The 126,223-nt window shown below is 32.3% G+C and overlaps 2 protein-coding genes across 6 annotated transcripts; both read right to left on the minus strand.

Annotated features, from left to right (window-relative positions):
• Positions 1–2,658: 2,658 nt before the first annotated feature.
• On the minus strand, positions 2,659–33,960 carry LOC143083772 (calpain-9-like). Of its 3 annotated transcripts, none has more exons than XM_076260087.1 (22): positions 33,905–33,960; positions 32,524–32,956; positions 30,075–30,171; positions 29,498–29,567; positions 28,723–28,902; positions 28,248–28,320; positions 27,290–27,458; positions 26,606–26,689; positions 26,257–26,342; positions 25,138–25,215; positions 24,186–24,355; positions 22,914–23,047; positions 21,298–21,506; positions 20,365–20,401; positions 16,435–16,509; positions 15,936–16,029; positions 15,409–15,473; positions 14,452–14,520; positions 13,448–13,523; positions 12,433–12,546; positions 11,559–11,605; positions 2,659–2,932 (listed from the first exon to the last, which is right to left on the minus strand). In XM_076260087.1, the coding sequence occupies exons 2-22, from the start codon at positions 32,901–32,903 to the stop codon at positions 2,906–2,908; spliced, it is 2,334 nt and encodes a 777-aa protein (XP_076116202.1). In that variant the 5' UTR covers positions 32,904–32,956; positions 33,905–33,960; the 3' UTR covers positions 2,659–2,905. The 3 variants fall into 3 exon arrangements, 2 of the variants coding, with proteins under 2 accessions (XP_076116202.1, XP_076116201.1); XM_076260086.1 differs by lacking the exon at positions 33,905–33,960 and adding an exon at positions 33,085–33,148; XR_012980876.1 differs by lacking the exons at positions 2,659–2,932; positions 11,559–11,605; positions 14,452–14,520; positions 15,409–15,473; positions 33,905–33,960 and having other exon boundaries at positions 12,473–12,546; positions 32,524–33,066.
• Positions 33,961–38,167: 4,207 nt separating this feature from the next.
• Positions 38,168–72,156, minus strand: LOC143083773 (serine/threonine-protein kinase Nek5-like). Of its 3 annotated transcripts, none has more exons than XM_076260089.1 (18): positions 72,049–72,156; positions 71,045–71,148; positions 70,364–70,441; positions 69,369–69,450; positions 65,494–65,544; positions 62,834–62,869; positions 60,577–60,635; positions 56,207–56,259; positions 52,242–52,369; positions 48,997–49,098; positions 48,483–48,562; positions 46,803–46,961; positions 45,377–45,498; positions 44,877–44,954; positions 44,304–44,374; positions 43,084–43,202; positions 42,530–42,637; positions 38,168–42,059 (listed from the first exon to the last, which is right to left on the minus strand). In XM_076260089.1, exons 2-18 carry the CDS (start codon positions 71,125–71,127, stop codon positions 41,990–41,992), a joined length of 1,479 nt encoding a protein of 492 aa, XP_076116204.1. In that variant the 5' UTR covers positions 71,128–71,148; positions 72,049–72,156; the 3' UTR covers positions 38,168–41,989. The 3 variants fall into 3 exon arrangements, with proteins under 3 accessions (XP_076116204.1, XP_076116206.1, XP_076116205.1); XM_076260091.1 differs by having other exon boundaries at positions 42,525–42,637; XM_076260090.1 differs by having other exon boundaries at positions 72,104–72,151.
• Between the last annotated feature and the right edge of the window lie 54,067 nt (positions 72,157–126,223).

The raw sequence follows: 126,223 nt of genomic DNA on the forward strand, positions 1-126,223 counted from the left end.
ATTCATCTAATCATGTCATTTTAATCCTAGTTATTGTATAACCAGTAATCTGTTAGTTATCATCTTCCACGGTTATTATTGTCGTTTTTGAAAGAGTGTAAAGAGTGAGTGTATGGTGACGTTATCAAAAAGTTGATATTGTGACAGACGTTTGTCAATGGCAGATTTGTAGCTGTGTGATTCGCCACTTATCCTATTTTTATGTATTGTATTAACAAAACAGTAATTGCCATAATCAGTCACGAGAATTATATTAAAAACACACCATTGCGAAGTAGTGCTGAAAGTAGCACCAATCAATCAATCAATCAAATAAAGATAATTAGTTCATAGTTAAGAACTTAGACATAGTTACACAATAGATTGAAATAAAATTCAAAGTTTAAACAATAGAAAGTACACTTGGCTCTGACGTTAACCGATAACAAATTTTAGAACGAGATGAAATAAAATCATCACTTGATATTAAAGCGGAGTCATATGTATCGAGACTTATCAGGCTCGGTAGGATGATAATATTTTAATGTGTCTTAGAACATGAAATGATCCACAAAGCAAATATGCAAATCGCATACACAGTACAGCTGAACATCACAGACCAAATATTACAACTATTTATTGATTTAAAGTCAGAATAATTAATGAAGCGCCAGTTATAACAATCAGTCGGGCGGAAAGAATAATGTATTAACAGAACATTGATTGCAGTTCAAGTCATATACTCAGTTAACGAGAGCAGAATCACAAATATATGAAAAAAAATCTGGGAAAGTGTTTTGAAATAAATAATATTAAATTTCGCTGACCGTAGCATAAATTTGTTATCGAATTAAATCCCATTATCTTGAAATTGAGACTAGAAACGGCGAATATAACAAAGGGACTCCAATACGACCATAGAGCAAAAACCCCACATCAAGACCACCAATAGGTCTTCCTCACAGAGAAAAACTCCCTCATCCGGAAAAAAATGTATACTAATTCAGCGAAAATAGACGTCACAATTAACTCCCAAACAGTAAAAATTAAGACGAAAAGAATCTTACAAATCCAGAACTTTGTGACTTTGGACAGGCGCAACAATGCAGCAGGGATAAACTTGTTTTTGTGATATCTCGACTTTTTTTAATTAATATACTTACAGTTTGCTGCACTGTGCGACTTAAAAGCTGCTGTGTGCCAATAGAATTGGTTGTATCGGTATAAATATCTTGAAGAATTAGGCATAGGAAAGTAGGTTCTATCGCAAGCAGCATGCTTACCAAACATCGCTTGTACTTCCATTTTTTGGCTTTCATGCATTATGTTTCTCAATAATTTGTACAAAACGATCCTACATTTTATGTGATGCATAACGTTTCAATGTTTGAAAGGAGGAAAATATAATATATATCACGTGTATATCACGAATTAGAAATACAGAACTGCTTTTTTTGGTGCATGTATTTCCAGAGACGAAATTTGGACAAAAAATATGTTTACAGTGTTGTTTCTATTTTGTTCACCCTTGTATTTAAATAAAGGCAACAGTAGTATACCGCTGTTCGAAATTCATAAATCGATAGAAAAAACAAATCCGGGTTACAAACTAAAACTGATGGAAACGTATCAAATATAAGAGAACTACGACACAACAGAAACACGACCCCAAAATGTAACACACACAGAAATGACCTATAATGTAACAATGGCCATTTTTCGGACTTGGTACAGGACATTTTATGAAGAAATGGTTGGTTGAACCTGGTTTTGTGGCATGCTAAACCTCCCGCTTTAATGGCAGTGTTAATTATAAAATTAAAATGACAACATTACCCGACAGGGCTACAATAAATAAATGGGAGAAAACATAGGACAGAGAAACAAACGAATAATAGCCATCAAAAGGTACCAGGTTAACAAAAAATATACGCCAGACATGCGTTACGTCCACACAAAACTATGCTCAGATGAAAAAGTTTGATAGCAAAAACAAGTACAAAGTTGAAGATCGCCGAGGACCAAAAGTTCCAAAAAGTTGTGACCAATACGGCCAGGGTTGTCCGTCTGGGACAAAACCATCATTATCATCAAGAAAAACACATAGTTTAGCAAACATTAAAATTTTATATTTCCTAATTACGTTATCGTGAAAGTGTTTAGTTTATACAGTTTGTGCTATCAAAGACAACGACATTGTCAAATTAACTATCTAATAGAACTTTCTTGTTGGCATCTTTGTTAGATTCATTGGGTTGTTTTTTTTTTTTATTTTTGTCAGTTGTGTTGTATGTCTGTGATGAGTGTTTACACACGTTTTAGCTGCTGGATCAAATTATTGTCACAATAATAATAATGTCTGTATGGGTTGTTCATCCAATTTTGTCAACATATTGGAACTATAAATAACCTTTATACAAGTAGGAGGATCAACTAGCTATAAAATCGGGTTTAATGCACAATTTGCTTATGAAAAGCCCTGTAACCAATCAGGAATATGGCAATTGTTTATCACTTGATCCGTTAAATGCTAGTGTGTTATGTTTTATTGATTTCTCTTTTTCGGGTTTTGGGAGTTTGATACTTTTGTTATACTTTTAATGGATCATTTGATTATATCATTGGCCTTCAATTAAATATATTGTTTTTGTCTTTTGAATCGTTATCTTCAAGCAAACATAATGCCAAATAAGTTTATTTGATTTAGACAATATAATGGCACAAAGTCATTTAATCAAAGTTCCATAAAACATCTATAGAATCATCAAAGTTATGAATACAGCATGCAGTAAGCAAACAAATAAATACAAGAATATCTAAAGGCTGAATACATCAAATTTTCTTTTCCTGCATGGGTGTCGTTTAATGACGAAAATGATAAAGGGTTTCCGGATAAACCTTTACTCGTAACCTTATAGCCAAATCCTCACGAATAAATTGCAGTATGAAGTAGCTGAAATTTAAAATTAAAAACATATGATTTAGTTAAACAGTATAAATTATAACAGTGAAATTATGTTTGAGTGATTATCCTCGTCTTAAAGTCTAAAGGTTTGTTGCATTAATCAACAGAGGCATTTAATTTAAGGTCAAAACCATTTCAACAAATGTACCGACAATTTAAGGCCGTGTTCACACCAAAAGCCATGTACAGTAAACTTGTTTACAATTAGTTTAATGTACTGGACATCTATACACCTTGTTTAATTACCTGTACATAAGATTTGTTCACACTTGTAAACTCAATGTTATTTAAATGTTCATTACGTAGAACCGAATGCAAAGCTGTCGGACAACTTTTCTAGCAGTAAGGGAACGACCATTTGACTTCAAATTGGGGAGGGGGAGGGGGGGGTATTCCGAACCCCAATTGGATAAAAAAAAAATCTGGCCCCACAAATGATAAAAAAAATTGTGAATCAAGAGTTTCCCCATACATTAAGGTGTTAAATGTTGAAAAAAATTTTGATTACCAGCATCGAAAAAAAAACTGAATAAAACGTTTGCGCGGTAAAAAAACAGATAAATAAACAAAATCCCCCCCTTTTTAAAGTTAAATGGTTGCTTCTTTATGAAAGCCATTTTGATGATTTGCAGTAGTTAAAAGATGCTAAAGATGTCTCGATTAAGCATTAGAAAATTTAGGCTGCAGCAGTGTGTTTACAGACGAAGAAGAAGGATTGATATGTTAGGGATCACTAAATTTCTATCTTTTCTTTTTGTTTCAAATGGTATTTCTTCTCTAAGGAGTATTTGACAAAGGGAGGGGGTTATGTTGTTTGTTTTTTTTAGTTTTAAGTGTAATTTTACGGATCCGAGAAATAAAGGCAACAGTAGTATACCGCTGTTCAAAACTCATAAATCTATGGACAAAAACAAAATCGGGGTAACAAACTAAAACTGAGGGAAACGCATTAAATATTAGAGGAGAACAACGACACAACATTAAAACGTAACACTAACAGCAACGGACTAAGCATTAGACAACATCCGATGAGAATAACCAATATAACATCAAAACCAAATACATGAATTTGGGATAGAAAAGTACCGTGACACGTCTTATAGTAATGTGAATTCACACTCAAAGATAGGAGAAAACAAACGACACAACGGAAACACAACGTAAAAATGTTACACACACAGAAACGAACTATGATATAACAATGGCCATTTTCCTGACTTGGTACAGGACATTTTGAAAGAAAAAAATGGTGGGTTGAACCTGGTTTTGTGGCATGCCAAACCTCGCACTTTAATGGCATTGTTAAATATAACATTAAAATGACAACATAATAATACAGGACTACAATACAAATAAGTAGCAGAACATATTATGCATAGAAACACATGAATAATAGATAACAAAAGGCATCAGGTTTAAAATTCATTACGTCAAAAACGCGCCTCGTCCAAACAAGACTTACCAGTGACGCCCAGATATAAAAGTTCGAAAGTCAAAAAAAAGGGGACAAAGTTGTACAGCTCTGAGGATCAAAAGTTGAAAAATGTTGTGCCAAATACGGCTAGGGTTTTTTGCTTGTGATAAGAACATCCTTATTATATAGAACAATTTATGCTATTGCAAACAGTAAATTTTATCAAATGAATATAAAAGATTTACATGATCAAACTGACTAATTACAGAAAACAAAACCATAATACATAATGCATTGACGACCAACACAGAAAATAGGCACACCCGACTCAGTGACAAACCAGGCCTGAACGCAAAAAGTCATAAACATGACGTCACAAACGAAGTGTTGAAAAGGTACAATATTACGTCATGCAGACATTTGAATTTCTGAAACAGCACAAATATGACGTCATATTTGAAAAATTATTTCTAAAAAATAAGATAGAAATAGGATTGAATTAAGATTATAATAAACTAAATACTGATATTACATTTAAACACAATGCACATTGCAACACTAATCAATAGCAATTAACTATATTATATATATGTCCGGTTTGTTTTGAATCTAACTTCAAACATAAAAATCGTACAGATTACGTTGAACAGAATCAAAACTAATAAATGAAGGCGGTGATTAATTTTCTTTACCATAACACATGAATTTAATAGAAAAGACGTCAATCAATTTGACAAAATCCGATGAAAATTACAAATATAACATCAAACTAAATACATGAATTTGGGATAGATAAGTACCGTAACACGTCTTATAGTAATGCGAATTCACACTCAGCAAAACAGTCACAATCGGGAATAGAACGAAATTCATAACAGTGTGGTCGACAGTAAAACGTTTATTAGTAATTGTACTGAAAAGTTTACCTTTAACTTGTTTGTCGTGGGCGATGATTTTATGCTCACTCAGTCTATCGGAGGCCTTCAAGTGGGGATTTAAATAATCATTTGTTACACATTTTGATACATAAAATGAAACTTTCTTTTCAGAGCTGACATCAATAAATAATAGTAAAAAAAAAAAGTTTATTCATGGTAAAAAAAAAAACAAAAAAAACTTTTAAGTTAATAGGGACCCGCGTTATTTCAGAAAATATCTTATTGATTAAGAGAACAAAAACTTCTACGTTGTGATTATTTAAGAGTGGCCTTCTATTTATTCAATGCTAACCATGTGGGCTTTGTTTTTTTTCATATACCATAAATCGATTCGTTCATTCAGATATTTGTCAGTTTGCCTAGGCTCTTCAAGTCCAACACACAACTTCTCACGAAATTGGTATTTTTCTTACAAAAATTACATCCATGTGATGTATTCTTTTCATGGAGAATGAATGTTGCACCTTATTTTATTTGTTATCGCTTTTTTTTTTTGTGTGTATCATTGACGTATAAGACTACCTGAATCTTCTTTATTCAAATTTAAAACATACGAGATGGCAATTATGACACAAAATAACTAAATTAAACTTACAGCAGAAGAAAGATAATGAACATCGCTTTTATAGTCTTCTAAATATCGAAGACGCGTGGTCTTTTTAAAAATGATGTAAATTTATAAAGGAAACAACAAACAAAATAGTTCGAATATTTATATTGGAAAAAGTAACGGTGTGTAAATCATAACAATTATTTTATTTCAATGAAAATCAAACTGTTGAATTTTTTCCGCTGCGAGCAAATTTTTAATTTTGGTCGCATTTTGAAAATCAATAAATCTTGTATTCTTGTTGGAAGCTGCACTGTGTAGTTTATACCCGTTTTTTTTTCAATGCCACACAAACCCAACACACACAAAAAAAATGGTAGGTTCAAGAAATAATTGATGCAAACTATATTTTATTGTAGTTTTAACATGGGTAGGCATTATATTCGTGATTATTTTTGCCCGAGCGATATCGAAAAACTATTATAAAAAGTGTCCTAATTCAGTGAAAATGTACGTCATACTTATTTCCTAAACAAATAAATAAACAAACATTAATTAACATACAACACTACCAAAGGCCAGAGACTCCTTACTTGTATGATTTTGTAAAAAAATGCATCTTTTTAAAACAGTCGAAAACAAAATTGTCTGTCCAATGGAAAAGTCGAAGCCCAAAAAAGATGAACAGTGCATTATAGAAACATAGAAACTGGTTGCAAAAGTTGACGACAAGATCTATTTTATAACTTGAGTATGGCCTAATACTATTAACCTGAAATAAATATATTTATAGCAATTCCCTTGATACGAAAGATCTACATGTTGCCTTGGGCTTTTTTTTTTCTTTTTTTTTTGCTCTTTGGTTGGGTTTTTGTCTCAATGACAATTCAATTTTCATTCTTATCATAGATATAACTGCATGTTAAAATAAGAATATGAAGTGTGATAGGCAATCAGACACATTCTTTCCAGGGACCAACAGGCGTTATCAAGCTATAGGTCCCCGTATGGCCTTCGACCATTAGCAAAATACACACTTTATAGAATGAAAGCTCCAAGAGGTCTTGGGATGAAAAAAAAAACAAACATAAAAGATGAGCGAGAAAAAAAATAGGGATACCGCATGGAAATTGGAAAATGGTCCGCAACATTAATTTAGTCAACTCACTTAGTTGAAATTAAAGACGTGGCGAATTTTAGCCTTTTGCAATGGATGTGATGTATGTTTAAAAAAAAATCATGGTTTGTTTGGACATTTTTATAAATCAAGTCTTGTTTTTAAATTATTTGCAAGTAAGTTTTAAGTCATGAACAAATAATCACTCACAGAAAGACGTCAAATCCATCAACAAAAGAAAAAAATTAATAGACGACCGACAACGCACAGAATATCATGTATGTGTTCCGGACCATATGAGTATTTGGACCATACGCATATATCATGACCATAAGGGTATACTAATATGGTCCAACCATACACGTATGGTCCAAATACTCATAAGGTCCGGAACATATTTTATTTGCAATCACAAATGCACGAAGACGTCCATTTCTATGTAAATTGGGTCGATTTTTTATATAGATAAGATGAATGCGTTTCTGTTGCCAAGTGTTTTTCACAAGTATCGTAGCAGTATAGCAGAACGGTTTAAGTTTCCTATATACACCAAATGATACATTTTGCCAATACAATAACGTAAATGCATGCAAATTTCACAAGGTTTAATCCAAATAGCTTTCTTACTATCCAATAACTTTCAAGTACGAAAAAGACAGGGCAGAAGTATATTTTGTCTTTATGTTTCGTATTTGCACAACTTTTGAAAGTGAATTATGCATTCGTTCTAAAATAAAATTAGACCAGATAAAAGTTAAAAGATTACATAACTCGACAATCGCAATTGTTAAATCCGAAAAAGATAATCAATCAATACATGCATTCAGTAAGTCATTCTTTTTTCTGAAAGAACATGGCTTTGCGATATCTTATTATGAAAATTGATTGTCGAAACATAACAAAAACACAAGTAAAGGACGTTTAATTAATCAATATAAATCAAAACACAAATGCCTGATTAGTATTTCGAATTATTTTATATAGGCGTTGAGAACCTTTGGTGACCCCACGGTTTAAATATTTATATTAAGGACGTCGTGAGCAATGGGCGTTATAGACGAACGTTCACCCAATCAATGGGATATTAAAGTGCGCCAACCAATGTCCATAGCCACACTGTTATGAATTCGATACTAAGTCACGTTCGGTAATTAAAAGATTAGACGACGTAATGACAAACCACAATCTACCATGTGGTAAAAATGTCCTTAGCTAGTTTGGTCAATGACACATCATATGGATCAACTAATTCGTGATGGTGTCCATAAAATTTACGGAGTGTCAATTTTAATCTGTCCTCCTCATAACTTTGTTGAAGCAGTTTCTGTGTAAGGAGCACACTTCTGTATATGAAGTCCGTATAGTGTGAACATGCACGAGAATAACGTATCAATTGTGATATGTAAACACCATGCGAAAGGGCAGAATGTATGTTACTGCTGAGAAATGGGAAATTGATAATTGGGAAGTTGAAATTGTCCCGTTTATCATAGATTTTCGTGTGGAGTCGTACACTTCTGTATATGAAGTCCGTATAGTGTGAACATGCACGAGAATAACGTATCAATTGTGATATGTAAACACCATACGAAGGGGCAGAGGGTATGTTACTGCTGAGAAATGGGAAATTGATAATTGGGAAGTTGAAATCGTCCCGTTTATCATAGATTTTCGTGTGGAGTCGTACACTTCTGTTTATGAAGTCCGTATAGCGTGAACATGCACGAGAATAACGTATCAATTGGGATATGTAAACACCATACGAAGGGGCAGACGGTATGTTACTGCTGAGAGATGGGAAATTGATAATTGGGAAGTTGAAATCGTCCCGTTTATCATAGATTTTCGTGTGGAGTCGTACACTTCTGTATATAAAGTCCGAGAAACTAGACAAACAATAGATTTTCCTCACACTTTTTAAGTAATGCATTTATGAGTGAATCGTTATTTGAGTGAAGACCAGTGGCAAATATTTCTATGTAAGTCAAGTCGATTCAGAAAGACCTTAATTTTCAAATGAATTATGTGTTCGGCAATGATGCTGCTGTGAGTCTTGATAAGGGCTTAATAAAGCTACGTTAAGTTTGTTTTCTAAAAAAAATATATATCAAGTTTAGACAAATATTTCTGTAAAGAACTTTAGTAATAATTGTTATAACTATCAATTTTATTCAAACATCGTTTCTTCCTTAAATATACACGGTGAAACTAATGTTTTAAATGCCTAGTTTTGTGTACACTTAATCTACACAAGGCCTACATCGAGTATCGACTGCATGTAGACAAAACATGATTTACACTACATGTAAACATCGAGTTTTATCAATGGGAACGTAAATTTGTTTAGTTTACGTGTGAGTTACACTTACACAACACCGAGTTTATGTCAATGTGAACACGGCCTAAGTTAACGATTTTTAAAATGTCTTTATAAAAACACTAAACGTGACGCTGGATATCAACATTGAATAATCAGTAACACGAATGGCCATTTCTAAATTTATTTCATGTTCCTGGTAAATGAAATTAAACATTTCAAATGTGAAAATGAAACAATGTCATCTGTAAAAAGATAAACATTTGTTTCAAGATCTTAAAGTATGTCGCCAATATTTAGCTGGGGTATTGGTTTCTCAATATTTATGGAAAAAAACTCATCGGAGATACCTGGTTTTGAAGTTTTAAACTCCAGACGCTCGCGTGGTCTACAAAAGATGTCCAAATTAAAAAGGTTAAACAAAAGGACAAATAAAGCATCAATTTTAATATTTCATCTTATTTTTAATATATGCATTACACCGTGTAGAACGCCACATGCGGGGTGTCAGCTATGTTTGACATGGGGTGGCAATTTTGAAGCGACGAAAAAGTAACAAGGAAAGTTCAAGCATCAAAATTTCTTATTTTTAGAACTCTCAGTACCATATAATGTATTGCACGGAAGGAACTGCAACATAATCTATTTCCTGAAAGCAGAAGCAGTCGTTTTCAGTGCTCAGTTTTCTCAAACAACTCGCCCTACTTTTCCGTGTTGCAGATTTTGAGGCTTTATATGCCAATTTCGGTATAAAAAAACTACTCTACACAGCTATCCTCCGTATCATTTATATAGAATTATATTCCTCTCATTGACTTATACCAAATACCAGTTTCTTAGTTAAAATCAATTGGTTTTAAAACTGTTATTCATCAAAATATAAAGTGTCGCTCGGGGTGTCAGATTTTGCGTCGCAAGGGGTAGAGGCTTGTCATAAAAAAATACATATTTGCATGTAAAATAGCCTTCATATGATACATTTTATTTCAAACACATCTACTTTACCATGACAAAACAAGGATTTTTCATTTTGCCTGTTTTTGGTCTTATAAAAGATATATGCTTTGATTTCATTCACATCTACCTTACCATGACAAAATAAGGGTTTTTCATTTTGCCTGTTTTTGGTCTTGTAAAACATGTGCTTTTGATTTCATTCATAGTAAAAAATGGCTCAAAATATTTAGTTTCCAAGCTCGTAAACGATTTCTTTTCCTTTTCAGTCACTATCATGGTAAAAAAAAGGCAAGGCTATGGCTCAATAAACCAAAACATGGTGGAAAATCACAAAATAGTCCTGAATATAAGATATGCCCGAAGCCTCCACCAGCCAAAATGCATCATAGTTCATCACCAGGTTCATCTAAAAAGCACTCGTGTACGCCGCCAAAAACCATCACTCCTAAAAGAATTAGAACACTCTCTCCAATAAAACACTCACCGGCATCTTTTTCAGCGAATGACAACACAACTTCAAGTAATCCTGAAGACGATGATACTACAATTGTCAATGAGAAAACAACGACTTGTACACAAATATACAACGGAACAGGTTTACAAGAAAATATGATTGAAGACAGTTATTTCGTTCGTAATCGCCCAGCTAGAACTACATACCTTAAGTTTGTAATTTGTCATCATAACAGTGTAGGTGTGTTTGAATTAAAAAGTATCAGATAGAGATCGATTTATAAGAAAATGTATTCTATTTTATGACAAGCCTCTACCCCTTGCGACGCAAAATCTGACACCCCGAGCGACACTTTATATTTTGATGAATAACAGTTTTAAAACCAATTAATTTTAACCAAGAAACTGGTATTTGGTATAAGTCAATGAGAGGAATACAATTCTATATAAATGATACGGAGGTTAGCTGTGTAAAGTAGTTTTTTATACCGAAATTGGCTTATTAGGCCTCAAAATCTGCAACACGGAAAAGTAGGGCGAGGTGTTTGAGAAAACTGAGCACTGAAAACGACTGCTTCTGCTTTCAGGAAATAGATTATGTTGCGGTTCCTTCCGTGCAATACATTATATGGTACTGAGAGTTCTAAAAATAAGAAATTTTGATGCTTGAACTTACCTTGTTACTTTATCGTCGCTTCAAAATTGCCACCCCATGTCAAACATAGCCGACACCCCGCATGTGGCGTTCTACACGGTGCATTATGACATATCTAACGACAGAGAACACCAGAAGATAAAGTGTATTATTTTATTATTCGTTTAGTAATTGACTTAGAAGTTCTTAATGGGATTATTATCCAATACTTACATCTGACAGCAAAATGTTGTTAGTTGATAAGCACGAGTTGTATCGAGCTACAAGTTGAAAATATTAAGTATAAAGTTACCTTTCAATAGATAAAGTTGTATACAGTTGCACTTCAAAATTATAAAATTTTATTATCCCATGGTATTGCAATATTGATAGCCTAATCAACACTTGATTGGTGGGTTGAAATTGGTCCATGTGACGTTGAATCACATTTTCCTTCTGAACGTCTGGGCAACCTTGTGAAACGTTACGTGCGGTTGATGTCTATAACATTTTTCATAGAGATAATATAACAATTTCGTTTTCAAAAGTATTTCAGATTAAAAAATAATCATTTCTAATCAGTTCTGATTTTCATTGTTTTTATCGTGTTTAGTTATTAGTTATTATAACAAGGCGATACCATCGTGAAACATGAATTTTCTTTGGTAAGTCATATTGATATTTCCTAGGCATGGAAAATAAATGAAATGTGTTATATTTAATGTTGCTTTTTGTTTTGGAGAGGAGAAACGGACTAGAAATGCATATGAAATTACATTTTTTATGCTCGGTACTTCTTTACAAATGTATGACTAAACTATTTCAGATAATTACTAAGATGAAGACTACGATGACAAAATATTATATTTTCCTACCGTACTTAAAGAGCTGTCATCGTACCTATTGTATTTATTCATTCAAGTTTAACCTAATAACAACATCTCAATTCATAAGAAGTTCTGGCACCGGAGCAGAAAGATGAATATATCGCTCTAGTTGTCTCATTGACAATCATTCCACATCTCATTATTTTTTTTATATTCAAAAGATAAAATTTAATTAACACAGACTCAATATATTCCGGAGTAAACTAATATATTTGACTCACCGTGAACCGTACTTAATTTAATAACTATGCATATGAATTGCTCAGGTGACACTCTTCCGTTGCTGGTAAATCTGATTATAAGTGTTTCTAACGTTTTGTTACTAACAGTTAATCCTAAAAATGAAAAGATAGTAATGATAACATGGGACAAGCAAGGAAAATGAGAAAGTTTAACCTGTTTGAATATTCATAGTCTGGGTTTAAGCTTGCTGTTAATTGTGAAGTTAATAACTTTTATTCCTAACAGGTTACATACAGTTTTGAATTATAAATAAATTTTAATAATATAAATGACAATTGGTATAGTTTTACACAGTGAAAAAAATTGATTCATTTTCATCAGTTTGGTTATTTATATGACAGACATTTTTGGAGCTATTATGTAAAAGAAGTATTTGAATTAAATTGAGTCTACATTCTACAATCTACAGAATCAAACACATACTATAAACACTAGTGTGTTCCTATTACCGGTTGTACATATGTGGAACAGGAACTGCTTACCCTTCCGGAGCACCTGAGATCACCCCCTGTTTTTGGTGGGGTTTGTGTTGCTTATTTTTTAGTTTTCTGTGTTGAGTCATGAGTACTATTGTTTGTCTGTTTGTCATTTTTAGCCATGTCGTTGTCAGTTTATTTTCGATTTATGAGTTTGACTGTCCCTCTGTTATCTTTCGTCCCTCTTTTGTACATATTGAAGTTGTTTGTTACAGATTTTTGTTCAACTCTGGTTTGAACATTTCTTATAATTCGACGAGTTGTGTTTGCATTATGATGTTTGTTATTGAAGAGCGTGAAGCATTCCACTTAGTAAAAGTGACAGTGAATCTGTTAATCGTATCTAAGTTATTAGATAAGTAAGCAATCATCAAAAGGAAAAGTAGTTCATTTGCAAGTCGATACATGTGAAGTTTGATACTTGCCCATGAACCAAATAAGATATGTTGTGTACTTAGAATGACCAGATTCAGAAAGAGAACGTCTTTTTCTAATGTTTTAAATTTGTAGCACTAACCTATAAGCCGCAGAGCACTCCTCAGTGAATACGAACTAAAATCAAGATTCCCTTGTGAATAGCTTCTAAAAGTTCCCTAGAAAGAAGGAATATTTATGTGTAAGATAACAAGTGCAAAGGAGGATCTATGAACCTTTATTATTTCGTTTCATTGTGTCTTTCAAAGCTTGTTAAGCTATTTCATTTGTTAAGGTTATCTGCGCCATTCAAATCGTGTGCCGATCAATCAATGATTTCTGTGGTTTCCAAGGTTTGAAAGATATTTGAACATCCGATAACCATCGTTGCCTTTTATTTATAATTATAGAATTGTCATAGAATAAGATTGTAATTCCCTCAGTGAAAGTTAATGGTTTTTGTTTTTGATTTGTGTTGCTGTAAACGTGCTGATACGAAATATATATTTTACTTCTATTGGCGGCTAAACATAAAGGTGTTACCTTTGTTAGGCTTGTATTATTTTAACTTTTAGTTTCTTGTGTACAATTTGGAGTTTAGTATGGCGTTCATTATCACTGAACTAGTATATATTTGTTATGGGGCCAGCTGAAGGACGCCTCCGGGTGCGGGAATTTCTCGTTGCATTGAAGACCTGTTGGTGACCTTCTGCTGTTGTCTGCTCTATGGTCGGGTTGTTGTCTCTTTGGCACATTCCCCATTCCTATTCTCAATTTTATTAATACACTACAATTAAATGGTGGACGGAGAACCCGAAAACATAACCGATTTCTGCGAATGTTGTCATTGAAGAGAATATTTGTGTCCTATCAGTTTCTCTTGGTATTTGATTGTTCTCATAATTTTCGACGTTCGTGTTTCGTTTCCCACGTCCTTTAGATACTGATAATGTTTTTACTAGTTTTTTAACTGTTTCGCGTATTCCTTTTGGCACTCAGGTCTTCAGAAGTCATAAATGTATGGCAATTATCTAAAATAATTCAAACATAAGAGTGATTACTTGATTTTGTTTTCCTTCTCATAATGAGAATAAAGGGATTTCATACCTGCCATAGTATAAGTTTGCTTAGAAGCTTGTTGAAATCTTCATAACATAGATGCCCTTCAATTTTACTCTAGTAAAGTGTTAAGAATATAAATGTAAGCTTAAATGTATATGTCAATATTCAACAATTATGGGGACCATCTTCTTATTACTATTTTAAGTATACTGGAGACAGACAGGCATATTCGTGATTAGATTCTTGGTATTGATTGTCTTTTGTGTGTCTTTAAGTCTTTTGGGTTTTTTTTTGTATTTGCTATTGCTTTTTTTCCACTCAAAGTATTCACTTCTGCCTGGCTGCGAACTGTCGTTATATAGAGCAGAATGATATATGTTAACTAATAACTTTTATATATTATTTTCAAATGCTTGCAATAAAATTACAAATTCTGTTTTGAAACTTTGTTTGTTTAGGACATGAATTAAAAGTTAGAATAAAAATTTTATTTCACGACATTATCACAAAAGTAATTTACAGATGAAAAGTTTTTTATTCAAGATTTATGAAAAAGTACGGCTACTCCTTCGATCTGCTTTCGATGGAATTGGATAGCCAATATGTAGTAATAAAAAACCAGAAATTTAGAAATACTACTCTTTTTCGAAATATACAAGGTTGTCTTTAACGTGCAAGAGATATGGCTCTCTCTTAACAAGAGTTCGCCATTTACCCTTCCGACGGACTATCATCATTTCATAAGATCATACTCGCGAATGGTGTCGAGAGGGAGAGCAGAAAATTCCATCCCCGAAATTTCCCCCCAGCAGCGGGGACCGAACCAGGAACCTTTGAGTATGTATTCCGATGCTCTAACCACTACACCACGGCTAGTTAATGCGTAAAGTTCCAACTGCACTATAGAATTATTTATTTCATTTTTTAAGTTCTACATTGTAAGAACCAACAGTATGCTAATTAGTTACAGCATGAGACATTTCAATATTTCTCAAAGGATACGTCAAATATAGTTATAGCTGCTTTGCATGTGTCTAAGGAAAGATTTATTGGTTTAAATTTTACAACTGAAATAAGATAAAATTAAATGATTAGGGTATATGTATGGCATCAATATTAAAAAAATACTAACAATAATAAATAAACCATTTCAAAACTAAATAAAGAAATAATGCGTTCATTCTGTTTTGTGGTTCTATCATGTCTATTGTATTCTAATCGTGCAATACATATATAATATATAGTTATCGTAATGCATATTGAACCTCTAATACCTGCTAACTATTGCTAAATTACTACACAGTTTATAGTCTTTGGATAATTTTTTTTCTTTAAATTTGATAATTATAAAAATCGTTAGAAACTATCTAAGCAAAAGGGTCTTAAAAAGAATCCAAACATCTTTCCTGGACTTTCTTTAACCATGATGCTTAAACTAAAAATGTTTAAACTACTTATATCATAGGAAAAAAGATTTTGAATATTCAATATAACGGTACCTGGTTCCAATAATTTTATAAGTGACTTACTCTTAGATTCTGAAAAACAGCATAAAAGTGGAATTTTATCCTTGATAGGCGTTGCAAGAACCTTCTGTAGTCTAGATGCATCTATTTCTTCATACTACAAAAAGATTTTTTTTTAATCTTTAGTTTTAATTCCTTAATGTCAAATAGTAAATTTAAAAATAAACGTTTAATGTTGTGTCATAAAAGAGCCTGTTAGTTTACAATGTTGTTCATAAATCAATACAAAAAAAAACTGTTTTAACTTACTTACTTTCCGATGAAATAACGGATTAATAACATCAGTAAATTGCTTATACTTTTCATTTAACGTCTTGTTTTCAATCAACCCATCACCATCAGAAAGCAACATACTAAGTTTTTGGAGTCAAATAATACATGTCCAATAATTAACAAGCAAGCAAAACATTCAAAATTCCGTGCAGAAAAACACTTAAAAGGATGAAGTTCTCGTTTTCTTCTTGTATTTTGTAGAAATCGTCACGTTTTAGCAAATGCTTACCTTGTTTTGTATTGCTGTGGTCATAAGCTGTCTTCTGAGCATGTTGATGTTTTCCCAGTCTAATGAATGACCATTCTGGAATTATTAATACATTATCATTATTATTAAAATTGTGTTTTCTATACATTGTATTTGTTAAAATATAGAATATTAAAGGATTCAAAATCGATTCAAATGACAATTGTAGAAAGTCTAATACGGTATCATTCTAATTGTGAAAGACAGTGTCACATGTTGTAATATATGCAAAGAGTCTTCTCAATAAAATGCCAATAATAAGTTAACTCTCTTAAAGACGTAAATTGTCATCGGGGTGGAATATTAATTGGGCACTTTTGAGGAATTGTGTTTTTAACGCATGTAATTAACTGTCGATATTGAAACATTTAAAGCAAAATTTCTGTATCCGCTAAAGGTTTTAATTGTCTGTCTAAGAATCAGGCAATTTCTAAAAAAATAAAAAACATGACATATTTCAATACTAGTATCCATCTCAATATTCATCTCATTTAACTTCGGATTTGAAATGTTTTGCTTTGAGCGTTCCTGATGAAGGTAAACCCAGAAAGCGCTTCGGACGCAAGAAATTAAGAACGTGTTGTTTTCAATATTTTACATCACTGGGTTGATACCGTTGCTTGTGGACTATCAGTCCCCGAGGGTATCATCAGCTCAGTAGTCAGTATTTCGGTACTGACATGATTGAACAAACTTTACTTAAATTTTCGTTTATAAATTTAGAAATTATTAAGAAACTAAGGTTTCAACTCCCTCAGGCAAAGTTGGCGTTAAATGAATCTGACTATTTCTTTTATGTATTTTTGACATATATATAGCTCTTCAACGGTTTCGGCACATATAAATCTTCGGATTTCAAATGTTTGGCTTTGAGCGTTACTGATGAAGGTAAATCCAGAAAAGCGCTTCGGACGCAAGAAATTAATATCGTGTTGTTTTCAATATTTTACAAAATATGTAACGTTTAGTCAATCCAAAAAGAACTGTATAATCAATTTTTCGAAATCAATTGCAGTACATGTACTATGTATTAGCACTTCGAAGTACTATATGTTTTACCATTTACCTATGTAAATTAAGTTCAATTAAAAGTCATTTAAAGTTAAGCCCCAGTCCCACTAGACCACGATCGCACCACGCTCACCGCGATCTAAAATAAATTTAGATCGTGGTGAGGTCGCGGTATGAGCGGCATGAAAATGTAAATTTTCGTTGCTTTAGCGATGCTACTACGTCCTCTCTACGCTTCTACAAAGATCCCGCTACGATTATACCACGTTCTCACCGCGCTTATTCTGCGACCTCACTACGCTTATCAAGATCTTTCTACGCTCTTCACGTTCTCACTACGACCATACCACGAGTTTTCCGATTGCAACACGATCTTACTGCGATTATAACACGTTCTTACCACGATTATACTATGTTTATAGCGCGATCGTACTACGTTCTCAGCAATAACGTCAACATCGTGTTCCATATCAATACAGTTCAATTCCTTCTATTTCTGATTAAATCGTAGATTTCTCGGAAACAATACAGTTATGCCACCAAAATCTACCAGAACACGTGGGCATGGTGGTAGGAGTTGATGTAGAGGCAGAGGGAGCAAAGTAACGAATCCTGATCAAGCAGAGACGTCGGACCGACCAATCCAACCTAAATTACAACCTATTGCTGGTCCATAAAGCTCAATGACGATATTTTAGTGAACGATAGCAGAGATCACATAGATGTATCAATATATATATAGAAAGATGTGGTATGAGTGCCAATGAGACAACTCTCCATCCAAGTAACAATTTATAAAAGTAAACCATTATAGACCAAAGTCCGGCCTTCAACACGGAGCCTTGGCTCACATCAATCAACATGTTATAAAGGACCCAAAATATTACTAGGGTTAACCCTTTAAACGGGAAAACCAACGGTCTAATCTATATAAAAACGAGAAGCTGGTTTAGCCGTTAGAGCAAGTGGATAATTACATTCAAACAAACAAAATATAGGGAGCTTTTTATATATTTTATGTGAAAATGACAATGAGAATGATGGTCGTAGTGTGAACGTAGTCAGGTCGTAAGAAGAGCGTGATGAGGACGGCAAGGGCGTGCTAGAATCGTACTATATGGTCGTGAACAGCGTGGTATAGTCGTTGTGGAAGCGTAGTTGGGTCGCAGTGAGAACGTGATGGTCGTAGTGAGGTCGTGATAATGTCGCTGTGCGATCATAGCGCAGTCTCTCCAAATAGAATCACGCTTTCGCTACACTCTCGCTACGATTGTACAGCGACCTTTGCGATCTTATTACGATCTAAGTGCGCTCTCGCTACGCTTCTACTACGACCTGATTTCGCCAGGACCGCACCACGATTGTTTTGAACATGTTCAAAGTTGGCCACGCTCTTCACGATCTTGAAGCCCTCACCACGACCGTGATACGACCTTACTGCGATCTACACGATCGCACTACGATCATCAAAATTTGCATTTTTTTCACAGATCGTAGTGCGATCGTTGCCTAGTGGGACTGGGGTATTAAACAATTATTTGAAAAAAAAACATATATATAGTAAAATTCTGGGTTTTTTTTCTACGTTAATTCCATACTCCATAGGCATACTAAGATAAAGATGATTAAAGTAGAAAGCAAATTGTATAATGAAGAAACTCTGCGTCACTCTATATTTCTAACAGGCATTTTGGAAAAAGAGAATAATCGTTAAATGTATTAAATGCAAGAAACTCTCAACAAGAAGTAATTAATGTTGTTTTGTTTGCTCAATCTTTAATTTGCATTGTACTTATGTTAAGAATTACTGTGATTTCACTCTGTTAGTGTTGTTGCCTTTTATGGATTTGGCTATTTGTTAAGTCCTTTTTGGTTATATAGCTCTTCAACTGTTTAGGTTCTTATACATCATTGGCGTTCAAATACTCAGTTTTCAGGTTTAAGGAAGATAAATCCAGAAAAGCGCATTGGACGCAAGAAAATTACACCGTGTTGTTTTCTTTTTTTATATCTTTGGTAGCAATAAACAATTAGGAAAAAATATTAAAATTTGCCCTTATAAATTTTACCATCCCCTTTTCATTGCTTTCTTGCAATATCAAGCTTCCTGTTTGTGTCATATATGGGCATATGTATGTAATCAGAATCTTCCATAGAATTTATATCCAGTATATAAAATGGTAAAATATAATTTCTTTTGGGTGTATCCATGGCAACAATCTACATTTATTTGTAATAAAATATTGCCAAAAGGGGGGAAAAGATGTCAAATATTTCCCAAAATTTGACTAAAAGTAGAATTTCAATAGCTTGAAGTAATACCTTTTCTGAAACTGTGTACATATATCATTCAGCAAATCCAATGAAAATCATATGTCTTTCATCTCATTTTTTTGTAAAATTGCGTCAAAAACTTCGTGTAGAAAAAAGTGTTTGTAAACATTACATTAATTTCTGGAGCGATTGCCGGTCTAGCTATGAAAATACGGATTGTCAAACAGAAAACAGCCCATAAAACATGTAAAAAATAATCTTAGTGCTCTTATAAACCATCTTTGAAGGCTAAATTAACACTCAGCTGTCTAAAAATGAATTTTATTACACAATAACTTTCCTATTTGAAAAATCCTCAGGGGCCAAAATGCGAAACTAAACTCCTAACTGTGTATTGCTACCTTTGACAATTTATTCTTAATCCTCCTTTGTTGTATATTGTATTATCTAATAAACTCATCATAGATACCAGGATCAACATTTTATATTTACGGCAGACGCGCGTTTCGTCTAAAAAATACTCAGCAGTGACGCTCGAATAAAAAAATTAAAAGGCCAAATAGAGTATAAAGTTGAAGAGGACCAAAAATTCGAGTACAAATACTAAAACTATATGTAATACCGTACCTGGGTCTCCTTAAATCCATCTAAGTCGTCTAACTCTCTGAAGAAAATTTAATTAGTTTTATCTATTGGTAATGAATAATATTTTTCGTCTGGATTGAATTAACAAATATAGGTCTAAAATTTGGAATATATTTGTTGATGTATATATATATATAAATACTTCAATTAGATTAAAAATACAATCAATTAAAAGACTACTATTTAACGGTTTGTAAATGATTTTGTAAATGATTTTGTACATGAGCTCATTGACGACAATAAAAGAGTTACATTGAAAATATCTTTGTAAAATGCTTTGAAGATTTTCTATTAACCATTATATAGTTTGGTATCTGTTTGTAAACAAATATAGTGTCGATGTTTTGTTGTTTCTTTTCTTTTGTTTTTTTTTTCTTCTTTTTTTGGCTTACTATTTAGATTCTTCACAATCTCGTTTTATTCATGTCACAAATGCACTTTTCATCATCAAATATTTCATCAATTAATATTAAATGTACATGCCTTCATTGTCAATTATTCCATAACATCCTCATGTAGCACATAACCATGTTAATGTGTCAAATAATTCATCTGTTATATTAGAATCGCACTGCGCTATCAGAATAATTGTTCGTATATGTAATTTTACCGTTTACCTTTAAATCTGCGTTTATGAAAAGAAATAGAATTTTGGTATAAATGCAGAAACGAGGAAGGAAACATGTATATCAAAATCCATAGATTTGTTTACGATACAAAATAATGTGTGCCTTTTAGTTGAAATTCAGTTGTAGGACTAGAAACGTGTCCATAGTAAAAAATCGTTAGTTAGTAAAAGTGGGTTTATGCCAAAAAATGTTCAAACGGCAGAAGATATGGTTATGAAAACATCATGAAATAAAACATAAAAGAACAGAATAGAAACCAACACAAAAGAAAATCGTTGATATTTACCTAATTATAGAGTTGCCCGCAGTATAGACTCTCAACATATATCTGCTTTCCTGTCCCTCAATTTCTGTCACAGGCATTATCATATATGAACCTTCTCCAAGTTTGAATGTATGGACGTTCTCTCTATCCTGGATAAATTTTGTACTGGCATATATCTTATTATAGAGGAAAAATTCGGCGCTCATTTTTGTTTTAACGTCATGCGGTACCTACAACGTACAAGCAAATGATGAATTATGCAATATAACTGTGGTCATTTTCCTGATCAAAAGTAAACCAAATACATGCGAATCACACTAACATAAACAAATGCGGCTTTAAAGGGAATAAAATTGCTTTTAGTTTGGTGTGTTATGCTTATATCTAAACAGGTAGCTGTAGAATTACTTAATTATTACTTATGTATGAGACTAATGTTCAGTTTGCTAGATAGAGATTTTAGAGGGGAAAACATGTTAAAAATGACATTTAACTGAATGCATGTTTGGTCAAGTATGTGTGTCTTTTTATATTTAGAATGATGAAGAATTTTAATAAATCATGAGACTGCCATACTAGTGAGAAGTTAATCTTGCTATAAAACCAGGTTCAACCCACTATTTTCGACATAATCAAAAGCCCGAACAAAGTCAGGAATTTAACATTTGTTCGATTGAAATTTGTTTCAGCTTTGTTTGAGCTTTTGATTTCGTCATTTGATTAGAGACTTTCCGTTTTGAATTTCATCGGATTTCAGTATTTATATTATTTTACTTTTTATGATAATATTGTAAAAGGATTTTTCTTTTTCGACTTTACAGGCATTTTAAGTATACGTTAATGTATTAGTAATTCAACTGGACATTTACTAAGTCAATTCTTCATTGTGAATCAATTATTTTGAATTAAATTATTCTTTTTTTTTCATTACTTTGTTTGAAATCCGTGATCAAAGAAATACGTTTTATGATTTGAAAGTGACTTATAGACCAAATGGTTCAGGTGTATTTTATTGTTTATATAATATATTTGTATTTTGTTAAACTGTTATTTCACATGTCACTATAATAAAAAATTACTTATTTACTTACAGTACGATTTTTTCTGTATGTATCATGGATACTATGGAAAAGCTATATCATGCTATTTATATTGTATTCGATGTATATGTGTCGTGTAGGTGTCTGATCGATCTATTCACCGATTCTATTTCCTACTTTGGCAAGTGGGACTACGTCTGGTGTGTGGTGCATCCATAACTGGAGACGCTTAATCTATCAATTGTATTTGTGCACCACATATTATTATGTCAACAAATCGCGCGTTTGCCGTTCTAATTAATACGCCTTACATTGTATGTATGATTTGTTATTCCGTTTCATGGTCGAACATATCCATTGATGACTAAATATGCATTCATTCTTACATAGAATGCAATACAATAGTATGTAAAACCAAGCCAACAAAATAAAACACAAACAAAACAACGTACAAAAATATTAACTAACGAAACGAAACTTTTAATCTTTGAGCGTTCCTGATGAAGGTAAATCCAGAAAAGCGCTTCGGACCCAGAAATTATTAAACGTGTTGTTTTCAATTTTTATCAATGGATATTAACAATAATATTCGTTTACCTTATAGATAAGACAACTACAAGGCAGGTAGCGTCTTTGGTCGTCAGTTGTCTTATATTTCTGCATTAAGGAAATAATAACGGTGTTTGGTTTGTCTAATTCCAAATAAAACTGGCTGTTGTTGCACATCACACCTTGAAACATATTATTATTATTTATTCAAATTGTTACTGAGTTGTTTAATAATTGTTCGTTAACCATAGTTTCTATGATATGCTTGATGACGAGATAATTGTACACAAGAATTTGTACACAATGCTTGAACACTAAATGTTCTACTTAAAAAGGATTGTTAGTAAAAAAAGAAATGCCATGGATGGTATTTATCATGTAGCGAAAGGGATATGGGGTTCTATTAGATAAATATTCAAGGTTTTTAGTTTTCTATATAATAGTATTGGATTCGTGTTTTGAAGGTTGCCAATCTCTTCAAACAATTAGCAATCGTAAATATGATCGTCGTATAAGGAATCTCTCTGTCAAAAATGACAATGTGCATGATCCGATTTTCGTATTCAAAATCCTAGTTCCTTGTTTATTGCTTAAACTAAATCCAATTTATGTTTTTATTCGAGCATCACTGATGAGTCTTTTATAGACGAAACGCGCGTCTGGCGTATGTATATATAAAATTGTAATCCTTGTATCTATGATGAGTTATTTTATGATAGAATTTGCTTAATAAAACAAGGTGGAGGAAACCATTACGGTATGTTCTGCTTAACATTCCGCAGAAGCTGAAACAACATCCGTTTTGATGGTAGTATAATATGTGAACTAGCTGTCCTATGTGTTGTGGACTGTGTTATGCATTGATGACTCATTTTTACCGTTTTGTTTTCCTTCTGTTTGTCATGATGTTACCGGCATTTCTCGTGTTATTCATTCAGGACTCATGCATTTTTATCGTTTTGTTTTCGTTCTGTTTTTCATGATGTTACCGGCATTTCTCGTCTTTTAACTACTTATGTACCGTATTTTAATTCTACTTCACAACGTTGCACTCGTCATCATACCTAAAAATGTGATACAGTTTCGCATATTGAATTATATGTGAATTATGACACAATTTCGGATTAACATTACAGTATCAATTTTGTTGCACACGATGCTGATTAATCTTATGTTCAATGTTCTAATATCTAGGGTCTGTGCAATGAATGTTAACTTTCCATATGGATAGTCTTCAAGTTCAAACGTTCAAATAAAGACATCTCGAAATAGATTAAAATATGAAACGTGTCATTTTGAATGTCTTGTTTTTTTTCTTACTTGGTTTAACACACCCGCCTGCATTTATTCCACGTCTCCATTGTCTATGTGCCACAGACGCCAACCACACACCACGATGTTGAATACTTTGTTCCATTTTCCAGCTCTCTGGACCAAGGTGGCATATTTCAATTTCCGTAAATATGTTTTTGAAATCAATAAATGATATCCTACAGTCAAAATTTTCAACAAATTTCAAAAATAAAAAATGAATATTAAATAATACAGTCAAATAAAAAACTAAATAGATACCCAATCGTACAGGATGAACGAACTCACAATTAAGTATAACTTTTGAATGAACATTCTAAGAGAATATTTAAATATCTATTTAAATAGAAAATGTTATCTAGATTAATGATGTATGAGAATTTAGTGTAAAGAGTTGGGGATAACTAGCAAAAAAGAAGCATGTCTAATGATAAATTGTATGTACTAACATTGATTTAAGATTTGTAGACATATGTTTCTGCTTGTTGGTATGAGGAATATTTTAGTTGTTATCCATTCGTTTGATGTGTTTGAGCTTTTTATTTTGCCATTTGATTAGGGACTTTCTGTTTGGATTTTCCTCGGAGTTTTTTTGTGATTTTACTTTTTAAAACAATGGTATGATTTTCTCCTTTTCTTAATTTTGAGAAGTAGAATCGGACGGACTACAAGGTATAATTAAGACCTAACGGGTTATATTTGTTCTTTATATTTTTTGTAGTGCTCTTTGTTACTGGTTATCATATGAGGGAAAGGGAATCATAAAATTTAAAATGTCATCAAAAAGTAAATAATAACCTTTCAAAAAGTTATTTGATATATTTTGTGCAGGAATGATTTCTGAGTTTAAAAGTGATTCAGTTCAGAGCCTTCGAAATTTATGTTGAAATTTATTAAAACGATTAACTGAAAACTTCTCTTTTGTTAATTAACTCTAGTTGCACTTGTCACAATATCATACCAGAATTCCCCATCCAACAGTTTGTCGATATTCATCTTTTCTTTTGTACTCTGTTTCAAAACATTCCAATGAGGAGACCTTAATAAAACATTTATGAATAAATTGAAAGATTATCGAATAATATTTTTGTTTTATTATATTCAGGACCTCATACATGCGTATGGGGTCCTGAATATGCATCAAACATTTGCCACCGGGGTTTGAGCAACCAACAATGAATTAATGATAGCTTCAACGAATTAAAACAATTAAGAACTTGTCTGATGCAAATCCACCAAAGTGTCATGGTAACAATATTTAAAAAATCCCAAAAACAAAACGATTTTACCTTTACAACTTTGTGATTGGTGGCCAGTTCTTTATTTTGTATTTAACGCTTATTACCTATAGTTTGTTGCTTCTCAAAACTATCAATACTTACGTTTTGAAACCGACTTCTGTGTTCCAGACTTGATAAATGTGGTTACCCAAGATGCACGCCATTAGTGTTTAATCAGTGTTCAGTGAATTGAGTTTTGATAATTGTGTCATTTGTTTAAAAAAAAAAAGAAGGTTAAATTGAAGTATTTTATCGATTTCCTCATTGGGTGAAAGAGCAGTGGTACCAAAGGGCTATATTCGAACTTACAAATCGAATTCCCATATAGAATTTTCTGAACCCACATAAATCGTATTAGGTCAATAGCACACTGTGTAACGTATTTATCTTACCGACTATCTTATTATGTGGTATTTAGACTAGGGGCAGATCAAAGTGATCAAATCTTCAATACTTCGTATTGGTCTACACAAAAACAAACGCCAACAATAACAACTTGATAGTTTTAAATGTGTTTTATAAATTTAGTTCAATCGTTGATCATCAATTTCTTCGCCTGTTGAAACCTTTCAATTTTTCCTTAACACCATTTTGATTTAACAAAGGGAGGTTACACCACTACTTAAACGTACATTGAAATAAACCACGCAGACTAACCCCAAATGAAATATACACAGTGTCCACGTGGTTGTTTATAATCAACTATATTCATCGAAATATATAGGTAAGATAATGTCTATATTGTATTAGTCATATAGGCAATGTGAGACAAGCAACAACAATAAAATTCAGTATTTTACCTTCGACTCCATGCGCCATTCCAGTATACACTGTGCCATGGGTTTCTCATTCTTAGTAATATGACTGTCCCGCCTGTCACTGGAATCTAACAAATAGTAACAGGTATCACACTTTTACTCATTGACTCTCTATATTTAAATATCAAAACATAATTGCAATAAGTTAGGGCAGGACACTGGAGTTGTAATCTTCTAATAAATTTTAAGGAAAAGTGTTCTATACACCAATACTAAGTCGTCTCAATAAGTATTTCTAAATGAAAATTAATTAATCTGTTTAAAGTAAACCAATAGCGACATAAAAAAAATCATTTCGTACACAAAATAAGCTTGGCTGGCTTTACCATACCTCTGCATAACCGGATATTCTGTATGTGTGACCTGTCTTTAGTCCATTGCTCAGAACGCCGGGCTGGTTGTTTGTAACAGACGTCTGAAATGAAGAGAAATCATCAATATAAGAACACACAAGGAATAAGTAAGATGTCCATCAAAACAAAGCATATAACACAGGAATCAAATAGGAATGTCAAAATTGTTGTTCTTTATCATAAAACGTATCAGTGAAACGGATATCGTAATGTAACTTTATCGGCTATCTTTTAAAGCATGACTTCTGCAAAACAGTGTTCAGTAGTTGTCGTTGGCTCATATCTGTCATATTTTATTATCGTAAATTGTTTTGTTATACATTTGGCCGTTAGATTTCTCTTTTGAATTGTCTCATATTTTTCATTTCCGGACATTTTATAGCAGACTGTAGGGTGTGGGTTTTTGGACAGTAGACAGTCGTAAGGTGGCCTATATTAACTTACATCTACTTCATTTGAACTTTGGTGGATGATTATCCCATTTGGACATGCTACATCTCCTTATTTCATATTGGGAGGCAAAACTTAAAATATTGAAATTTTAAATCACTGATTGCTGATCTTATGTTCATATCTTTTCGCGGTTTACAATTTTCTTTACGTTTTAGCATCTGCAAAACCAAACTATTCCAGATAAGAAAAATAAACATTTTTTAACTTACAGATATGTAAGCACCAATCAACGATGCCTGAGACATTGCTATATCTACAACTGTCAGTAAATGTCTGATACTTTCTGTAGTGCTGTGAGAATGAGCTATCCCTCCTGTAAGATCCTGAAGTGACCATTTTATCCTTCCACCATGAATACTCTCGTATGATCCATATAACCTGTTAAAACCCCATGTGGAATTAAAACTAAGTTTTCAATTTTAATTCGACATAACATTTGGAATTTAACAAATCATAAGATGGAATAGAACTACTTTTATTTGTTCAATAATTTGAAAGATAATTGCCGATAATAAGAAAAAGAAAGAAAGAGCATGAAATAAAGCCTAGTAAACACACTTTTTAAGTAAACCACACATTATATGCTATTAAAGAAAAGGTTCCATTTTTATAAATTTTGACGCTCCTATTTTGTCGAAATCCTTGACCAAAAGAAATAAATAGTACAAATCGAATACAACGTATCTAAAACTTGGAAATAAACTCATCATAGATACCAGGACTAAATTTTATATATACGCCAGACGCGCGTTTTGTCTACAAAAGACTCATCAGTAACGCTCGAATCCAAAAAATTTTAAAAAGCCAAATAAAGTACGAAGTTGAGGAGCATTGAGATCCAAAATTCCTAAAAGTGTTGCCAAATACAGCTAGGTTAATCTATGCCTGAGGTAGAAAAGCCTTAGGATTTCAAAACATTCAAAAAATGTGATAAATAGCATCATAGCAGTTGGCAACTGTAATTTTTAAATTCGCCGCTTTTCTTTAAAATATACAAGATACAATTTTGGTACATCTCTTTGTTTCTCGTGCAAAATACCAATAAGCATTATGGATGGCATATTTGTAAAGGTACTTTTTTATTATTAAATTCATCAGCTTTCAAGAGTAGTGATTGCAAGATCCTTAAAAAATTTTCTTAAACAAATAGTAGTTCATGCAACTTACTTTGCATAAGCTTTCTCAAACAGAGCTGGCCAGAATTCTTGGGGATCTGAACTTCTCATATACAGTATATGACCTACAAAGAATGTTGTGAGAAAATCAAGCTTCGAATGGTATGTTCACTATCATATATTAAGGCATACATTGATATACAAACGGACAAAAAGTACTAGTATACACTTTTAGCGTTGCTGGTTCAAAGTTAACCAAATCATACATGTTTACAGAATCTATACATGTAGTTATATCTGCAATTATTGTCCTACGCTAATCAAAACTAAATTTAACTCGGTTCAGTTTAAATGTAAATTGCCATATTCAACCGAACAACTATTTAGATGTCAAAATAAGACTTTTTCAGATAAAGAATGGAAAACTTAATACCAAAACAAAAACAGCTTGATATCACCATTATGGTAATATTTCATTTCCTGTGGTTGGTAACGTATTGACTGAATCTGTATAAAGTTTATCATACCATCAATTGTAGGTAGTCTATCATCAACAACAACATCAATCCATTCACCATATCTCCAAAAACGGAAGTGAAATATTCCGGCATAGTTGTCATGGAAATCCTGTCCAGATGGTATACACTTTTGAAGTAATTTTGGTGCCATTGCAAGACATGTAAACGCTGATATCAAACAGCAGTCACCTGGCAAATTATAAAGACTCGATCATGTGTGTGGGCTTTCAATCAAGATTAGGCATATACATGACAGTCAATACAAAAGAAATATACAAAGACTTTATCGTACAAGAACAAGCAAGGACTACAAAACTGTTGATATTCAGCTGAAAGAAAAATGCTTCAAAACTAAAATATAAATTTTAAGCTTTTCCGGTCGAAACTAAACCTCATAAAAACAATATACATAGCATGTGTATAACGACAGACATTTTTAACAACATGTGTTATGATAATGTGACATCAAGTTGGCACCATACATTAACCATATTGATTTATTGATTAAACATTGCAACCTTAATAAAAAAAAAACTGAAATATAATGCAACACCTTTGTAACAGGTTTAACATGTTTAAAAATCAAACTTTCAATATATTGCTCTTTTTGAAAATACAGTAAGCGGCTAGCTAAGAATTATTTAGATGTTCACACGTTGACAACCCTGTCATTCTAATATTTGTAATAGAAAATTACGTACGGTAAATGAAAACAAGTAACAATAGATCTATATGTCTGACAATGATTTCTGGGTGCGAATAAAACAAATTAGTCCTAGCTTACCCAGCTTTCCAGGTTCAATATCCATATTGCAGACATCTTTAACAACAAATGTAGGCTTCTGTACTATTTCCTGTAATCAGAGTTTGATACATTGCATTCTTATGTGCGCTTTTTTTATCCTTCTATTTATATTTAAAAGAAGTTCAGTCGTTGCTCTTTCCTACTAAATGTTGTGTGAATCGGAGAAGCAGACAACACCAATTGTTGAAGTATTTGGTTTGGTCCGGTCGTTAAAGTACCGGGATAACGACCTATACTCAAGGCCCTTAATTATTGGTAGGTTATACATTTTGTCAATCACGGTTTATCTAAAATTGAAATTATCCAACAAAAACACTGGATATAGCAACATTAAAAAAAGGAGACGCGACAACGGCATATGTGTGCATTGAGAGGAAAACTCAAATATTGCTAAACTGTTAACATTATCGACAACTGATAATAAAATTGGCAGGTGCATCATATAAATGTTCTACCCAGGCGCACTATTAATCAATTTAAAAAAAAAATACTAAGAAACTCCTGCAGCATTAAAGTTTCATGTGACTTTGTCACTTGCAGAAATAATCGAACTTACGTGTGGTCTCTTCCATTTAATGTTTTTATACGGCCTTAGATGTCTGTACAACGATCTGTCTTGAGCTGGAAACACAGGATCTTCGTACAAAGTGCCGCTGTAGGAATTTAATTATTGTGAATTGTTATATATATATACAAATCAAGTGTTATATGTAAAATAAAATCCAAACATATCTTAAGTTTTATTAAAGAATAATACATGCGTTTGATAATAGCGATACTTCTGTCCTACGCTACAAAATCACAATGAAGCACAAACATAAAAATTATTCAAAATAGACCATTAATCAATGTTGTAAACTTGTACCTTTTGTTCTTTTGTTATACTAAGCAATATAAAACGATGTTACCCTATCGTGTTTTAAATGTAGATACTAGCCCAAAGCATATAAGTTTATCTTTGCGTAAAGAAACTGCTACCAAACTTTTTGTGAAAATTTAACTGAATGTGATGGCTATTTATTTTATTTTGCATTCAAAGAGATTATTAGTCTTTACCACATAACCAAAGATAAGCAAAATTGTGACCAATCCGGTATATAAACTGCTATCAAAATCGTCATCTCATGTTCATTGCCAATTGCAAGCAAAACATATATGAACTTTCACACTAGAGGCTCTCAAGAGCCTGTGTCGCTCACCTTGGTCTTTGTGCATATTAAACAATGGACACATTTAAATTCACGACAAAATTGTGTTTTGGTGATGGTGACGTGTATGTAGATCTTACTGTACTGAACATTCTTGTTGCTACAATTATCTCTATTTATAATGATCTTGGCCCAGTAATTAAAGTGGAAAATATTTTTTTTAAATTTACCAAAATTTATGAAAAATGTTAAAAATTGACTATAAAGAGCAATAATTCCTTAAGGGGTCAATTGACAATTTTGGTCATGTTGTCTTATTTGTAGATCTTATTTTGCTGAACATTATTGCTGTTTACAGTTTATCTCTATCTATATAAATATTCAAGATAATAACCAAAAAACGGCAAAATTTCCTTAAAATTACCAATTCAGGGGCAGCAACCCAACAACAGGTTGTCCGATTCATCTGAAAATTTCATGGCAGATAGATCTTTACCTGATAAACAATTTTAATCATGTCAGATTTGCCCTAAATGCTTTGGTTTTTGAGTTTTAAGCCAAAAACTGCATTTTACACCTATGTTCTATTTTTAACCATGGCGGCCATCTTGGTTGATTGGCCGGGTCACCGGACACATTTTTTAAACTAAATACCCTAATGATGATTGTGGCCAAGTTTGGAATAATTTGGCCCAGTAGTTTCAGAGGAGAAGATTTTTGTAAAAGATAACTAAGATTTACGAAAAATGGTTAAAAATTTACTATAAAGAGCAATAACTCCTAAAGGGGTCAACTGACCATTTCGGTCATGTTGACTTACTTGTGAATCTTACTTTGCTGAACATTATTGTTCTTTACAGTTTATCTCTATCTATAATAATATTCAAGATAATAACCAAAAACAGCAAAATTTCCTTAAAATTACCAATTCAGGGGCAGCAACCCAACAACAGTTTGTCCGATTCATCTGAAAATTTCAGGACAGATAGATCTTGGCCTAATACACAATTTTACCCCATCAGATTTGCTCTAAATGCTTTGGTTTTTGAGTTATAAGCCAAAAACTGCATTTTACCCAAATGTTCTATTTTTAGCCATGGCGGCCATCTTGGTTGGATGGCCAGGTCACCGGACACATTTTTTAAACTAGATACCCCAAAGATGATTTTGGCCAAGTTTGGATCAATTTGGCCCAGTAGTTTCAGAGGAGAAGATTTTTGTAAAAGATTACTAAGTTTTACGAAAAATGATTAAAAATTGACTACAAAGGGCAATAACTCCTAAAGGGGTCAACTGACCATGTTAATCATGTCGACTTATTTGTAGATCTAGTTTTGCTGAACATTATTGCTGTTTACAGTTTATCTCTATCTATAATAGTATTCAAGATAATAACCAAAAACAGGAAAATTTCCTTAAAATTACAAATTCAGGGGCAGCAACCCAACAACAGTTTGTCCGATTCATCTGAAAATTTCAGGGCAGATAGATCTTGACCTGATAAACAATTTTACTCCTGTCAGATTTGCTCTAAATGCTTTGGTTTTTGAGTTATAAGCCAAAAACTGCATTTTACCCAAATGTTCTATTTTTAGCCATGGCGGCCATGTTTTTTGATGAAATGGGAATTATAACACAAACTTTATTCTAGATACCCTAGGAATCAATCAGATGAAGTTTGGTTTGAATTGGTTCAGTAGTTTCAGAGGAGAAGATCTTTGAAATAGTTTACGACGACGACGACGACGGACGTACGACGACGGACGCCAAGTGATGGCAAAAGCTCACATTTAATTTTAGGAAAGGTGAGCTAAAAAATGCAGTGAAACATGTTTATTTAGTAATACTAGTACTCACCTTTTCAGACATTCGTCCCTCATATTTTCAAAAGTTGATGGTCGCCAATGATTAGCACCTAACAACTTCTCACTTCTGACAGATGAATTATGACGTAAAAGCTGTTTCGATGACATATGATTGCTGTGACGAGATCTGATCGTAGATGGAGCACTGTGACGAGGTGTTGAATGTGACATTATACCATTATGTCGAACTGTTGATGTGTTTACACTATTGTGTGATGACGCTGGCGATGCTTTTGAATGAATGCGAGGACCACTGCCGTTGTGGACAATAATACGCGGTGAATTGTTTTGTTTATATCTTGGCGTTCGTATTTCGTTTTCGTCTTTTAACGGTTCATACCAAGTACCTTCCTTTTCTAAAGTCAAATCCATCCTTCTAATACAGTATTTCCAAAAATGTTAAATCACAAATTCTTGAGATTCATCTAAATAAACAATATAACATCTAATAAATGTTGTACGTAGCAGATTTTTTAAATTAAACAACAAGGTTTCGTAAAGCAAACATATTCATACAATTTCAAAATGTAATATTTCTTTGTGTATAACATACCGTACGATATAATACAAGTCTAGCCTTGAATTATTCTTAACACTGTGTTATATTAAAATACTGGCATACTCATTGTTAACGAATTTAAATGCAAAAAGCACCTCATAGTTTTAAACTTTATTGAATAATCGAATGGCAATTATTTTAAATGATTTTTAAGGATAAAAACTTAAGTAACCTTAACCGACTTAAAATGGCTTATCCATATTAGGATAAACTTGTATACAGGTGTTTCATATGAAAGTATAAATAATAAATAATTTTGTGAATTCTTAACCATAAAATACAAGTATATATTCAAAGTCTACTAGCGTTTGGAGACAATCCTGTTTACCAGTGTTGAATTATAGGATTATTCCGCCATGTTTTGTTGTTTTTTCTCAGTTCATATTTTTCTTTCTTTTTTTAGTGAATATTGGAGGAAAAAACACAAATTTTTGTTCATTAAGGTAAATCGGAAGATGATTGTCACTTTGGGGAATAACAAAACCCTGTTGTACACGTTATGCACGTCGGAGTAAAATGTAAAGCGAGTTCAGTGACAGTAACCTTTCAGATAGAAAGATACAATAATACACATCGATGTTTGAGCTTCTTTTTTTACTTGATTATTGTAAAAAAGACAACAAATAATTATTTCAGTGTGGATGTTGTTTTTGATTTGTTACAAATTCTGTCCATAATTCCAGTGACAAATATTTCAAATATCTCAATACAATAGCAAGCATTTGTGAAGAACGAACTACACCCATCACTGTACACTCTCTGAATTGGTCGAAACAATAAATTTTGATGTAATTTTATAAGAACATTTCCCTACCTGTTCATTCGAACGTGTACCTCTATAGATTATGAATTAATTCAAGATAATCAGTTTTTAAAAAGGCATATAAACTATTTAAATATTTTCACAAACAAATAAAATAAACAAAATATTGTTTGTGTTTTATTGTGTTTTGGACACGGCTGTGATTTTGTTCATTCTGTTTTATTTAAAATTTACAAATGATTGAAAATTCATGGTGCATGAAATAATCGCTCTATTGTAAATACAAATGAAAATGTTGATTAAAACCCTGTTATCTTGTATGGAAAAAATGATTAAACTGTGATCATTTTTTACGACCAATTACAAATTGTTTAATAGAATAACAAATCTGAACACTTATACAAACAACCTTACTTCTTTAAATTTCCGAAAGTTAAAGGCACTGAACCTCAAAACTAGTGCATTTCCTGAGTACATGTACTGTATGACGGCTTTAATTCTTTTATTAATTCTACTTTTGACCGCACGGAAATGTGGGGAAAAAGCACTTAATAGAAACCGAAAAAACTGAAAATGAATACCTATTTAAATATATAGTAAATAAGGATCGTTGCTTTAATACGGGTTTCGGAAAATATTTGTGCATGCACTTAATCTATAATAGACGAAAGAATCACAGGGTATACACATACGCTAACACGAGTCTCTCTTATTTGATTGACTAATAGACAAATTAACTAATATTACCACAATCCACACAAAAAGGAACTAATTCTACCTACCTCTTCATCAAGCATGAAATCACTAAACGAGAAATTATTGATTTCTATAGAAATAAGTAGATTCATTCGCATACTTTATATTATATATGAAATTTTCAAATGATACTGCAAACTTGTCATGATATACATCTGGGACCAATAATACATAAAAATTCATGTTTAGTTCCAACATAAACTTTATATCAAAACAAGAGTGCACACACAGAAATGTCTCGCCTTCTTTACTAATCATTGATATTATGTTGATACTCCTAAATCTAAAGCTTTATTACAACTGTCACATAGACTTAACATGAACCATGAAAATGAGGTCAAGGTCAGTTGAACCATATGCCAGGCAGACATGTACAGCTAACAATGCTTCCATACAACAAATATAGTTGACCTATTGCTTATAGTTTAAGAAAATAGACCAAAACACAAAAACTTAACACTGAACAATGAACCTTGAAAACCAGGTCAAGGTCAAATAAAACCTGCACGACTGACATATAGATCATAAAATATTTCCATACACAAAATATAGTTGACCTATGACATATAGTATTAGATAAAAAGACCAAAACTCAAAAACAACTTTGACCACTGAACCATGAAAATGAGATCAAGGTCAGATGACATCTGCCCGCTAGACATGTACACCTTACAATCATTCCATACAACAAATATAGTAAACCTATTGCATAAAGTATGAAAAACAGACCAAAACACAAAAACTTAACTATAACCACTGAACCATGAAAATGAGGTCAAGGTCAGATGACATCTGTCCACTAGACATGTACACCTTACAATCATTCCATACAACAAATATAGTAGACCTATTGCATAAAGTATGAGAAAAACAGATCGAAACACAAAAACTTAACTATAACCACTGAACCATGAAAATGAGATCAAGGTCAGATGACACCTGCCAGTTGGACATGTATACCTTACAGTCCTTCCATACACTGAATATACTAGACCTATTGCTTATAGTATCTGAGATATGGACTTGACCACCAAAACTTAACCTTGTTCACTGATCCATGAAATGAGGTTGAGGTCAAGTGAAAACTGTCTGACGGGCATGAGGACCTTGCAAGGTACGCACATACTAAATATAGTTATCCTATTACTTACAGTAAGAGAGAATTTAACATTGCAAAAAATCTGAACTTTTTTTTCAAGTGGTCACTGAACCATGAAAATGAGGTCAAGGACAATGGACATGTGACTGACGGAAACTTCGTAACATGAGGCATCTATATACAAAATATGAAGCATCCAGGTCTTCCACCTTCTAAAATATATAGCTTTTAAGAAGTGAGCTAACACTGCCGCCGTAGCCGCCGCCGCCGCCGGATCACTATCCCTATGTCGAGCTTTCTGCAACAAAAGTTGCAGGCTCGACAATAAGTCAATTATAGTCTGCAATTCATTTACATCTTTACTGCATGGCTTAAGATCACTGTACCATCAATTGTTAGTATAAGATAAGATATTATTGGTAAATGAATGAATATCAAATTCTAGCTGTCGAGATAATCACACAATAACCGGTGTGTTTTTGTCTCTGGCACAGGACCAGACACCAGCACCATGTTCGCATGTCTGATGGACACACTATCGTTAAAAATCAAAATGTCTCTTTAATTAGCTGTAACATTTAAGTAATTCTACTTACCATTTTCAATTTAATCATCTGAAACTCATTTGAAATCTTTCTTGATTCCAGAAAATTTAAAAGCTTTTTGTAGACTGTAATGTCCCCCTCTCGTTTCAGTTATATGCAAAGAATCAATAAACAATCTGATTGCTTTGGATATATTGTCATCCGTAGAATAATATTGAAACATAAATGTTGTAAAAATAAATTATATTGTTGCGAGTCCAACATTATTAAATTTCCCAAAATGTAATAACAACTATCCTACCAGTTTCGTCATTGACCAACACGAGATATCAGTTTATAGTTTTTATTCCGACCAGTGGCTTGGCACTTATATATTATACATCCCATACAACAATTAAGGGCCAGAACTTCTTAATAACAAATTAGAAGAAATCGTCAAAATCAAACTTGACAACCATTGTGAATGTAAGAGGTTGATGATAATGCTGTATGGCTGCTAATTATAAAGCAGAAAGTTAACGCATATTCACGATGTTCTAATTTGAAAATGAATCTAGCTTTGTACTAGACCGACTGCATGCTGAGCTGGATTTTTAACGTGTTAGTTCACAAGGTTAATTGATTGTTGGTTGCTTACCATCCAGTTACAAATAGTTCATGCATGTTCTGCCTTGAAATGAAATAAGGTCTACTTTAATCAACAAAGTGAAATGCAATCTTAAAGGATATTATCAATGGGACTATGTTTGATGTCCTTTTTTTGTAATAACTTTCTACTATAAGTTATTAATTACTGCTCAAATCTTCATGTTTTGCCATGACAACATGTTCGAATTGAGAAGTACTGTGTATCAAAAACGTGCATCATCTTTTGATAAAATCTTTTCCAAAGCGATACATATTGTGTTAACCAATCAGCAATTCATAACGATTCAACTAGATATCTATATCGACAACAGCTAGCAGATAAGGAGGAGGGGCGTTTCTAACGACCTGGACTATCCATTAGGGTCTTGAACAGTTGTCCATAGCTTATGCCTTTTTAAGCATTTTGAATAATTTATTCTTACTAATGGTAATTAATATAATTTTAGAGACAAAACATAACATAAAAATATTGTAAAAATATTGTAAGAATACAGCTATTAACAGTGCCAGTGTTTCATCTGCTAACAATGTCAGTGTGTCTTATGATATAGGTGGCAAATGCAGGATAGATAAAAGTAAAGAGAAATCAGCAATATCTATCATGACCTAAATTTGTGATGATAATACATCATCTCTAGTTCTGAATGGTTATCGTCTGTCCCGCTTCAGGTTAAAGTTTTTGGTCAAGGTAGTTTTTGATGAAGTTGAAGTTCAATCAACTTGAAACTTAATACACATGTTCCCTATGATATGATCTATCTAATTTAATTGCCAAATTAGAGTTTTCACCTCAATTTCACGGTCCACTGAACATAGAAATTTGATAGTGCGAGTGGGGCATACATGTACTGGGGACACATTCTTGTTATTGTATCAAATAACAGGATATTGTTAAAGAAATGAAGTTGCAATCATTAGAGGCTTATGAAATGGCCAATCTTACGCCAATTAAACTTTGGTGTATAGCTGTCTCATTGCCAATAATACCACAACTTCTGTTTTAATTTTAAATGTTGCTTTATTTCCGATTTTGACAAGTCATTTAATACTGTGGATTCATTCATTTTTGTGGATACCAATTTTCGTGGATAGAGGAAAAATCAGAATATACATGTCTGTATAAAATTTGTTGTTTGTGATACATTTCAATTGGTTGTTTAATTACCTATACAGGGGAAAATCAATGACAATAGATATCCAACTAATTATAATGAATCCACATCATAAAAACCCTTTTTTTTTTAAAAAAACAACTAAAAATAACCAATCTTTAAAGATATTTTAATAATTATCTCCTCCAAAACAAGAGACAAACCTTACAATAGCACAATATAATACAAAATTTCTAAATATATAAAAAAAATAAAATGGACGGATTTGATTAAAATACTAATGATAATCTGAGAATAAGGAAAGAAGTATTTAACTTTTATATTGAAAACAAGCCTCTTTTTATGATATAACACTTCTACTTAAGGATGTACTTAGGAAAGGTTAGGTAAAAATTAAGAAATTAAGAAATTAAAATTGATACTATAAGCTGGTAGAGCATCAATTAAAGGTAAAGATTAGCTTAAAATATTGATAGGTCATGGACCTCCTTTTCGAGATATTTGAGATTTAAAATATGGGGGGAAAAGGCTGACTCGGACATTTACCTTATATTTGCATTGGTATTATTTGGGTCTCAAAACAAAAGAAAGAAAATCAAGAATCTTGTAAAATTTTGGTAAATGACCTTTTATGAGCTATTAAGTCTTACATGAAAAAATAAATGGGTGTTATGGGGCAAAATATTTTACATTGTATTGTATGGAAAAACACCAAGGAGTCCGAACATTTGGCACAAATTCCAAAACCTCACCTAAGTACATACTTAATGAATTATGGATTAAATCACACTTAAATATGACATAAGTTTCTTATTATGGTAAAAATTGTTTAAACATATATCATTGCTAATGAAGTTATTTTAATATCAAGAAAAATGAAATTTAAAGAATAAAGTTTTCAGAAAAGAAATTGAAACTGATTGCTTTTACTTTTCCCATTAAAGTTTTTAAAAAAATACAGACATTGTTTTTTAAATTGATTTTTAAATTGAAAATGAGCTGTTTATTCTTTTAATTACACAATGATAATTTTTCAAAATAAAAACAATGATTGTCATATAAAACATAACTTTACTGAATATAATATTTGAATGCATCATAGACATGCACAGATATAATGGTTGCAAAACTATTTAAACTGCCACTCCAACTTATATTTTTGATAAACATAATGGATGACTGATGACTGATTAGTGAGGGCTTTATTTCAGAAGACAATTATTTAAATACAAATGCATAAAGACAACTTTTAAATGATACTGAAGTTGTCAAGCATGAGAAGTTTGTGCTTTGGTACTGATGTGATTTAAGTTTAATTCAATTCCTGGTTGAAGAATTAAGAAATTATCAAGAAACTCATATGAATTGTTATCATTTTTAGCTGCATCATTGGTTAAAAAGCTCCCCATGTATTTAGGTATTTATATATTCTTTGCTTAAATTTTTGGGTTTTTGAGTGATCCTTTTGAAGGAAATTTAGAGAGGTTTTTCAGATACACCAAAAATATACCCTGCTTTGTTCTAGACTAGCTACCTGAGCTGAGTTATTTTCCTACTAGCTCAAAATGTAAGTCTGCATATGGAAGAAATGTAATCATACACAGTTCATGTTATGACTGTAAGGCCACATGTTTCTGCTCTTACTCCTAAACACTGTGAACTTAATCAATGTAATCAATTTATAACAATCAAATCTGATGTTCACAAATTGAAAATTGAATTTATTCATTTCAAGTACGATGCAATCTATAAATATTATGCAGTTAACTAGATTTAACTAAAAACAACAGCACTTAAGTTGTACATGTTATAAATTGTAAGGGGTAGACACACTTCACATTTGTTTTTGAAAATATATATATATATATATATATTTCAAACTTAAATTATGATTTTAAACAATATTTAAAGATTAAAGAAGTTAAAAAAATAATTATCACAATAAAACTTTATGATGTTAAGGCCGAGGTGAAAGTAGATGACTTTTTCCAATTTTCCAAATTCAACCCTGTTAAATGAAAAATTATTTTTTCAAAGAAACTGATATATTTGACATCCATGTAATTCAGACATGATAAAATTAGTTTGGGATTTTCTGAAACCATAAGTAAATAAGCTATTCTATAAGTAATACACACATGTATATATATATGTTAAACACACTTTGAAACAAAAACACAACTTAACAAATATTAATAAAAAACATAAAAACTCTTTGTAAAAATATAAATATCTATTGGATTACAACAAAATTCTTCTGTAAAAATAAGTAAATAAATATACTTTAAATGCAAATACATGTATTTCAATCAATACTAATTATTACATGGACTTTATACCCTGCAATGAGTTTTTGTTACTAGTCTCAATTTGGTCCCAGAAAAATGCATGTATCAAGCATATCTTAATCAATTATTTTCCTTAACTGCAGAAATTATATGAGAGGAACTATGAGATAACTGGAGTCGGCTTCAAAAAAAAACTTATGACTAAGATTGATCATAAGTATACTGATTTGTTTATGACTTACGATCAATCTTAGTCCTAAGTTTTTTTGTGAAATCAATTCCTGTATTGTATTTTAAGCTTGACCTTGGTAAAGATAGATTTTATCATTGCAAATTGAGTTTACATAGCAACACATAGCAGAGCTAGGTAAACATATATTTGTGACAGCAAAATCAAGTTTTACAAAGGCCAAGCTTAAAATACAATACAGTTATCTCCATTTTAATGCAGCATATCAAAATAAATACCATTTAACAAATATTTTGGCCTAAAATGACATAAATGAAAATGTCGCCAAACTGTTGCATTGTCTTTAGCAACTAAACAATATGATGTCATATGTATACTCACAATGTCAAACTTAAAACTCTAGACTTATTAATATCTTTCGTACGCTTCAGATTGGTTTCAACCTTGACAAAAAGAACACTTTGAGGCTCAAAATGTGACTTTCAAGTTTATTTTCTGAGAAATTACACACCAAAAATAAATCAAATTCATAATGGTGGATTTCTTAGTTATGGACTGCTAAAAAGCAGAATTTACCCCATCAAAATAAAAATTATCATTACAAACGAAGAGAATTTTTCCTTTTTTTCAACATCTTTTAGATATTGGTCCTATTTTAAAGTTTTTCATTTTTACATCTAGGTGCAGGTGTAAATAAATGGTCCATTTCTGACAGATTTCTTAAGAGATCTTTAAAGTAACAAAATCAATATGCTCCATTTTCTTAAATTTCACAGCAAGGAAAGTAAAGCTACACAATGGGTATACAAATACTATTAGCACTTTAATTGGTTTTGATTCCTTCTGGTTCAACATTTACCATAGCAACACTTCAACATTTACCATAGCAACACTTCAACATTTCACATAGCAAAATTTCAATATTTCACTAGAAAAAGAACAATCATTTCAGTAATTTTCTTTATTATTAAGTTTTGTTTTAATCATTAATGCAAATTTATTTACTGGAATCTTATAAATATATATATAAACAAAATTTAATCTTGTATGCTCTTAAAAAGGGGGGAATTGGATGAAATTGTTGCAACTTCTATAATAGTTTAATTACAAAGTTTAAATGAATTTTGTGATGCAAATAGTCTATAACTTGTTATGTATATAATGCATTACATTTTCCTATAAGTAACCAGACAATGATGATAACATTAACTGTATGCATGTAGTAAATTTGACGAGACAAAAAGCATATACAATGATTATTTCATAAAAACAAATTAAATGTCAAGGACAAATGGAAAATTATTCATAGAATAATTTCATTTCTTCAAATATCTGCATGGTCTAAGAAAATTCATTAAGACTAATTTCAAAACTATTACATTATTGTAAACTGAATAAGATAAATGGAATGCATTATGGTCTAACAACAGTCTTCAAGAATAAGGTGAAAACTAAAGATCCATGATGAATATTGTAAATGGAATGCATCATGGTTCTTTCAAAGGTCATCAAGACTAAGGTGGCACAGTTCTGCAGCATCTCCACTGATGGAATGTCTTACTTGTTGCCTACAATTATTGATAAAACTTAGTTAAGTAATATGATTTATTAATCCTCTCTCATAGGTGAGGTAGTCTAAACACATTGTTTAGGTTTCATCTTTATTGCCATTGAAAATATCCCACAAAACAACTGACATAAGAATAATGTACTGTGGATGCATTACAATTCATTGGATACCAATTGTTCGTGGATTTCATTGGTATAGTGAACCATGAAATCAAATGTTCAAAGAATAACAAATTTTCTGTAGGTTTATACACAGAATTTCGGCAAAATCACGAAATTAAATATCCACGAACATGAAAGTTTTCATTAATCCATGAAATTGATACCAAAGAAAATAGATCAATCAACAGTACCTTATGTTACTGATACAAAGCAGAAGTTCTGACCAAGTGGTTATATCATTTCATCTTTTTGTTTATACCCTATACTCTATGTGCTAACTTATATAAAAATATAATGAGCACCTTACTTGAGATCATCTTCTGTAAGTGTCCCATCTGAGATCATCCTGTTAACGTCTTGTATGCGTTTACATGTTGTACTTATAGCACTTGTACTAATAGCATCCATGCAGGTTCTATAAAATATAAGGTAAAAGATTTATTACTTTCAACTATGTAAGCTTTCATCATTTAAAACTGCTTGATGGTTCTACATAGGAAGAAGTTGTTTTTAATATATGCACTACAAAATAAGTTCCATGCAGGAAACCTAACAACATACAACATACAATCTGAACAACATACAATAGTTACTAATCATAGGAAATGTTCAATAAAGAACATCTAAACCTTCATCAAGATGACATTTCTTTTTATGTAAATTTAACCTTATGGAAGATATTCCCCAATCATACTATGAAAATTTAATAAAGTGAATTAGACACCTTGATAATGCAATCTTTTTATGAAGATTTCTTTTAAAGAGTATCCATTTTGCTTCACTTAGGCTGAACATAAACTAATATGTCTATTTCTGAAGAACTAAAACATAAGATGGTGTGACTTAAAATATTGTTTTTACCTCCTGAATATGACAGTCTGTTTCTTGATAGATTCTAGGTTCTGACTGTCAGCAAAGAAGTCCTCCTCAACCTCTATCTCCTGTACTTCCTTAGCTTGGTTTACTAACTCATCTAGTTCCTGTTGTGATAGATTTTATTTGTTTAAATGAACCTTGAAGTATTGTTCATTTGGTATTCAGTGTAAAGATATATATTCCTCTTGACTTTTTTGTTTTTTTTTTTCATAAATATTTTATATATATATAAGCAGCAGGTTTGTGGCTGATTTTTTTTTTCGGGAATTAACAAATTATAATTCTTTCCTACTTTCCTCCATCTTTTAAATACATTTTCTGGTCAATTTAAACACTTTTAAACAACACTTCTAAGGATGAAATTATATGAAATACTGGCCCTTTTATATTGATACTTCGAAAAAGATTTACTACATCTTTATATCTGTTTTTACATTTTTATGTAATGTTGTTAGCTTGCAGTCTCATTTAGGTATATCCAATATCTCCTTTCATTTTTATGTAATGTTGTTGGCTTGCAGTCTCATTTAGGTATATCCAATATCTCCTTTCATTTTTATGTAATGTTGTTGGCTTGCAGTCTGATTTAGGTATATCCAATATCTCCTTTCATTTTTATGTAATGTTGTTGGCTTGCAGTCTCATTTAGGTATATCCAATATCTCCTTTCATTTTTATGTAATGTTGTTGGCTTGCAGTCTCATTTAGGTATATCCAATATCTCCTTTCATTCTTATGTAAAACAAATAGGTAAATGTGTCCATGAGACAGAGATGATACCCTTGCTTGCATATAAGATTATAAAGGGACATAACTCAATAACTCAAGAACAATAAAAGTAACAATATGCAAATTTGTACTTTAAATCTTTGTTTTGTGGTAATAAGCATTGTGTATAAGTTTCATAGCATTTGGTTGATACAAATTAAAGTAAGAGAACAGAAACCCATTTTAGAATGTGCAGACTGATGTACGGTTGGACAGACGTACAGACAGACAAAGGTAAAACTTAATGCCCCCTCCACTACCGCGGGGGAATAAAATAATATCAAGACAGTTAAGTGTAAAAAAGAGTAGTCCCAGTCATGAAAGCAATGGCGAACATCAGAAGGACACAAAAAATTTAAATGGTGAAAACTGTAATTTACACAACTGTGAAAACTTGGAAAATTGGGATTAAATAAATAGTCTTTCAAGAATCCTACCTCACTTGAATCATACTCCTCAAAATCATCATCATACTCATCCTCCTGATCAGAACATTTACTTTTGTTTTCTGTAATAAAGAAATTAAATGAATGTCATATACAAATTATCATAGTAACAAGTTAAGGATATATATTTTTTTTTAACATTTTATGAACAGACACTTGTTAGAATCAAAGGCAATGTAAAATGGGGACATGTATGATAGAACTCCAGTATAGTGAAAATCAATAACTTTTATTTTGTAACTTAACCTGATTAAACCAAACATCTGTCTTATCCCAATTCATCTGTCAATGAGTCATTCAGTATAGACAAATTTCACTGCATCATATTATGTAACTTTATCTTTGTAGTTGACCCAAAAAATTCTCCTGTGATTGTGCAAATTTGAAGGTTGCGACCTTGATGATGACATTTTAACTTGTAATACAACATATGGAGGTTTAACAACAATTACTCAAATTAATATCAAGGCTCTTTATCCAATCTGATATTGGAATCTATAATTCCCCCTGACATTATAGATCTGTAATTTAAACCTGTTTCATTTCAAACTGTTAGTTACCAACCTTCTTCATCAGACACTTCATCAAAATCATCAGAATAGTCGGACATGTTGTCTGCTTCAGGCTTGTTGTCATGGAGATCTGAAAAATAACAAATCAAATGTATATAACCATCAGATGCATTAGGTAAAATTATAAGTTTGGTAAATGATAACAGTGCCCTCTACAATTTCAATAACAAACATGGAAGAATGTAATTTAACCTTGCAAAATCAATTTTTTCTCTCTTATTTCTTGCTTATCATACTCAATAGCCTGCACCCCTGTTTGGCATGTTTAAAAATTTTGGAAAAGAACAGTGGACTGTACAAGCCTGAATTCAGTAACCTATCAGAGCATCAAAGCACACATCTAGCTTTGCAAAGGTGTTGCTCAATTTTTGTTATGTGTGTGGTGTTTTTTTAGAGCCAAGTTGCTAGTCTTTTCAACTTTTTCATTTTTCTTTGACAATGTTGATATCTGTTCTTTGACTTGGTATTTCATTTGATTTTTTTTATACATACCTTCATCAGATTTGTCCACACTAAGCCCACTATCTTTCTGCTGAGGTGATCTGGACGGACTAACTTTACGTTTAATGGCAGGGCTTACTTTAAGGAACTGATGGTTCATGCTGGTATTACCACTGTAATCATAGAATATAGTCTATACATTGTTCATAAAATACCACTTAAAGATCTATAATGGCAAAAAAATTGTTCCAAAAGTTAAACTTCAATATAGGTAAATGAAACATAAAATATTCAAAGACGTTTCTTTGTGTGATTTTTCTCTAAACAAATTTATGGGTTTTAACACAAGGTGATATGAGCCTTTTTAATATGTAGGGCAGAGTTAATATGCTTTTATGAACATTCTCAGGTAGTTTCTACAACTATACGTAGTTTCATAAATATTCATTAAAGTAAGCCCTGCCAAAGTATGGAATAATTTACCACTCGAAATAAAGAAATGTCCTAATGTGGAATTATTCAAGAAACATAGTTATAATCATTTTCTTGAAAATTATATGCAAGTCAACTAATTTGTTTTCCTCTAACAAAACTATATCAAATATTGTCATTTATTACCCTTTGTATATTTCAATGATTGAATTGTGTATATACTAGTAATATATATTGTAAATTATAGTATGAATGTATGAATGTTAACTGCATGCATGTATTTTGTTTGAGGGCCTCAATGAAAATTAGACTATTTCTAATTGAGTTACCCTCTTTAAATAAAGAATTTATTATTATTATTATTATTATTATATCCATCCATTTAAATGGAAATGCACATACATATTGCAATAATGACGTATGCAAGTTCACATATCTCTGTATTAGCATGTTTTTAAGGATAAAAATCTTTAATACACAACATCAGGAAGTGTTCTACAACTGTGTATTGATATCGTTCTGTTTAAAAGGAGTTCTGCTTATGAGAGACTATCCCCACAGCACTGAAGTAAATAAACATGATTATCTCCCCTTAACCCCAAGGAACCTGTATTATACTCTCATAAGAATATCCTCAAGTAAAGTTCTACAACTGTGCAAAGTTTAATCAACATCTCTCTAGCTGTATAAGTGGAGATATGCTGCCAAAATACCATAAACCAAACATTGAAAATGTGCTTCCAAAAAACCATAAACCACACATTGAAATAGTGTAAATTCGATTATTTCCCCTATAACTACTTTGCAAGGATTACATTCCTTTAGGTACATCATGATGAAGTATTTTACAACTGTGTAAAGTTTAATCAAACTTTGTGTGTCTGGTTGTTAAGAATGAGTTGTGTTTACATGCCAACAGAAACAAAGATTGATGAACAAGGTAATTCCTATATATGCCAGTTTTGAGAGTCAAAGATTTTTAGCAAAAAAATAAAAATTGAACCTAACTGTCATTTAATTATTTGGCTATTACATTTGCTCATACCTTCTAGGAGTTCCTTTTGGTTTAATACTGTTATTTGATTGGTTCATCAGGGATCCATTTGAGGAGTCTCTGGATTTTTGCTGTAGTAATGATTGCTTTTCCTCTATGAAATCTGCCAAATGCTTCTTCACAAATGGTAAACTAAGAATCTGACTTGCGCTGAAAATGTATTAATATTAATATATCTTGAAAATAAAAATAACAATAAAACTTATCAACGACCAATGAAAACGAGTTCAAATGCAGACGAACACTGCAAGATAGATATGTACACCTTATGATAGATCTATATACGAAAACTAGATCTTTTGATTAAAGTTTCTGATTTATTTATGTCTGACTTATATATATTGTGTACAAGTTATCATTTTGTACAATTATAATTTGTACAAAAAAATTGTACAAATTATAAGTTGTATTTTGACTTTGTACAAAAAGTGCCTGTACAAATTACAATTTGTACAAAATTGAACTAAAATTCACTTATAACTTGTACAATAATTAACAGTATGGGTGTTGTCAAAATACATATACTTTTCAATTTTTTACTCAATGACCACATAATAAACCTTATCAACAACACAGAAAAATAGGTCTGCATTATTTGTTTGATCATGTGAGTGAATTATCGCATCTGGACCTCATCTTTTGCTTTTAACAATTAACATTAAGAAGTGCTGCTTTCCCCTTTTTATTTACATGAAAAAACTTTTCCACAAGTTCTAGAAAGCTTTATAACTGCTTCCCCTAGCGAAAATTGAAGCTCAGAAACAGTTGCTGCAAATAGGGATGTGTCTTTAACAGCTTCAATTCAATTTCTCTGAAAATATCCTGTTAAATATCCTACAGCTGTTCAAATGTGGTACTATAATTCTCAAGATTCGATAATTACACAAAAGATATTGAGAGGATCAGTTGCGGCACAAACATTCTGAAGAAATGGTTTACCTACAATATCCCCCGTAACAAGTTCTGGTAGGTGTTTTTCAACGTCAGTGTCATTAAAATTGTCACTGAGGCCAATTCTTTATTATTCTATCAGAATTGTCACTGGGGGCAATTTATATTGTACTATCAGAATCAACTAGCGTGCACGTATCAATTACATTTCCTTCTCCATCTGTGTATTTCTATACTGTGTAAATATGTAGATATAAGAAGATGTGGTATGGGTGCAAATGAGACAACTCTCCAGCCAAGTCACAATTTGTTAAAAGTAAATCATTGAAAAAAAAATTCTATAGTGTGTAAAATGCTTTTTTATAACAAAATTCATACTATAATTATTGTACAAGTTATAAGTGAATTTTAGTCAATTTTTGTACAAATTACAATTTGTACAGGCACTTTTTGTACAAATTACAATTTGTACAAAGTCAAAATACAAATTATAATTTGTACAATTTTTTTGTACAAAATGATAACTTGTACACAACATATAGACTCCATACTTTTTAGAGCTTGACTCATTAGACACCTATCCATTGTTGAAGACTGCTTGTTACCCTCTAGATCTCTTTCGGTTATATTTGTTATTGATTGTGGTCTTATTATGTATATCCCACATATCCTTTTTCAATAAATTTTTATTTTCATTTTAAAATGCAGTGTAAGTTCAAGGTGTAAATAAAAAAATATTGTATATTAGCTTTATCTTAGCCTTTTTTACATAAGTTTTACCTTGGTCTTTCCTCTGGATTTGTTTTTAGCATGGCTTGTACCAATTCATTCAAGGATTCAGAGTATCTGGATGGTATTCTCTGTTAAAAAGAAAGTTACAGACCATGAAGCCCTTCTTTCATTCAATAATCTGGTTAAAATTTCTGTTATTTGCAGAATAAATTTGAAATAAAATCCCTGTTCTTTAATTTTACATTTGGGTTACCATTCTCAGCATGGCAACATAAAAACAATTTGGATATCAAAAGTTCTCTTTCTTGACAAAAAATTAATAATATTTTTTTTTTTTAAATATATCCAGTAGTTTTTCCTTGATGTACAAAAGATGTATGTGGACATTTGCTCAAATAGTTTTTTGTATTTTGTTTTATTAATTGTGCCCTAAGGTTTTGTGTGAATTCGTGTTCTTTCTTTCTTCTGATGTTATACTCAACTGTCTTATTTATACTATTTCAGTTGTTAGCTATTGCAAACACAAAAATGTACCATGTTATGTAAAATGTCTATGACTTACAATAAACTCTCCTTTGATTATCTTGAAAAATAAGCTGATTAAATTCTGGGCATCAAATGGAGGCTCAAGGGCACACAACTCATATAAAACGCAACCTAATGCCTGTAAAATAATAAATAGAAATGTCAGGGCATATTACTAAGTTTACAAAACACAATTTAATGCCTTTAAAATAATAACTTAAATCAAGCAAACTATCATACACTTTATTTGAAACTTTACTGTTAATCTTATATAATTTAATTTTGAAAGTAACACGTCTTCTGATTGGCTGGCGTTATTTTGTTATCAGCCCATAGACATAATTTAGTCATGTGACCGTGACGTCGTCAACGTTTTTTTATGTTTTTTTACGGTTTAAAATGGAATTTAGAATTAAATTATAAGAAATGACTGTAATATTTTTTCTGTCTATTCAAAATAACAAAAAAATGTGGTGCACACTGTTAAATAACCCGCTACATGGGTTATTCAGTGTGCACCAAATTTTTTATGTTATTTCTTCATAGACAGAAAAAATAATACAGTCATTCCTTAAATAAATGTTTAATTTTTTTTGTATTTGCCATAAATTGATTGATTGATGATTGATTGTTGGTTGCTTAACGTCCAGTGGCAAATATTTCATGCATATTCAGGACGAGAACAAGTTCACAATAAATACAATATGTAGGTTGATACAATAGAGGCCATCTGGAATGATAGTCGGGGAAATTTGGACTGCCACTGGAAAATGAGGGTATATTGCATAGGGACAGAAATTTTGCCTTGCAACAGGCCACCTACGGACCCCTCAAAGAGTTGTTGCAAGGGTTCTTAACGTGCAAAGAGCATGGCACTCTCCTTACACGAGGCATCGGATTTAACGTCCCCATTCTGACCGGACGTGACTGCAAACTTGATACATCCCGCACAGCCAAACGGACACCCCACTTCGGCAAGCGTTTTACTGCCGGTTGGGAGAAGACCAAGTGACCATATTTCTTTTCCCCAGTCACCCTTGGGGGAGCCATAAATTGATAAATTGTTGCAGTCTCATTGACTCTCATGTCCTTTTACTCCTATTCCTGATTAATTCAGTGTCTCCTTAGTTATTGTCCATTTCCTAAATGGTATTATAGGGTTATTGCATGAATATTGGGGAATATTGTCCTGAGTAGAATTTCATATTGTACGAGCTTGCGAGTGTAATATATGTTCTACGAGGAACAATATTCCCCAATATTCAAGCAATTAACCTTTTATTGTATAGCAATATAATGTTTGAAAGTAAAATTGGTTTAAACTAAGATTTTGTAGTTGATAATGTCATGAATTTTGAAGATTTATTGCACTAGTGCAATATTACAATTTATTGCACCCTAACTTTTGGTTTCTTTCTATGGGAAATATTATATTGCTATACAATAATATTGAATATTAAAGAAATAAACTGTATGTGGGATTGAAAGGCAATATTCAATCTTATATTTATAATGTATATGTATATGTATATCATTTTATAATTCCATGAGTTAATTGTAAATAATTATTTTTCATATAACTTTGAAAGAGTAAGGCTTATCACATAACGTGTATTTCTGTGAGCAACACTAAGGATGTTGCTGGTTCTGCTTATTCTACCAGATCAGCTGAGATGATTCTGTGGTTTTAGTCAGGGATGGGGTAATTGAAAATGTAATGGTAATTAAGTGTAATGCATTACAATTTTCCATGTAATTGAATGTAATGTGTAATTGAGCATTTTTTTAATTACATGTAATGATAATTTAATCAATTACATTGAAAAAAGCATGTAATGCTCAATTACTTTTGAATTACATTTCAATTACATGTACTTTTATTGTGTTTAAGATAAGGACTTGTGTTTAATAATATAAATTGTTAAATTATATTTATTTTTTAAAATATTGATATCACATACTTCTTTAATATATGAAGTCTGTAATTTATTCTGAAGTTTTTATATTATTTATTTGACCTACAGAATTTTTTTTCTGAATAGTCTTATTAAAAAAAAAATGTGAGAATATTTATATATGTGTTGTTCAGTTTTTTAGAAAGATCTTTGTTAACTAAATAGATTGATAAGTTATTAACCACCTTGTTAAACAAAACCAAAAAAATGTGTCACAGTGAATTTTTTTTCTTATACAGGTAATTAGAATTTAAAATCACTGCACACAATCATTTTGTCAAATTAGTATACACAAAAGGATTATAGAAATAAAAATTTATAGCTGTAAAAACAAACAGCAATTAATCAGATTAAAATGTCAAGGGACAATGCCACTTTTACATGTATTTTTATCTAATTAGTGAAATACATGTATTGCTAATATTTAGACATTATGTACATTGTTTGTACTAAAAATTATTTTCAATATTGTAACAAGCACACTATTTAATATTTTTAAAGTAAAAAAAACAAACTTTTAATTTATTTATAATTTCTTTATTTGTATTATGCTTTATTTAAATGATTTCATTTCTGAGATGTCAAAATACCCCTTAATGTATTGGCAAGTAATTATGAACAAATTCCCTCTCCTATCAACACATCTTCTAATCATGGAACTTCCATGTTCTGATCAAGCAATATCTGCCAAATAAGCTCCTGTCGAAAAACTTTAGAATTTGCTGTCAAAGTGTTCAGACCAGAGATATACAGACTAAATGACAAAACATTAAAATTACTAATGATTATCAAATGCAACGCTTAAACTATGCTTATCGTACGTCATGCATATTTTACACATGGATTTTATATACATGTATAATATTGTTAAAAAAATATTATGATAAAATGTAATGTGTAATTTAATTAATTACTTTAGTAAAGTAATTGTAATTTAATTAATTACATTTCAAAAACTATGTAATGTGTAATTAGTGTAATTGATCATTTTTGCAATGTAATGTGTAATTTAATTAATTACATTCCAATGTAATTGACCCCAAGTCTGGTTTTAGTTGAGTTTCTGTTACTCAGTCATGAGTTACCAATGTTGTGTTTTGAGTGCATGTTGTTGGTCTTTTATTTGTATTTTGACATTGCAGTTTATCTTCAACTTATGAATTTTATAATCCTTTTAGTATCTTTAAAATCTTTTTTACAACAGGTTTTAAAATCAACAAACAATGAAAAACACATACATTCATTTCCATTAACATATAACGATCTAGAACAAATTTGGAAATCATGTGTGTTCTACATTTTACATATATCCTGAGTATTTCCTTACCCAGATATCTGACTTAGAACTATAAGGATGTTCCTGACAAACTTCTGGACTAAGATAGGATGGAGTACCAACTACTGTCTTGGCTAAGTCGATTGTACTTTCTAGTACCTTAGATATACCAAAGTCACCTGAAAAAAATAAACTTGTGATTTTGTGATTTTGTATAATGAAACCTAAGAAAGCAATTTTATATGAATTGACATCAATGCAGTTAATTGGAACCTGTTACAGATTTAAATATTCCAGACTTCAATGATTGCAGTAAAAATTGTCTTACATAAGTTCTATAAACTCAGGTAGACATTTCCCCATCAATTCTGATTTTAAAATGCATGTTTTTTCAAATGCAAATATCCTTAAATGACCTTTCACTAAATTAAAATAAATTTTTATCTTTCAGAAAGTAACTTAATTACAGATCAAATTCATAATGAGGCTGACTAAATATGAACCTGTTTGGTCAACATGTACTGTATCCAGGGTTTCCGCTGGCGATCGCCATTTTCGCAATTTGCGACAAAATAATAATAGTGGCGATAAAAATTCGTCATTTGCGAAAGAATTTGGTGAAAGAAATATATATATAACGATTTATTTTCCTTCATCTTGTTTATTTACTTTTCTCGAGATTCTCGGACTTAACCGGATCAGACAATACTCGGAATTCACTTTGACCTCATTATGATTTGGACAGAAAATCAATAAACAGCTGATTGCATTTTATCGCTATCAACAACAAAGGACCAAATGATAAAGGTGTTGATTGAATTGTTTGACAAAATTATACTGAAATGCAGTCGACTTTAGCATTTGATAGTTCATTGATAACATTCTGGCGTATCACAAACAAACAACTTGTTACGTCTCATTTCATTGGCCGAAAGATTTAAATACAACAACAATGTAATAAGTGTGCACGTGAATTGACACAGGTGACCGACAATGGAATTTACTATGTTACTACGAATGTAAAAACAATGATTTGTATAGTTTACAAACCTTTGGTCAAAAGAAATAAATAAATGTTTTATTAACTTCAAAAAGTGGGGTCGAAATATTATACTGATAGTTATTAACTTCAAATAGTGGGGTCGAAATATTATACTGATAGTTTGTTTTAAGTAATATTCTAAGTTCTTTGCATGCAGCAACTCAATTATCTTGAACCCGGCATGATGAGAAATATAAGGATAAAATAAAATACATGTGCCGCTTTTATACGGATGAATATATGAACCACTTTTAATTTCTTTCATACTGACGATAGGTTATAATCCTAACAATGTCGTAGTCACTTATAATAAGTATCTCATAATACTGATCCATTACAATCATTAATCAGTGGTTGCACTGACATTCCTCTTTTATTATTTTCATGCTATAAAACATACATACAGTACAAAAAATGTAGCTATAAGCGTACCATAAACGGAGGAAATTGTCCCCCAAAGATAGAAACAAAATAACTTTAATCGTATCATTGGTGCACCTGACTGAATTCAGTGAAGGCATGTTGTTGTAATAAATTGAAATGTTACATCGGCGAAGATTATTTCTTATGCATGTGCGGAACTAAATAATAAATTAACACTTGTGAGAAATCGTAGTTTATAAGTGACAATTCTCTTGTTTGAATTCGGGGCCTTTTATAGCTGACTATGCGGTATGGGCTTTGCTCATTATTGAAAGCCGTAAGGTGACCTATAGTTGTTAATTTCTGTGTCATTTTGGTCTGTTGTGGATAGTTGTCTCATTGGCAATCATACCACATCTTCATTTTTTAAATATAATATAAATGTACTGTTTTCAATTTTAAATGGATGAACATTTATCTTTCAATTTTATACTGTAAGAATAGAGCTGCATAACACTGTTGAACTTTCCGCTAAAGTATATGTAGTATGTATTCGTATTTAAAATGAAATACAAAACGAAACGTGTATGATAAACTGATAAACAAAATATCAAGAAATTAAGGATGACTAAATGCATGCACAAGAAGAAACTCACCTTTCTATCGATACATTTGAATGATTTAATGAATAAACACTTTTTTAAAAACTGTTTGTGTCTATTTACATAGATACATATATAGGAGGATGTGGTGTGAATGCCAATGAGACAACTCCCCATCCAAATAACAATTTATAAAAGTAAACCATGATAGGTCAATGTACGGCCTTCAATACAGAGCCACTGAACAACAAGCTATAAAGGTCCCCAAAATTACTAGTGTAAAACCATCTAAACGGGAAAACCAACGGTCTATAAATATTTACAATATATAATTTACGTTCGTTTTTCAACCGAGAATAGCAAAACCTAATGAAGTATATCGTTGGAGTTTATAAACTACATTTAATCATCCCCTGTGCCATGATTGGCCATCTCCGTTTTTTCTTAACAAAGCATGGTTGGTTACATGTTATGAATTTACTTACAATTTCGGGATTTTTTTTTCTTCAAGTAAATGGAATCAGAAAAAAATTGCTATCCTATGTCGAATACATAAAACTTGGAAAAGAATATGAAGTGTTTGTAGAAAAGTACGGTTTCATTTTCCAAGTACAACGTTAATTCATCGAGTCCATTGAGAAAAAGAAAATGCAGGATAAGCAAAGGGGGGGGGGGAGGAATAAATAAATGAAAAAATATGTGAATTGAGTTTTTTTTTATCCTACATTGAACTTTTGATGTCGTCCCTTGATCTAGAGGAGACATTTAAATTGAATATTTAGATGTGAAAACTGTTAAGATTTTAAAGTTTAAACTTTACTACCAATTGCAGAAAACTATAAAACCAATGAATTTCACATGCACATTTATAAAAGCTAGAATTGTGATTGGAAACATGTATGAGAATATGTTGGATGGAAGCTTTAAACGACCTTGACCAGATACGTGAATATTAATCAGTCCATTCAACGTTATAGTATGTGTGTTCTATTTTCGAAGGTGTGAGGTCGAAGGTTTGAATTGACCAATGGAAACGATCGTTCCTTAGAGAGTTAATCTAATAAAGTTTGTTTGACTGATTACGTCGCACTACCTTTCGCTAAGCTAAGCCGCATATGAGTGTATACGGTTAAATGGCTTCCACTAAATGTCAAATACAGAATTTATTTACCACTTTGCAACGCACGTGTTTGAAGCAAACTTTTTACCTCTCCTCTCCTCTCCTTTTAAAGAAAGTTTAGAAAAGCAAGCTGTTGTTGTGACGAAAAATGTTCAAAAGCAAGAAAAAGCTCCGATTTAAAACTTTAATTATCCGTTGACTTTAAAATGAGAGTAACCCTTCAATGTAATAACTACACACGAAATGAGGGATCAATTTCATGTGATAAAAGCTTTTGTTTTGTTGTAAAAACCACTTCTTAGTACAAAAGGGCACATTAGTATTTTTCTTTTAAAGAAACTTTCCCTACGAACTATACTGGTATTATATGATCAAAACATGTCCATTAATTTTGTTATATTTCAGGACTTATATCTTCTTTATTAATAAAAGTATAGTGGCCCCCTCATTTAGAAAAGTTGTTTAAAATACAATGAATATGTTTCCCTTTTATGTTAAAAAAATCTGTTGTTTTAAAGTAAATGTTTAGTGTTTATTCATTAAAATGTAGACTTTAAAATAAGTTTGAGAGAATAATCAGACACAATGGAGCAAAATCATCTTATTTACTGGAGGAGGGGGTCTGTAGAAAAAAAGGTAAATTTTAAACGAAATATTTATGTTACTTGGCGAAAAATATATTGTTTTGGCGAAAGAGGTGGCGAAAAAAATAATTGACCAAGGGGAAACCCTGACTGTATCTGAAAAAAAATAGACAAAATATGAGCTGAAGGTACAGACAGACAGACAGACAGATTGATTTATGATTCATGACTTATGAACAGCGGTATACTTCTGTTGCCTCTACAGTGGACTTAGTGCTGAGAATAGCAAAATAAATTATACATACCTATTTTGGCAACATTGCTTTTGGTCAAAAATATATTCTCTGTCTTCAGATCTCTGAAAAAAACAGTTATACCCTCACACATTATAAACATAGATTAAGAGCTTTTAATAACACGTTTAATTTTAATAATGATCCACGAACTGCAATATGTATGAGCATACACATTTCTGTAAGACCTGAAAATTAAGACTTTAACAATTGATCACGGTTGTGAGGCACTTAAACTGTTTAATTGTTGATGTCTGCATCTTCCTTAGATATTTTTTAGGAATTATAAGTTACATCAACATTTTATGAAAAAGGTGGTTACTTCCCATGAAAAACAGCCATTCTAATTCTCCTTGGAACAAAAACAAATTTTTCCACTTTTATTTATTTTATCTTGAATCATTTTCTTTGCAATTAAACTCTATATTTTTTTTTTAATTATTTAAGAACTATCCAACATTAAAAATTTGTATCATTGAAATAAAATTATTATTCTAAAATAATCTAACAGCTGTTTATCATAATCATCAACACAGATGATCTACCAGTAAAATTTGGTTAACCTAACGATCCATTTTCCATATAATAAAAGATAAAAACTAGAGGCTCTAAAGAGCCTGTGTCGCTCACCTTGGTCTATGTGAATATTAAAGGAAGCAGATGGATTCATGACAAAATTGTGTTTTGGTGATGGTGATGTGTTTGTACATCTTACTTTACTGAACATTCTTGCTGCTTAAAAATATCTCTATCTATAATGAACTTGGTCCATTAGTTTCAGTGGAAAATGTTAGTAAAAATTTACAAATTTTATGAAAATTGTTAAAAATTGACTATAAAGAACAATAACTCCTAAGGGGGTCAATTGAACATTTCGGTCATGTTGACTTATTTGTAAATCTTACTTTGCTGAACATTATTGTTGTTTGCAGTTTATCTCTATCAATAATAATATTCAAGATAATGACAAAAAACAGCAAAATTTCCTTAAAACTAACAATTCAGGGTCAGCAACCCAACAACAGGTTGTCCGATTCATCTAAAAATTTCAGAGCAGATAAATGTTGACCTGATAAACAATTTTACCCCTGTCAGATTTGCTCTAAATGCTTTGGGTTTTGAGTTATAAGCCAAAAACTGCATTTTACCCCATGTTCTATTTTTAGCCATGGCGGCCATCTTGGTTGGATGGCCGGGTCACCGGACACATTTTTCAACCTACTAACCCAAAAGATGATTGTGGCCAAGTTTGGATTAATTTGGCCCAGTAGTTTCAGAGAAGATTTTTGTAAAAGATTACTAAGATTTACGAAAAATGGTTAAAAATTGACTATAAAGGGCAATAACTCCTAAAGGGTCAACTGACCATTTCAGTCATGTTGACTTATTTGTAAATCTTACTTTGCTGAACATTATTGCTGTTTATAGTTTATCTCTATCTATAATAATATTCAAGATAATAACCAAAAAGAGCAAAATTTCCTTAAAATTACTAATTCAGGGCCAGCAACCCAACAACGGGTTGTCCGATTCATCTGAAAATTTCAGGGCAGATAGATCTTGAACTGATAAACAATTTTACCACATGTCAGATTTGCTCTAAATGCTTTGGGTTTTGAGTTATAAGCCAAAAACTGCATTTTACCCCATGTTCTATTTTTAGCCATGGCGGCCATCTTGGTTGGATGGCTGGGTCACCGGACACATTTTTCAACCTACTAACCCAAAAGATGATTGTGGCCAAGTTTGGATTAATTTGGCCCAGTAGTTTCAGAGAAGATTTTTGTAAAAGATTACCAAGATTTACGAAAAATGGTTAAAAATTGACTATAAAGGGCAATAACTCCTAAAGGGGTCAACTGACCATTTCAGTCATGTTGACTTATTTGTAAATCTTACTTTGCTGAACATTATTGCTGTTTATATATAGTTTATCTCTATCTATAATAATATTCAAGATAATAACCAAAAAGAGCAAAATTTCCTTAAAATTACTAATTCAGGGCCAGCAACCCAACAACGGGTTGTCCGATTCATCTGAAAATTTCAGGGCAGATAGATCTTGAACTGATAAACAATTTTACCCCATGTCAGATTTGCTCTAAATGCTTTGGGTTTTGAGTTATAAGCCAAAAACTGCATTTTACCCCATGTTCTATTTTAAGCCATGGCGGCCATCTTGGTTTGATAGCCGGGTCACCGGACACATTTTTCAAACTACTAACCCAAAATATGATTGTGGCCAAGTTTGGATTAATTTGGCCCAGTAGTTTCAGAGGAGAAGATTTTTGTAAAATATTACTAAGATTTATGAACAAGAGGCTGTCACAACGACAGCAAACCGGATTTATTAATATTTATTTGTGTCCTGGCAATATCACAAGAACCATTACTGATGAATGGTGAAAGTGAAAATCGTCAATATCAAATTTGACCTCCATTTTGTCATCAGTATCAACATCTTAAAATTTGAAAAGCTTAGATTGAATGGTTCATGAGTAAATGCAACAACGTGAATGGAAACGCCATTTCACAATCTTTCAAGAACCATAACTCCTGAACGGTAAAAGTCAAAATCGTCATTATTGAACTTGACCTCTAATTTGCCATCAGTAACAACATATAAAAATTTCAAAAGCTTTGGTTGAATGGTTCATGAGAAAATGCACGGACACGACTGGAAACACCATTTTTCAATCTTTCAAGAACCATAACTCCTGAACGGTAAAAGTCAAAATCGTCATTATTGAACTTGACCTCTATTTTGTCATCAGTAACAACATATTAAAATTTGGGAAGCTTTGGTAAAACAGTTCATGCGTAAATGCACAAACACGACTGGAAACACCATTTTTCAATCTTTCAAGAACCATAACTCCTGAACGGTAAAAGTCAAAATCGTCATTATTGAACTTGACCTCCATTTTGTCATCAGTAACAACATATTAAAATTTGGGAAGCTTAGGTAGAACAGTTCATGCGTAAATGCACGGACACGACTGGAAACTCCATTTTTCAATCTTTCAAGAACCATAACTCCTGAACGGTAAAAGTCAAAATCGCCATTATTGGACTTGATCTCCATTTTGTCATCAGTAACAACATATTAAAATTTGGAAAGCTTAGGTAGAACAGTTCATGCTTAAATGCAGGGACACGACTGGAAACTCCATTTTTCAATCTTTCAAGAACCATAACTCCTGAACGGTAAAAGTCAAAATCGCCATTATTGAACTTGACCTTCATTTAGTTGTCAGTAACAACATATTAAAATTTTAAAAGCTTTAGTTGAACGGTTCAAGAGTTAATGCACGGACAACATTTGATTCCCGCCCGCCCGCCCGACCGACCGACCGCCCGCCCGACCGCCCGCCCGCCGTACATCCCCAAATCAATAACCGACATTTTTGTCACAAAAATCCGGTTAAAAATGGTTAAAAATTGACTATAAAGGGCAATAACTCCTAAAGGGGTCAACTGACCATTTCAGTCATGTTGACTTATTTGTAAATCTTACTTTGCTGAACAATATTAATAATTAAAATTACTAATTCAGGGGCAGCAACCCAACAACGGGTTATCTGATTCATCTGAAAATTTCAGGGTAGATAGATCTTCACCTGTTTAACAATTCTACCCCTGTGAGATTTGCTCTAAATGCTTTGGTTTTTGAGTTATAAGCCAAAAACTGCATTTTACCCCTATGTTCTATTTTTAGCCATGGCGGCCATCTTGGATGGTTGGCCGGGTCACCGGACACAATTTTTTAAACTAGATACCCCAATGATGATTGTGGCCAAGTTTGGTTTAATTTGGCCCAGTAGTTTCAGAGGAGAAGATTTTTGTAAAAGTTAACGACGACGACGGACGACGACGGACGCCGGACGCCAAGTGATGAGAAAAGCTCACTTGGCCTTTTAGGCCAGGTGAGCTAAAAATATGGACTACCCGTATCAATTTTCCTGTAAAATCATATCAGAAAAGTTTAACCAATCAATTAGGAAAATAGTTTCAACACATCATCACAGTGATAAACAAGAATGTGTCCATATTATATGGATGCCCCATAATTTTCTATGTTAAGTGGACCCTAAAATTGGGCTCAAAACTCTTAATTTGGCATTTAAATTAGAAAGCTCAAATCATAGGAAACATTTGAACTAAGTTTCAAGTTCATTGGACTTCAACTTCATCAAAAACTATCTTGACCAAATACTTTAACCAAAAACTCTAACCTAAAGCCGGACAGACGGACAGACCAACAGACAAACGTATGCACAAACCAAAAAACAAAATGCCCATAAATTAGGCATAAAAAAGACTAGATTCACTAGATATATTGACCATAGAAAAAACACAAGAATTCCTCTAACTTGTATTACCTGTGGAGAACTTTCTTTAAGTGTATATACTGTACAGCCATGGTCATCTGTACAAACCACTGAAATGATAAAACAAGACATCACTTTAGCATCTCTATAATAATAAACAAAATTATACTGCAATCAGCTATTTTACTATACAGATAAAGCTATACGTATAAACGTTAGCTTTATACGTCAATGACCTCAACTCACCTATAAGCCCCGCCCTACTTACAACGTCACGTCACAACCATGACAACGTGTAGTAACAATGATCAAACTTTTATGAATTTAAACTTGTTATGTCTTCAAATTGGTAATTTATTTACCATGTTTATCAAATGTTATTAATTAACGTTCATTTTCCCTGTCTTATTCCTAAAAATGTCAATTTTGTACCGCCTGGACTAAGCTCAAAGGGTAATACCCCAAAATGGTACCTCAAGAGGGAAATTCCAAACACTTTTTTTTAATAATATTTGTTTCATATTTTTATTATTTTTTTATTATTTTCTATCGATTTCAGTATAAAAACAATATACGTATAGTGTCTTGAAATATGAAAATTATTTGTATTCGGCACGAAATGGGAAAATGCTCGGTAGAACCTCGCATTTCCCCCGTTTCTAAGCCTCATACAAATAAATTTCATATTTCAAGACACTATACGTATATTGTCTAATTATCTCTCAAAAAGACAAGAATGTCAATACATAAACAAAATTAATGATTACAGGGTTTCCGCTGGCGATTTACGAAAAAAATAATAATTGTGGCGATTAAAATTTGTCAGTGGCGAAAGAATTTGGCAAAAGAAATATATATAACGATTTATTTTTGTCTATCTTGTTTATTTACTTTTCTTCAGGTTTCTCAGACTTTACCGGATCATAGATTGTACAGTACTCGATATTCACCTTGAACTCATTAAAATTTTGACAGAAATCAATAATCAGCTGATGGCATTTTATAGCTATCAACAACAAAAGACTATTAATAAAGGTGTTGATTGTATTGTTTGACAAAATGAATTGGTTAAATGGTGTCCATCACATGTCACATAAAGGATTTATTAAACACTTTGCGACGCACGTGTTTGAAGCAAAATGTTGACGTCTCCTCTCCTTTTAATGATACAGTCCAGAAAAGAAAACTGTTGTTATGACGAAAAATGTTCGAAAGCAAGAAAAGGCTCTGATTTAAAACTTTATCCCTTAAATTTGATATACCGGTAGATAATTGATTTGAGTGGGTACTTAAAAGTCATTTAAGTGACACACATGTTTCAAGCATAGTTATACTTCTCAACTTTTTCATTTCGATGGTTTAGAAAAGACAACTGTCGTTATGAAAAATTCTATTCAAAAGGTTGGTAACAACCCCTCTAATGAGAGTAACCCTTCAGTTAAATGACTACGCCTTAAATGAGGGATCAATTTAAAGTGATAAAAACTTTTGTTTCGTTGTAAAAACCACCCAAAGAACTGTACATCTTTCTGGTTTTATATGGTCAAAACATGTCAAAGAATTTTGTTATATTCCAGGACTTGTATCTTCTTTATTTTTAAAAGTAAGTGGCCCCTTCTTTTAAAGTTGTTCAAAATATAATCAATTTTCCCCATAAAGTTCTTCTTTTTAAAAGGTAAATGTTTAGTGTTCATTCATCACAATGTAGACTCTAAGTAAGATAAGTTTGAGAGAATAATCAAAGACAACAATGGGACAAACTCATCTTTTTTTTGGGGGGGGGAGGGGGGGGAATTTTAAATGGAAAAAACCCTGGATCATATATCAAAACTATAAAGTATGTGAAAATTAATAATTATATCTTTTGAAAAATTATGTTCTGTTCCGAAAAAATTAGGAAATACAAATGTAGTATTTAACTGAGTTGATTACAGCATAATTTGTGCAAATATCAGAAAAAATAAATAGGGACAAAGATGATATATCCGTAATCATTGTTCACTGTGATTGTTGCAAAAAAGTGTAATGTTTACTGCTGTAAAAAAAAACTAGAAACTATCTGTGTCTCTCAACCTAGGTCAATGAGCATCTTCAACAAAGGACATTCTCCAATATTATTTTTTATGATCTTGATCTTGATATTTTTTTTCTACTCTTATCATTTCTTTATTTTTTTCCAAAAACACAAAAAACATCAAAAATTGTGTTATGACTTGCATTCTGATTTTCAATGTTTCTACAATCAATGTTTTAATTGTTTATATATTCAAAGATATTGAACTTTTATCTATAACTTCCAAATACTTACACACATAATTTCCTTTTCCTTGAAGTGAATATTTTTCTGAAACAAATTAAATTTAATTATTATTTAATAATATGAGTATATGACTATAAAAAAAAAAACACATTAGTTTAAGATAATAAAACTGAAGACTGTTATAGATAACATTTAGGAAGACAGACAAAACTATGCGTAAAAAACTTCTTTTTACTTAAGAAATTTTAAGTATGCTCTAAATTTTCTACCAAAATCAATATTTTACATGCTTTAACTCATGAACAAACAGGCAGAGATTTGTGTCTACCATTTTGATTTTTAATCCTTCTAATGTGATAGAACATGTGTCTGTAGTGTTTTATCTAAAGCAATTTAGCATGGTGCGACTCTATGTCCTTTTTCTTCTTATAAATTTGAAGCCATGTGACCTTAAAGGAAAACAATACAGTTTCGATCCCATATTTAAAATTTGATGACAATTTGCAAACAGGTTATTTTTTGCCTGATTAAATCAAATATGTAATAAAAAATATATCTTCATGTGCCCCTTTTTGAGCAAAATAAGGTCGAAATTTTATATATTTCCCTAAAATTCGGATTAGTGGACGTAATTTTCCTTTCGACAAAAATACATAACTTTTTTGTTTTAAAAGATAAACACAAGCTGTGTTTTGTCAAATTATTGTTATATATGAACTTCCTTTAAATTTGTGCATTTTGTTTTTTCAATTAACTCATATTTATCAAATGTTCATAAATATAGCTATACATGTAAACATTTATCAAATTCTAAAACTAGAGGCTCTAAAGAGCCTGTGTCGCTCACCTTGGTCTTGTGCATATTAAACAATGGACATGGATAAATTCATGACATAATTGTGTTTTGGTGATAGTGATGTGTTTGTAGATCTTACTTTACTGAACATTCTTGTTGCTACAATTATCTCTATCTATAATGAACTTGGCCCAGTAATTACAGTGGAAAATATTTTCTAAAAATTTACCAAAATTTATGAAAAATGTTAAAAATTAACTACAAAAGGGCAATAACTCCTTAAGGGGTCAATTGACTATTTTGGTCATGAAACCCTTCGGGCCAGGTGAGCTAAAAATGCACTATTTACATTTTCATGAAAATTGGAGCACATAATCTTCTTACATAATCAAAAGAAAAAGGATTTTAAAAAAGAGGGGTCCATGAACTCGTTTTCAATTTAAATTAGTTTGAATGATAAAAATCAGTCGAAAAACTGCATCTTTTCCTGATAAGTCATATTTGGACGATGCAAAATAACATTTTACGTTAGCAACATCAATACCCCCCCTGTAACTGTATCGTATGCCCTTAAGCATAATCTGGATCAGGTTGCAGTTTTGGTTTTTTTTGTTGATAAAAGATCGACAAGCATGAAGACTATATCTATCACTTTGTGTGACTCGAGAGAGTACATCAAATCATTCTTAGTTATAGCAAAATAAGTGTGTTACTTCATTACAACTTGATAAAAGTTGCCTGAAGTGAATTTGTAATCCATTTATTGCATTATTAATGTCATATTAATATCCAAATTGCATGCAAAACATCATTTAGTTTTATACATTATCTTTGTTCGCCATTAAAATATTTGTACAATGTAGGGATTTGAGTTGGCTAACGGACAAGCTATGAACAAAATCTGAATTCTTACAAATGACTACAGACGCATGAATGGCACAGCTGACTTCATTCCAAAAAGGAAAAAATATGCATTCAACATGCATTAAGATACTTTTGGTTAGATTAACGTGGCGTATATATTTCCAAGTAGATGCTTTGTTTCAATTTATTAACATAAATTACTCTATTATACTAATACATGTATCATTATAGTATGAACAAGCATAACTTTGTAAAATTTATATATCTATTTTAATGAGAAAACTAATTATATATGTAACTTACTAGTTTATTTATGTGCTTTATTTGGTATAGTCAAAGCACTAAGTGCCCTTTTGGTAAACAAATTACCATGTCCTTTTTAAGTTCTAGATAAAACACTAGTCTGGCATACACTATTTTAAGATGAGTTTATTTACACACAAAAATGAGGTCTTCATTAACAGGGGAATTCCGACTCTCAGACCCCCTCCTCCCCTCTTTTGGATCTGTCACTTAGTAAAGCATTGTATAAAACTGCCTACCAATGTATTTATTTAAGAGGCTGTCCAAGTAAATATCAGGCAAATCCTATTGGTGGCACAACATATTTTTTTTCCCGCTGAATTTTTGGATCCAATGCAACGTTTATATCATACAAAGGATATATATGTCAAAGATATTTTTGAATCATCAGTGGATGGCTCAGAAAATGATTTTAAAGTTCACTAACAATGCAACAAAATTTTGTACAAAATGAAGAGTTTTCTCCCCTTTTCAATCAATTTGCAGTGCTTTCTATGTATTTTTTTCTCTTTATTTGTTGTAGTTAATAAAAAACAAAATTTAACTTTAAGAAAGAATGAAATTGTGATATGAAATAGATGAACAAAATTTGAAAACAAAATATGTCATGTGCCACCAACTGCCTTGTTTTTCCATGGACACCCTCTTAAACTCTTCCAGTGCTGGACAAAATGAAATTTATTATTTAAAGTGCATTATATTATAGACTTTGAATATGTCAATACATGGAAACAGTTAAGTTTACCTCTTTTGCTTCTTGTATTTTTTCATCCAGACTTCCTCCATCACAGTAATCCTGAAATAAACCATAGTAAAGACACTAAAATTGCCACCTTTACTTATCATGAATGAAATCAATTCTTTTATATGATAGTTAAACTAAAAGTATCAGATGAACCTTGCCAGAAAACTTGTACACCATACAATTTATAGTCTACACAAAATGTATTAAATTACTGCTTCGGTATCTGAGACACAGACCTAATTACAAACACTTCACATTGACCAAAGAACTATTAAATAAGGTCAAGGTAAGATGAACCCTGCAGACAACTTGAACACCTTACAATCATTCCTTACACCAAATATAGTGGACATATTGCATATGATATGTGATTTAGACATACAGTACGCCCAGAGAGTATGTAATCGCGAACTCTAATCACCGATTTCCGAGTGTAGCAGTGTGACACCGCGAATCACGGATTATACTCCCAATTTCCTCCAAAGATTCTCTCCCAACACCGCGTGGCTGTTAATTGGTTTATTGCCCATCGGATGTTCTGAAAATTAATGACGCGTGACAACATCATCGGATTAGCCAGATTTATTACCTTTGTACATTTAATCGATCTTGATTGCACCTGTGTGCTTTAAAATACGTTATTTAAATGTCCTTTCATTGTCAGATAAAAGTGTGACATTTCTATTTAAAATAAGATTATTATTCTTGTATGTATATGCCCATGTCATTGTCATATGACATACAGCGTACAGACGTATAAAAATACGAATAAAACACTTATTTTGTATTTTCATTATAGTCCGATCAGGTCATAATTTTTGTTTTTTTCAACAAAGACGATTTTACCACAATTAGAACCTTTTATGACCTACTCAGTGAGCAATATTCGGTTCATTAATAGTTCAATATTATAAAATTAATATCAACAGGCTTAAAACAAAATGATGTTTTTACGGTAATTTGTCCAATCTAAATTAAACCCAAGAGTTAATTTATCGGATCAACAAGTGAACTCTGTTACTTTCAATTTATTTTGAAATGTAAAATATTATGTTTCACTACCTCGGTAGAATAAAATTTCCGACTTGAAATATTTGAATTTTAAAAAGAAACTGTAAAGTGACAAATAGTTTTGTATGCAATGTGACAGCCCTATATTCATAAATACTGAGAAGACACAACACAATAATCACAACCTTATTTAATTATATGGAGAAAAGAAATCATGTGTTTTTAATCTGTTATTGATCTTCAATTATTTAAAATAAAATTGGATTGGCGCAATCCGTAGTTTACTGCTCGTTAAAACTCCTCGGCGAAATATAAAAAGAAGTAGTTCAACAATTTATACAATAGAATATTAAAATGAAATTATATCGTGTTCTACAAGAAAGAAATATGTAAAAAAAAAATTAGATCGGATTTTACCGATCGACAAATTTTCACAGAGGTCTCTACCAACGCCTGTCATGAACATGCATCCTGTTTTCATATACCATTAATATATAGTGTTGACTATAGACGTATAAATAATGTCCGGTTTTATGTCCTCTGTTGACTGACAAACGTAAAAATAAAAGGCTGATGTTGGTTTATTCAGAAAAGGAATATAATTTAGAATCCGGTTAATCAATTGTAAAAGGACCTTCTAGAGCCTCAATCTTAACGCACACAAATTTATGTCAATCATTACAAAGCAAGTTTAAACCTTGAATGAATTTTCCCACGGTTATCCAGAAAGGTCACCTGAGTTAACTGTTACATGATACTATTTCCCGCCAAATAAAAATCTCGTGGACAAAATTGAGGTCACTATTTTTAGCATTCAATATTGTGAGCGAAGTCAAGTTCAAGTTCAACCACGCACTGTTGATCACTGAGTTGCGTATCGTCTTCCCACGGCAATTCATTGGTTTAGAAATATTTAAAGATTACTGTTCTAAATACAACACAAAAGTTTACATTCATTGTGCGTAAATGAATATTATGCAACGACGATTTGATGCAGCTATAGAAGTATTCCTGTTGTAGCCGAAATGTATTATTTATCCTAAAGTAATGCTAACAAATCGTGAAGAGAAAATGCCGTAGACTTATTAAGCATAGCGAATTGTGAATAGTATTTTCTTTTTTTCTTGCATATACAAGTTTAAAGACACGTAATTTTCTTTTTTTCTCACATTTTATAACTTCAGCGTTAATTTCCGTCTATTTTCGCAAGTTATATAAATTACCGATAAAAAGAACAAGAGATCATAATCAAGTATAGAATTTGTTTTATAAAACTTTACTGCAATTGAAAGCATTAACAACAATCTTTTGCTTTTAAAAACTTTTATTTTGTAATCGTAAAATGGAAATGGAAACTTATTAGCATAACAGATGGTGAATAATATTTTCTTTTTTACTTGTATAAAAAACTTTGAGACGTGTAATTTTTCTTTAAACTGTCCTAATTTATTCAACGTTAGTCTCCGTTTATTGTTACACAATTATATCTCTTTTAGTAAATTAAATATTTATTTACTGATAAAAAACGGAAGTCAAAATCAAATATAGTTTTTTTTTAACTTGATTTAAATGTACAGTGTAATTGAAAGAATTAACAACAACGTTTTGACTTTTATTTTAATCTTTCATTTGTTTCAAGCAATCAGATATAACCTGATAATCAATAGACAGGAAATACAATTGTTTAATTACATTAGAAATCTCGCATACCTTGACTGTCGAGTGCCGGCATAGATCAGAAGGATTAGGGCAATTAATTACCTGGTGTGACACCGCGTCACTCCAGACTGGGAGAGATGTCGCTAATACAATAAACAAAAGGTAACGGATTTACGCGGAAGTCGGAGGGAATACTCCCAAATTTCTCCGACAATTTAGGGAGTGATGTCGGAGTTTCCTGGTGTCACACCAGCAAAAAACTCGGTGTTTGGAGTTTGGGATGGCTTTCGCGAAAATTGAACTGTAACCATAAAAACTTAAAAAGTTCATTGTTGAAGGCTTTACAGTGATCTATAGTTGTTAACTTCTGTTATTAGGTCTCTGGTGGAGAGATGTCTCATTTCAATCATACAAGATCTTCTTATTTCTTTATTAACTTTGACCAACATACCATGAAAATGAGGTCAAGGTCAGATGGACCTAACAACAATTACATAGTATCTGATAAACCAACTAAAACACAACAACTTGACATTGACAGGTGAATCAGACAGGCACATGCAGTTGGAAAGCAACCCCTTAGAGACTACAGTTTTTACCAAAATATTATTGTTCATGGCTAACTAATAGAAAGCTGTTATTTCTTTTACAGGCTAGCTCAAAGAGTCTAACTAAACAATTGTGTAAATTTCTTAATGCGGCATGGAAGTTAAGATCACAATAATCATTGGATAGCAGTTGTAATTATGTGCTTATTATGACCATATTGTGTTGTTCTCTGTTTTTTTACTGTCATTATTGTAATTGTATATTATGCTATTTTGCTATAGCATTATGTTTGCTTCTGCAATAAAATATATTCATTCATTCATGCAGTTGGAAAGCAACCCCTTAGAAATGACCTTTGTTGCCACCTTTGAAAGATAACAATGAGACTAATATTTAAGCCAGCCATTCTGAAAATGTGCTAATTTTGAGGAAAAAAATTATAGGTAGAAATTTAGAAAATTTTAGTTTTTTTTTTTATCTTTTAAGCATGTGTCTTATTATTAACCATCTAAATATGAAATTTGTCAAATTTCACTGTTTTGGAAACTATGACATGGACTGGTGACATAACAAAATTCACCTAGAATTTCTTGAGCAAGATGATACATATACATCCAAGTATCAATTTTTACTTAGAGAATGTATGTTATACATACCTGTACAATATATACAAATTCTGCATCATAAAATGATTCATGGAATGATACAATATGGGGGTGCTTCAATTGGGATAAAATGCTGAAAGATAAACAAAATAGAAAAAAAAACTTACTTTCACATGCAATTCAAATTATTCATGTATTTTTGAAGTCTATAAATAATGGGTTTCTCAATTGTTTTGAATACTCAGACTTTGTTCAAGAATACAACAACAAAATTATAAAATAAAGAAAATAAATTGCGACAAAGCCAATATTTTCATCATTTTTAGCATTTGCTCATGCTGATAGTGCAGTGTAATGAATGCAAATGTACCACAATGACCAAATAATTTGTTAATACAGACATACATACATAAAGTGATTTTTCACCAAAATTTGCATACAGCTTGTTTTTATTTTTTACGTTGGCAATTCTAATATGTAATCAGAAATATATTATTGTGTGCTAAATTTAAAGATAATGGGGTAGAAGTTTTATTCATTTACTTAAAATATCAGTTTCTTGGACATTGTTACCTGTTGGACAAACTTTACTTTTTTGTTTTAAAAGATAAACACATGCAGAATTTTGTAAAACAATTTGAAACATCTTCTTTATTATTTGTGTAACAAATCCTTAAACGTATCAATTTTCAAGATTTTAGAAAAAAAAGACATTTTTGCTAAAATTTTAAATTTTATATCTACCGGTAATTCGAATAAAAAAAACATCAGTTATTTCTTTAAGAAAAGAGAATAAATATTTTTTTTATACAATATCCAGTCAAAATCATTTTATAAAAGAGTGGTCTATGTTCTAGTTTTCAAGCTAATGATTAAACTCACTCAAAAAATGCATCTTTTACTTATACATATAACATTTTCAGTCTTAACCTCTTCTGTAACTATATTGTATTAAGTATGCCCTTAAGAATGACATCTTTGTAATTGTACCCAATAAACACATACATGTACAAGATTTTTCTAGATATCCTTTTTGTAAGACATACTTAGCCTCTTTCTGAATTGCTTCCTTTGTCCTTGATTTTCTTCTGTCGTCTACTTCTATTTTTTTCAATGCACATAATCTAAAATTATATATTTGGAAAATGGACCACAGGTATCTATTTAAATATTAATATAATTTTCTTCATCAATAATCATGGACATTAACAGAGAACTTCATGAGAATAAAAAAAATAGTAAAATAACTTTATAACAACTTAGTACCAAGATTTCATATTAATGTTTTGAAGCTGTTGATGTAACCTTCAGCAGACTGAATTCATATGGGAGATGTTTAAATCTTTACTAGTATTTAACAAGTGACTTTGTGCAACCATTAATGCAAGTGGAATCACTCATGTTAGACAATACATCAAAATCAATATTTTTTGTGGACGCCAAGCTCAAAATTCAGATAATTTGAGACAAAGTTTCTCTCAGATTTTTTATAAATATTTATAGGTACAAGCTACTTGTAATTGGTTATTGTTTTAGTTCTAGTGTTGTTGATTTTTATTCAATGTAGCTAGTTTTACCTATAGTTGTATTTGTGTTTATTTTATCTTATTTGCTCAGTTGGGATGATTTGTTTAGGTTTAAATTTTCATCAAAACCCTATTGCTAATCAGCAACAAATTCTCTCAAGTTTAAAAGTTTTCAATCAAGAGAAAATAACATGTATGTACTTCTTAGTTTCAACACCCTTCACCAGATATACAGCTCCACATCCACCTATCCCTAGTTTCTTTATAGTTTCATACTTCTCCATTTATTGCATATTTGTCATAATCTGAAATAAAGAACAATATATAAAGGAATAAACAAAATGGTGCATGTAAGATCGAGCCAAGTGAATGCCTTAAGGGTCTTGTGGTGCATTCACACTGTCGGAAGCAGAGAACTTAAAGATTAAAATATAATGTTTTATGTATATCTTTTATGTACATTTGTTTTGTATTTTTGATTGATCACTTAATCCTTGTGTCATGATGACCCTCTTAAAATTCAGACTACTCAAGTATTTAATCTTGCTCAGTAAAACCTGGGTTATTCCATTATTTCCTGTTGTGCTTGGCAATACTTATAAAACTGACATGACTGAGGGGATTTCTAACCAAGCTTTTTCTTAAAGGTCTCTGAAAATATGTGTAGTCTATCAAAATGTCTGAAGAAATGAAAAATATCCATGTTTAAAATGTACTGTGTATTATCTGTCATATTGTTAATACTAGACCCATAAACAACATTTTCTCAAACTTCAGTCTTCATTATGAAAGCAGTAATATACTATATGCAATAAAAAATAAATTTTTCAGTTAATCATACATAAGGGCATGAAGGGTATCTTGCTGTGAACTGACAGTATGCAGATATTGAATCAGTTGTGACTGAAACGACATATGGCCATTATGGGTGAATTGCAAAACTGGCATAGATTGGAAAATCCAGAAAGTTTTTTTTTTTAATTCTTAGACATAAAATACATATTACTTTCATAAAGCTATGACAAGATATCCCTTATTAAAAGTTGCCCACATGCAATGTGAATATGACCCAGTGGCAGTGACAGGTTTGTTTTGTATTATCTATAAATAAATTTTGTGCTGTGAACATGACCATGTACATATCACCCATCATTATCAGTGCATGCTTTTCGTTTTGAAAAGTTCTGGAACAGAAAAATTGTTACCAGTTATCATTTAAAGGGTAAAATAATCTCCACACAGGTATAAGTTTGTGGTTACTTTTTGTTTTGAAATGTCATTTTCGTGTTATTTTTACCGGAAGTTTATTGTCCGTTTTTTAAAATTAAATACAAACCGGTTAGGGACTCGTGCAACTTCCGAGATAGAACCGTAGTCATCTCAAACTTCTTTCTTCTTCTTTATGTTTTCAGAAGTCCTTCAATGATCTGAAGATTATTCACTGTTTGCGCAGCGTGGCCTATATATATATATATATATATATATTTACAAAAAACAAAAACAAAAATATTTAGAAATAAATTTGAGTTGCGTAATTTAAATTTTTTAAATTGTGATCAAGTTAAAACTATGTACATAGGCTAATAATGAGTTAGATGAATTTGTGGAGAACAGCTGGTGTGAGCTGTTCTCTGAAGGTGTCGACTGTGGCGACAGCGACTGTTTGCATTGGCAATAAGTTCTACTGAGTTATTGTATATGAAAAAAATGAGTATGTATATTATAACGTCACAAGTTCCCGAAGAGATGCGTAACCATACATATACACGAGTGCAATCCGTGCTTAGAAGTTTAGAACTTGTCTCGTTGGTTGAAAAAATTATTATACAAGTTTTGTTACATGATATATTTTCAAAATGTCACGTTCAGAAAATTGTACCAAACGGAATAACGTTTTAGTGAAAATTATTTCCAAGAGGATATTTTCTCTATTTTCCCTTCACGGTAATAGCAAAATACATGAATAATTCTTACATTATATCTTTTTCTATCTCAAAGCAAGGCTTTGTATATAAATACAAATCCTTGTTCAAAGTTCATAACTGTTTAAGGATCGGACTACACTTGGTATGAAACATAGGGAACAACATAACATTAAAGATTCGCCCGCAGATGATAGCTTACTTTACCTAGCGATATCAACAAAGGGCAACAAAGGACGACTGGAAACAACTTCAATTAAGAAGATCTTGACAAAATGGTGAAATTGGCCAACATTTTGCAAATGATATTCAGTCCCTCAAAATTTTATGTGCTTACAATAACCATAAAAAGAGGCAAACTGTCCATTTATTTCACTGACTACAAGCAGATGCTACAAGCCATGATTTTAGAAGAAAAATAGCACGTATATATATATAACGCTCTTTCATAAAGCCATCCATGAAACTGTTGTTATACCTATTCCATCACACATTTTAAATACAAGAAGAACTTCGAGCGGACTCTATCCCCCGAATACTAAAATATACGTACAAATCAGGCCAAACAAAGATATCTAAAAGTACAGTTTTCTTCCTCGGACCATCAGATAGATGTCATATGAGTGCCAATGAGGCATCTCTCCATCAAAGTCACAATTTGTTAAAGTAAACCATTATATGATTGCATTATAGGTCAAAGTACGGTCTTCAACACGGAGCATTGGTTCACCGACCGAACAGCAAACTATAAAGGAATAAAGGGCCCAAAAATGACTAGTGTAAAACCATCAAAAAAGGAAAAGTAAATGTCTAGTCTATATAAAAAAAAAAACGAGAAACGAGAAACACTTATGGACCGCACCTGCAAACGACAACAAGTGAATATCAGATTCTTGACTTAGGACAGTTGCAAACCAATGCAGCGGGTTAAAACATTCTGATAGATACCGACATTCAGATGCTATTGAGCTGCTCATTAACTAAAGTTACAAGTGAATTAACATTGAGACTTCCAATATAACTAAGAGTCAGTCGACTTCCAAACCGACAAGGTCTGAAAGTAATGACAAAAACATATGAGTATAATAGATTTTCCCTTAGATTCTTGGTTTTATTTTATACACGATTATATCAGTCACAGAGACATATATATGTATATATGTCTCTGATTATATTCATCTATATTTTTATATATATATATATATATATATATATATAACGTATGTGACGTCATGGTTATGACTTTTTGCGTTCAGGCCTAGTTTGTCAATGAGTCGGGTGTGTCTATTTTCTGTGTTGGTCTTCAATGTATTACGTATTCGGGTTTTGTTTTCTGTAATTAGTTAAGACGTCAGTTTTATCATGTAAATCTTTTATATTCATTTGATAAAATTTACTGTTTGCAATAGCATAAATTGTTCTATATAATAAGGATGTTCTTATCACAAGCAAAAACCCCTAGCCGTATTTGGCACAACCTTTTTCAACTTTTGATCCTCAGAGCTGTACTACTTTATACCCCTTTTTTTTTTTACTTTTGAACTTTTATATCTGGGCGTCACTGGTAAGTCTTGTTTGGACGAGGCGCGTTTTTGACGTAATGCATTTTAAACCTGATGCCTTTTGTTATCTATTATTCATGTGTTTCTTTGCCAAATACGTTCTGCTATTTATTTGTATTGTAGTCCTGTATTATTATGTTGTCATTTTAATGTTATATTTAACAATGCCATCAAAATGCGAGGTTTGGCATGCCACAAAACCAGGTTCAACCCACCATTTTTTTTCTTTAAAAATGTCCTGTACCAAGTCAGGAAAATGGCCATTGTTATATCATAGTTCGTTTCTGTGTGTGTAACATTTTTTACGTTGTGTTTCCGTTGTGTCGTTTGTTTTCTCCTATTTTTGAGTGTGAATTCAAATTACTATAAGACGTGTCACGGTACTTTTCTATCCCAAATTCATGTATTTGGTTTTGATGTTATATTGGTTATTCTCATCGTATTTTGTCTTATGCTTAGTCCGTTGCTGTGTGTGTTACATTTTAATGTTGTGTCGTTGTTCTCCTCTAATATTTACAGTCATTCCCAAAAAATGGGTACAATTCGAAAGTAGACACTGTTAAAAAATAAATTTCAACTGAGCAGAGAGAGAGTGTTGTTTTCTTCTGTGTCTATATCTAGTCTGTCATTTTTTAAATTTTTACTTACACCATTTTAGTTGTTTTCTAGTTTTAGCATTTTTTGTAAGACAAGGTAAGTATGAACGTATCGGAGGTTAGTGTTGTATAAAGTCATCTTAAAAATTGCATTAGAGAAAAACACAAGATTTAAATCCAGGCTCATGTGAAATGGGTTACATTTACCACCATAGCAAACTGATTTATACGTATTATTCTGTATATATTGAAAGCAAATACCAATTTTAAGGTCTGAATTAATATAGTGTTTAAAAAATAATTCAAATAAGTAGTTTTCACAACTTATTATGGCACCCTCAACGGAGTTGGGGTAACGTATTGTTATTCTACGTTTCTTTTTTTTCTTATTATGTCACCCGATCGACAATGTCGGGTGACATATTGCTTTTCCTCTGTTTCTTTTTCTGTATTATTATTATTATACTTCCACCTATTTTGTCCGGCATGTTTTTTGGAGTGAAATGGAACCAATCTTAATGATAGTTCACTATAAGGTGGAACAAAAAATTTCGGGGTGCAGGTGGGTCTAAGACCATAAAAAATGGCTGCCGTTTCCATGGAAACAGAATAATTGTGAAAAATTCCAGTTTTTGGTTTTGGTGAATAATTTGGAGATTCTTAAACTCAGAATCATCATATTTTGATACAATGTAGGTGCCAGCCATATACTGGTTTTGGATGATTTTGGCAATCATTGGAACTACTATGTCGCCATGGAAACTGCACCAAAAATTTCAAAAATATCAAAATGCTCCAAATTTTTTGAAACTTCATAGTAACGATGAGCAACATTGGTAGATGTGCAATTTGGCGTTGGAATTTCGAAAATGTCTGCCGTTACCATGGAAACAAGTCGAAAATGGTCAAAATGCTTCAAAAACCTTAAAGTGGCATTTACTTTCTTAAAATGGTAGGTCAAATCCATTGAAACTTTGATGGTATGTTCCCTCCCATGTACCAATGTGGTATCTGCCATTAGAAATTTGGAATGGTATCTGTTACCATAGAAACCAGCCAAAATGTCAAAAATTTCAAAAATTTCAAAATGCTCCAAAATTGATGAAACGTAATATATTTGTTGACTGTCAAGTCTGCATGAGACTTTTGAAGTTGGAATTTCCAAAATGGCCACCGTTGCCATGGAAACTGCAGAAATGTCAAATATTTTCAAAATGATCCAAACTTAATGAAACTTAATATAATTGTTAACTGGCATGTACAGATGAGACTTTTGACTTCGGAATTTTCAAAATGGCTGCCGTTGCCATGGAAACAGAAGAAATGTGAAACTTTTGACAATGCTCAAAACGTACTGAAAATTTACAGAAAGATATATCGCAATGCGTTGATCTGCATTCACTTAAATTGTTTTCAAATGGATGCTGCTTAGTGGCAATAGGGGAAGGGTGACATCCGCTATTGCTTGCAATGGCAATTCTAGTTTTTATTATTCTTCCACACATTTTGTCCATCGTGTTTCTAAGAATTGAGTGATCCAATAATGTTGGCACTATAACATAATGAGGACACCCATGTGAAGTTGTGCATCTGACTCTGGAATTTTTTTTAATGGCCGCCGTTTCCATGGAAACTGCACAATTGTGAAAAAATCTAGATTTTGGTTTTGGTGAATTATTACGTTATGCTTAAACTTAGAAGCATTATATTTTAATACAATGTAGGTGCCCACTATATACTGGTTTTGGTATGCTTTTGGCAATCATTGGAACTACTATGTTGCCATGGAAACTACACCAAAAATTTCAAAAATATCAAAATGCTCAAAACTTAATGAAACTTCACAGTAACGATGAGCAACATTGGAAGATGTGGAATTTGGCTTTGGAATTTCTAAAATATCTGTTGTTACCATGGAAACAATGCAAAAAGCTAAAAAATTTAAATTTTCACAGAACATTCCAGAACATCAATGTTAAATTTATTCTAGAGACATGAAACTTTATGAAAATGTTCTCCAGTATGCCAAGATGTCAAGACAATATTTTGATAGTTCAAAATGGCCGCCGTTGTCATGGAAACTAAGGCCAAGTTTTGCATTGACCCTATGGAAAAATGCATAAAATATGCATTTTCTCAGAGAGTAGTGCACCAAAGTTATTGAAACTGTATTGATATATAACATGACATGTGGACATGAGATGTCTGCTTTTAGAATTTTGGAATTATCTACTGTAACCATGGTTGCAGCACAAATGTTCAAAATTTCCAAAAAAAATTATGTGCTGCAAACTGGATGAAACTTTACAGGAATAGTGACTGTCATGTGCGGAGTTGCATTTTGAAGTTGGAATTTCCAAAATGGCCGCCGTAACCATGGAAACAGCAAAATTGTCCAAAATTTCAAAATGCTCCAAACTAAATGAAATTTTGCAAAAGGATAACCTGCAGGTGTAGACGCACTCTTTGACTTTGGAATTTACAAAATGGCTGTCGCTCGCCTGGCAATAGGGGTACGAGGGTGCCATCCGTTATTGCTAGCAATTACAAATCTAGTTTAGTAATGAATTTAAACTAATGAAATGTTATGCTGTATAATATTTTAGTTTCATAATACAGCTTTCCAGGAAAAACCCTATTATTTATGTTTTGAATCACTTGTATGTATTTGTTATGCTTGTATTAATCCACACCCCCATCTTTGTTACGGAGGTTGATATCAAACCAGTATCTGAATGCTGATACATAGTAACACTTAACTCTTTAATGCTAGCTTTTCTTAACAATTTATTGACATTACAAACTAAAAAACTGTTTTCTATCAAGTTATATGTTTCTTTTAGTCAAATGGACTTGTTCTTGTCAAAATCTCCGTAACGATTCATGAACTTTCACTCAAAAATATGTTTTACCTAAACCGAATACTGTTCAACTTAATTTTAATAGCTCTATACAGATAATGTCATCTTCCTTCACACCATAATGTATGTATTATACTCAACTATGAAGTTTTGGAGTCAAAATAGTTTCATTTCGAAAATTTCTATCCTCTGTAACGACATTTAAAACCTCCATAACGGACAATTCCAGTTCTTACTAACAGCAAACATATAAATGAATGTAAATATTGGAATTAAATGACAAACAAGACAACAGAATTAAACATTTTTCTTAGTAAATCGTTATTTAAAAAGAGTAAAGTCCTGTTAGGGAAAAAAAAACTTTTTTTCCTTAAATTTCTATCCTCCGTAACGTAAATCAATGATGTCGTCTATGATTGACATCACCTTTTAATTTTTATTAGTGATAATTGATGAACTGATTTGGTATCTATACCAATGTACAAGAATTTCAATTGGTATGATCGTTTTTACATGCATCTTTAGATTTTTTTTATTTGCATAACCTCCGTTACATTGATGAGTCCTAAATAATCTTGAAAATGTTTGCCATAAACCGCTGTTAAAGTTATGATTGTCGTCGTAATTACACAAGTTGTGTTGTAGACTATTTTAAATCTAAGAAAATGGCTGATATAACGTTTATTAAACGTTATAATGTTGCTCACATAATAGGGAAAAAACAAGTTAACATACCTTTCTCAAAACAACATTTTTTTTTCTCAAAATCTGTATTTTGTTTGTCTGTTTTCTTTATAATAAATGATGTCTGCTACAAAAATGACTTTCGGCAGTGTCGGCAGCCGCTGATACTGATAAAAAAAGTCTGAGAACTAAAACTGTAAATAACTGCGTCACGGAGGTTATTTAAACGGAGGTTAGTTTTATTTACATTATACATGGAAATATGTAACAATATTGTTGAGTTGCTTTCTCAAAACTGATTATTGAGAAGCTTTATGGGTGCTTTCAATGAAATAATCATCATTTTGATTTGTTCTTGGTTAGTGCGTTCCAAAATACGCGTTACGTAGGTTGGATTCTTATATGCGACAATCGAAAAAAAGAGAAAGAGAAGATTTTTCTTTATTTTTCGTTTCATTGCAATAAAAGTTAAAAGCAGGGTTTTAAAATTTGATGTATCAACTTTGCTTAAAGTCACTTTGGGCATGATTTCCAATCATATAAATATGTTTTGACTGTACCTAAAGATACGTTACGGTAGGTTATACGGTTATCGGCGACGTTGGTTTAATGGGTAAATCAAAGTGTATATTATAACTTTTGATTCTAAAATATTTTTGTGGATAAAAATCAATATAGTGTCAAATAAAAAAAGCAAATCTAATCACGATTTAAATGAAATAAAGTATTTTAATTCACACCGATATTTGGAGTTTTTCTTGGCGACATTCGGAATTCGTGTGATTTCCGTATTTTGAATAGAAAATCACACAAATATATTTACGATATACATCACAAAAGAATATAATTTTATTTTAGTATACATATTAATCAATTAGAACACGAAAAAGATTATCTGTGACATATGTTAAGCTTGCATTTTGTGGTTATTTGCCGGCGACACTGAAATTTTGTAATTGTACCCATTTTTTGGGAATGACTGTTAATGCCTTTCCCTCAGTTTTAGTTTGTTACCCCGATTTTGTTTTTTGTCCATAGATTTATGAGTTTTGAACAGCGGTATACTACTGTTGCCTTTATCATGTTTATTTAGATCATGTTTTTTAGAGCTTAGTCATTATTGATGATTAAATCCCAATGCATAATCAATCTGGAATAAAAACAATTCAGGTATGTATTTTTAAACATTTGAATTATACGAACAGTTTAATATGTTATTCCAATCCCATCTGCATATTAAATACCTGGGATCAATACCAGTACCACATCTTCTATACTTTAAACGAGAAGACTTCATTTTGTGTGTCGCTTCTCTTCCTTCCACAATTAATTAATCACCATGCCTCTTTGTTCTATAGGTAACATGCATAGTCGCATTTGTCATCCATTATTGTGATTATTCAGATTGAGTTATTTTTTGAGAAAAACGACAAAAAAAGAGTCCGGATATTGATTCCGTCATCAGACTGACTTTTAGTCATAGATAAGACTTCCTGTTAAAACAATTAATCGTATGAAAGATAACAAAAATCGAAAAATAAATAAGCCAATCAGAGCGTTCTCCATATCATGGTGTTTAGATCGCAAGAACGAAAACTATTATACCTCCTTAGAGAGGACAATTATTTTACGCGTTTTATCTACATGTAAACTACGATTATGCTACTTTGATATATAGATCCTCTCTGTATTCTGTCTACTGTTTTCTTTGAAATGTTTACTTTTTAAGGGGTCATACCAGTTGCCTATATATTAAAATAAGTAAAACATGTGGAAACAAGAATGTGTCCATAGTACACAGATGCTACCTTGGTACTATATTTACAAAGTTTCGAGTTGATTGGACTTCAACTTCATCAAAAACGGTACCTCGACCAAAAACTTTAACCTGAAGCGGGACAGACGAACGGACGTCACAAACGAACAAACGAACTCACGGATGTACAGACTAGAAAACATAATGCACATAAATGGGGCATACAAATTTATTGTTGACAGTGAAAGTAGTGATTTGGCAAAAATGAAAGTAGGGTAGAGACTAGAGGGAGACAGGACCTTTTTCGGGACTTCGGAATCGGGTGTTTTTAAGAGGGCCCTCATGGGGTTTTTGATTATGTGATTACTTGGCCGTTTTTTTAATGATTATTTGATTATTAAGCCAAATATTTCATGATTATTTGATTACCTAGGACTGTATTTTTAGTTTATGATTATTTGATTACTAAAGATAAGCAAATATTTAATGATTATGTGATTATATTGGCAAAAAAATGGTGATTATGTGATTACTAGGACCCCCCCATGAGGGGCCTCTTTTAAGCTCGGGATCTGGGGATTGATCAATACGGGATCTGGGAATATATTTTTCGATTTCGGTATTTCGGTATATGAATTTCTTTAAATTCTGCATCTCGGGATTTCATGTTTTTAAGACCGGTATTTCAGGATCAGGACCCCTCAGACGACCACCCCTCAAATTAGCCTTTAATAGTCGGTCTTAGTCATTTATACAAGATTCATATCCTACCATTGGCATGTTAATAAGGCTCTCAAAAGAAAAAGCACTGATGGATCCGATTGTCCTAGAAGCATATTTTATTAGACTAATAATGGTCTATATATAAGTAGTTACATTTATTTCATGTTTGAAGCGGTGCAAATTTTTAATTTAATTCATATATAAATGACTTTTACCAAAAGATGCATTGTAGCAAAGGAGAAGAATAATTCTGGTCTGAAAACAGAAACACGAAAATAGTTGAATTTAACAGAAAGGAAACTAATATCGAACTTTGGAAAAAGGGAGAGGGCTTTTGATACGTTTTCTGAAATTCTCCTTGATACATAATTATCTTTTACAAACATCATCCTACAACATGTCACAAGCTGTATATGCCCGCGATTTCGCGGGTGTGTTCTAGTAAAACTAAAGGAAGAACCTTTGTTTCGTTCCCCTACACCAATTCATCCCCAGCACAGGATGTGGTACCTGGAGTGTATGTCAGACACACGTGCTAATACTATGTATGAATTATATTTGACATTTTTAAATTTATACCGCAAAAAGCCTTTGTTGTGAGTTTAAATAGAATAGAACAGAATAGAATAGATAAAAAAAAACTCCTGATCTGAGTCTTAATCTTCTAACCAAAATTTCTATATCTCCTGATCTGAGTTTCACAGTCTATCACATGTATGATATATGCTCAGATATTCAAGGCACAAAATGATGTTTCTTTTTTTGTTAAGAAAATTACATAACTTTTGCAAGGTGCAGGAATGTAATATCTGTACTAAAAATATAAATTATGTCATTGTTAACCTCATCTTTAATAAAATTGGAGTTATCCTCGTTTGTCCATGTTGTCTAGAATAGCTCTTAAATCAACAACAACCAAAGCAATATTTAATTTTACTTCCCACTGATAAATTGAACCAATCTTTACCGTTTAGTGCTTTCAAGCACTTTAATTTATAATTCATTTTGGTTTTGAACCGATTCAATGCGTTATAAATTTTGACCTGTCCCTCAGGAAACCCCTGTATTGCCCGAATGGATCAGGGTATTTGTCCCTGATCCTCCAAACACAACAGGAGGGAATAACTCTCCTGTTGCCTGCTCCCAAGTACCCATGGTGCCACAAGGTGAACTGCCTATATGCAGTATGTCTCTTCCCTCTGTTGTAGTCCTCATCACCCCCGACTCCAAAGACATCTTGGCGGTATCGTTGGGCTACCGCCAACACCACCTGATCAAGGACAACCAGATCAAAGTCCTTTAAAAAAAGGTAGTACATTATTTTTTTCATATTTCTCATCAAAGTTTTCAACATGGTCATGTTTTTGCAATTTCTGTAAGGAGCAGCAACAGCAGTTATAAATGCTAATTGTAAACTATACATTGCTTTATCAAGAAGTAAATTGGTAACACATATCAAATCTACAACATAATTCAATCAGTTATCATCTTGAACACATTCAAATAGTGACATTTCGAATCATAGACCAGTACTATTTTGTATGCATGCTCAGAGTCTAAAGCTTTATAACCATGCTCGAATAAATGTTTGCTTCTGAATCATATACCAACCTGAAGCCCGGGAAATGCAATTGAGAGGAATCTGATTACAACAGACTCTCTCTCCCTCTGTTGGCATCTCTCGGCAGTGGGAGCACCGACACCAGCTTGGGACTGCTACACCTGAGGGAGGATGGTGGCCTTCCTGTGGTTGATTGGTGGAGGCCGTCAGGATGTCGAATACAAATTGGGGATGTTTTTCAACCATCTTTGTAATCAAATCCTGACGAGCCCCATCCGTCAACTGACTAACACGTTCCTGTAAATAGAAAAAATGCATTATAACAAATATAAAAAAATATGTTATTGTTTCCTAATTACACACCCTATAATTGGGCAAAAAAGGGAGTGAGTTGTGGCAGTTTATCTGATAACAATATCTGACTTCAGGAGAACTGCAAAGAATGCACACACAAAAAATAGTATAAAAATCTAGTCTGCCCCACAAAGTGCATGAAAAGGATTGTGCACAACGAGAAAAAATGTATGAAAGTATATTAAATTTAAATTCTATTCGCAAAAATCCTATATTGAGGAAACTAAGAATACAAGATATATATGAATGAACAATTTTTTTGTGCCAAGCAATGTTACAAAGCTATGTTTTCATTACAAATGCAACATCTTTAAAATAAAATGCTGTGTTTTGAAATGATGATAAAGATTGTTTGTTCGTATGTTCAGAGAATTGATGCAAATATAAGCAATTACCCTCAGCTGTGCATCCCTCTCCTACCTCAAACGTGCAGCTGTGTCGGCCCTAGTGGGTGGAGCTGGCTCTCTTTCTGTACGCCTCCCACGGCCCTGTCCTCTTCCTCTTGTCTGCCTACCTCTACCTCTACCTCTGCCTCTGCCTCTACCCCTTACTCTACTAACACCTAGTGTTTCATCCGAGTCCGGGGATGATGATCTCGATGATCTTGATCTAGATTGGTCTGAACTCTATCAAATATCAAGTACAAAAATGTGAAAATGGAGTTACACTAAATTAAATTTCTTGTTGTGACCTTATGAAGAAAAATTGAATGCTGAAGATTTTGTATTAAAAAATGTGAAGATATAGTCCATTTGTTTGAACTCTTGATCATGACAAAAAGTATTGGAAGATTTTATTTTTATATATGTTGTGGATAGTTGTCTCATTGGCAATCATATCACATCTTCTTTTTTATATTTGATAGCAAATTCTAAAATATAGACACCAATTATTCTTGTGGATTACAAAAAAATGTTTGATTCTGAATTTCGTGTAAAAAAACAATTCCGAAGAAAAGAAAAGAAATAATTTTATTATTCTACTGAAGAAATAATTTTAATATTTCTACCCAAAATAATGGAAAGGGGGTAAAGTAAAACACAGTTCTTGCTACTGTATGCTATAGAAAAAAGATGATAACGACGGAAAGTAAGCAAAACCAACATCGTATAGTAAGCTATAAAAGGCTAAACGTGAAATCATTATTTGTATTCAAAACAATAAACAAATAAAAAACCGTTGAAACTCGGGTTATATGCACGCTTATCATTAGAAGAAAATGTCGTATATTTCCCTATTTAACACATTTTCGCGTGGCCTATTGAAGATAGTGTAATGTATTGAAATTGTTTATCTAAGGTCACTACAGAACTTAATTACTTTAACAGATGCAGACCGTTATAATCGCGTCTTATCATGTGTGTAACTTGTATTAGTTTATCAGTTGTATTAAAACCATGAAACTGTGCAGACGACTTTATTACCTCTCTAGCAATTAGTAGCTATTTTATAATGGCGACGAGACAAATTGGATTTACAAATGAACAATTGGATTAATTAATAGTATTGATTAGTTCCATTATGGCATCAGCACTACCTGTGTTTCCACCTTTCAGTGTACATGAAAGTGCAGCTGATCAGCGCTGGAAAAAATGGACAAAACGACTTCAAAATTTACTTGTTGGAATGAATATCAAGGATAAAGTGAGACAAAGAGCGTTACTTTTGCATTACGCAGGGGAAGAAGTAAATGACATTTTTGATACCTTACAAGAAACTGGAGAGGATTACGATACAGCACTTACGAAGCTTACTGAATACTTTGCACCGAAGAAAAACGTTGAATACGAAATATATAAATTCCGTCAGGCAAAGCAAGAAACAAATGAAACAATGGATGCGTTTCTTACAAAGTTAAGACAATTATCCGTCAACTGTGAATTTAATGATGACAATCGGGAAGTAAAATCTCAAATCGTTCAAGGATGTTCATCTTCAAGACTGAGGAGAAAAGCTTTAAGAGAAGATATGACTTTGGAACAATTGTTATCATCAGCAAGAGCTCTCAAACTATCTGAAAGACAAGCAAACGAAATCGAGAACAAAGAAGAGAAACTTGAGACCAACGCTTTACACAAGAAGAGAAATTTTCGGAAAAATCAACCAAGATATTTACAACAAGATAAGCGTCCGGAACAACGTGTGAATGACCAACGTGTGAATCGAAACAACAAATGTAGGAATTGTGGAGGTGAATTTCCACACCGAGGGAAATGTCCTGCTCAAGGAAAATCCTGCAACTTTTGTAAGAAGCCTAATCACTTTGAGAAGATGTGTAGGTCAAAAAGAAATAATCATACTAAACTGTCAATACGCTAGAGAATTCAGATTTTGAAAACAATTTCGAATGTCAAACAAAGATAGATAGTAGTTCAGATGATGAATATGTTTTCGGACTACAGGCAGAATCGCTAAAAGGAACCGTGAATTCTATCAAACGTGAACAACCAAGAATTTGTGTCAAAATCAATGAATCGGACATCAACGTTCTTATCGACACTGGATCAAGTATCAATGTAATTGATGAGGATACCTACAACAGGATGAAGAGAAAACCAAAATTGATAGCTACAAAGACCAAAGTTTTCGCATATGGATCTCATCAAAACTTAGAATTCGTGGGAAAGTTTGACACTGTAATTGAAACGAGAAATAAGCTAACACGTGCAACTGTTTATGTTTCTAAAGGGACAAGCGGTAATTTACTGTGTTATGATACGTCATTAGAACTACAGATAATCCCGCAAATATCGAGGCTCTCAACAGGGAACAAACACGAACAATTGTGTGAACAATATAAAGATATATTTCATGGACTGGGCAAACTTAAAGAAACGCAAGTGAAAATTCATGTTGACAAAACCGTAAAACCTATAGTCCAGCCACATAGAAGGATACCGTTTCATATAAGGAAACAGGTAGAAACCGAACTTGAAAGGTTAGAGCGGTTAGACATTATAGAAAGTGTACATGGACCAACTCCCTGGGTATCGCCTATAGTTGTAGCACCCAAACCTAAACGTCCAGGTGAAATAAGAATATGCGTAGATATGAGACTACCAAATCAGGCAATACAACGAGACAGACACATAACTCCAACTATAGATGATCTAATAGTTGACCTTAATGGAGCAAAGGTATTTTCCAAAATGGACCTTTTAAACGGGTACCATCAGTTAGAACTTACACAAGAGTCACGAAATATTACTACTTTCACAACACATGTTGGACTAAGAAGATACAAACGTCTAAGCTTTGGAGTCACGTCTGCTGCTGAAATATTCCAGAATACGCTGAGTACAGCATTAGAAGGTCTTAACGGGGTGAGAAATATCTCAGATGACATAATTGTGTTTGGAGCATCTCAAGACGAACATGATACACGACTGACAGCCTTATTTCAACGTATAAACGAAAAAGGTTTAACACTTAACAAAAAGAAATGCGAATTTAATAAAGACAGCTTGGAATTTTATGGACATATATTCAGTTCAAAAGGAATATCAGCAGATCCGAGAAAAGTTGTTAGATATTTTCATTAGAACAAATAATAAGAATATTCTTTCGAACTTGACAGGTAGGGCATCAAAAAAACGAAATTCCGGATGGACCCCTATTGGTGTCTCAATAGCCTTGTCCTCAAGAAATTTTATTGGCGTATGCTATAATCAGTTTATTTGTCTCATCTAGACACGTTAATGATTTCAGATCCCTCTGCAAGCAATACCATTGTTTTCTATTCAACTATATAACGTTCAAACAACACTAGCATCAATGCTTATATACATTTTCTTACCTCAGCTTCCATGTTGCGTAATCAAGTACCTAAAGGTCAAAAGTTGAATTCAGCTTCGGAAAAATCCGGAAACGGTGACGTTGCATAATTAATGAGCACTCCATGGAAAGATGACGCTGGAACCGTCTCGAGTTTTTGTTCAATACAGGGTTATAACACGAATCTCGGTGTTTAGAACATATTTAATTATCGTTATTCAATATAAACTTTGAAATGTGACGTCTATTTTTTTTTTCATTTTTTCAAAAAAATGAGCTTTCATATGACTTTAAACAAAGTCTATGTTCCCATATCTTTGTAACACATTTTTTGCAATTTATACAACTGCATCTCATCACTGACCATGTACTCACTTTATAATTTGATTCTACCATGGTACATTTGGACCAGTGTCTAAAAATATATATATTATATTGTTAGTCCACTGTCACAAGGTAACTTATCACCTGACAAAGCATTATTTGGGTATACTTGAATAACTTCCCTGAATATATCACCTGACAAAGCATTGTTTGGGTATACTTCCCTGAACATATCACCTGACAAAGCATTATTTGGGTATACTTCCTGAACTTATCACATGACAAAGCATTGTTTGGGTATACTTCCCTGAACATATCACTTGACACAGCATTGTTTGGGTATATTTCCCTGAACATATCACTTGACACAGCATTGTTTGTGTTTATTTCCCTGACATATCACTTGACACAGCATTGTTTGTGTTTATTTCCCTGAACATATCACCTGACACAGCATTGTTTATGTATACTTCCCTGAACTTATCACCTGACGCAGCATTGTTTGGGTATACTTTCCTGAACATATCGCCTGACAAAGTATTGTTTTTGTATACTTTCCTGAACTTATCACCTGACACAGCATTGTTTGGGTATACTTCCCTGAACATATCACTTGACACAGCATTGTTTGTGTTTATTTCCCTGAATATATCACCTGATACAGCATTGTTTGGGTATGTGTTTATTTCCCTGAACATATCACCTGACAAAGCATTGTTTGGGTATATTTCCCTGAACATATCACCTGACACAGCATTGTTGGGTATATTTCCCTGAACATATCACCTGACAAAGCATTGTTTGGGTATACTGTAATGCCGACATTCCCCCCTTTTTATAGTAAACCTATGTCTGTATAGTTTCTCGAAATTATTGAGGATAAAACGATAGATGTTAGTGAGATGTCTAATGTTACAAGTATAGTCGCCGTCACGTAAAATTGGCACCATGTTTTTTGTCAAAATTTTCTTAAATATCGACCGCGTTTACTAAAGATCATGTTTTTCAATTAGTGGAATAAAAATCCTGTCCAAATATCCACTACTGTCCTACCTTTTATTGTGTTTGCACTGTATAATCCTGACCTTCACATTTTTCAAGATTATTTACATTGTAAAACCGCCATCTTGGTTTCTATGAGGATCCCTTATTCCATAACATTCGTTACTCTCCGGTAATATCATTGTCATTGATGATACAATTTCCCGCGCTTTTTTACGTAAAGATGACGAAAAGCTCCGAGAGACACAAGAAAATGGAGAGCACGTGGAACTCCACGGCAACACTTCCGATAATAACAATGTCGGATTCCACCATACAAAATTATCTTGGATTATGTGAAGGTCAGGATTATACAGTGCAAACACAATAAAAGGTAGGACAGTAGTGGATATTTGGACAGGATTTTTATTCCGCTAATTGAAAAACATGATCTTCAGTAAACGCGGTCGATATTTAAGAAAAAATTAACAAAAAACATGGTGCCAATTTTAAGTGACGGCGACTATAGTGTAAAACTTGTCATTGTTATTTTGGCTGTTGTTTTCATGATACGACAGATTTGTGTATGTTAGTTTGTTAAGAAGTTTTAATTCACGTACTGATTCCGTATTTTCGCGGTAGTTACCTTATTATACTATAAACTCAAATAAAACTGTTCTTATGATCTACTAATAAATTTAAAGTCGAAACCCATCTTTATTGATGAAGATCAATCGTTGTTTACAAACAGTATCAACATTACGGGAGTTTCCCTAATATGATCCATGGTTGCCGATTGGTAAACAATATGTAACAAGCTCTGTCATTGGTCCGTCGAAAGTATAAATACCAAAACAACAACAGAAACGACGGAGTGTTTGGTTGACAAGAATGGATAGTGACAAACTTGAATAAATGTTGGAATGGAATATGTAGCTTATTGAACGTTACCTTTGTTTTAATTTAAGGTTGTCGGTGCTGGTACTAAGGGTGTCGGTGACGGTGCTTAGGGTGCCGGTGCTAAGGGTTGCCGGTGACGGTGCTGATGTTGTCGGTGATGGTGCAAATATTTATTGGTGCAAACTTTAGGTGCCAAATCGGGAGCAAATCCTTGGTGCAAACTTTAGGTGCCAAATGGGAGCAAATCCTTGGTGTAAATATTTATTGGTGCAATTGATGGTTTAGGTGTAATTCCTGGGTGTAAATATATTGCTTGGAGCAAATAATGTTTTAGGTGAAAATCCTTGGTGTATCCTACCGTAGTCTAAAATCGTTCATCTTGTCAGTTCGTTAGGTATTTGTGTTTGAACTTAACACACGGGGAAACTCCGCATTGACGTCACTACGCTACTTCCGGCGTAGAAAAACAATGTAGAATACGTTTTTTCTGCACTTTTGAATAAAAAAACATTTCTGAAGGTAAGTTTTCATTGTTGTTCTCAATTATTGCTAAAAAATGCCAAATTTCTAATGCCCGTTTTAATCCCGACTTCCGAATGTCTAAAAACATTCTAGAACTTCACAAAATCCCACTTCCGGCCTCCATTGCTTTGTGTACATTCCATTTAGCGTCATCAATCTTGTGGCAGGCAATACAGGTTAAGCAAATCGTATTTTTAGGAATTTTAAAATGACATGCTCCTTACGTCTTTCGCGATTTTCCCGCGAAAAAAGCCCAACCAAAATGAAAGGAAAACTAATTGAAAAAACGATGCCCATGCCATAATTTTGTACAGGAATATAGAGTAGGTTAATGAAAAATAATTTACATTTATTTTTCATAGAATTTTCTTTTTATTCATTATAAAAAGATCGATATTCTGACCATCATGACTGTAGATAAATATTCATACAGAATTCCATTGATGTCAAAAGGGATGGCAAAAAAAGAGTTTTCCTGTTGAATAAAACCCAAAATTATTGCAAACTATTTTGAAGCAATATCCCACAAAGAAATAACGTAATTGCCGTAGACTGGAAAATCCCCTAATTGTCAGTAGAGCAATTTGATTGGGTAGAACGAATTGACACCACGTGATTTTGACGCCATTGAAATTTAAATGTAAACAAACAAGGTCAGAGGGTTCAGTATGGGACAGCATCGTACATTTAGTTACTGACAAATAATTATGAGTTACCAAGCTTGACAATGCATGGTAATAAAAAATGAAAGCTAAGTGTACTGAAAAAATAAGAAAAAAATAGCCTTAAGATAACGACTTATCATTACACCTGGATAAATATTGCTTGGTGCAAATAAATATATAGTTTTGTGCAACTTGTTTTGTTAGGTGAAATTCCTAGGTGACAACCTTTAAGAAAGTCAAGTATTTAATATTTATTACGGAAGCTTTATGGTAGGAACGATTTTGTGATTACCTATAAAGAATTGTTGATTTTTGATTGTATTTATTATGTCTTAACCCTCTTGCTGCCGGAGGGACACATATGTCCAAACCGGCAGTGCCGGAGGGACACATATGTCCATGGATAAATTTATGCAAGCTTCTTATCAATGCTGTATCTCTTTCAATTAAAATACAGAAGAATAAACAGGGTCATGTTTTTCTCCAATTGGTCCCAAATGTAGTGGTCATTTTGTCGTGACGTCATATATCGAATGACGTCGTTGTTTGGCATGTTACGTCACAGACGTTGAGCTGTCGTATTTTCCGGCATATGAAATGCAACCTTGAAAAACGGTCGGCAGCAAGAGGGTTAAGGAATTGAGACTTATTATAAACTGTGGGTTAGTGAATCTGGTTGATTTACTTTAATGTGATCGAGTTTAGCGCTACACATTGGTAGTTTAATAATATTTAGATAGTGACAGAGTAAAGTCTCTGTTTAGGTTAGTTATAGATAAGACCAACCATACTAGGAACCGGACTAGGCCAGGAACAGAGCTGTACCACTACCAGTCCAGCATTTTTATAAATAATAATAAAGCATCTAAACTGTTCTATTTCATGTATTTTATTTCACGAATATTTAGTAAATATACAGTAATAACAAAACAAATATAAAATCAATATCGGTAGAGTGTTTTGGTCGACGGTAAACCAACTAGACGTCGACCCTAATATTTTATCCTAATATACATACACACAATAAAAAGATCCCTTTACTTTATGTTCATTGTGTTCTCTGGTGTCCGACTCTAGCACCCGAGAGGCAGTGTTACAATACTTCACTGAATATATCACCTGACAAAGCATTGTTTGGGTATACTTCCCTAAACATATCACTTGACACAGCATTGTTTGTGTTTATTTCCCTGAATATATCACCTGATACAGCATTGTTTGGGTATGTGTTTATTTCCCTGAACATATCACCTGACAAAGCATTGTTTGGGTATATTTCCCTGAACATATCACCTGACACAGCATTGTTGGGTATATTTCCCTGAACATATCACCTGACAAAGCATTGTTTGGGTATACTTCACTGAATATATCACCTGACAAAGCATTGTTTGGGTATACTTCCCTAAACATATCACCTGACACAGCATTGTTTGGGTATATTTCCCTGAACATATCACCTGACACAGCATTGTTTGGGTATATTTCCCTGAACATATCACCTGAAACAGCATTGTTTGGGTATATTTCCCTGAACATATCACCTGACACAGCATTATTTGGGTATACTTCCCTGAACATATCACCTGACACAGCATTGTTTGGGTATATTTCCCTGAACATATCACCTGACACAGCATTGTTTGTGTTTATTTCCCTGAACATATCACCTGACACAGCATTGTTTAGGTATACTTCCCTGAACTTATCACCTGACGCAGCATTGTTTGGGTATACTTCCTTGAACATATCTCCTGACAAAGCTCTGTTTGGGTATACTTCCCTGAACTTATCACCTGACAAAGCATTGTTTAGGTATACATCCCTGAATATATCACCTGACAAAGCATTGTTTAGGTATATTTCCCTGAACTTATCACCTGACAAAGCATTGTTTAGGTATATTTCCGTGAACATATCACCTGACACAGCATTGTTTGTGTTTACTTCCCTGAACTTATCACCTGACGCAGCATTGTTTGGGTATACTTCCCTGAACTTATCACCTGACACAGCATTGTTTATAGGTATACCTCCGTGAACATATCACCTGACACAGCATTGTTTGGGTATACTTCCCTGAACTTATCAACTGACAAAGTATTGTTTAGGTATACATCCCTGAACTTATCCCCTGACAAAGCATTGTTCAGGTATACATCCCTGAATCACCATGGCAGAGTTCTGCAATGCATGAATAGTCTTTGGTGCTCCAGGCAGATAGATGTAATATAATGTATTACCAACCAAACCATTATAGCTTCGTGTAGATTTAGTGCTGAGAACCACCATCAGTGATATTGTTGTCTTTTTTCAAAACTACCTCTACCGTTTTTTATTGGGAAAAATGCATATTTTTTATTGAAATTGGGAAATTTGTATATTTTATTCTTAACATATCTCTGATTTTTTGCTGACTTTTGCTGTCTTTTTTGCACTGTTTTTTCATGTATATTTTGGTTGTCAGACATTTTCAAGGAAGTACACCACTAATTAATGGCCCCATTGCTTTCTATGTTAAATTCCTCAATTTCGAGTGGTCACAGCTCTTTTATCTTAAGTTCAAATAAAGTGACAATCATTGCATGTCAAAGCAACACCTTCTGGTGTCCTGTACTGAAAAAATCAACATACCTTACATGGCATATAAGGCCAAATAAAAATATATGTGTGGTTCCAGTAACCCTAGCTACCGTCCCTACTTTTTTGGCTTAAAAATAGCCTACCCTAAAGATTTTATTGTCATTTTTCATTAAGCACTGTTAAAGTCAGAATGTTGCTCCCATAGACTCAATGTAAAAAAAAACATAAAATAAAAAAAAATCCCTACCTACCTACCTACCCTAACTTTTTTTCAGATGTAACTGGAACCACACATAGTTTTTTATTTGGCCTAAGAAAGAACTTCTTCCCGGAACTTCGGATGTACCAAAACAGGTACTTCTGATCTGACAAAAAGGCAAGATGTACCCTCCTTTTTAAATTTCATGCCATTTTTTTTATTATTCAAATTTATCAGTCAAAAATTGTTCTTCAATGATCACCAGTCATGCAGCTTTCATTTGATACCAAAATTAATAAAATACTCTAAATATTTTGAAAGTTATGTCCATGCGTAGGAACTATTTTGTGTTAAATATGTACTACTTTCTGGTATGTGCTTTCTGGCCGGGCCCGAATTAGTGGTGTTACACCTCAACCTGAAAGGTACTTTTCGGAGAGGGGAAAGAAACAGAAACAATGATGGTACCTACTTAATGCATTGAAAACCACATGTGTTACAAGCACCATGATGATTCTGATCAGAAAACTGGATCTCCAAAGTGCTTTCTAATATCAAAATTATAGCATGAATACGAAATTTACAAGCATTACTACAAATGCCATCACTGTTTTGGGAAAATGTAAAACTTTATGGGAGGAATTTTAAGCAATTTTTGTCGAGCCTTCGACTTTAGTCGAAAAAGCGAGACTAAGCGATCCTACATTCCGTCGTCGTCGGCGTCGTCCACAAATAATCACTCTGTGGTTAAAGTTTTTGAAATTTTAATAACTTTCTTAAAATATCCTCGGTTGGTACCAAACTTGGACAGAAGCTTGTTTATGATCATAAGATAGTATCCAGAAGTAAATTTGAAAAAATAAAATTCCATTTTTCCCGTATTTTACTTATAAATGGACTTAGTTTTTCTACCGGAAAATATTACATTCACTCTGTGGTTAAGGTTTTTAAAATTTTAATAACTTTCCTAAACTATCCTCGGTTGGTACCAAACTTGGACAGAAGCTTGTTTATGATCATAAGATAGTATCCAGAAGTAAATTTTGTAAAAAAAAATAAATCCATTTTTCCGAATTTAACTTTTAAATGGACTTAGATTTTCTGCCAGGAAACAACACATTCACTCTGTGGTTTAACGTTTTAAAATTTTAATAACTTTCTTATACTTATTAATTTTGGATTTGTACCAAACTTGGACAGAAGCTTGTTTATGATCAAAAGCTAGTATCAGGACGGAAATTTTGTAAATGACTAAATCTATATTTTCATATTTTACTTTTAAATGGACTTAGATTTGCTGCCAGGAAACAACACATTCACTCTGTGGTTAAACTTTTTAAAATTTTAATAACTTTCTTATACTATTTTGGATTTGTTCTTTGGACAGACAGAAGCTTGTTTATGATCAAAAGCTAGTATCTAGAAGTAAATTTTGTTTTCTTCCAGTTAACATTACATTCAGTCTGCAGTTAAAGTTTTTAAACATTTATTAGATTCATAAACTATCCTGGATTTTTACAAAACTTGGACAGAAGCTTCTTACAATCAAAAGATAGTATCAACAGGAATATTTCATTGATTTATTTCCTCATTTTTGTTGAGCCTGCGATTAACAGAAAGAGTAGGCGAGACACTGGGTTCCGCGGAACCCTTACAAATTTTTTTTAGTAATTGGGAATTTTCTCTAGGGGAAAAAGCCAAATTTCGGCTGTAATTTAAGGCAAACAATATCACTGGCAATGTGCTTTACATTTATCAATAAGAAGGTTTAATGTCCTACTTTATAAAATGGCTTTAAATTGCCATTAATTGATTATCTTAAAAAAAGTGTTAAGTAACTGTGGATTCATTATTATTCGTTGGATACCAATTTTCGTGGATTTCTTGGGAACAGTTAAACGAAATTAAATGTTCAACGAATGACAAATTTTTTTATGGCTTGATTGCAGACTTTGTCAAAACCACTAAATCAAATATCCGCGAACATGTAAGTTTTCCTCAATCCACGAAAATTGGTACCAAGGAAAATAAATGAATCCACAGTTTGGATAATTTTAAACATACTCAACATTTTCATTCATAGTTTGATATTTTACATTTATTTATTTATGCACTTTGTTTGGATCTCTTTAGAATCTCTCCTCATCAGAGGCAAATTGGGGGGGGGGGGGGAGGGGGGGACATCAAAATGAATTAATTAGCCCTTCCTTAATTTGTAAAATTGTCAATAGTGATTTAAAATAAATTGTAAGGGAATTAGCCTTTCTAAATTGGTAAAGTATGCTAGATAAATTCACAGGCCCATCCTAAATTGGTAAAGTTGTCAATGGTGTATTTAAAAATGTTCAAATGCCCTACCTAAATTGATTAAGTTTGCAATGGTGAATTTAAAGGGAAATTGGCCCTACCTAAATTGGTAAAGTTGGCTTTGGTGTATTTTAATAAATTCAAAGGTCCTACCTAAATTGGTAAAGTTTGCAGTTGTAAATTAAATGAATTTCAAAGGGAAATTGGTCCTGCCTAAATTGGAAAAATTGGCAATGGTGTATTCAAATAAATATTCAAAGGCCCTGCCTAAATTGATAAAGTTTGCAATGATGAATTTAATAAATTCAAAGAGGAGTAAATAGTCCCCGCCTAAATTGATAAAGTTTGCAATGGTGAATTTAATGAATTCAAAGAGGAGTTGGCCCTGCCTAAATTGATAAAGTTTGCAACGGTGAATTCAAAGAATTCAAAGAGGAGTTGACCCTACCTAAATTGGTTAAGTTTACAATGGCGAATTTGAAATAGATTAAAATGAAATTGACTTAACTAATTTGGCAAAGTTTGCAATGGCGTATTTAAATAAATTAAAAGGGAACTGACCTTACATAAATTGGTAAAGTAAATTCAAGGTGTATGAGCCCTACCTAAACTGCTTAGATTTGCAAAGGTGTGTTTAGATAAATTAAAAAGGATTATTAATTGGCACTACCTCTTTCCCATTGCAGTTGGTCTGATTTTTATTGGATTGATTAATAATTTGTTTTTGTTCTTAATCATGTTAATATGCATGAAACACTTGCCACTGAACGTTAATTAAACTACAACCTATCAATCTCTACATGGTGTATATATATGTGGTAACATAAGTAATTTTTGATATTTTCATTTTTGTATTCAATTTTTATATAATTTATTATATACCATGTGTGTATACCATTGTATACCTGATGAGTCTGACATATTTAATTCTTAATATTTGTTGAGTAGTTTTAAGTCATGCATCAGTGGTTATATTTATTGTAAGACTTTGTCATGGGTCACTGAATTTTGATATATTGGTTATACATGTAACTCTCTAGGTTTTACTAGTTTGTGTTATAAAAACTCTGTTCTGTATGATAATTGGTTAATTAATTCATTTGTCTATTTTGGAGGGAAATTCTATTGTTTGGTCAGAATAAGATTTATTTTGAACTGAATATTGTTACATGTATGCTGTTTATAGTCATATTTGGTGGACTGCTTAATTTAATTTTGATAAAAACATAAGGTCAGTTTTCTCAACTTATTGATAGGGATCTCTAGAAACATGCAAATGTGGAAGAGTTGACCAAATGTTTAAATAGCATATACATCATTGTACATACAGCAGCTATATTTGAAATATTTTTATTGCTAATATTCTGGACACTAATTCCTGTTAGAAATAGTTCAGTTACTTATTGTAATTGAAGTCTTAAATATTTGCAGACATTTCCTATAGTTGTGTTACTCTAGTGTCATGTTTGAATTAAACTGTTTTCTCAACTTATTGATAGGGATCTCTAGAAACATGCAAATGTGGAAGAGTTGACCAAATGTATAAATAGCATATATATGTAGCAGACAGAGTTATTAGTTAATTTTTAGCTCCCTTTGGTAAAACTCTAAATTTCATATTTGATGTATTTCATTGTTAATTAATTTACATGAAGCTTATTAAGGATATATTTGTTAAATTACATAGCTTTTGCTATCTTAATTCATTGGTTAAAGATATTTATTTATATTGTAAAGTTTAATATTTGCATCGTTGCAAATTCTTTGGTTACCTTCTGTGAGAAATTTATATATTTTATATAAGTAGTTTAAGATTCTTATTTGGAATCCTCTGAGGACTGACATTCAGTCCAACTTTATTTCGCCGAACGCACCTATGAACAGGATGTAGTCATTGCGAGGTCTCGATGAAAATTCGTTTATGGTGAGTTGAGAGTTATTTCCAAGCATGTGATCTCAATCGATAACTTTATTAGCGTGTATTGAACATTATAATAGACTAAAAGACTTGTGTTAGCGACAGAATAACCCCTTATTCCTGTTTTCGGTTTACAGGATAAGGGGATTGTGCGGTGTCTGACTTTTTAATACGGGTTTATCCTAATACCAAAATTTTAACCGGTGCATTCGGATAAACAATGCAAAGTGCCGGTGAATTGTCAGATAGCCAAAATCGGATTTCAAATAATGGAATAAGTAGAAATATGAGTTCAAAAGGGAACCAAGCATATGTCACTGGAAAGAAACAATATTCTAAAGATTGTACTGTTCGAATTGAAGGTATACAAACTCAGAATGTGAAAAATATTACTGTTATTGAATCAATTGAGGAAGTCACAGGTCTGAATACTGTTTTGGCAGTTGTTCAAAATGATGCATTGTCCTATGATGTAACTCTTGATTCGAAAGAGGATGCCGTGAAATTATTAAATGGAATAGAGATCAATAGATGTGACTACAACTGTAGTCTTATCTTTTCTGATACAACCGTTGTTTCATTCATGAAATTACCGTCGTTTATTGAAGATGATGAAATTAGAGACAAGTTACGTCAAAAGGGAATACTTATTAAATCTCCCATCTATCGCCGTGCTATACCGGGAACGCAAGTAGCAGATGGAACAAGGTTTGTTAAATGTAAATTTCCACCAGGATTTGTTGCCTTACCATGGACAATGGGATTCGAGATTGGTACAACAATGAAATACTACCGTGTTGTTCATAATAATCAGACTAAGGTCTGTTCACTTTGCCTATCGCCTGATCATATTCAACGTGACTGTCCGCATTATGTCTGCGATGGTTGTGGTAATCATGGACACTCAGTTCGGAAATGTAGAGCTAAAAAATGTGATGGCTGCAAAAATCTGCCTTTAAAGTGCGTATGTGAAGCAGTTGACGTAAATGGTAATTCTAATGGTGGAAATAAGGATGAGGTACATGTAGGAGCCAACGATTTCTTTGACAAAGATGATAGACAAGGTTTTGGGAGACCCCCCAAAAAAGATACAAACAATCAAGGTCATGAGAATGATTGTCCATACTGTGGGCATTTGGTATGTATTTGTGAGTGCACCAGCTGTGGTAATGCTGAATGCACTTGCCCTTGTGGAAAATGTGAAAAATTTCCATTTCAATGTAGTATTGTTTGTTATCATTGTAATAATGATCCATGTGTATGTCCATGTCCAGATTGTAAACATGCTCCTTGTGAGTGTGTATGTGAAAAGTGTAAACAAACTGTTTGTAATTGTATAAACTCTGATGGAAAGGAAGACACAGAAGTAGCATTTAAAAATGATGAAACTGTTGAAAATATAAATGAACCTATGAATGAACAAAATGAATTATGTAAAAATGATGTATCTTTGAATGTTGTTATTGAAAATCATAACACTGAAAATGTAGACAGTAGAAAAAGGAAAATTGTAATTTCTGATGAAAATTGTAATGATGATAATGTTGAGGCTGTTTGTCAGACTGAGATGAATGATGTCATCTCTCTGTGTGAAGTAAATGACACAGGGAGAGATGAGCATATAGACAATAAAAAGGTTAGAAGAGAAGCCTCTCCTTCTGGTGAAAAAATGGATACAGGGGGAGAGGACAGTGACACTTGTGGTGATTATGCCTCGGGTTGTGATGAGGTCACAGCCGGGGTAGAGAATGTAGACTCCTCCGTCTGTGATGGAGATGAAAGCTCGGACGGAGGAGGTTTTGTTAAGAATAATGAGATAGAGGTAATTTCAAAAAACACAAAGGCATTAACTGCCAAACAATTAAGAAGAGTTCGTAAAAAAGCAAGAAGGAATGAAAGGGTAAAGTCAAAATTAGATGGGAAACATGATGCTGGTAAGAAGGCCTCAGATACTTAAAATGATGGCAATGTTTAAATTTATATTACTGATCTTACTTTTAAAAATGGTATTAATATGTACACATAATTGTAATGGTCTGAAAAATGTAAATAATTTTCAGAATTATGTATCTGTATTATACGATAGGCATATAAGCTTTTCCCTGTTACAGGAAACATTTTGGGATGATGACTATGTTAATGGAATAAGACATATGTATGAAGGTGTAATATATGAAAGTAATGGTAAAAATTGTCGACAAGGTGTAGCTATTATGATAAGTAATAACTATAAAGAAAGTTCTAAGTTAGTTTTTAAAGATGACAATGGTCGTTTTATACATGTTACATATGCTTATCTAGGAAAAGTGTATAATTTAGTTTCTTTATATGCTCCAAATAATTATTCAGATAGAAAAGAATTTTTTATGTTTGTTAGAGAATATATATCAATTTTAGAAAACCTCATTGTTGGAGGTGATTTTAATACCACTTTAAGTAGTTTAGATAGAGGTGGTTTATCAAAACATATTTGTGATGAAGCTTATAAAGAGTTATTTGAAATAATTCATTCATGTAATGTATATGATGTATGGAGAAGTAGAAATGAAAATAAAAAGAGATTTTCTTGGAAAAGAATTACAAATGGTATGTTACAACAAAGTCGTATTGACTATTTTCTTATTAGTCGAACGTTGTCATCTAATGTACAAAATGTATTTTATAACGAAACTAGTTTTAGTGACCATACTTATGTTATAATGAATTTCAATTTTTGTACTGTTGAAAAAGGACCTGGATTATGGGTTTTAAATAACACCTTATTACATAATGATGAATATGTTCAAAAAGTAAGAAATATAATTAATGAAGCTGTTCAAAGTTCATTGTATACTGTAGAACCTCTTGTATGGTGGGATAATCTTAAGTTTAGAATCAAAAAGTTCTCACAAGTTTTTTCAGTTAATTTAGCAAAAGAAAAAAAGAAAGATTTTTTTAAATTGCAAAATAAAATCCAAAGGATATGTGCCATGCAAGCAGACGGTATTGCTATAGATGTAACGAAATTAGAAAACTTAAAGCTTGAGTTAAATAATTATGAGTTAGAAAAATGCAAAGGAGCAGTTCTACGATCCAAAGCAACATGGGCTTCTGAAAGTGATAAGAATACTAAATTTTTTTTAAATTTAGAAAAATACAAGCAAGAAAATAATGCTGTAAAAGAGCTTATAAATGACAAAGGTGATGTCATTGGTGATACTGATGGTATACTAGATATTGAATATTCTTTTTATAAAAATTTATATTCTTGTGTTAATGTAGATACTGTGAAAATGGAAGAATTCATTAGTTCTATTGATGTAAAAATAAATGAAAATGATAAAGATATGTGTGACGCAGAAATATTATATGATGAAATTACTGAAGCTTTGATGGCTATGTCAAAAAACAAAAGTCCTGGTACAGATGGGCTTACAACAGAGTTTTACTGTAAATTTTATGATTGTTTAAGAAATATATTATGTCATGTTTATAATAGTATTTATGATGAAAATATTTTGTCAAGGTCTATGAGAGCAGGAGTTTTAAGCTTGATTTATAAGAAAAAAGGTGATAGAAGAATTTTGAAAAATTATAGACCAATATCTTTGTTACAAGTTGACTATAAAATATTGGCCAGAATAATGGCAAATAGATTTAAAAAGGTATTACCAACTATTATATCAGAAAACCAAACTTGCTGTATTATTGGTAGAGATATTAGTAATAATATTGCTAATGTAAGAGATATAATTACTTTAGTTGAAAATGATGAACTTGAAGACTATATTGTTAAAATTGACCAAGAGAAAGCTTTTGACAGAGAAAGTCATGAGTTTATTTTTAAAACCTTAAAGAAATTTGGGTTTGGTGATGTATTTATCAAGTGGATAGAGATTTTCTATACAAGAATTAATAGCTGTGTAAAATGCAATGGATTTTTGACACCCTATTTTTGTGTTGATAATGGGATAAGACAAGGGTGTCCAATAAGTGCCCTTCTCTGTTTTAGCAGCTGAAACTTTACAATGTAATATAAGGGAAAATGTGAATATATCTGGTATTAAAATTCCAAATACCACTGATGAAGCTCTTATTTTTCAGCACGCAGACGACACTACTTTAACTGTGTCTGACAAAAGTTCTATTGATGAAATTTTTAAAGTTTTTGAAATGTATGAAGCCAGTTCAGGCGCCAAAATAAATAGACAAAAATCAGAGATATTGCCAATTGGCAAAGGTAGAATAGCTGATAATGAAAAAAACAAATATAATTTACAAGTTTGCGAAAACTATATTTTATTGTTAGGAGTGTATGTTGGCAAAGACAAAACTGTTTGTGATAATTTAAATTGGAGTGGCAAAGTTAGTAAAATTAAGTCCTTATTGAATATGTGGATGCAGAGGCAATTGACAATACAGGGTAGAGTGAATGTTATTTCCTCATTATTTATGTCAAGATTATGGTATTCTTTGTTTGTAACGTACATATACGTACATCGATGCCAGATCCAGTTTTACGAGATATTAAAACTGCATGTGTTAGTTTTGTGTGGAATAATGGTGCACACTTAGTAAAATATAACACCATCATTGATCAAAAGTGTAATGGAGGTTTACAGTTACCTGATATTGAATCAAAGATGTATGCATTTATATTAAAATTTTTAGCCAGGTTTTTAGACAAGAATTATAAAGTGCTATGGAAGTCTACATTTAAATATTTTATTTCAAAAATTTTAAATATGAACTTATCAGAAGAAATATTATTCATTTCTTTACCAGAAAACTTGAAGTGTATTCCTAATGTTTACAAAGAAATGTTTAAAGGTTTTGATCTCTTACGAGATGATATTGAATTTGATCTTAGCACTGAAAATGTATATGATCAACCCTTATTTTGTAATCCAAATGTGTTGTTCGATGGAAAAACTGTTATATGGTATGATTTTATAAATGCTGGAATTGTTCAAGTAAAAGATATATGTTATGAAGTTATAGAGGGGTTTTTACCAGAAATGGCTATAGTTGAGATGATACAAAATGTAACTAATCATTGTTATATTAACAGTATTGTAAAAAGATATAATACTTTAAAAGTTGTATTGCCTAAAGAATGGACAGAAATTATTCATAAAAATATTCATAGGAGAAATGTTTCTCGCTCTATAAATATTAATGTCATTTTCAAAGATAAATTGTCAGAGTTTTCTATGTGTTCGACAAAAGAACTGTATTTGTTACTTACTAGTAAACTATGTCAGCATCCTATTTGCTATAAAAAGTGGACAGAAGTTTTTGAGATTGAAGAGAATGATCTTTGTAAAGTATGGAAAAACGTTAATTTCTATTGGAAACCATCTATTTTAATGGATCTAGATTTCAAAATAGCACATTATTGTATTTTCACAAATTCTAAACTTATGACTATGAAACTTATAAATTACAATGTATGTGATGTATGTGAAAAGGAAGTAGAAAATATCACTCATTTATTTCTATTATGTTCTGAATTAGTAGAATTTCATCTGTTTATGCAACAGAAGTTGTCAGTTTTATTTGATAATGTTGATTCTGACAAAATTGATAATTTAGTGTATGAAGAGGTATTTATGTTTGGTTTATTTGGATCTATCAAAGGCGTAAATGTAAGTTTTGTCAATTTCATGTTATCTGTAGCGAGATATTGTATCTTCAGAAGAAGGAATTTACTTAAAAATTTAAACAGTAATGTTGATCGTATTAGACTATTTAAATACACTATAAAACATTATATAACTTACCTGTATGAATATTTGTGTGATGCAAAATGTATGAGAAATGTTTTTGAGAAACACTTTTTAAAAAATAATATTCTGGTACAAGAAACCGAAGGTGTCATAACATTTAATTTCTAATTATTGTGCTGATTATATATATGTGATTATACTTAAAACATTGCTTTGTGATATTTTTGTGTAATATGTAATATATCTGTTGTATATATATGTTGAAGAATTGAATAAAGATAAAAAAAAAACCAAGGAAAGCTAGGCTTTCCAACCAAGTATCCATTAGGTTAGTGCATTCACTACATGCCTCCTTAGTATGGTAATTTGAAATCATATTGAATGCTCCATTTCTACACTTTTGGCTTTACATAATAAAAGTTGTACTTTGTTAATTAAATTATATATTGTTTTCAGTTTTTGGTTTTCATTTACTTAGATATATTATAGCGCATCACTTTTGGCATCAGTCGTTTTCCGCACACATCAGTTTACAAACTAGAATTAGCTGTGGTCCGCATCCCCGAATCTTAGGCAGAATTGTTCCTACTACATATACATCATTGTTCATACAGCAGCTATATTTGAAATAGTTTTATTGCTAATAATCTAGACACTAATTCCTATTAGAAATAGTTCAGTTACTTATTTTAATTGGTCTTAAATATTTGCAGACATTTCCTATAGTTGTGTTACAGTAGTGCCATGTTTGAATTAAACTGTTAAAGAGAAAATTTTTGAAGTTCCAATAAATGTGCATGAATTATATGATAGTTACTGTGGCGGATCCAGAAATTTTCATAAGTGGGGGCCCGCTCTTGGAATGCTTCAATGATTCCCTGTATAATCAACCAATTTTCTAAATTCGCTGTGTGTTATATTATTTCAAAAGAAGTATTTCCATGAACTCAGAGAAATAATATATCATAGATATTAAATGATACATGTATTTGTACATGCAGCTACAAAAGGTCTAAAATAATGTCTTTGAATTATGCTTAATGTATGTAAATTCAGATATAATTTAGTTCATTAGACTTATGTAGGTTATATTTATATTTTGTACAGGATCAGAAAGCTGATGTTTTAATGATCTGGTGATGTTACCAAATAATCTGATAATAGATGGACATTTGTACAATATACATGGTAAGATCAGTTTTTTCATTTTTGTAGAGCCTGTCACTTTTGTTGCAGAAAGCTTGACATAGGGATAGTGACGGCAGTGAAGATTATGTGATAGTTGTAGCAAAGCTTTATATTAAGGACTATCAACATGATAGCAAATGATTAGTAAAGAAGGTGAGACATTTCAGCATGTGCATTCTTGTTTTGAGTTACTGTGGATTCATTAATATTCGTTGGATACCCATTTTTGTGGATTTCCTCAGGAGAGGGGAACCATGAATTTGAATATTAAACAAATAACAAATTTTCAAAAGAATGAATAGAGACTTTGCCTTTATACCACAAAATTAAATATCCACCAATATGCAAGTTTTCCTTAAACCACGAAAATTGGTACCCACGAAAATAAATGAATCCACAGTATAATGCAGTAGTCTGTGTTTGTTTAAGGAACATGCACCCATTTCTTGTTTCAATGCTAAGCATATGAAAATTTTAAAGAAACATTATAGTAATAGAAATACATCATTCATGAATCAGAGTGATAACCATTGTACATGGGACAAAATTACCAACATATTGGGTGTTGGCTCCCAACCTATTGTAGTAAATACTAAGAATGTAGCAATTTATCCTGACTTACTATATGATTTAGTTTTATTGGATTTTTTCATTTCAAATATAGATATACACTTTCATTGTAGCTGGTTATATTCTGATAGAACAGAGCCAGTTCATCATATTTTAAGGTATTACTTTGTTTCATTAAAAAGAATGGGGAATGTAGATATGAGTATCTTGTCTTGGGGGAGGGATAAATTCTACTTTGTAAAGAATCACTCTGATTCAAACAAAAAATTCTCTGAAACTGACATTATCAAGATGCTTGATTTCTTGATGGCCAACATAGTTGTTACGTTTGGAGGACCTGTTTTTCAACAGACTGTCAGAATTCCAATGGGAGCCAATTTTGCTGACTTGTTTTTTTATTATTATGAGACTGACTTCATACAGGAGTAATATATCTCCCAATTGATACGATATTCCCGGGCTTGTATTTCCTATCATGATTTCCTTGTTAAAGAATTGCTACTTACAAGGAAGTTATTAAACCAAGAGTTCCAAATGGTGAAGTTGAAATCATCCCTTCGTAAATTTTACTGACGCCATCATGAGTTGGTTGACCGTTATGGCATTACCGTTTCACAGATGATATATCGGATATATGTTCCTTATGTTATAACTTCAATACCCTTCCCTTTTCATGAATGTGACCTACCGAATTAGACTTTATCGGATTTGTAATACCATAAGCAACACGACAGGTTCCACATGTAAAGCAGATTCTGCTTACCCTTCTGGAGCACCTGAGATCACCCCCCAGTTTTTGGTGGGGTTCAATTTTGTTGCTTAGTCTTTAGTTTTCTATGTTGTGTTTTCTGTACTTTTATTTGTTTGTTTGTCTTTTTATTTTTAGCCATGGCGTTGTCAGTTTATTTTCAATCTATGAGTTTGACTCTCCCTCTGGTATCTTTCGTCCCTCTTTTAAGCATATACTTTCAGTTAAATGAATAAAGAATGTAAAAAAGAAGATGTGGTATGATTAACTGTGATGAGACCTGAGTGAGTCTTCACAAGTGACCTATACATCTACATTGAGTTAAGTTAATTCAATTGATATTAAATAGTGTGTCTTTCTATGTTGTGATGTTACACTATTGTTTCAGATAAGGGTAAAGCTTTAATTTTAAATAGCACCATTAAAACATTTAAACTCGCGGCAATTGTTTGCACCTGTTTAAGTCAGGAATCTGATGTTCAGCAGTTATCGTTTGTTGATATGGTTCATAAGTGTTCTTGTATTTTATACAGATTAGACCATTGGATTTCCTGTTTGAATGGTTTTACACTATAAATTCTTGGACCTTTATAGCTTACTGTTCGATGTGACCCAAAGCTCTGCGTTGAAGACCACACTTTGACCTAGCTATAATGGTTTACTTTTATAAGTTGTGAATTTGATGGATAATTGTCTCATTGGCACTCATACCACATCTTCTTATATACATCTTACAAAAACAGAGTGGTGGTAGCGGGGAACTTGTACATCACAACAACAAAAAGAGTTCCCTTTGTACACTGTAGTTTTGTTATACAAAGTTAGACTGGAACCATTCTTACATTACAACATCCTGGTAATTATAGACAAATTTCACTTACCTGCATCTCAGTGGTGGATCCAGGAGAGGGGGGGGGGGTCAGGGGGTTGGAACCCCCCTCTTTATTTTGGACGATAAATGCATTTGAATGGGGACATCTAATTGGAAACCCCCCTTTGTCCTGGATTAGAACCCCCCCCCCCTTTTTTTAAATGGCTGCATCTCATATAAATTGCTTGACTTTATGTATTTTTAGCTTCAGCTAGTAACATGATGAAACACCTTGACTATATGAGGTACAACAAATGTAGATGATTTTGTATGAATAGTCAAAATGAATGGTTTCAGAAGGTGAATATGATAGATAAAAATGTATAAATGTAAAATTAAGAGATTATTGTGAATAATGCCATTGATGTTGGCGGTTTGTTTCCGATCTATGAGTTTGACTGTCCCTCTGGTATCTCTCGTCCCTCTTTTAGAGCATGAAGCACAATAATAACTTTTCTTTTGATATATATATATCTGTATACCAATTTTCCTTATATTTTAAGTCGTGAAATTAACTGAATAACTCGATCTGCGTTAGTGAAAAGAATCAACATGAAATAGATAAAATAGTTTTCAGAGGCGGATCTATATAATAAAAAAAAAATCCCACATATAGATAATCAATGAAGCATGTATGGAACGAGCCCCCTTTAAGGCAGTCCGTAGGTTGACCATTGGTTTTGGCTCATGAATAAAACAATTGTTCTAGTCTGATGATTTTGTTCAGAGGTCCTTTGACTTAGAAAATTCACTAAAATAATCAGTTTTCCAACCTTTTTTTTGTCATTCCTAAGGATTTTGATTTGATAATTAGTACATGTATATAGTTTCATCATGACAAGTTACAGATCAAGTTGGATTTTTTTTTTCCAGTCTGATAATTTTGTGCAGAGTAATGGTTTTTGACATAGAAAATTCATTTAAATAACCAGTTTTCAACAGCTTCTTTTATCATGCTTGAAGATATTGACTTGATATTTTTATGGTTATTGTTGAGCCTGTGACTTATGTTGCAGAAAGCTCGACATAGGGATAGTGATCTGGAAGTGGCGGCTACTACGGCGTTGGCGTAAGCTAATTTTTTAAAAGCTTTATGTTTTAGAAGGTGGAAGACCTGGATGCTTCATACTTTGCATATAGATGCCTCATGTTAAGGAATTTTCGTCTGTAACATTTCCATTGACCTTGACCTTATTTTCATGGTTCAGTGACTACTTGAAAAGAAAGTAAAGATTTTTTGTAATAAATTCTCTCTTATAATGAGTAATAGGTTTACTGTATTTGGTATGTGGGTACCTTGCAAGGTTCTCATGCCCGTCAGACTGTTTTCACTTGACCTCAACCTCATTTCATGGATCAGTGAACCAGGTTAAGTTTTGGTGAACAAGTCCAATACTCAGATACTATAAGCAATAGGTCTAGTTAATTGGTGAATGGAAGGACTGAAAGGTGTACATGTCCAACTGGCAGGTGTCATCTGACATTGACCTCATTTTCATGGTTCAGTGGTTATAGTTAAGTTTTTGTGTTTTGGTCTGTTTTTCTTATACTGTATGCAATAGGTCTACTATATTTGTTGCATGGAATGATTACAAGGTGTACATGTCTAGCTGGCAGGTGTCATCTGACCTTGACCTCATTTTCATGGCTCCGTGGTCAAAGTTAAGTTTTTGAGTTTTGGTCTTTTTTCCTAATACTATATGCAATAGGTCAATTATATTTTTCCCAGTTAATAAGTCTGCAGTTTTTAAAACATCCATTAGATCCATAAAATATCCTGGATTTTTACCAAACTTGGACAGAAGCTTCTTATATCAAAAGATAGTATCGAGAGGAATATTTTTATTGATTTTTTTCACTCATTTTTGTTGAGTCTGTAATCAACAGCTAAAGTAGGTGAGACACTGGGTTCCGTTGAACCCTTACCAATTTTTCTTAAACGATAAGCAATAGGTCAACTATATTTGTTGTATGGAAGAATTGTTATCTGTACATGCCTGCCTGGCATGGTTCATCTGACCATGACCTTATTTTCATGGTTCATTGCTCAATGTTTAGTTTTCTTGGTTAGTGTTAAGTTTATGTGACAGTTGTAATAAAGCTTTGTATTAGGACTATCAACATAATATCAATGATTAGTAAAGAAGGCGAGACATTTCAACATGTGCACTCTTGTGTCTTGGTTAAGTCTATTTCTTAGAAACTATGAGCAATAGGTCTATATTTAGTATATTGAATGATTGTAAGTTGTACATGTATTTCTTGTTTGGTTTATATGACCTTGACCTCATTTTCTTGGATCATGTTATGTTTATGTGATAGAAAAGAAGAAGTAAAGCTTTATATTTAGAATTATCCACATAACATCAATAATTAGCATAGAAGGAGAGACATTTCAGCATGTGCACTCTTGTAGATCAAGTCAGAATTTCGTTTATGGTGAACCACAAGTGGTAGGTCAATCATATTTGGTATGCTGTTGTATTAGCACTGGCACATCTTATTTCCATGGAGATTATTTGGCCCTGCCACCTCAGTCATGATCTATTGACTTGAAACTTTTTTTTCTTACATGTCTTAGTTTGTGATTAGGTCAGTTAATGATATTTGGTATGCAGTTGTATAAGGCAAGCAATGGCATATCTCAATTTCATGAAGATTATTTGGCTCCACCTCCTTAGGCATGATCTATCGCTTCGAAATTTTGCTTAGTTAACATGTATTAGTTTGTGATTGGGTCATTTCAAGGGGGACCATTTAGGGTAGGCAAATGTTAATTGGTATTCAGTTGTTAAGCATTAGCACATCTCATTACCATGGTTAATATTTTGTCACGCCCCCTTAGTCATGGTCTATCCACTTAGAAACTTTTGCTTAGTATACACATATTAGTTTGTGATTAGATCAGTTTAAGATGAACAGCTAATGTTAAGTCAATGATATTTGATATGCAAATTATTAATGTTTTGTTTTTATTTTGTTGTTTGTTTAAACTTGTATTAAGTTAACACAAACATTGTAAATGTTTAATGACAATAGAATAAAAATATAATTATAAAAAACTATACACTTATAAGCGTCCAAGTTCTTAGAACAAGTACGACACGAACGTGACAGAGAGCGGCGTGACCTTTTGTTTTAAAAATAGCATTGATTGCAGTATTGATTATAAACTAAATTTGATTATAGATAAAAACATAAATTATCTTTCTTATGTATATAATTTAATTCTGGTATCACTTAAGTTGAACAAAGGTATACAGAAAAAAAAAACATATTAAGTAATTAACATTACATTGCATTGTACATTTGTTGAGGAAGCATAAAAATATGAGTTATATTACAACAGTATGATCAGTTTAGCTGACAGGTTAACATCAGAGAGAATCCAGTTTGTCATTTATAAGTCTAATAAATTGGCACAATTTTCTAAGTTTAGATTTCTGTTTTTGGTTCATTATACCATTGAATTTTAAATTATTACAGTTTGTTAGGTATTTCTTGTCAATAAGTAGTGCTCTATCTGTCAGTAGACTGTTGCATTCCATTACATAGTAGTATTCTTCACCTATAGCAACTCTGAACAAAGGACACTTTCTCTGGCAATGTTTTGGCATCTTATTTAATGTTTAATTTTGCTACAATCAATTTGATTATTAATGTAGAATATGACAGGATAAATGAAATGTTGATTTGAAAATGTCTGATAGGTAGAGGTAAACCTTGATGCAAAAAAAGGACTGTAAAACATAATAATGGTATATAAAAAAATCAATCAGTCTTTGATTACCTGCAATGATGGTAAAAAACAGAGAAAATGTTATTTAACATTAAGAGACATTTCAAATCTTGTAATAAACAGGAAATCATACTTTTAGATGAAACTATCTGTTGGTTAAACCATGGAAGTAATATTCAATATTACCATGGTTAAACTTTTAACAGAGGTCTGAAGAAGAATGAATCTAAATCATTTCACCAAGAATTAAAGAAAGGGTTAGATTTATCCACGGGATGAACAGAAAATTATAACATTGGTTTAAATTTTACGAAAAAAAAATAATCTGGCAAACTACAATCATGTTCATTTACCAATTTAAAAATGTTTCAACTGAACTGCATATGAAATTTTTGTTATAGGATGATTTTATTCCAACCTGCAGCATAATGTAGGATAATGATTTTTTTATTTTTTTTTTTCAGTATGTAGAGAGAAGTTCAGAACAAGATATTGTATGAAGAGGCATCACAGCGGCAAAGAGTTCACCTATTAAAAAATTGTCTAAGTACAGCACTGAATCATGAGACAATAATTCATAATTGATTGTTATTACAAAGAGTGGATTTATCTGACTAGCATTTGTATGACATTTATCATTTGAAGACTTACAAGACAAAGAATCAGATGTTACAAACAAATGTATGAGCATTTAAAGACATGAATATCTTCCTGTGATTTGAAGAGAATTTGTTTTAGATACTAACTGTGTATAAATTGAAGGTTGTTCTTAATACGTTTTATAGTTACACGATTGTAACCTTTAATCAATTAAAGAAGAAAACAGAAATGTTAGAAAAGTTTGGTTTTTTTTCATGCCACTTATTACATGATTCTTATATACTGATTCCTGGTTGATATGCTTAGAGACATACCACACAAATAGACCTTTGGAAAATGTATATATGTATCCTTTAATTATCTTTATTTCATAGATTCTATAAGACGTTTTTGTATGACACATTGTATATGTGTCCATAGATTGATTTACTGGAGTTAATGCCACACTTGTTTCATTTGTAAGCAACACAAAATACAACAGTTGTCCTCTCAGCCAATGATGACACTGGAGATGTGATATGATTGCCAATGAGACATTACTAACTCAATTAGACCATGTATCAAAGATAATGAATCATAATAAATTATCATGGATTTAAATACAAAAGAAAGGTCACCATATAACATTTGAATACCATTAATACTATAAGTTATGATAGTTTACTGTTTACTGTTTTGACATCTTCATGTATTTCTGGTTGAGCTGTATTGTTCAGTTTCTGTCACTGTGTTTACCCTATAATGACCACAACTTTTCCCATACTTTCAAAAACCTTAGAGAATGAAATTGAAAATGGAAATGGGGAATGTGTCAAAGAGACAACAACCCAACCAAAGAGCAGAAAACAAGACAAATGCCACCTAATGGGTCTTCAATACATCGAGAAAATCAGACACTCAGACATGTCAGAGGTGTGCTTCAGCTGGCCCCTAAACAAAAATATGTAATTCAGTGATGATGGACTGGTTAGTAGAACATTATAACACCAAGAAAAAAACTTATAATTTATTATACAGATATTATTGAATTGCAGTAGGTTCTTCAGTTGTTATTTAAAGTTATTTTCGGTGACTGAAATGAAAAACAAAACATTATGTATAAGTAAGCATTGGATACTTGTGTATACGTATGGAAAGTGTGTTTAGGGTTCACAGATACTATACCTCCCATTTAGGTATAGTAACGTCCCCTACCATATGTTCCACAACGCATCCAAAAACTGAGGTCGCTCAGTTTGATCGAAAAGCATATATATTCTACAGCACACCATATGTACCTGGTAACCACTGGTACTAACTGAGAGCGAGATGGCTCAATTTGACCGATTAAGGTCACTCGGTATCTACCAAGTATGCCCTATTACTGGTACTAACTGAGAGTGAGGCGGCTCAATTTGACCGATTTAGGTCACTGCGTATCTACCATATGTACCAAGTAACTGCTATTACTGGTTTAAATTTGGATGTTAAACTGTTTTTGGAAAAAAATTAATTTGGATGTTTTAAAATGGGGATGTTACGTAAAGTTTTTGAATGGGGATGTTTACGTAAAGTTTATTAATGGGGATGTTTACCTAAATTTTGTAAATGGGAATGTTTACGTAAAGTTTTTAAATGGGGATGTTTACGTGAAGTTTATTAATGGGGATGTTTACATAAAGTTTTTAAATGGGAATGTTTACGTAAAGTTTTAATGGGGATGTTTACGTAAAGTTTTTAAATGGGAATGTTAATGTAAAGTTTTTAGATGGGGATGTTAACGTAAAGTTTTTAATTGGGAATGATTCTCTGTTTTTGTAAAGTTTTTAAATGGGGATGTTAAACTGTTTTTGGAAGAAAAAAAATTGGGATGTTGAACTGTTTTTGTAACGTTTTTAAATGGGTGTAAAACTGTTTTTGGAAAAAAAAATAATTTGGATGTTTAACTGTTTTTTGAAAAGTTTTTAAATGGGGATGTTTAACTGTTTTTGGAAAAAAATTAATTTGGATGTTTAACTTTTTTGTAAAGTTTTAAATGGGGATGTTTACGTAAAGTTTTTAAATGGGGATGTTTACCTTCATTTTGTAAATGGGAATGTTTACCTAAAGATTTTAAATTGGGATGTTTACGTAAAGTTTTTAAATGGGAATGTTTACGTAAAGTTTTTAAATGGTGATATTTAAGTAAAGTTTTTAAATGGCAATGTTTATGTAAAGTTTTTAAATGGCAATGTTTATGTAAAGTTTTTAAATGGGGATGGTTACGTAAAGTTTTTAAATGGGGATGTTTATGTAAAGTTTTTAAATGAGGATGTTTTACTGTTTTTATGCCCCACCTACGATAGTAGAGGGGCATTATGTTTTCTGGTCTGTGCGTCCGTTCGTCCGTCCGTTCGTCCGTTCGTCCGTCTGTCCCGCTCCAGGTTACAGTTTTTGGTCAAGGTAGTTTTTGATGAAGTTGAAGTCCAATCGACTTCAAACTTAGTACACATGTTCCCTATAATATGATCTTTCTAATTTTAATGCCAAATTAGAGTTTTACCCCAATTTCACGGTCCACTGAACATGGAAAATGATAGTGCGAGTGGGGCATTCGTGTACTGAGGACACATTCTTGTTGTAAAAGTTTCATAAGGGGATGATTTACTGTTTATTGTTAAGTCTTTTAAAAAGGGGATGTTTAATTGTTTTTGTAAAGTTTTTAAATGGGAATGTTTAATTGTTTTGGAAAAGTTTTTATATGGGGATGTTTTTACTATTTTTGTAAAGTTGTTAAATTGGGATGTTTAACTGTTTGGTAAAGTTTCTAAATTGGGACGTTTAACCGCTTTGTAAAGTTTTCAAATTTGGGATGTTAACTGGTTTTGTAAAGTTTTTAAATTTGGATGTTAAATTGTTTTTGTAAAGTTTTTAAATTCGGATGTTTAACTGTTTTTGTAAAAGTTTTAAAAGAGGATGTTTAACTTTTGTGTTTTTACTTTTAACTGCTTTTGTAAAAGTTTTAAAAGGGGATGTTTTACTGTTAATTGTATTTTTTTTTAATTGGGATATTTAAATGTTTTTGTAAAAGTTTTTAAATGGGGATGTTTAATTGTTTTTGTAAAGTTTCTAAATTGGGACGTTTAACCGCTTTGTAAAGTGTTCAAATTTGGGATGTTAACTGGTTTTGTAAAGTTTTAAATTTGGATGTTAAACTGTTTTTGTAAAGTTAAAATTCAGATGTTTAACTGTTTTTTGTAAAAGTTTTAAAAGAGGATGTTTTACTGTTAATTGTAAAAAAAATTAATTGGGATATTTAACTGTTTTTGTAAAGTTTTTTAAATGGGGATTTTTAATTGTTTTTGTAAAGTTTATAAATGGGGAAGTTTAAACTTTTTTTGTAAAGTTTTGAATGGGGGATGTTTAACTGTTTAATGTTCAGTTTTTAAATGGGGATGTTTAATTGTTTTTGTAAAGTTTCTAAATGGGGATGTTACTACTGTTTTTGTTTTTTGTATTGGGACATTTAACCGTTTTGTAAATTTTTTAAATTGGGATATTTAACTGTTTTTGTAAAAGTTTTTAAAAGAGAATGTTTAACTGTTTTTTTAAAAGTTTTAAAAGAGAATGTTTAACTGTTTTTGTAAAAGTTTTAAAATGGGAATGTGTAACTGTTTTTGTAAAGTTTTAATAGGGGATGATTTAATATTTTTGTAAAGTTTTTAAATGGGAATGATTTACTGACTCTTATGTTTGTAAATTAAAAAATTGTAAATAGGATATTTTACTTTCATCATTATTTTGGTTACCTTTTTTTTATTCATTTAAAAAAATTAACAACTTGGCTATATACCTCATGCCAAAGTCATAAACAGAGAATAGAAACTGGTATGTCGAAAGGAAGAGGCAGGTGTTTTACAGTTGGCTTTTACCTTGGTCTACAAGCACCTTAAAGTCCAGATAATCCACAGTTTAGCTGGCTAGTACAAGCAAACAGGTTAGTTTATAACATTTGACCTTTTCAGCACTTTCTTTCACATTTAGAATTTTACCTATTTTTGTTGAGCCTACCACAAAAAAGCAAGATAAAGCAATCCTACTTTCTGTCATTGTTGTAGTAAAAGGTGGCGGCATCCACAAATATTTACTCTGTGGTTAGTCTGAAATTTTAATAACTTTCTTAAAATATCCTGTTTTTCTACCAAACTTGGACAGAAGATTGTTTATGATAATAAGATTGTATCCAGAAATAAATTTTTATTACCTTGACCTCGTGGTACTTAGGTCAATAATATTTTTTGTTTTTTTGTTTTGTCTTTTTTCAATTAAAATAAGCAATAGGTCAATTTTAATTTGTGTATTGAAATATTGGAAGGTGTATATATATGTCTGCTTGACAGCATTGAGTAAACCGATGATACCGATTAAAAATTGATTTTACTTCCTTAGGTTGCTCTTCCTAAAGCGAGTACCAGGATGTCCTTCCACAGAAAAGGTAACCTGTACATAAAATATATGCTCCAAGGTCAAAAATGGTTAAATTAATACAAGTCTATTGGATTATTGTTGGTACAATACTAAATTACAATCACCACAAGGTATAATACTTATAACTTAAATCTGCTACTGTATTCTTAATATGGTCCTAAACAATAGTACTGTCAGTATGAGGACCACCATCTTTGTTTGTAGGATAAGTTTATATTGGTCATGCATTTTATTTTATTGTACATCAAAATTATAGATATTGTGCTGAATTTCTGGTAGGACATGTGCTTTATGATGGTAAGTATTCAGCTGTGCAAAAGACATTGGATGTTACAGATCTAGAAAACAGTGGGGATATAAACTTGCTAAAATTGGAGAATTCACTTCTGCTATAGTCATATGAGTTAACCCTACCATTTTAACAAAAGCTTTCTATAGGCAGATCCTATTTTTATAGACGGATCCAATGGAACTGAAATTCTAACCATTATTAAGGAAAATCGGCCAAACTACCTTCTGAAATTTGTTTGTAGAACCGTAGCTAATTTGCTTCTCCCCCTTCCCTACTTTGGCTTATTTGCCATTGAATGACACTGACGATTTTGGGATCAGCTTTTCTCTAAACTAGAAGATTGTCTATGGTCCTTTATATTGAAGGCATTGGACTGATAGTGTGAGATATAACCTTCCTAACACTATCAGTATCCTGGACTGTCCTCTTGACTAGAAGATTGTCTAGGATCCTTTATAAGAAGGCATTAGACTGATAGTGTGAGATATAACCATCCTCTTAGACATCAATCTTCACAGACTGGGATGCTTTACTCCCTTGCACTTCATCACTTTGGTTTTCTGTCATGTGATGAAGCAGAAGATTTGGGTTCAGCTTACCTCATGACTAGAAGACTGTCAACGATCCTCCATATGGAAGGCATTAGACTGATAATGTGAGATATAACCATCCTCACACCATCAGTGTCTTAGACATCAATCTTCACAGACTGGGATGCTTAACTCCCTTGTACTTCATCACTTTGGTTTTCTGCCATGTGATGAAGCCGAAGATTTGGGTTCAGCAGTCCTTATGACTAGAATATTGTCTAGGAACCTCCATATGGAAGGCATTGGACTGAAAGTGTGAGATATTACCATCCTCATATCATCAGCATCTTCGAAATCAACTTTCAAGGACTGTCCTCTTGACTAAGCGATTGTCTGGGATCCTTTATAAGAAGGCATTAGACTGATAGTGTGAGATATAACCATCCTCACACTATCAATGTCTTGGACATCAATCTTCACAGACTGAAATGCTTTACTCCCTTGCACTTTGGTTTTCTGTCATGTGATGAAGCTGTCTCTTGACTAGAAGATTGTCAAGGATCCTCCATATTGAAGACACGAGACTGATAGAATGAGATAATACCATATGCGCTACTCTCTACTGCTTCACAACTTTTGTTTTCTGCCCTGCTAAGCAGAAAATTTGGGTTCAGCTGTCCTCTTAACCAGAAGATTTTCAAGGATTCTTTATATGGTAGGCCTATAATGATAGTGTGAGACATAAAAATCTTGACACCATCAGTATCCTCGACATCAACCTCTACAGACAGGCATGCTTTACTCCCTTCCACTTCACAACTTTGGTTTTCTGCCATATGATGAAACTGAAAAATTGAGTTCAGCTGTCATCATGACTAGAAGATTGTCTAGGATCTTCCATATGGAAGGCATTAGACTGATAGTGTGAGATATAACCATCCTCACACCATTAGTGTCTTAGACATCAATCTTCACAGACTGGGATGCTTTACTCCCTTGCACTTCATCACTTTGGTTTTCTGCCATGTGATGAAGCTGAAGAATTGGGTTCAGCAGTCCTCTTGACTAGAAGATTGTCTAGGATCCTCCATACGAAAGGCATTAGACTGATAGTGTGAGATATAACCATCCTCATATCATCAGTATCTTTGACATCAACCTTCAAAGACTGTCCTCTTGACTAGAAGATTGTCTAGGATCCTTTATAAGAAGGCATTAGACTGATAGTGTGAGATATAACCATCCTCACACCATCAATGTCTTAGACATCAATCTTCACAGACTGGGATGCTTTACTCCCTTGCACTTCATCACTTTGGTTTTCTGCCATGTGATGAAGCTGAAAAATTGAGTTCAGCTGTCATCATGACTAGAAGATTGTCTAGGATCTTCCATATGGAAGGCATTAGACTGATAGTGTGAGATATAACCATCCTCACACCACTAATGTCTTAGACATCAATCTTCACAGACTGTGATGCTTTACTCCCTTGCACTTCATCACTTTGGTTTTCTGCCATGTGATGAAGCTGAAAAATTGAGTTCAGCTGTCATCATGACTAGAAGATTGTCTAGGATCTTCCATATGGAAGGCATTAGACTGATAGTGTGAGATATAACCATCCTCACACCACTAATGTCTTAGACATCAATCTTCACAGACTGTGATGCTTTACTCCCTTGCACTTCATCACTTTGGTTTTCTGCCATGTGATGAAGCTGAAGAATTGGGTTCAGCAGTCCTCTTGACTAAAAGATTGTCGAGGATCGTCCATATGGAAGGCATTAGACTGATAGTGTGAGATATAACCATCCTCACACCATCAATGTCTTATACATCAATCTTTACAGACTGGGATGCTTTACTCCCTAGCACTTCATCACTTTGTTTTTCTCCCATGCGATGAAGTTGAAGAATTGGGTTCAGCAGTCCTCTTGACTAGAAGATTGTCTAGGATCCTCCATATGGAAGGCATTATACTGATAGTGTGAGATATTACCATCCTCACACCATCAGTATCTTAATTGGACATCAAATTCTACAGACTGGGATGCTTTACTCCCTTCCACTTCACCACTTTGGTTTTCTGCCATGTGATGAAGCTGAAGATTTGGGTTCAGCTGTAATCATGACTTGAACACTGTCTAGGATCCTCCATACGGAAGGCATTAGACTGAAAGTGTGAGATATAACCATCCTCATATCATCAGTATCTTTGACATCAACCGTCAAAGACTGTCCTCTTGACTAGAAGATTGTCTAGGATCCTTTATAAGAAGGCATTAGACTGATAGTGTGAGATATAACCATCCTCACACCATCAATGTCTTAGACATCAATCTTCACAGACTGTGATGCTTTACTCCCTTGCACTTCATCACTTTGGTTTTCTGCCATGTGATGAAGCCGAAAAATTGAGTTCAGCTGTCATTATGACTAGAAGATTGTCTAGGATCCTCCATATGAAAGGCATTAGACTGATAGTGTGAGATATAACCATCCTCACACCATCAATGTCTTAGACATCAATCTTCACAGTCTGGGATGCTTTACTCCCTTGCACTTCATCCCTTTGGTTTTCTATATCATGAAAAGTAATCGGAGATAGGATTTACCTTCAAAGGGAAGTTTTAATTCAATGGAAGATAACTGAAAGAACATATAGGAAAAATAAATTGAGATTGAAATTGAAATTAAAAAAATTGTTAGAAAACTAAATTTTAGGCTGCTGATATTTAAAATAGATTTGTAAAATATATATATTTGTGTTAATTTTAATTCTTTTGTATGTTATTTCAGCGTCAATGTTTTCATGGAATGTGGAGTAAGACCTGGTTTTATACTGCAATATATAAGTAGGTATGCAATTCTTCTAGTGAAACACATTTTAACATAAAATAATTTAAAGGAAGTGTTCTAGTTTTTAAAGTTGCAAGAGGTGAGAAACTATTTTTCTTCATATTTTTATGACTTTGAAGTTTTTAAAGATTTGAAGTAGATAGTTAAAGCTGCCAGGATTATAATTTAGTACACCAGATGTGCGTTTTGCCTACATAAGACTCATCATTGAGGCTCATATCAAAATAGTTATAAAGCCAAACAAGAATAAAGTTGAAGAGCATTGAGGATCCAAAATTCTAAAAAGTTGTGCCAAATACGTCTAAGGTATTCTATTCCTGAGATACGAAAATCCGATTCCTTAGTTTTTGTAAACAGGAAATATATGAAAATGACAAATACAATTGATGTTCATGTCAAAGTCAAGTAGATGTCATAATTTTTGTGTTTTTGGGATGATGTCAAATTGTGTTCCCTTCATCTCCTAGCAAATTTTCTATGGCTTGTATGCAGACTTTGGCAAAAAACTGAATCAAATTCCTACAAAAATACATTTGTTCCTTAATCCATGGGAATCTTTACCCACAAAAATCCTGAATAAATTGAAATTGTTACCCACAAAAATATAATTGTCCATCAATCCATGATAATTGTTACCAACAAAAATACAAATGTTCCTCAATCCAAAGTTAAAGGAATCCGTTATAATATTTGAACACAGATTTTTTTAACAATTTCGAATGACTTATCATTTTACTTTTTAGGCCAGTATTTATTATAATTTGTCAGTATGGAGACGTTTTAAATAGCCATTGGAGCTGACTTTTAAGGTAAGAAAGAGTATTGTTATAGTATCACCTTGTGAATGCAACACCTGGGACCATTTGATAGACAGCTCTCATACTTGTTAAGATAGTCTGCCATGGTGTGAGTTTGATCACCATTTTTATCCAGCCATGTTTACATGAATTTAACCATAATTGTCTATTGTACCACAATTACACATTGTGATACAATTGAGTTCCTCTTTTATACAGAGTAGGGGATGTTTCACCACTGCAATTTTGTTTTTATTCCAGTATTATTTTGTGATTATTCTTAGGGCTATTCCAGAAAAAAATGTATGGGGGGGGGGGGGGGGGGTGGAAGGCAGTTTTTGTCAGCACCCGCCACCCAGACAATTGTAATTGAGTATTATAGTGCATTATAGTGTGAAAAGTTGCTCTGATTCCCATCACCCATGTATTATTAATATAATGTGCCTTCCAACCCCCCAACCCCCATACATTTTTTTCTGGAATAGCCCTTATAGTAAATGTTTCAAAGATTTAAATTGATTACATAGATGTTACATAATATTAGAATTGAGAATGGAAATTAGGAATGTGTCAAATAAACAACCTGACCATAGAACAGAAAACAGTAGAAGGTCACCATTAGGTCTTCAATGTAACGAGAAATTCCTGCACCCGGAGGCGTCGTTCAACTTGCCTTTAAACAAATATATATACTTGTTCAGGGATAATGGACGTCATACCCAACTCCAAATTATTCACAAGAAACTAAAATTAAAAATAATAGAAAACTAACAAAGGCCAGAGGCTCCTGACTTGGGACAGGCGCAAAAATGTGGCGGGGTTAAACATGTTTATGAGATCTCAACCTTCCCCCTACACCTCTAGCCAATGTAGAAAAATAAACGCATAACAATACGCACATTAAAATTCAGTTGAAGAGAAATCTGAGTTCGATGTCAGAAGATGTAAGAAAAGAAAATAAACAAAATGACAATAATACATAATTTACACCAGACTACTAGCAGATAACCAGGGGCGGATCCAGATTTCAGGTTAGGGAGGGGGCACATTTAAAGTTGAATATTCGAAAATAAATTTGGAGGTGAAATTATCGAAATTATTGGAATGTTCTTCTTGAGTAGGTGCAATGTGGATACTTGCCAAGAGAAGCATGACAAGAAATATTTTCTGGTAAAATTAGCGAGAAATTAAAGTTTCAAGCTAAAACTGCTTCAATCCACCCCTGACAATCTACAATCACCATAATTAACAAGAACAAGCTTCTATCCATTGAGACTTCACCTATATATATATTTACTAGAAAACGGGACTGAACTGACCCTCCATGTAAAATAAAATCAAGCGAATTTTATGTCAATGGCTGCTGGATTACTGTTGTTGCATAAATATTAGTCAATCGAATATATTGGGGGGGGGGGGGGGGGGTTGTCTTGACCGTTTAGTTTAAACAGGTTTATTTATAGTGTGTTGGGAAACAATTAGTTATTACAACTTATATCAATTCCTTTCCATTTTACGGGTGCAAGTGTTGTCTTGTAGCGTCATACTAGCCTGCTCTTTTTCGAAATCTATAAGGGTTTTACTTGCAAGAGATAGTGCTCTCTCTTAACACAGGTCAGCCATTTATCATCCTTTTCCGACAGACTATCATCGTTTCTCAAGACCATACTTACTAATGGTGTGACTGTCAAGGGAGAGCCGAAAATTCAGTCACTAACGTTTTCTACCCGGAACTGTTATCAATGCACCAACCTCATGCCTCGGCAAACTTTATAGGTTACAAGTGAGAAACATATTTTGACACAGAGATATTGAATAATGATACAAATAATAAACTAAGCTGTCGCTTAAACCAGTCTAGTATTTCTATCTTTCATTAAGAAAAAAATGTATCCTAAACTGTTTTTTTGGCCGTACCATGATGAAATAACCAACCCAACCGTGAGCAGGGCGCTTTCACCTACTTCGTGGGAAAGTGAGTTATGGATGTTTTGAAACTTCGACTATCAAAGAAATTGTTTATAAAAACCACAACTACAATGTAACAGTTGTTTTACTTCAACAGCTAACCACAAAATGAACCAGCCTATATGATATTTGTCATCAAACACTGCTGTATCACGTTTGACACCTTCCTTTGAAGTATATTATATTTATAGAACTTAAACAAACCATAGGTTTGTTGATTAATAATCATGTTGGTGGTAATAAACTTACTTCTTTAAATTTTCGTCGTCTCAACATATACTTTGTAATGCTGAGGACAACCCATGCTTTGCAAATTTTAGGTGGGCGCACGCCCGCCGCCCCCGCCTAAATCCATCCCTGTTAACTGACATGCCAGCTCTAGACCTCAATTAAACTGATTGAAAGATTATTTCTTCATCATATGAATTTCAGGCACAATCCCTCCCATTAGGGGTTTAGAATTATACCATGATAAAATATATGAGAAGAACATAACCTGTGCCATGCCAACAACTGCTTTTTAAATAAATGTGTTTAGTTCCGATGCAAACGATATGTTGTGTTGTTGGGATGTTGTCAAATTAATGTGTTTCTCCTTTTACCTTGAAATATTATAAATCACCTATTTCTATAAAATGTACATAAATATACCAACAGGGGTGTTTTAAACAATTTTCATTGACCAAGACATTTCATATTCCAGGGTACAGCATTACAGCTTGTCCATAAAGATTCATGTTGGAAATGGCCATTGTCATTGACTTTTAAGGTAAGAAATAGCTGTTAAAAGATTAATAAATTGTTTGTATTTAAAGATCATGTACATGATCAGGGTTTTTATAATCTTCTTACAATCTAATGTTTTTTGAAAGGATGTGCCAAGATTGAAGAAGGCAAAACGGATTATTTAAAGAAGTGTCTCTTTCTTTTGTTATCAAAAGTTTGTTTATTTGGTTAAACTTTTTTCTTGGTTATAAAAACCTGCAGTTCAATATGTATGAAATGGATCACTTTAAGAGTATTTGATGAAAACTTAATCTTTTATTGTAATTCACAATTTAAATCTCTGAAATAAAGACATTAGTATAATACCACTGTTCAAAAGTCAGAAATCAATTGAGAGAAAATGAATCCAGGTTACAAAAAAAACCCATATCAACAGAACAACAGAACGATGAAGTGTAACAAAAACAAACACCCACATGCATAGAAAAAGACTATTTGATATCAACTGCCATATTCCTGACTAGGTACCGGACATTTTAAGAAATAGCCAATCATCCCACTTATTTTATATGCCAAAAAAATTGAAAGTGTCTTAATTTTTTTTCAGCCTACCATTACCATGATAACTGTGACTGCATATCAGAATTGGAATTAATTTTATATTCTCTTAATGATGGCGTACAGTTAGCCTACCATGCATGTTGTCATTCAAAGGACACAGCTTTCAATAAAGTTCATCACATTGAGCTAGCACTTGATAACAACTGTTGTGCTATTCTTGTTATGTGAGACTTATCTGCTGCATTTGAAGTTGTTGACCAGCTGATTCTGATTGAACATCTTGAATACTCCTACAGAATATATGTTATGCCTTTTCATTGACCAGATTTTACTGAAGCAACTGAACATAACTTATCACAAGGCTCTCTGTTGAGATTACCACAAGGCTCTCTATTAGGATTACCACAAGACTCTCTATTAGGATTATCACAAGGCTCTCTATAAGGATTACCACAAGGCTTTCTATTAGGATTACCACAAGGCTCTCTATTAGGATTACCACAAGGCTCTCTATTAGGATTATCACAAGGCTCTCTATTAGGATTACCACAAGGCTCTCTATGAGGATTACCACAAGGCTCTCTATTAGGATTACCACAAGGCTCTCTATTAGGATTACCGCAAGGCTCCCTATTAGGATTACCACAAGACTCTCTAATAAGATTACCACAAGGCTCTCTATTAGTATCACTACAACTCTCCATAAGGATTACCACAAGGCTCTCTATGAGGATTACCACAAGGCTCTCTATTAGGATTACCACAAGGCTCTATTAGTATCACCACAACTCTCTATTAGGATTACCACAAGTCTCTCTATTAGGATTACCACAAGGCTCTCTATGAGGATTGTAAATGTACTGTATGTTTTTTTTTAAACCTATTGATGAAATAGGCAGAAGTCACAATATGAACTTATATTCCTTTGCTGATGATAATGAGGTTTATCCTGAATGAACTAAAGAACAGAAGGCTGGTTTGACAGATATAATTGCATAGATGAGTTCAAATTAAACATGCTTACAGTTAGTAAATCAAGACAAAATTGAACATATTGTTTTTGCTCTTAAGCAACTAAGAATGAACATAGATTTCTGGCTTGCTTTCGTTGAATCTTTAGTGTGTAATGCTCCCTTTGTTAATAGGTATATAGGTATTTCCATACAGTTGTAATGATTATTCATTTATGTAATTTTATGTAGTTTTATTGTATCAATCTTTATTTTATCTGATGTGTCATATTTTAGTTTGTTAATTGGCAAGATTATTCAACATTTCAGGTCTGCCCATTCATGAAATATTTAAGTGTGATATGAAAATACCCCCTCCCCTCGGACAACCATTTCAATTTTTTAAATAATATTTTAAAAATCTACCATAAATGTTAGTTAAAGGAACCTGCAAGATAAGATTTTTCTTTGTTTAATTTGTAATATCAATTAAAAAGGATAACTTTTGTTTAATTGTCCATCTTCATCTTCTATCCAAAACTTCGTCCTGAACATGCATGCAATATATGACACTGGACGTAAAGCAACCAACAATCAATCAATCCAAAAATCCAATACGATATAATGTGAAAGTGGTTCATGTATGAAGGGTTGGGTTTTGATAAATCACAGAATAAAATGATTTATAAGAACAAGATTTTAAGGATTGCTGCAGTGATTTGATAAGATGGACATAGTTTGGTTCCTTTGGCACCTTCATCAGAATTAAAACTACAGAGGTATACTAAAGCCTGAAGAGAAAATTTGTATTTCACAATGTCACCATCAGGAGAAATTATAAATAGGTAGTGAAAGTAGATGTGAAAGATAACTTGATCAAGAATGTTAAATGAAATATTTTTTTCATAAATTTGGACGACATTTTACTTGCAATTATGTATCATTTCCTACATTGGAAATAGTACAGACTTGCAGTCCCGTACCAATTCAACACTTGAAGAAGAGCGGTTGTCTGAGCGAAGCCAATTGGAAGTAATGTACCTCTTAGTGATGCTAATTGGGAGTGTACCCTCTGTCCTTGCGAAGCCAATTGGAAGCAGTGCATATATATATCTCTGTCTGCTAACGCCAATTGGAAGTAATGTACCACTGGCAGAGCGGTCCCAATTAGAGGCACGTAACTCTGAGCGAATCCAATTGGAAGCATGTACCTCTGCAAAATTAATTAAACACTTTTAAACAAATTTTATTTAACATTCTTTTTAAAGTTTACTTTCATACCTACTTTCATTTTCTATTCATGATTATTCCCCCTGTTGACACTTTGAAGTGCGAATTATCACTTCACCATTTTGTACTCATCTGTCGTTCTTATTCTGATGAAGGTGTCCTAGAAATTAAAACATGCAAACATTGTTAAATACTCCAACAATCCCTGACATATTGTTATAAGGATTTACAATGATCATAAATGAATCTTTTATAGACCATTCAAATGAAAAAAGAAATTTAATATGCATTATCGATGTAACAGTTTGGTTCAACTCAAGCTTCTTACCAATACTTCTGTCTTTTCTGCACTCTCCTTTCATCCTGCCATAAGGAAGGCAACAGAGCTTATAGTGGCTTTAAACACCAATCAATCAGTCTTCTATGAATTCATAAGAACAAATTGTCCAACAATATCAGTTTATTTATTAACATTTGTAATAATAAACAATCATAATAAATATCCTTGAAATAAAAGTAATTATATTAGGCACCTAATAGAATTTAATAGAAACAAAGTACTTTTAAAATGTGGCACAAAATAGATTTGAACAAAAGCCTAAAGTACTTAATATGATACCAGATAGATTTTACTATTTATAAGTACTTAAAATAACACCATATAGATTTGAATAGAAACATAATTAGGTTCTGTATATGGCACCAAATAGTATGAAATAGTTCATTTATCATAACAAACATAATGTAAAAAAAATTGTTTCATTGATGCATGAGCTCTGTATCTAGCAAAAAACCTTATTGCATGTTTTCATTGTATTTTAGTTAATTAATCTGTATGCCAATTACAACTTCATAATTTGTGAACAAAAATATCTATTTTCCTTTGTAATCATTTTTTTTTTATCTATTTTCTATTTTGTCATTATAAAATAGCTACTAATTGCTAGAGAGGTAAATAAAGTCGTCTGCACAGTTTCATGGTTTTAATACAACTGATAGACTAATACAAGTTACACACATGATAAGACGCGATTATAACGGTCTGCATCTGTTAAAGTAAGTGACCTTAGATAAACAATTTCAATACATTACATCTCTCCCTTTCTAGATTTAATCTTTATCAGTCAGTAGATTAATAAAATGAAATAAAATTAATGAATTGTGAAATTAGCCATAAAATTAATTTTCTTTAATACATTAACGATGTCCATAAAACAGCGGTGTAATAATGTCCAAATGTTGTATACACAGTTCTCAGTGCGGTAAACATAGCAATTAATATCATGAATGAATGAATGAATCACAACTGAATTAATGTGTAAAATTCTTTGGTATTATCAGTCTAAATAGTACTAAAGACATCATACGATACGCAGAAAATTAAAACTTATTCACTTGATCATA

Source organism: Mytilus galloprovincialis, chromosome 7, assembly GCF_965363235.1.
Source record: "Mytilus galloprovincialis chromosome 7, xbMytGall1.hap1.1, whole genome shotgun sequence".
Classification (NCBI taxonomy): Eukaryota; Metazoa; Mollusca; class Bivalvia; order Mytilida; family Mytilidae; genus Mytilus; species Mytilus galloprovincialis.

Bases quoted from the DNA above. Each gene is read 5' to 3' on its own strand.
- LOC143083772 (XM_076260087.1), bottom strand. From the start codon at position 32,903: ATGGATTTGACTTTAGAAAAGGAAGGTACTTGGTATGAACCGTTAAAA. The intron at 26,343-26,605 runs GTATGGTAAAGC...ACTATTTGTTAG, and splicing joins GAATATCCGGTTATGCAGAG to ATTCCAGTGACAGGCGGGAC. The intron at 12,547-13,447 runs GTTAGTGCTACA...TTTCATTTTTAG, and splicing joins GAGTGCTCTGCGGCTTATAG to GATTAACTGTTAGTAACAAA.
- LOC143083773 (XM_076260089.1), bottom strand. From the start codon at position 71,127: ATGGAGAAGTATGAAACTATAAAGAAACTAGGGATAGGTGGATGTGGA. The intron at 69,451-70,363 runs GTATGTCTTACA...TTTATCTTTCAG, and splicing joins GCAATTCAGAAAGAGGCTAA to CATTTTATCCCAATTGAAGC. The intron at 46,962-48,482 runs GTAAAACTTATG...ATACATTTTCAG, and splicing joins AATCCAGAGGAAAGACCAAG to CGCAAGTCAGATTCTTAGTT.